The sequence below is a fragment of the Pan troglodytes genome, chromosome 15 (genome assembly GCF_028858775.2).
Source record: "Pan troglodytes isolate AG18354 chromosome 15, NHGRI_mPanTro3-v2.0_pri, whole genome shotgun sequence".
Lineage (NCBI taxonomy): Eukaryota > Metazoa > Chordata > Mammalia > Primates > Hominidae > Pan > Pan troglodytes.
Genome location: NC_072413.2, coordinates 42644481 through 42788659, shown reverse-complemented (window position 1 = coordinate 42788659; position 144179 = coordinate 42644481). Strand labels below are relative to the sequence as shown.

Below are 144179 nucleotides of genomic sequence, written 5' to 3'. Positions count from 1 at the left end.
CATCAGTTTCTAACAAGAGAGTTGAAATGCAATATAGCTTTAGTTGGGAAAAAAAAGTACTTAGGATTTAGTGGACTGTAACTTGGCTGCAAATCCAAATGGATAATATTTAGCTTGTAATATGATTTTCTTCATGCAGATTGCAGTGTTTAGATCTTGTAATGAAACCCATGTTTCTTTGTATCAGTGATTCTCAAATGGAAAACATTGGAGAAATGCAAGATGGACTTAAAAGGGGTATCTCTGGCACACCTATGTATGAACATCGACCTTTTCCAGTGTGAAAATTGAATATTTTCTTTCATGGAAATTAATCTTATTTTGTCACTTGTATCTATTTACTGTACTGTGCTGTTTGGAAGCTTGTGCTATCAAACTTCTGCTTCTCCTTGTCATAAAATTTATCTGTGCATTCAAAGAAGCAGGTTTTTTTCCTTTTTTTGTGTGTGTGGATGGTTGGGTGAGATAGTTCTATTTAGAAAGAATGAAAAAGAAAAAGAAAAGATTTCATATATATTTATCACATACTGATTTTGTTAGACTTTTGGTTGTGAAGAATTCAGCCTGAAAGAAACTGGGATCAATTATAGGAACTATGTATTGGTGAAGAGGAACTAAAACAGCTCAAATTTCCAGCTTCTTTCTCCATCTTTTTCAGGGTCTCTCCCATAGCATCTCTGAATTGGTTCTGTGTCTGAGCCATTCTTTCTCTGCCAATTTCCCTTGCTTATTCAGATCTTTAATTTCTTTATAGTTCTGGCTGGCATAGAGCTCACTGACATTGTCCTGCCTGACTGCTTTTAGCTTCAGCTCTTAAAAATTGCTCCATCTCCTTGTGTTTCTGCATTCTTCAGATTCCTGAGAATAAGAATCTTATTGTCTTAGCCCACCTTTGTATTTCATATCATGCCATAAGTCATTAGCCTTCCAGTTCATGGTATGGTAGATTGCAAAGAGTCATAATTCCCCATCCCTCCCTGTAGCCACACCTTTGCAGTATAGCTTTGCAGCTCCTGTCACTAAGAAATGGAGTCTATTTCTCTATCCTTGAATCTGGGCCAGCCTAATGACTCGCTTTGGCCAATATAATGGAGCAGAGATGATGTGCAGTTGTTGCTTGGTCCTCTGGAGGCTTTGAGCACTTGGAAAGAGGCTATGCGAATATGCTTGGGCTAGGCTTCTTGGAGAGACCAGATGAACAGAGATAAGCAGTCCCTGCTGAGTCATCTTAGACTAGGCAGCCCCCAGACACCTGGCAGCTGACAGCAAAATGCATGAGTGAGCCCAACCAAGATCAGCTAACCCTGGTCCAGGTCAGTTAGGTCAACCCGTTAGTCCAGCACAAGTAATTACTGCCCCATATAATCATGAGCTAAATTAATGGCTGTTGTTTAAAACCACTAAGTTTTAAGGTGCTAATCTACTACTTTTGGTCAAATCAGCCATGCTAAGTATTTTGCTGGCATTATGGTACAAAATATGGTTGCCTGCCTTTCTCAGTGGCTATGGGCAAGGCCGTTTTATTTAGAAATCCATGTTTGCTTTTGTTTATTCAACAAATACTGAGTGCCTAAAAAGTGTCAGGAACTAGGCAACAGAAATCAAGGGTGATCAAAAATATACATTGTCCTTGCTGTCAAGGAGTTAATAGTGTTAAATTTGATACTAAATGGAATTTTTGCTTAGCACAGGAGGTAGATGTTAATCACACAACGACTCCAAAAAGTATTTAATTACAAACCCGAGTTGGGCTTTTAAGTGAAGACATATATTTTTATTAGAGCAACAGCGAAGACCTGGATTGTGTCTTGAAGGCTTACTGAGTATGTGATGCTTAAGCCAAGATCCCAAAACGAGAAAGGTTAATTAGGGAAGTAAGTTTGGAGAGGGGATTGTGGATGAAAGACTGTAGACCTGTGAGAAAATAATGTCTATTGTTTAAGCCAACCAGACTGTGATATTTTGTTACAATAGCCTCAGCAAACAAATATAGCCCCCAAACAGTCATAGTAGATGAACATGAACAATGGATGGGAGGAACTCATGGTGAGCGATGGAGATGTTTGATTTGATTGTAGAAGTAGTGCAGTTTCTGTGATGACAAGATACAAGGCGTGACTTTGGGGAGGATTGGTTTCATTAATATCCTTAATTTTAGTAGAATAAAGTATCTGGCTATTATTAAAGGCTTTTCCCCTCTAGTTCTACATTTTCATGTCTTGGCTACATTTTTCTTGGACTTTGTGGTCTGAGGCAGTAGTTCCCAAGCCTGGCTATCCATTATAATCATTTAAACAAAGGCAAATTTCTCATGTCCCAGCTCTGGAGAATCTGATTCATTAAATCTGTTTGAGTACAAGAACCTGTATATTTAATTGCTATATATGAGACCATGGGTCCACAGTGGTTTTTTATTTACACTGTGGAATTAGAGGTTATGTGAGTATAGGTTTATTGAGGGTGACTTTGCTCAGAAATTCCAGGCATGCTTCGCTCTTTAGATCATCTACAATATGCCTCTTAACCACGTCTCCAATCTTGGCTCACACTTCCCTCATGAGACATTCATAGTTAATACTTACTGAGAACCCATTTTATTCAAGGCATTTTGCTAAGTGATCTGGTTTAATATTCGTTATACTTTGATGAAAGCATAGATAAGAATTCTGAGGCTCAGTAAGGTTAGAAATCACCTAAGATGGCAGAGATTGAGCTGAACTCAAACCAATGAGACCATGCCCTGAAACATCGTTGTATGAAATCTCAGCTCTAAATGCACTGGTATAACTGTTGCCATTTCTGGACATGCCACGTGAAATTTTTCCTTTGCTCATACTATTCATGCAGTTTGGAATTGATTCCCCAATTTTTTCCATTTATTTAAGTGTTAACCACCAAAGACCACCTCTTTCACAAAGTACTTCAGCCATCACAGATAAGAATGATTTTTATTTACTTATTTATTCATTTTTAATGAAGAAAAGAGGTTTATTTAGCTCATAATTCTGCTGGCTGAGAAGTTTAAGGGCATGGCCTTGGCTTCTGGTGAGGGCTTTTGTGCCAAGTTACAACATGGCAGAGAAGGTCAAAGGGAAGTGGACATGAGTGAAGAGGGGGAGAGCTGAGGAGTCTCCTGGCTTTATAGCAACTCGCTCTGATGGGAACTAATCCATTCCTATGGGAACTAATCCAGTCTCAGAGAGCCAGAACTCACTAACCTGAGAGCAGCACCAAGCCATTCCTGAGGGATCCGGAGCCCAAACACCTCCCACAAAGCCCCCCACTTCCCAAATGCTACCACACTGGGGATCCAATTTCAACATGAGCTTTTGTGGGGATAAACAAACCATATCCAGACTGTGGCATCAGCCACCCCTGCCCAACTCAGCTGGTAGGTGGCATGAGGACAGGAGATCTTTGGAGTCTGTGGTCTTTCACCCTGTGAGTTTCCAGATAAACATTATTCTTCATGTATACCTCATGGCCCCAGTAATGGGTGTATCTATGACCCTTTTCCACGAATGACTCACAGAGAGAGGTTCATGAACTTACCCAAGGTCTCACAGCTAGCAAATGGGATTTGAATGTAGGTTCCAAATGTCAAATTTCCTCATTCTTTTTTTTTTTTTTTTTAAGACGGAGTCTCGCTCTGTTGCCAGGCTGGAGTGCAGTGGCACAGTCTCGGCTCACTGCAACCTCAGCTTGCTGCAACCTCTGCTTCCCGGGTTCAAGCGATTCTCCTGCCTCAGCCTCCTGAGTAGCTGGGACTACAGGTACACACCACCACGCCCAGCTAATACATATTTTTTTAATTATACTTTAAGTTCTGGGTTACACGTGCAGAACATGCAGGTTTGTTACATAGGTATACACGTGCCTTGGTGGTTTGCTGCACCCATCAACCTGTCACCTACATTAGGTATTTCTGCTAATGTGATCCCTCCCCTAGGCCCCCAGCCCCCGATAGGCTCCGGTATGTGATGTTCTCCTCCCTGTGTCCCTGTGTTCTCATTGTTCAGCTCCCACTTATGAGTGAGAACATGCAGCGTTTGGTTTTCTGGTCTTGTGACAGTTTGCTGAGAATCATGGTTTCCAGCTTCATCCATGTTCCTGTAAAGGACATGAACTCATCCTTTTTTATGGCTACATAGTATTTCATGGTGTATATGTGCCACATTTTCTTAATCCAGTCTATCATCGATGGGCATTTCAGTTGGTTCTAAGTGTTTGCTATTGTGAATAGTGCCACAATAAACATATGTGTGCATATGTTTTTATCATAGAACAATTTATAATCCTTTGGGATTCTGCCCAGTAATGGGATTGCTGGGCCAAATGGTATTTTCAGTTCTAGATCCTTGGGGAATGGCTGCACTGTCTTCCACAATGGTTGAACTAATTTACACTCCTGCTACAGTGGAAAAGCATTTCTATTTTTCCACAACCTCTCCAACATCTGTTGTTTCCTGACTTTTTGATGATTGCCATTCTAACTGGCATGAGATGGTATCTCATTGTGATTTTGATTTGCCTGTTTTTTGATGGGGTTGATTGTTTTTTCTTGTAAATTTGTTTAAGTTCCTTGTAGATTCTGGATATCAGCCCTTTATCTGATGGATAGATTGCAAAAATTTTCTCCCATTCTGTAGGTTGCCTGTTCACTCTGATGATTTTTGTAAAAGGTGTAAGGAAGGGGTCCAGTTTCAGTTTTCTGCATATGGCTAGCCAGTTTTCCCAACACCATTTATTAAATAGGGAATATTTTCCTCATTGCCTGTGTGTGTCAGGTTTGTCAAAGATCAGATGGTTGTAGCTGTCTGGTGTTATTTCTGAGGCCTCTGTTCTGTTCCATTGGTCTATAAATCTGTTTTGGTACCAGTACCATGCTGTTTTGGTTACTGTAGCCTTGTAGTATAGTTTGAAGTTAGGTAGCATGATGCCTCCAGCTTTGTTCTTCTTGCCCAGGATTGTCTTGAATATGCAGGCTGTTTTTTTTTTTTTTTTTTTTTGGCTCCATATGAAATTTAAAGTAGTTTTTTCCAATTCTGTGAAGAAAGTCAGTGGTAGCTTGATGGAGATAGCATTGAATCTGTAAATTACTTTGGGCAGTATGGCCATTTTCATGATATTGATTCTTCCTATCCATGAGCATGGGATGTTTTTACATTTGTTTGTGTCCTCTCTTATGGCCTTGAGCAGTGGTTTGTAGTTCTCCTTGAAGAGGTCCTTTACATCCCTTATAAGTTGTATTCCCAGGTATTTTATTCTCTTAGTAGCAATTGTGAATGGAAGTTCACTCATGATGTGGCTCTCTGTCTGTTATTGGTGTATAAGAATGCTTGTGAGTTTTGGCCAGGTGCGGTGGCTCACGCCTGTAATCCCAGCACTTTGGGAGGCCAAGGCAGGCGGATCACGAGGTCAGGAGTTTGAGACCATCCTGGCTAACACGGTGAAACCCTGTCTCTACTAAAAATACAAAAAATTAGGCGGGCATGGTGGTGGGTGCCTGTGGTCCCAGCTACTTGGGAGGCTGAGGCAGGAGAATGGCATGAACCCAGGAGGCGGAGCTTGCGGTGAGCCGAGATCGCACCACTGCACTCCAGCCTGGGTGACAGAGTGAGACTCCGTCTCAAAAAAAAAAAAAAAAAAAAAAAAAAGAAGGAATGCTTGTGAGTTTTGCACATTGATTTTTATCCTGAGACTTTGCTGAAGTTGCTTATCAGTTTAAGGAGGTCTCAGGCTGAGACGATGGGGTTTTCTAAATACACAATCATGTCATCTGCAAACAGAGACAATTTGACTTCCTCACTTCCTATTCGAATACCCTTTATTTCTTTCTCTTGCCTGATTGTCCTGGCCAGAACTTCCAATACTATGTTGAATAGGAGTGGTGAGAGAGGGCATCCTTGTCTTGTCCAGTTTTTAAAAGGAATGCTTCCAGTTTTTGCGCATTCAGAATGATATTGCCTGTGGGTTTGTCATAAATAGCTTATTATTTTGAGATGTGTTCCATCAATGCCCAATTTATGAGAGTTTTTAGCATGAAGAAGTGTTGAATTTTATCGAAGGCTTTTCTGCATCTATTGAGATAATCATGTCGTTTTTGTCGTTGGTTCTGTTTATGTGATGGATTACGTTTATTGATTTGCATATGTTGAACCAGCCTTGCATCCTAGGGATGAAGCCCACTTGATCATGGTGGATAAGCTTTGTGATGTGCTACTGGATTCGGTTTACCAGTACTTTATTGAGGATTTTCGCATCGATGTTCATCAGGGATATTGGTCTGAAATTTTCTTTTTTTGTTGTGTCTCTGCCAGATTTTGGTATCAGGATGATGCTGGCCTCATAAAATGAGTTAGGGGGGATTCCCTCTTTTTCTATTGATTGGAATAGTTTCAGAAGGAGTGGTACCAGCTCCTCTTTGTACCTCCGGGAGAATTTGGCTGTGAATCCATCTGGTCCTGGACTTTTTTTGGTTGGTAGCCTATTAATTACTGCCTAAATTTCAGGACCTGTTATTGGTCTATTCAGGGATTCAACTTCTTCCTGGCTTAGACTTGGGAGGGTGTATGTATCCAGGAATTTATCCATTTCTTCTAAATTTTCTAGTTTATTTGCATAGAGGTGTTTATAGTATTCTCTGATGGTAGTTTGTATTTCTGTGGGATCAGTGGTGATATCCCCTATATCATATTTTATTGTGTCTATTTGATTCTTCTCTCTTTTCTTCTTTATTAGTCTTGCTAGCAGTCTATCTATTTTGATCTTTTCAAAAAACCAGCTCTTGGATTCATTGATTTTTTGAAGGGATTTTTGTGTCTCTATCTCCTTCCATTCTGCTCTGATCTTAGTTATTTCATGTCTTCTGCTAGCATTTGAATTTGTTTGCTGTTGCTTCTCTAGTTCTTTTAATTATGATGTTAGGATGTCAATTTTAGATCTTTCCTGCTTTCTCTGTGGCATTTAGTGCTATAAATTTCCCTCTACACACTGCTTTAAATGTGTCCCAGAGAGTCTGGTATGTTGTATCTTCGTTCACATTGGTTTCTAAGAACATCTTTATTTCTGCCTTCATTCTGTTATTTACCCAGTAGTCATTCAGGAGCAGGTTGTTCGGTTTCCATGTAGTTGTGTAGCTTTGAGTGAGTTTCTTAACCCTGAGTTCTAGTTTGATTGCACTGTGGTCTGAGAGACAGTTTCTTATAATTTCTGTTCTTTTACATTTGCTGAGGAGTGTTTTACTTCCAATTATGTGGTCAATTTTAGAATAAGTGCTATGAGGTGCTGAGAAGAATGTATATTCTGTTGATTTGGGGTGAAGAGTTCTATAGAGGTCTATTAGGTCCTCTTGGTCCTGAGCTGAGTTCAAGTCCTGAATATCCTTGTTAATTTTCTGCCTTGTTGATTTGTCTAATATTGACAGTGGGGTGTTAAAGTCTTCCACTATTATTGTGTGGGAGTCTAAGTCTCTTTATAGGTCTCTAAGAACTTGCTTTATGAATCTGGGTGTTCCTGTGTTGAGTGCACATATATTTAGGATAGTTAGCTCTTCTTGCTGCATTGTTCCCTTTACCATTATGTAATGCCCTTCTTTGTCTCTTTTGATATTTGTTGGTTTAAAGTCTGTTTTATCAGAGATTAGAATTGCAACTCATGCTTTTTTTTTTTTTGCTTTCCATTTGCTTGGTGAATATTCCTCCATCCCTTTATTTTGAGCCTATTTGTGTCTTTGCATGTGAGATGGGTCTCCTGAATACAGCACACTGATGGATGTTGCCTCTTTATCCAGTTGGCCAGTCTGTGTCTTTCAATTGGGCATTTAGCCCATTTACATTTAAGGTTAATGTTGTTATGTGTGAATTTGATCCTGTCATTATGCTGCTAGCTGGTTGTTTTGCCCGTTAGTTAATGCAGTTTCATCATAGTGTTGATGTTCTTTACAATTTGGTATGTTTTTGCAGTGGCTGATACTGGTTGTTCCTTTCCATGTTTAGTGCTTCCTTCAGGAGCTCTTGTAAGGCAGGTCTGGTGGTAACAAAATCCCTCAGCATTTGCTTGTCTGTAAAGGATTTTATTTCTCATTTGCTTATGAAGCTTAGTTTGGCTGGATATGAAATTCTGGGTTGAAAATTCTTTTCTTTAAGAACGTTGAATTTTGGCCCCCACTCCCTTCTGGCTTGTAGGGTTTCTACAGAGAGAGCCACTGTCAGTCTGATGGGCTTCCCTTTGTGGGTAATCCATCCTTTACCTCTGGCTGCCCTTAACATTTTTTCCTTCCTTTCAACCTTGGTGAATCTGAAGATTATGTGTCTTGGGGTTGCTGTTCTCGAGGAATGTGTTTGTGGTGTTCTCTGTATTTCCTGAATTTGAATGTTGGCCTCTCTTGCTAGGTTGGGGAAGTTCTCCTGGATAATATCCTGAAGAGTGTTTTCCAACTTGGTTTCATTCTCCCTGTCACTTTCAGGTATGCCAGTCAAACATAGATTTGGTCTTTTCACGTAGTCCCATATTTCTTGGAGGCTTTGTTCATTCCTTTTTATTCTTTTTTCTCCAATCTTGTCTTCTGTCTTTATTTCATTAAGTTGATCTTCAGTCAGTGATATCCTTTCTTCCGCTTGATCGATTCAGCTGTTGAAACTTGTGTATGCTTCACGAAGTTCTCATGCTGTGTTTTTCAGCACCATCGGGTCATTTATGTTCTTCTCTACATGGATTATTCTAGTTAGCAATTCGATTAACATTTTTTCAAGGTTCTTAGCTTCCTTGCATTGGGTTAGATCATGCTCCTTTAGCTGGGAGAAGTTTGTTATTACCCACCTTCTGAAGCCTACTTTTGTCAGTTCATCAAACTCATTCTCTGTCCAGTTTTGTTCCCTTGCTGGCAAGGAGTTGTGATCTTTTGGAAGAGGAAAGGTATTTGGGTTTTTGGAATTTTCAGCCTTTTTGCGCTGGTTTTTCCCCATCTTTGTGGATTTATCTACCTTTGGTCTTGATGTTGGTGATCTTTGGATGGGGTCTTTGAGTGGACAAGCTAATCCTTTCTGTTTGTTTCTTTTCCTTCAAACAGTCAGGCCCCTCTGCTGCCTGTGTGCTGGAGTTTGTTGGAGGTCCACTCCTGACCCTGTTTGCCTGGGTATCACCAGCAGAGGCTGCAGAGCAGCAAAGATTGGAGCCTATTCTTTCCTCTGGAAGCTTCGACCCAGCAGGGCATCTGCCAGATGCCAGCCAGATCTCTCCTGTGTGAGGCGTCTGTTGGCCCCAACTGGGAGGTATCTCCCAGTCAGTATACATGGGGGTCAGGGACCCACTTGAGGAGGCAGACTGTCCCTTAGCAGAGTTCGAACGCTGTGATGAGAGGTCCACTGCTCTCCTCAGAGAATAATGATCTTTAATAATTACTGTATATGCCATGAATTAGAGCTTTCTGGGAAGCAATATCATCTTTTCAGATTCAAAAGTAAGCTTTTGAATTCTTTTTTGAATCTGAAAACCTAGTCAGCTTTTTGTATAGAGTTTCTCTGGAAATGTTGAAATGTGAATAGTGAGTGATAAGGATTATAAGAATAAAAACTTATTACAGAATGTAAAATCTGGGGTGTCTGGTCAGTTGTTCGTTTTCACTCTCTTATTTTCTTTTGCTTTTTTTTTTGGTGTGTGTAAACATCACATAAATTTTACAGAATCAACAACAATAGCATATGAAGATCTTAAATTATTAGGACATATTTAAATAAATGTTAAAAAATTATTTTAGCTAACATTTCCCTCACATTACCTTCCAGTCTTTAAGTATATGCTTAGACTGTAAACAGTAAAACTCAAGAAGTCTCACGTTTGTTTAATGAAAATATCAATACAGATGAAGTGTTCATGATATTTCCAAAAAATAATTTAAAATCCTTTGTGTATTAAGGAAAAGTAGTTCATGTCTTTTATTTTGTGTCAAAAATGTCACTAAATTTGTGACCTCTGTTGTGGAAATCTCCTGAAATTTACTTTGCAAACTGCAGTTTTACTTCCAAGGTTATATTGATTTCATAGCATTTTGTAGTTGGCACATCTTGACATGAACCATAAAGGATATTTTGAATTCTCAGTGCATTTTAGTAGATCTTTGAATCAATTACTACTAATATGATGAGAAATTCAGAGTTTTCAACCACAAGTACTATATTCAGAACTTCAACTTGACAGCATGTGAGATTCGAAAATAGATGAATTGAATTGAACCCAAGTTTTCTGACTCCTAAATCAGGTTTCCATTCCAGCAAACAGTTCTGCTTAATACATGATAATTTACTTTGATCCCCATAAGTTAAGTGAATTGGAGATTATAACAGTAGCACTTTAGCTCATATTTACATGCTTATGTTAGAAGGAAATTTGAGATGAGAAAGAGGGTTGCTGTGGTTAGTGTAAGGGTGTCTTAATGGGAGATAAGATTCAGAAAAGTTTGAGAGAATTTTGATTGTTTACACATTAATGCAAATTTGTGTATGGGTCCATGTCCATTTTTATTTTTTATTTTTTTGCCTATCAAATTGTTTTTCTTGTTCTTCCTTTCTGTTATTTCTTGCTCTGTTCTTCCTTCTCGATTTTCTCCTTCCCTCTTTATCCTATTACTTACAAACTGAAGCATTTTTTGCTTGTTGAATTTAATGGATAAACTGCCTCACTTGAATTATAGTTAAACAGCAAATTCATGAAGACCTATTTGCCTCTCTCAAAAGAGAAATGTAATTTCTCTTTTTAAAAGAGTGTGTAGTTCAGTGGATTTTTGTATATTCAGAGTTGTGCAACCATTACCATTATTTAATTGCTGAACATTTTCATCACCTTAAAAAGAAACTCTATCTGATCTTATCCAGCAATTCCACTTCAGGTCATATCCAAATGAACTGAAAGCAGGGTCTTGAAGAAATATTTGTGTACCCATATTCACAGTAGCATTATTCACAAGAGCCAAAAGGTAGAAGCAACCCAAGTGTCCATCGTTAGATTAACGGATAAACTAAAGGTGGTATATGATACAATAAAATATTATTCCACCTTAGAAAGGAAGGAATTTCTGACATATGCTAAAACACGGATGAACTTTGAGGAAATTATGCTAAATGAAATAAGCCGTCTCACAAAAAAATACACTATGATCTCACTTATATGAGATAGCTAGAGTAGTTAAATTCATAGGGACAAAAAGTTGAATGGTGGTTGCCAGGGGCTGGGCTGGTGGGAGGTGGAAGCTGGAAGTTAGCATTAAATGGGAACAGAGTTTTCGGTTTTCAAGACCAAATGAGTTCTGGAGGTGGATGTTGATGATGGTTGCACAATAATGTGAATATATTTAATACCATTGAACTGTAGACTTTAAAATGGTTAAGATGGTACATTTTATATGCTCGTATTTTTTTACAATTAAAAAAAAAAGAACCTTTGTCTATACACATTAGCATCACTTTCCATTGTCTCTTTCTCCAGCCTCCAGCAACCACTAATCTACTTTCTATCTATACATGTTTGCCTATTCTGGACACTTCATATAAATGGAATCATTCACTGTGTGGCCATTTATGCTTGGCTTCTTTCACTGAGCATGTTTTCAAGATTCATTCATGTTGTACCATGAATCAATACTTTATTCCTTTTTTTTTTTTTTGAGGAAGGGCGTTTGGCCCTACCCTCCAGCCCCCAGTACTTCATTCCTTTTTATGACTAAATTATTTATTTTATATGAATGTGCCATATATTGTTTATCCATTTATCAGTTGATGGATACTTAAGTTGTTTCTAATTTTTCTTGATTGTGAATAATGCTGATATGAACATCTGTGTACAAGTCTTTGTGTGGGTGTTTTCATTTCTACTGTGTATGAAGTATATCCTATGGTTTTTATTTGCATTTCCGTAATGACTAATGATCTTGAACATCTTGTAATTTGCTTCTTGGTTAGTTGTATAACTTCTTTGGAGAGGTGTTCTTCAAATTTTTTTGCCCATTTTTTTCTTATTGAGTTGTTTGAGTTCTTTATATATTCTTACATTCTAGGTGTAAGACTTTTATTGGATATGTGTATGACTTGCAATATTTTCTCCAATGTTTTGGGTTGTCTTCTCATTTTCTTAATGATTTTGTCATTTGTCATATCTAAGAAACCATTGTCTAACGCAAGGTCACAAATATTTACTCCAATGTTTTCATCTAAGACTTATAAAGTATTAGCACTTACATTTAGGTCTACAATTCATTTCGAGTTAATTTTTGTGTATGGTGTGATTTAGGAGTCCAAATTATTACTATTATTATTTTGCATATGCATATCCAATTGTCCAAGCACCATGTATTGAAATGACTATCCTTTTTTCATTGAATTTTTTGGTACCTTTGTTAAAAAACAATTGAACATAGAAGTAAGGGTTTATTTCTGGATTTCCAATTATATAACATTGATATATATGTCTGTCCCTATGCCAGTACCACACTTTCTTGGCTACTTTATAGTATGTTTTGAAATCAGAAGTATGAGCCTTACAACTTTATTCTTCTTTTTCAAGATTGTTTATTTTGGGTTCTTTGTATTGCCACATGAATTTTTGGATCACTTTGTCAATATCTGCATGTAAGCCAGCAGGGATTTTGATAAATTGTGTTGACCTTATAGATTAATTTGGAGAGTATTGAATTTTTAACAATATGTGTTTCCTGAGTCATGAACATAAATTGTCTTTCCATTTGTTTAAGATTTTAAAATTTTGTTCAGTGATGTTTTGTCTTTTTTGACATACAACTCTTACGTATTTTTGGTTAAATTTAATACTAAGAATTATGTTCTTTTTGATGCTATTGAGAGTGGAATTATTTCCTTAGTTTCATTTTCAGACTCTTCACTGGCAGTGTATAGAAATGCAATTGATTTTTGTGTGGTTATGTACTGTGACCTTGATGAAGTCATTTATTAATTCTAGTGAATTCATTAGGATTCTTCTTCTTCTTCCTCCTCCTCCTCCCCCTCCTTCTCCCCCTCCTCCTCCTGCCCCTCCTCCTCGTGCCCCTCCTCCTCCTCTCCTCTCTCTTTTTAGAGATAAGATCTTGCTCTGTCATCGAGGCTAGAGTGCAGTGGTGCAATCATAGCTCACTGCAGCACTGAACTCCTGGCTCAAGTGATTTTCCCACCTGAGCCTCCCAAGTAGCTGGAACTATAGGTGTGTGCCATCGTGCCTGTTATTTTTTAAAATTTTTTTAAAGAGATATGGGTCTCACTAAGTTGTCCAGGCTAGTCTTGAACTCCTGGCCTCATGCTATTCTTGAGGGATTACAAGTAGCTGGGATTACAAGTGTGTGTACTACACTTGGGCAGGATTTTCTATATACAAACCATATTGTCTTTGAATAAAGAGGTTTACTTCTTCCTTTCAAATCTGGATGTCTTTTATTTCTTTTATTTGCTTAATTGCCCTGGCTTCAGCTTCTAGTACAATATTGAATAGAAGTGGTGATAGTGGACTTAGCCCCTTTTATTCAACGAGGAAAACTGAATCTAACAATCAGGAAGTATTAATACAGACATACTGGGCATTATAATGCAGTGGTTAAGAGAAGGTACTTATTGCTATAATCCTTAGTTATATCATGTATAATATGCGAATTATAATACTATCTAACTCACAGGTTTCAGTGAACTAATATATATAAAGTGTTTAGCAGAGTGTCTAATGTTACTCCAGTAACATTAAAGAAATGGAACCCACTATTATTATTATCCTACTATATAACTTCTTAAAACAATCAAAGTATTAACAGCATCATATCTTTCTATGCTTTCTAGAATTATCTCCTCTTCAACCCTGTCCTGGGGATTTTTGGTTACTTATTTATATTAATATTCTTCTTCTTCTTTTGGTACCTTACTCTCCACTACCTACCTCAACAATAAATGGATTAAATAGTAAAGTGTTGAATGTCAGTAGCATTGCATACATTTTTACTTAATTTTGTCATTGCTTTAGACAGGTGAGGATATTAAATATTGGATATTTTCCTGTTTGGTTCACATCTTTCACATGGCAAGGATCATAGATATTTTAAGAGAAGCTAAAAGAGTATTTAGTATTTTATTGATCCTTTAAATGCTCTTTCTAGACAATGTTTTTCAGTTATGTGACTGCAAGTGCCATGTATTTGTCAAGGTCTCCACGATCTCTATTTCTAGCCATACTCCCTCCATTTTTTCAGCTCTCCACATCTGTCCCCTGAATTTACAATTCCTTCATTGAATATCCTAATGTTTTGTCAACTAATGTCCCTAGAACTCTTTCAAAATACACTTTTTTTTTCCAATTTTGCTTCTGGAATCCCCATCTCAAAGGTAGTTAATTCATGTAGCTGTTTAAGTTGGAAAGCATGGGATCACTCTCTCCCTCATTATTTATGCTTAGTTACTCACTAACTCATTATTACTTTGAAATCTATACTGTAAATATCTTTTGAATTTGTCCCCACTTTTCCTCCTACACTGCCTTGGCAACAACTGCTATTTTTATTTATATCTTTATTAGGGCTAGTTTAATTGTTTCCCTAGCTCCAGTATCTTTTCATACAGTCCATTTTCCACACTGGTCATAATGCTCATCTTTCTAACTATGTGACTTATCATGTGCCTTCACTGCTCAGACACTTTGAGTGTCTTCTCATCACCTGGATAAAGCCCAAATCTCCTCCAAACTTCTTAGCGTAGCTACAAGGCCCTACATGATCTGTGCCAGATCTGCTTTTCTAACGTCTTTTCTGCCAACCTCTTGAACAAAGTCTCACCTTTGCCATTACTTTATAAGAAAGGATGAAGTGTTAGATAGTGTTTCACATGTTTTACCTGAGTTGCTCATAATTCTTAGAACATGCCATAATTTTTTATGCCTCTGTGTGGGGCATGTTATATACTATTGAAATCTTCCTTGTTTTCTGTGTGTTATTGTGGTGTTCCTCATGCTATGCTTTTAAGACTTCTAATGCTATTCCTGTCTCTTATAGCCTATCAGAGTAACTTTTATTTATTTTTAAAAAAATAAGTCTGTCTTACCCTCTAGATTATCAGTGCCTTCAGAACCAGGACTTAACCTTATTTCTGTGTCTTTTTTAGCCCTGTCACTGTAATGCCTGGAAAACTGACATATTAATAAATATTTGTTGAATGAATGAATAAAGGAATGAACCTAAAACACAGGGGCCACCTAGCAATTTATAGTCTACTGATTACATCGTGATAATGCTTTTTATGGTTTTAAGTGAAATGTGAACAGAGGGTTTTAAGCTCCAAAAGACTGTTACATGTATTCTTGTGATATTTGACATGTTAATCTTATGAAAATAGAATAATTACAAATGCTATTTCAAAATGGCGTAATTTCTTATCGAGGATCACTGATAAAGGATAAAGTTGATGAGATTGTGCTGAATAATAATGTGCAAGTAACATTTGTCTGAATGATTAAACTGTGAATTACAACAAAAAGAAGAAATACTTGATATTATGGGTTTGAGACTCTGCTTATTGATAGTACCAGCATGTAAATGTGTCTGTTCAGTGCTGCAGATTACGAGGATTTCACGGCTCTAGGTTGTTCATACTTACCATTAATAAAAAGAAAGTAAATTTCAGGTGAACTTCAAATACTTGATATACACCCAAATTAAGACCTATATGCACATAAACCATGTATCTCTTTAATATTATTGAATAATGTTGCATAAATAAAGGATGCTTCACAAATGTAATAGCTACTTTGTGTGAAACATAAAAGACAACATTATATCCAGGTTTAGCTCATGATGCATGTTCAGAATCAAGAAATAAGTGATAAGATAAATAAAACTGGGTGGTGTTGTGTTAGGAATGGCCAGTTTGGAGTGAAGAACACAACATAACTACTCAAATATTATTAACCCAAATGTTTTAAATGATATCTGAACACAAAATAAGACATAATTTTGCACAAATTTAATAACAGTGAAAGTAGATTGACTTCCCTTGCATAGGCAAATTATACTAACATAACTAATTTTGGATACGTACAGAAAGTGGACATAGGCATGGGCAAAAACTTCATGACTAAAACACCAAAAGCAATAGCAACAAAAGCCAAAATTGATAAATGGGTCATTTTTAGTTTAATTAAACTAAAGAGCTTCTGCAAAGCAAAGGAAACTATCATCAGAGGGAACAGGCAACCTACAGAATGGGAGAAAATTTTCACAATCTATCCATCTGACAAAGGTCTAATATCCAGAATCTACAAGGAACTTAAATGAATTTACAAGAAAAAAACAACCCCATCAAAAAGTGAGCAAAGGATATGAACAGACACTTCTCAAAAGAAGACATTTATACAGCCAACAAACATATGAAAATAAAAGCTCATCATCACTGGTCATTAGAGAAATGCAAATCAAAACCATAGTGAGATACTATCTCTCACCAGTTAGAAAGGTGGTCATTAAAAAGTCAGGAAACAACAGACACTGGAGAGGATGTGGAGAAATAGGAACACTTTATACTGTTGGTGGGAGTGTAAATTATTTCAACCGTTGTGGAACACATTGTGGTGATTCCTCAAGGATCTAGAACCAGAAATACCATTTGACCCAGCAATCCCATTACTGGGTATATGCCCAAAGGATTATAAATCATTCTACTATAAAGACAAATGCACATGTATGTTTATTGCGGCACTATTCACAATAGCAAAGACTGGGAAGCAACTGAAATGCCCATCAATGATAGACTGGATAAAGAAAATGTGACACATATACATCATGGAATACTATGCAGCCATAGATAGGATGAGTTCATGTCCTTTTCAGGGACATTGATGAAGCTGGACACCATCATTTTCAGCAAACTGACACAGGAACAGAAAAACCAAACACCGCGTGTTCTCACTCATAAGTGGGGGTTGAACAATGAGAACACATGGACACAGGGAGGGGAACATCAGACACCAGGGCCTGTCATGATGTTGGGGGTTGGGGGAGGGATGGCATTAGAAATACCTAATGTAGATGACGGGTTGATGGGTGCAGCAAACCACCATGGCACGTGTATACCTATGTAACAAACCTGCACATTCTGCACATGTATCCCAGAACTTAGAGCATAATAATAAAAACAAGAAAGAAAAAGAAAGTGTGTGCCCTCAAATTTTAGGAAATATATAATTTCTGCATATTTTGATTCAAACAATATTTCCCTCTTCCTTTGTGATGAAAAGGAGGATAAGAAATATAGTAATGGACATTAACCCTCTGGAGATTTATAGACAAGATCCACAGTGATGTGGAAAGATCAAGAACTACAGCTCAGAAAATACTGACTCTGGTGTTGGCTCTCACAGAAACTTTCCAGCTCTGGGCAAGTCTCCTGATTTCTGAGCTTTCCTCTTCACGTGAAAAGGATGTGATCATAATGCTCTCCTTCTTTCCCTTCTTCCCTCAGGGTTCTGCTGTTGAGATCAAATGAGATAATATAAATTTGTTTTCTCCTTTCTCTACCCTTTCTCTACAATGTTCAATAGACAGAGCAAAGAGGGTATTGTGATAACCACTGTTTTCAGGGCTTGTGGAAAGAAAGTGAACTTGAGTAAATAAGTCAATGTCACATCATAAAGAAAAAACAGGAAGAAATCAAAGAGAAGAAATATGGGGTCTCCCTAACAAAATTCAATGCTATGTGATTAAAAATTGCTTTTTTCCAAGGCTTTATGAACCAGTGTGTCTTTTAAAAAAATTTTATTATTATTATACTTTAAGTTTTAGGGTACATGTGCACAATGTGCAGGTTTGTTACGCATGTATACATGTGCCATGTTGGTGAGCTGCACCCATTAACTCGTCATTTAGCATTAGGTATATCTCCTAATGCTATCCCTCCCCCCTCCCCCCACCCCACAACCGTCCCTGGAGTGTGATGTTCCCCTTCCTGTGTCCATGTGTTCTCATTGTTCAATTCCCACCTATGATTGAGAACATGTGGTGTTTGGTTTTTTGTCCTTGCGATAGTTTGCTGAGAATGATGGTTTCCGGTTTCATCCATGTCCCTACCAAGGACATGAACTCATCATTTTTTATGGCTGCATAGTATTCCATGGTGTATATGTGCCACATTTTCTTAATCCAGTCTATCGTTGTTGGACACTTGGGTTGGTTCCAAGTCTGCTATTGTGAATAGTGCCACAATAAACATACATGTGCATGTGTCTTTATAGCAGCATGATTTATAATCCTTTGGGTATATACCCAGTAATGGGATGGCTGGGTCAAATGATATTTCTAGTTCTAGATCCCTGAGGAATCGCCACACTGACTTCCACAATGGTTGAACTAGTTTACAGTCCCACCAACAGTGTAAAAGTGTTCCTATTTCTCCACATCCTCTTCAGCACCTGTTGTTTCCTGACTTTTTAATGATTGCCATTCTAACTGGTATGAGATGGTATCTCACTGTGGTTTTGATTTGCATTTCTCTGATGGCCAGTGATGATGAGCATTTTTTCATGTGTGTTTTGGCTGCGTAAATGTCTTCTTTTGAGAAGTGTCTGTTCATATCCTTTGCCCACTTTTTGATGGGGTTGTTTGTTTTTTTCTTGTAAATTGGTTTGAGTTCATTGTAGATTCTGGATATTAGCCCTTTGTCAGATGAGTATGTTGCGAAAATTTTCTCCCATTTTGTAGGTTGCCTGTTCACTCTGATGGTAGTTTCTTTTGCTGTGCAGAAGCTCTTTAGTTTAATTAGATCCCATTTGTCAATTTTGTCTTTTGTTGCCATTGCTTTTGGTGTTTTGGACATGAAGTCCTTGCCCATGCCTGTGTCCTGAATGGTATTGCCTAGGTTTTCTTCTAGGGTTTTTATGGTTTTAGGTCTAACATGTAAGTCTTTAATCCATCTTGAATTAATTTTTGTATAAGGTATAAGGAAGGGATCCAGTTTCAGCTTTCTACATATGGCTAGCCAGTTTTCCCAGCACCATTTATTAAATAGGGAATCCTTTCCCCATTGCTTGTTTTTGTCAGGTTTGTCAAAGATCAGATGGTTGTAGATATGTGGCGTTATTTCTGAGGACTCTGTTCTGTTCCATTGATCTATATCTCTGTTTTGGTACCAGTACCATGGTGTTTTGGTTACTGTAGCCTTGTAGTATAGTTTGAAGTCAGGTAGCGTGGTGCCTCCAGCTTTGTTCTTTTGGCTTAGGATTGACTTGGCGATGCAGGCTCTTTTTTTGGTTCCATATGAACTTTAAAGTAGTTTTTTCCAATTCTGTGAAGAAAGTCATTGGTAGCTTGATGGGGATGGCATTGAATCTATAAATTACTTTGAGTAGTATGGCCATTTTCACGATACTGATTCTTCCTACCCATGAGCATGGAATGTTCTTCCATTTGTTTGTATCCTGTTTTATTTCATTGAGCAGTGGTTTGTAGTTCTCCTTGAAGAGGTCCTTCACATCCCTTGTAAGTTGGATTCCTAGGTATTTTATTCTCTTTGAAGCAATTGTGAATGGGAGTTCACTCATGATTTGGCTGTCTGTTAAAAACCACATGATTATCTCAATAGATGCAGAAAAGGCCTATGACAAAATTCAACTACTCTTCGTGCTAAAAACTCTCAATAAATTAGGTATTGATGGGACGTATCTCAAAATAATAAGAGCTATCTATGACAAACCCACAGCCAATATCATACTGAATGGGCAAAAACTGGAAGCATTCCCTTTGAAAACTGGCACAAGACAGGGATGCCCTCTCTCACCACTCCTATTCAACATAGTGTTGGAAGTTCTGGCCAGGGCAATTAGGCAGGAGAAGGAAATAAAGGGTATTCAGTTAGGAAAAGAGGAAGTCAAATTGTTCCTGTTTGCAGATGACATGATTGTATATCTAGAAAACCCCAGTGTCTCAGCGCAAAATCTCCTTAAGCTGATAAGCAACTTCAGCAAAGTCTCAGGATACAAAATCAATGTACAAAAATCACAAGCGTTCTTATACACCAATAACAGACAAACAGTGTGTCTTTTAAGTACCATTGCTGAAATAGCCTGTTTTCTTCAGTTATACTCTTTAGAAGACTTATGTTAAAAAATGATAGGAGGATTTCTTACAGAACAATCACAGAATTATAAATGGGAATTGATTCTATTATAATTTTGTTGATTTGGGAATTGTGAGTGAACAGCTGAAGCGGAAGATGAGAAATGGAGAGAATAAATTGAGAGTACCCTTTGAGGTTCAGTGATGTAAATCGTTCTTCCTCCCTGACCAAAATATTTTGCCTTTTAAAGCATTATATCATAGAATATTAATGTCCAAATTAAGCATTTGCATCTCTTAAGCTATCAACTGGGGAACAAGTTTGGAATAGTATACATACTAAAAATTGTCCAGAAATTATTACTTAGATGGATAAAAATCAAACTCTGTTGTTTATAAAATGTGTTGGAGACATATCAAGTTTCATTCTGCAATAAGTATGCTGATTTAGTCTCTTCACATCTATTAATTGGAAGAATCAGGTATGATTTCTGTGGAAAGTATATTGTAACATTACTACTATGGTTTGAATGTGTCACCCGTAAGTTCATGTGTTAGAAACTAATCTCCAATGCAGCAGTGTTGGGAGGTGGGTCCTAATAAGAGGTGATTAGATGAGGACTCTGCTCTCATGAATGGACTAATATTATTACAAGAGTGGATTCGTTATTGTTAGTAGATTTGTTATAAAAGTTAGTTCAGGGCAGGAACGGTGGCTCACACCTGTATTCCTAGCATTTTGGGAGGCTGAGGCAGGAAGATCACTTGAGGCCAGGGGTTTGAGACCAGCCTGGCCAACATGGCAAAACCCTGTTTCTACTAAAAATACAAAAATTTGCTGGGCATGGTGGCATGCACATATAGTCCCAGCTACCTGGGAGGCTGAGGTGGGAGGATTGCTTGAACCCAGGGGGTGGAGGTTGCAGTGAGCCAAGATTGTACCACAGCACTCCAACGAGAGCAAAAGAGTGAGACTCTATCTCAAAAAAGAAAAAAAAAAAAGATAGTTCAGTCTCCTTGAAACAGGCCCAGTAGTCCCATACACTTTTCTTTTGGATAAACATAGACATTGGCCATTCTGCTGTTAAAGACTGAAACTTGTATTTGTTTTATTTGAGTTCCTTTCCCAGGGAAGAACTTTCATGCCTCTCAAAAAAAGTACAAAAGATCTGAAACTCACCAGATCATGGTACCAGATGTCTTCTCGCCCTTCCCTAGTTCCTGTCATTTTACACATTGAGACATTTCTTCTCTGCTATATAAACCACTAGTTTAGTCAGTCAGGGAGATGGATTTGAGACTGAGCTCCCATCTCCTTGCCTGCAGCACCTGATTAAAGCCTTCCTCCTTGGCAATACTTGTTGTCTCAGTGATTGGCTTTCTGTGAGGTGAGCAGCAGGAACTAGACCAAACTCCTGGTGTTTCAGTAACACCCTCTTGCTCTCTTGTTCTTGCACTCTCTTGACCTTCTGCTTTCTGCCATGGGATGATGCAACATGAAGGCTGTCTTCAGATGCCAGTGTCATGCTCTTGGACTTCCCAGCTTTCAGAACTGTGAGCCAAAAAGTTTCTGTCCATTATAAATTGTCGAATTTGTGGTATTCTGTTATAGCAATACAAAATGGACTAATATAACTGCCTTTAGTCTTGAGAAACTGTGAAACTGGGAAGTTGGGTGACTTACAAATTGGACAGACATTAATATCCATTCATTATCACAGAACAGGATAATTTAATTTGTTTTTTACTAAATGCTTCTGTTTATCAGTGTCTAGTTGAGTATTAATGTTAAGAAAAAGAATTTTATATTAAAAGAGAGAGCCATGGATCTCTGATTGCTTTGCTAATGTCAAGTGTCATAGACACTTAGATTTGGCTCTGCTCCTTGACACTTTAAATGGTTTTCAATTTTCTCCATGGTAGCATTCAAATTGATTCCTCTTTCACTTCTTTTATAATATTCTTATTTCTTATTCCAGAGAAAATTAAATACAGATACTATAAACCTCAATACTTACCAAGAGAAAGATAAAGGGAGGGAGTACAAGAGTCAGAGGATGGTCTTTAATCCTGCAATCCCTACATTGCTTGCTCAAAGGATGAAGGGTATAGGCCTTCTCGGCCCATAGACACCTGACAATCAGGTTGCCCTGCTTTGCTCAGGACCAAAAGCCAGAGACAGAAGGATGAATAAGGCCCCACATGTACATTTTGAAGTATTTTTAATGATCATTCTCTTTACTATTTTTTTCCTTGTATACAATGTGCTATTAGAAAAGGTAATCGAAAAGATATAAATGAATTCAGTTTCTTGGACTTGTTGTTGGGATGGTGTATGTAACTAAACACCATGGCTTTTCATGAATAAAATTTACAGTAGTGGTTATATTAACATTTTTCTTCAAACAAGAGAAGTTCATTTTGGATTCAAAGAATACCCATTCTATATGGGAACAGATACTTAAAAACATAGAGTTTAATAATAGTTTAGCTATTCTTCATCCACTAAGAAGTTGATCTTAATTCAGAAAAAACTTTAAATAAATTATTTACCCTTTTCTTTTAAAAATATTTGGCACTAAATTACTCCTACTAACATTTTTAGAAAATACAGAACAAAATAGATCCTTTGATAATTCACTTTAAAAATAGTTCACTAACTGTTACTTGTACAAATAAAGATCTTTTCACATTGAATATTTTATTCACTAAAAATATCCTCTTATAAATGAAGACTTAATAATTTTGGTTTTCAGGAGCTTGACATTTAACAGCTATTTTATAAAATCTACATTGGATTTCTATTATTTACTAATGTCATTTTTTTCCTTTTTGCTTGATACCAGTTTTCTTCCACTGCATTAGCAGTTTCAGAGAAGATGAGAATCTGCACATAATCAATTCCTTCAGAGTTTCTTTATATGCAGGATTAACTGAGACTATACAGCTTGGAGAGGCAGGGTACCATGTTAGATGCCAACAAACATTCAGTGTGTTATCACATGGAAAACAGTGAAGCTTACTAATGCAATTCCAGAAACCAGGTATAGAACCAATGGGTGGGATTTTAAAAATGGGGAGCATACATTGATTCAATATAAGAGATAAATGTTTAATAAATAGAATTGTCAAAAGGTGGAATGGACTGCCTTGGAAAATAATACATTTACCAGAACAAAATGTTGGTTAACCACTTGTTCAAATATGTAACAAATAGGGAGTAGAACTAGAGGGCCTCTAAGATGGAAAAATTCTGATATATAATTTTTTTATTGTGAAAAGCACATCAAGAAGATAAGTGGGAGGATGTATTAAAGTTTCTTTAGAACTACCATATTATTTCTAATAAGGCAACCCTTATTACTCTCCAAGCAACATAATTAACTACTTCTTTTCATAGTTATTCTTACCCCTGTGCCTTTCCCCTATGAAAATTAGTGATTTACTTAAATTTTGATTATTTTTGAAAGTATTTACTGTATGGCTTATAATAAACATTTATCAGGAATATATCTTTTCTTAACTTTTATTTATATGTGGTGAAAATAGTGGTATATTTAACAGATTTTTAATTTACTGCCTATACCCCTACTTCCCTTCCTCCTTCTCTCACAGAGTACCACTTGCTGGACTACATGATTTGGACTACATGATTCCTGCCCCCACATCTCTGTCTGGGAACCACTACACAGATATGCTTTCTACCACAAAAATTAACCTGTCTATCCAGGCCTAGGGTTCCTAGTCTGTGCTGTGGAATAGAGTTCTCCTTATGTTAGCATGGAGAGTGGCATCCAGTTGGCATGCTTAATCTTCATTATTCATCCTAAAATGAACTTGCCAGAGGACATACCCTGACACAGTCACAGAAGTTGCAGTCAGCTCTTCCATGCAGGGGAAATACTTGACCTATATCATGTAATGGCAGATAAATTTCCTTTCAGCCACTGATAGCAATTAATTTAGTCATCACTGACAAATATTAACAAAAAGCCATCAAGAATCTTTCCAATGTGTCCAGTGAGCCAACAACAAAAACAGGGATCAAACAAATGTAACTGTCAGGATACTTCAGGAAACAAGATAATTTAGAAAGCTGTAATTAAGTTCACAGAGGGATTTGAATCATAGCTCAGATGCTGCTATTAAAAAGGAATAATCATAAAACAAAGAGTATTGAAATGAAAAAAAATGTTTTCTGAAATAAAAATAATTATCCAAAAGTAGAGCTGGAGAAAAACCAATCAAGGAAACATCCCAAATATGAGCTAAAAGCCAAAAAGTAGTAAAATATGAGATAAAAAATAGTGAGGCATTGGTGATCAATATGAGTGATTCGTTATATCTAATAGAATTTTCAGTGAAAAAGAACAGAAAAAAATAAGTAAAAACAAAAGTTTTGCTGCACCTTAAAGATGACACAAACCTTTATATTAAAAAGATGGGGCTGTTGAGACTTGATGAGCTATATCTCTGTGAAATTCTAAGATACCAAGGAAAACAAGAAGATTCTAAAGAACAGGTTACCTACAAAGGAACAGGAATCAGAATGGCATCACATTGCCCCTCAAGTACACTGGATGCTGAATGACAACAGAGTAGTCCCACAGGGTTCTGAGAGGCAATGATCATCAGAAGCTTTGATACTGTCAAGTGTGAGGCAGTTTAGAGATATTTCTAGGGATATATGGGCTTAGCAAGTTTACTTTTTATGGACATTTTATTTAAAAGTTATGCAAGAATGAGTTTTAGCTAAAGAAAAACGAAGTGCAAGAAAGAGAAAATTATGAAATCTAAGAAATAGTGAACCTAATCCAGGAGGTAAGTGGAAAGAAATCTTGGGGAATCACTTGTCTGGTAGGCTTGGAAAGCAATCACTCCATGATGGAGCTAGAGGAATTGTCTTCAAAAAAGAGGTAGATGTTTTCTCTTTCTGTCTCTCTTTCTTTTTCTCTTTCTTTCTCTTTCTTTCTTTCTTTCTTTCCTTTCTTTCCTTCCTTCCTTCCTTCCTTTTCTTTCTCTTTCTTTTTCTTTCTTTCTTTCCTTCCTTCCTTTTCTCTTCTTTTCTTTCTTTCTTTTTCTTTCTTTCTCTCTTTCTCTTTCTCTCTTTCTCTTTCTTTCTTTCCTTCTTTCTTTCTTTCTTTCCTTCCTTCCTTCCTTCCTTTTCTTTTCTCCTTCCTTCCTTCCTCTTTCTTTCTTTCTTTCTTTCTTTCTTTCTTTCTTTCTTTCTCTTTCTCTTTCTCCTTCCTTCCTTCCTTCCTTCCTTCCATCTTTCTTTCCTTCTTTCTTTCTTGAAATGATAAAAGCCAAGTGATATTTAACTGCTTCACTCAAAAGTAATGGCACCGGTGATGTCTAAAGCCTCTTCTGAGCCTCACAGTCTATGATCTTTTGGTGATGTTTACCCCACCTCTAGTTCTGCCTTATTCCCATTTTTGTGTTTTTTTTTCTATTCTTCTACCTATGAACAAAATGGTAAATGTAACTCCCCCTATTACATTTCTTATGTAGTAGTACAGGTTTTACATTATAGTTGCAGAATAATTATATTATTCAAAAAATATATTCTTCCAAGACATAAATATGTTTACTTCTTTTTGAGATTGTGTGTTATAGAAAGCAAAATGTCTTTTGGGTAAATTGTTTCAGCTGTTAGGAGTAATGTCTATATATCTCTTTTTTTTCTGTATTCTAAGTACTTTATTGAAGTTAGAGACAACATTTTTTATTAAATTTAATATTGTTTCAATGACATTTAATAATAATTATTTTATTTTATTTTATTATTATTATACTTTAAGTTTTAGGGTACATGTGCACAATGTGCAGGTTTGTTACATATGTATACATATGCCATGCTGGTGTGCTGCACCCATTAACTCGTCATTTAGCATTAGGTATCTCTCCTAATGCTACCCCTCCCCCCACCCCCACCCCACAACAGTCCCCAGAGTGTGATGTTCCCCTTCCTGTGTCCATGTGTTCTCATTGTTCAATTCACACCTATGAGTGAGAACATGGCGGTGTTTGGTTTTTTATCCTTGCGATAGTTTACTGAGAATGATGATTTCCAGTTTCATCCATGTCCCTACAAAGGACATGAACTCATCATTTTTTATGGCTGCATAGTATTCCATGGTGTACATGTGCCACATTTTCTTAATCCAGTCTATCGTTGTTGGACACTTGGGTTGGTTCCAAGTCTTTGCTATTGTGAATAGTGCCACAATAAACATACATGTGCATGTGTCTTTATAGCAGCATGATTTATAGTCCTTTGGGTATATACCCAGTAATGGGATGGCTGGGTCAAATGGTATTTCTAGTTCTAGATCCCTGAGGAGTCGCCACACTGACTTCCACAATGGTTGAACTAGTTTACAGTCCCACCAACAGTGTAAAAGTGTTCCTATTTCTCCACATCCTCTCCAGCACCTGTTGTTTCCTGACTTTTTAATGATCGCCATTCTAACTGGTGTGAGATGGTATCTCATTGTGGTTTTGATTTGCATTTCTCTGATGGCCAGTGATGGTGAGCATTTTTTCATGTGTTTTTTGGCTGCATAAATGTCTTCTTTTGAGAAGTGTCTGTTCATGTCCTTTGCGCACTTTGTGATGGGGTTGTTTATTTTTTTCTTGTAAATTGGTTTGAGTTCATTGTAGATTCTGGATATTAGCCCTTTGTCAGATGAGTATGTTGCGAAAATTTTCTCCCATTTTATAGGTTGCCTGTTCACTCTGATGGTAGTTTCTTTTGCTGTGCAGAAGCTCTTTAGTTTAATTAGATCCCATTTGTCAATTTTGGCTTTTGTTGCCATTGCTTTTGGTGTTTTAGACATGAAGTCCTTGCCCATGCCTATGTCCTGAATGGTAATGCCTAGGTTTTCTTCTAGGGTTTTTATGGTTTTAGGTCTAATGTTTAAGTCTTTAATCCATCTTGAATTAATTTTTGTATAAGGTGTAAGGAAGGGATCCAGTTTCATCTTTCTACATATGGCTAGCCAGTTTTCCCAGCACCATTTATTAAATAGGGAATCCTTTCCCCATTGCTTGTTTTTCTCAGGTTTGTCAAAGATCAGATAGTTGTAGATATGTGGTGTTATTTCTGAGGGCTCTGTTCTGTTCCATTGATCTATATCTCTGTTTTGGTACCAGTACCATGGTGTTTTGGTTACTGTAGCCTTGTAGTATAGTTTGAAGTCAGGTAGCGTGATGCCTCCAGCTTTGTTCTTTTGGCTTAGGATTGACTTGGCGATTCGGGCTGTTTTTTGGTTCCATATGAACTTTAAAGTAGTTTTTTCCAATTCTGCGAAGAAAGTGATTGGTAGCTTGATGGGGATGGCATTGAATCTATAAATTACTTTGAGTAGTATGGCCATTTTCACGATATTGATTCTTCCTACCCATGAGCATGGAATATTCTTCCATTTGTTTGTATCCTCTTTTATTTCACTGAGCAGTGGTTTGTAGTTCTCCTTGAAGAGGTCCTTCACATCCCTTGTAAGTTGGATTCCTAGGTATTTTATTTTCTTTGAAGCAATTGTGAATGGGAGTTCACTCATGATTTGGCTCTCTGTTTGTCTGTTATTGGTTTATAGGAATGCTTGTGATTTTTGTACATTGATTTTTTATCCTGAGACTTTGCTGAAGTTGCTTATCAGCTTAAGGAGATTTTGGGCTGAGACAATGGGGTTTTCTAGATATGCAATCATGTCATCTGCAAACAGGGACAATTTGACTTCCTCTTTTCCTAATTGAATACCCTTTATTTCCTTCTCCTGCCTAATTACCCTGGCCAGAACTTCCAACACTATGTTGAATAGGAGTGGTGAGAGAGGGCATCCCTGTCTTGTGCCAGTTTTCAAAGGGAATGCTTCCAGTTTTTGCCCATTCAGTATGATATTGGCTGTGGGTTTGTCATAGATAGCTCTTATTATTTTGAGATACGTCCCATCAATACCTAATTTATTGAGAGTTTTTAGCACGAAGGGTAGTTGAATTTTGTCAAAGGCCTTTTCTGCATCTGTTGAGATAATGACGTGGTTTTTTTCTTTGGTTCTGTTTCTATATACCTCTTTTAAAACCACAAAAATAATATTCTTTCTATTATTATCATACTTAAATTATTACCATACTCAAAGTGGTTTTGTGATTGTTCCATTAAATCTAGGAGATTTCTAGAGTAGTAACTTCTTTCCACTCTAGTCTTCCACTTTGTTTTGATTACTGCCTTGTTTTTCTTATTATAAAATGTCAAAATTGTTTCTAAGTGTGAAAGTAATATGATTGAAATCTTAGAAAATGAGAAATGTTTTAAACAGAGATTACTTGCTTCTGTAGTGAATATATATTTCTCTTTGTTCAGTTATATTTTTGTACTTCTTCCTATTGGCCTAGGGTACTTTGACTCTTCAGTTACCTGATAATTGTTTATAACTTTTTTTCTATTTGTTTGAGACGTTAGTAGACTTGGTAATTATCTTTCCTTATTTCATGAAAAGTGTTCATTAAAGGTGTTAAATGATCCCTACTTTAATCTTTTCTTTATGTATCCCTGAAATAACCATATTACTCATTTCCCTATAATTGCTAGGAAGACAATTTAGCATTTGCTCCAAATACTGTCTAGCTTTTGTGGCATTGGGCACTAATACAGTTTGGCTGTGTCCCCACCAAAATCTCGTTTTGCATTGTAGTTTCCATAAACCCCAGGTGTTGTGGAAGGAACCAGTGGGAGGTAATTGTATTATGGGGCTGATTACTCCCATGCTGCTGTTCTCATGTTAGCGAGTGAGGTCTCAGGAGATCATGGATGTATTAGGGACTTTTGTCCCTTTGCTCAGCACTTCCCCTTCCTGCCATCAAGTGAAGAAGAACATGTTTGCTTCCTGAGGCCTTCCAAGCCCTGCAGGACTGTGAGTCAGTTAAACCTCTTTCCTTTATAGCTTACGTAGTCTCAGGCAGTTCTTGTAGCAGCATCAGAATGGACTAGTACAGTAAATTGGTACTGGGAGTGGGGCACTACTGTAAAGATACCCCAAACTTGGAGGTGACCGGAACTGGGTAACAGGCAGAGGTTGGAACAGTTTGGAAAGCTCTGAAGACAACAGAAAGATGTGAGAAAGTTTGGAACTTCCTAGAGACTTACTGAATGGCTTTGACTAAAAGGCTGATAATGATATGGATGATGAAGTCCAGGGTGAGGTGGTCTCAGATGGAGATAAGGAACTGAAATAAAGGTGACTTTTGCTATGTTTTAGTAAAGAGACTGGCAGTGTTTTACCCCTGCCCTATAGATTACTGAAGAGACATAATTTAGGATATCTGGCAGAAGAAATTTCTAAGCAGCAAAGCATTCAAGATGTGAGTTGGGTGCTAGTAAAAGCATTCAGTTTCATGTATTCACAAAGATATGGTTTGGAATTAGAACTTATGTTTAAAAGGGAAGCGAAGCGTAAAAGTTTGGAAAATTTGCCGCCTAACAATGCGATAGAAAAGAAAAACCCATTTTCTGAGGAGAAATTCAAGCCTACTGTAGAAATTTGCACAAGTAACAAGGAGCCAAATGTTCTTCTCCAAGATAATGGGGAAAATGTCTCGAGAGCATGTCAGAGACCTTTGTGGGCAGCTCCTCCCATCACTGGCCTGGAGGCCTAGGAGAATAAAAATCATTTCATGGGCCAGGCCCATGTGTGCAATCTAGGGACTTGGTACCTTGTGTCCCAGCAGCTCCAGCCATGGCTAAAAGCAGCCAAGGTGTAGCTCAGGCCATGGCTCAAGAGGGTGCAAGCCCCAAGCCTTGGCAGCTTCTATGTGGTGTTGACCCTGCAGGTGCCCAGAAGTCAAGAATTGAGGTTTGGGAGCCTCTGTCTAGATTTCAGAGGATGTATGGAAAAGCTTGGATGTCCAGGCAGAATTTTGCTGCAGGGGTGTGGTCCTAATTGAGAACCTCTGCTAGGGCAGTGCAGAGGGGAAATGTGGGGTTGGAGCCCCAACATGGAGTCCCCACTGGGGCACTGCCTACTGGAGCTATGAGAAGAGGGCCACTGTCCTCCAGACCCCAGAATGGTAGATCACCGATAGCTTGCACTGTGCACCTGGAAAAGTTGCAGACACTCAATACCAGCTCATGAAAGCAGCCGGGAAGAGGGATGTACCCTGCAAAGCCACAGGGGCACAGCTGACCAAGGCCATGGGAACCCACTTCTTGTCTCAGTGCGACCTGGATGTGAGACATGGAATCAAAGGAGATCATTTCAGAGCTTTAAGATTTGACTGCCCTGCTGGATTTTGGACTTGCATGGGCCTGTAGCCCTTTTGTTTTGGCCAATTTCTCCCATTTGTAACAGGTGTATTTACCCAATGTCTGTACTTCCATTATATCTAGGAAGTAACTAACTTGCTTTTGATTTTACAGGTTCATACATGGAAAGGACTTGCCTTGTCTCAGATAAGACTTTGGATTTGGACTTTGGGTTAATGCTGGAATGAATTAAGACTTTGGGGGACTGTTGGAAAGGCATGATTGTGTTTTGAAATGTGAGGACATGAGATTTGGGAGGGGCCAAGAGTGGAATAATATGGTTTGGCTGTGTCCCCACCCAAATCTCATCTTGAATTGTAGTTCCCATAATCCCCATGTGTCATGGGAGGGACCTGGGGGGAGGTAATTGAATCATGGGGGTGATTAACCACATGCTGCTGTTCTTGTGATAGTGAGTGAGTTCTCATGAGATATGATGGTTTTATAAGGGGCTTTTCCCCTTTTGCTCAGCACTCCTCCTTCCTGCCACCATGTGAAGAAGAATGTGTTTGCTTCCCTGTATTAGTCAGGGTTCTCTAGAGAGAACTCATAGGATATATATATATATATATATGTGTGTGTGTGTGTGTGTGTGTGTGTGTGTGTGTATTCAGTATTAACCATCACGAATCCACCCCTTGTCAACCTGAACCCATACACATCTCCTGAGAGCGTATATAATCTTCAAATAAAGACAATAATAAGTTCATGGGTATGCCTAACATAATACAGCTATCCTTCATACAACTGGAAATGCACCAATCCCCAACCCAAATGCTGTTACATAGAGTTAACAATACTGAAATCCTGATATGAAGTCAACAAATATTATGTCACATGATAAGAAAAGGAAATAAAATGAAGATATTTTCTTAGTACAAGTATTTACTTGAACAAACATGTTTTAAACAAAAGAAGTAGGAAATATTCATGACAATTACAGTCCTCGTTTCTGCAACTGGTCACGTGGTCATAGCTGGTATTGATGACTACCTTCTTCTACTACTTATTCTGTATTCCCTTTTCCTTCAGCAAGCACCACAGAAGGTCATGGTTTTTTTCCTGGTGGAGTGAACCGAACCTTCATTCCTAAAGGGTCTGGGGCATTTGTAGTCCTGCCTGGATTGGACTCTTGTAGTTTCCCAATGACCTTAATCACAGGGCATGATAATACTAAGAGACACCCTAATGGATCTCCTTTATTCCACGCGTACTCTTCCTTACCTCCATTGTGGAATAGTAGACAGATTTTATCTTGATGGTTTGGGTCAATCACCCCAGCCAACACTGTAACTTCCTTCTTAGCCTGCTAACTTAAGGGTAGGAGGAGCCCAAAGTGTCCAGGTGGCAATCTTAACTTCCAGTTTAATGGAATCATTGTTGTGTCTCCCGGTGGCAGTATTCCTCCCTCTGGAACTAAGACGTCTAGGCCAGCAGAACATAATGTTGTGGGAACAGGAAGCAAAAATTTTGCTAGTGGATCACTAGGGGTGATGGTGAGTAATGCCACTTTCACTTCCACCCCTAGATTCCTGAACCCATGAATCCTGGCTATGGGAGGAACAGTACCATATACTGGATGCTGATTCAGAGCATACACGGCCTTCTGGAGAACTTTGCCCCAGCCCTGCAAATTATTGTCTCCTAGTTGGCTTTGTAATTGTGACTTCAAAAGGCCATTCCACCGTTCTATCAGATGCTTATCAGATCTATCAGATCGCACATCTGGGCGTTTTTCCTTCTATGCAAAGTGCACAATCAGATGCATCCAGATGCTTCAGGATGGTGGAGAACATGGTAAGACTAGTGAATCCCGTGACCATGAGCCCACTGCTGCACTTCTTTAGCCATAAAGTGAGTGCCTTGGTCAGAAGCAATGCTGTGTGGAATACCATGACGGTGGATAAGGCATTCCGTGAGTCCATGGGTGGTAGTCTTGGCAGAATCATTGCATGCAGGATTGACAAACTCATATCTGGAGTAAATATCTGTTCCAGTGAGAACAAACCTCTGCCCTTTCCATGAAGAGGTCCAATATAATCAACCAGCCACCACGTAGCTGGCTGATCACCCCGAGGAATGGTGCCATATTGAGGCCTCAGTGTTGGTCTCTGCTGATGGGAAATTGGGCACTCAGCAGTGGCTGTAGCCAGGTCAGCCTTGGTGAGTGGAAGTCCATATTGATGAGCCCATGCGAAACCTTCATCCCTGCCACCATGGCCACTTTGTTCATGGGCCCATTGGGTGGATGCAGAGGTGGCTGGGAAAAAAGGCTGAGTGGTATCCACAGAATGGGTCATCCTGTCCACTTGATTATTAAAATCCTCCTCTGCTGAGGTCACCCATTGGTGAGCACTCACATGGGATACAAATATCTTCACAGTTTTTGACCACTCAGAGAAATTTATCCACATACCTATTCCCCAGATTTCTTTGTCACCAATTTTCCAATCATGCTTCTTTCAAGTTCCTGACCATCCAGGCAAACCATTGGCTACAGCCCATGAATCAGTATATAATTGCACACCTGGGCATTTTTCTTTCTATGCAAAGTGCACAAACAGGTGCATTGCTCACAGTTCTGCCCACTGGGAAGATTTCTTGTCATGACTGTTCTTCAGGGATATCCTAGAAAGGGGCTGTTGTGCTGCAGCTGTCCGCTTTTGGGTGGTGCCTTCATATCACGCAGAACCATCTGTAAACCAGTCCCTAGCCTTCTCTTCCTCTGTCAACTGATCATAAAGAACTCCCCAGCTGGAAGAGAGAAGGCAGGGTGGCTGGAGTGGAGACCATGGGCATTTGAGCCACTTCCTCACGTAACTTAACTTGTGCCTTCAGGACCTGCTCAAGTCCATCATGTATATACCACTTCCATTTGATGATGGAATGTTGCTGTGCATGACCCACTTTATGGCTCAATGGGCCAGAAAGCACCCAGTTCATGATAGGCAGTTCAGATCACATGGTGACTTGATGGCCCGTAGTCAAACATTCGGTTTCCAGCAAAGCCCAGCAACAGGCCGAGTTGTCTCTCAGAAGGAGAGTAGTTATTTGCAGAAGATGGCAGGGACTTGCTCCAAATTCCTAGAGGTCTTTGCTGTGATTCACGTATAGGGGCCTGCCAAAGGCTCCAAACAGCAGCCCTATCTGCCACTGACACCTCAAGCACCATTGGATCTGCTGGGTCATGTGGCCCAAGTGGTAGAGTAGCTTGCACAGCAGCCTGGACCTGTTGCAGAGCCTTCTCCTGTTCTGGACCCCACTCAAAACTGGCATCCTTTCGGGTCACTTGATAAATGGGCTGGAGTAACACACCCAAATAAGGAATGTGTTGCCTCCAAAATCCGAACAGGCCCACTAGGCATTGGGCCTCTTTCTTGGCTGTAGGAGGGGCCAAATGCAGCAACTTATCCTTCACCTTAGAAGGAATATTTTGACAGGCCCCACACCTCTGAACTCCTAGAAATTTTAGTGAGGTAGAGAGTCCCTGAACTTTAGTCGAATTTATTTCCCATCCTCTGGCATGCAAATGTCTCACCAATAAGTCCAGTGTGTTTGCTATTTCTCACTCACTGGATCCAATCAGCATAATATCATCAATGTAATGGACCAGTGTGATATCTTGCAGAAGTGAAAAGCGATCAAGTTCTCTCCAAATAAGATTATTACACAAAGCCGGATAGTTGATGTATCCCAAAGGTAGGACAGTCATGGTATATTGGTGGCCTTGCCAGCTGAAGGCAAATTGCTTCTGGTGGGCCTTATGTACAGGAATGGAGAAAAAGGCATTTTCCAAGTCAGTGGCTGCATACCAGGTACCAAGAGATGTGTTAATTTGCTCAAGCAATGAAACCACATATGATACAGCAGCTGCAATTGGAATCACCACTTGTTTAAGCTTAAAATAATCCACTGTCATTCTGCAAGATCCATCTGTCTTCTGCAAAGGCAAAACGGCAGAGTTGAATGGGGATGTGGTAGAAATCTTTCAAGTCCTTGATGGTGACACTAATCTCTGCAATCCCTCCAGGAGTGTGATGTTGTTTTTAATTTACTATTTTTCTAGGTAGAGGCAGCTCTAATGGTTTCCATTTGGCTTTTCCTAGCATAGTAGCTCTCACCCTACCAGTGAGGGAGCTAATGTGGGGGTTCTGCCAGCTGCTGAGTGTGTCCGTACCAATTATGTATTCTGGCATTGGAAAAATGACCACAGGATGAGTCTGGGGACCCATTGGACTCACTGTAAGCCAGACCTGAGCTAAAACTCCATTAATTACCTGACCTCCATAAGCCCCTACTTTAACTGGAGGACCACAATGACATTTTGAGTCCCCTGGAATCAATGTCAGCTCAGAGCCAGTGTTCAGTAGTCCCTGAAATGTCTTATCATTTCTGTTTCCCTAGTGAACAATTACCTGGGTAAAAGGCCAGAGGTCTGCTTGGGGAAGGATGGGAGAAAGATTAATGGCATAAATTGTCGGTAATGTAATGGGGTCCTTCTTTAAGGGGACCCGGCCTCCCCTTAATTCAAGAGGTTCTGGGTCTGTAAACTGGCTCAAGTCTAGAAACTGATTGAGGGGCCATTATTCTCTGTTTTTATAATTCTAGTTAGTCTTTTGTCCATTTGTCCAGGAAGGTTTCTGCTTATATAAATTTAGTAGGAATGCAGTAGGCTTCCTATCAATTTCACTTCCAGGAACACCATGATTAATTAGCCAATGCCAGAGCTCTACATGAGTCAGACTATTCTGATTGCTGCTTTGCCTCTGATGTCCATTATGGTAGCTATGCCCACCTTATCTTTGATAGCTGAGTGCCTCCACTTGGCCCCTGCCACCTTGGGATCCGATTATTCCCATTGTATTTAAATTTAATAGTGAATGACTGCAGTTCCCACGGTTAGATCTGACATGCAGAGAAGAGCAATTACACAGCTCTTCAAAGATGCAGGTGCTGCCTTCACAAACCTATTTTGCAAATCATTGGTCAAGGGTATGTCTTCTGGACCCTCCCAGCTGGGATGAATAGGTCTAAAGTGAATAATCCACTCCACCATCCCCAATCTCCCTAAGCCTTTGGATTCCTTTCTCTGCATTAAACCAGGGGAGATGAGGCATTTCCAGCTTGCTCACAGTGGGCCATCTTTTAATCCATATTTCAGCTAAGCAAGCAAATAAACTATCAGAACATTTTTTAACTCTCTGAGCTGCAACATTAAAAGCAGAGTCCCTACTTAGTGGTCCCAAATCCGTAAATTCAGCCTGATCTAACTCTATGTTTCTTCCACCATTACCCCACACAGTTAATATCCATTCTCATGCCTCTTCTCCAGATTTCTGCTTATATAAATTAGAAAACTCAAGCAGTTCTTTTCAATTGTAGAGTGTGACCCATGAGGGTCACACTCTGAACTTCACCTCTAGGGGCCTAATGGGACTTTAGTTATAGGTCTAGAAGCAAACAGGGGTGTTGGGGGTGGCTCCTTAGGAGAATAAATATTATCTTGCCTGGCAACTGCCTCAGGGGAGGCTATCACTGTTGCCTCAGGCAGCACAGGGTTTATCTTCTCAGACAAAGGTGGAAAGGCTGATGGCAGCATGGATTGGGGAGAGAATGTTGCCACTACTGGGGATGGGGAAGCTGTTTCTTCTGGGAAAAAAAGGGCTTATCAGAGTTTACAAGCTCAGTGTCCCCAGCTTTATCAGGGTGCTCCTACGTCATCCCCATTCCAAGTTGCAGGGTTCCATTCTTTTTCAATCAATGCCCTCAGTTTAACAGTAGACACCTGGCGAGGCTGTGCATGCACCTTTCATTGCAGGTCAGCCACTAGCATAATAAGAGCTTGTGTCTGTTTTTCCACAATTTCAGCTCTTTCTCTACAGGAGATAAGACTGTCCCTCAGGGCAGTCTTAGCAGATTTGAAGCTCAGTATCTGCTTCTGAAGTTGGGAGTTAGAATGCCTGAGTTCATAATTTCCTTTCACCACTTTGGTCCGGTGAACTTAGGAGCAACCAACAAACTTCGTTATATTCCTTGGTTCTCCACATAAGTCAAAGTTATTGTGTATAGAATCGCTGAACTCTTTGCCTCTCGTGAGCAGTGAATCAGGAGTGTCAAATGCATTTATTTTGCATAACTCTCTAAACAGTTCATGCCAAGGACTATCAGTGTTCTCCATACTATTAGAAATATAGTCCTTAGCATATTTTGGTCTAATCATGTTAAGCAGCCAACTCCAGAAACCCCACAACCAACGAAAGAACTCCATCCTTAATATTCTGTTCCTCTAAAACCACTCCCAATACCAAAAGCTGTATTAATCAGGGTTCTCTAGAGGGAAAGAACTAATAGGATATATACGTGTATATGAGCGTTTATTAAGTAGTATTAACTCACACAATCACAAGCTCCCACAATACTCCATCTGCAAGCTGAGGATCAAGGAAGCCAGTTCGAGTCCCAAAGTCGAAGAACTTGGAGTCTGATGCTTGAGGGCAGGAAGCATCCAGCATGAGAGAAAGATGTAGGCTGGGAGGCTAAGCCAGTCTAGCCTTTTCAAATTTTTTTTTTTTTTTCTGTCTGCTTTATATTTTGGCAGCACTGGCAGCTGATTAGATGGTGCCCACCCAGATTAAGGGTGGGTTTTCCTTCTCCAGCCCATTGACTCAAATGTTAATCTCCTTTGGGAACAGCCTCACAGACACACCCAGGATCAATACATTGCATTTTTCAATCAAGTTGACATTCAGTATTAATCATCACATTCCCCTTCTGCCACAGTCTTAAGTTTCCTGTGGCCTCCCCAGCCTTGCGGAGCTGTGAGTCAATTAAACCTCTTTCCTTCATAATTTACTCAGTCTTGGGCAGTTCTTTATAGCAGCATGAGAATGGACTAATACCTCACTTCTGGTACCAAAATCAGTACTAATCAGGGTTCTCTCTCTCTCTCTCTCTCTATATATATATACACACACACACACACACATATATATATATACACACACATATATATATATATGAAGGGGAGTTTATTAAGGAGTATTGACTCACACGATCACAAGGTGAAGTCCCACAATAGGCCATCTGCATACTGAGAAGCAAGGAAGCCAGTCCAAGTCCCAAAATCTCAAAAGTAGGGAAGCCAATAGTGCAGCCTTCAGTCTGTGGCCAAAGGCCTGAGAGCCCCTAGCAAACCTCTGCTGTAAGTCCAAGAGTGCAAAGGCTGAAGAACTTGGAGTCTGACATTTGAGAGCAGAAAGCATCCAATATGGGAGAAAGATGGAGGGTGGAAGACTCAGCCAGTCTAGTCTTTTCAAGTTCCTCTGCCTGCTTTTATCCTGGCTGCACTGGCAGCTGATTAGATGGTGCCCACCCAGATTGCAGGTGGGTCTGCCTCTCCTAGCCCACTGACTCAAATGTTTATCTCCTTTGGCAACACCCTCCCAGACACACCCGGGAACAATACTTTGCATCCTTCAATTAAATCAAGTTGACACTCAATATTATCCATCATAGGCACCCTGGGCTATAATTGTTGAACCTATTGTTTCTATATTAAATAGAATAAGAAAACTATTACATTAAAGTTAAGTTATTATATTGAAAGAACTTGGAATTAGAGTCAGTTTAATTGCCTACTACCTAGTTTTCTAGCCGCATAACAATGGAAAATATCTCTAAGCTTTTTTTCTTCTTTTTTTAATCTCCAATGAGGTAAGGCTAATGCCATCTCTCTTACATTGTTGAGAGGAATAACATAAATAACGTACTTAAAAAGTTAACATGTAGCTTTTGAATATAGAAAGTGTTCAACAAATATTTCTTTGATTAACTGTTGTTATTATTCCTTTTCCTGATTTATTGTGTTCTGCCCGTTTTCTTCTGAATGTCTTATTTTATATTGCTTTCAAATTTATGCTACATTATATAAACTTGGAGCCATATTTCAGTTTCCCTGTAATTATTGACTAAAACAGTGGTGATTGTCAGAATCTATGTCTGTTATTAGTCAAAGAGATGGGATAGAATAGCTATTCTATTCCATTGATCTACATTTGAAAGTAAATAAAAATCATTTAGAAGCCTTGATCAATATTCACTTCTAGAACTTGTACCCCAGAACAAATTTAGTGTCTGTTGTGACCACTGGATTTAATAGTCAATGTTCCTAAAGGAAGTGGTGTGGATTCAACAGGATTTTTGTCTATCTTACTTATTTTTTTAAAGGTCTGCCTTCTCATTTTGCGTTACCAAACCAACCACTTCCCAGAATAAGTTTCTCAGTATCTTTGCATATTAATAGAGTTGTTTGTTGTCTGCATTCACTAGTCTATTCAATATAGTGTATCACTGTGTTAAATGAATGGTTAACAGTTGCTCTAACTATGAAAGTTATTTTACCAGTGCAGCTTATAGCAACTTTCATATCAAGGATTTTTTTTTTCTGTGGACGTTTTCTCTCTGAATTCATTTACTTCACATAGTATTTTGGTGCCCCCAGCTTCTACAGTTTCAATTAAAGATGTGCTGATAGAAGAGACGGGAACAACAATCAAAACATGTCACTGAACTGAAGTGGGGCCCACTTGTCTGGTGTAGTAAGGGGCAAACAGCCACATTGAAGCTTGTAGTGGGAGAAAGGAGTGTATTTATTTGTAAGGCACCAACAAGGAGAATCAGGCAGCTCATGCTTAAGTCCTGACCTCTCTGACAGCTTGTAAATGAGAGTTTTTAAAGGCAGGAGAAAATTTATGAAACCAGAAGTTATAGGCAAAATTGTAAATCAATACATGGAGGTTATACATTGGTTTGGCTTAAAGAGACAAGATATCTTAAAGTAGGGGCTTTCAGATCATAGGTAGATTAAAAGTATTTTTTTTTTTTTTTGAGTTGTAATTGGTTAAGGAAGAGAAACCCTGTTGAAAATTTGGGGTCAGTAGAAAGGAATGTTAGCTGGCTTATGGGTATGACTTCCTCTATGCCTCCAAGGAAGAACTTCAGAACAAAGAACAGTGGTCAGAGTTAGCCCTCAGTTCCTCCTTATCTGAGGTCTATGGGCCAGCAGATCTGTTTGGTGGTGGTCTGAGTTTTGAAAAACAACTCTGGGACATATGTTAACATATTATTTATAGTTTCCATAGGGAACCACCCATCTCGTGTCTCTAACTTTCTTAGCTATTGTTTTAAGCTACTATTACCTTCTTGCTTATGACATATCAAGTTGATCATTTACTTCTCATGGCTAGCTAGGTGCCTGGAGTTTCCCTTTAAAGAACTCAAGATTTTTCTTTATTTTCATGCTTTGGAGACCAGGCACAGGCCCCTAAGAGGGTTCCCTGCTTCAGATAGACTGAGAAATCAGAAATAGGCAGCATCCTTTCTTCCCATTTTTCTTCTTTATACCAACCTGAAGGGAAAAAGAAAAGGAAATGAATATGGTAGAGGAGGTATTATGAATTTATTCAAGTCAGTCTTTGGTCCATAAGAACTTATCAGGGGCTCACATTTTGACAACCAGTCAGAAATCCAGAAAACTTTCCCTTATTTGTTGTTACATGTGAAAAGGATCTGACATGTGCAATATATTTTACCTTTGTATAACACTTAGAATATTTAAAATGCTTTCACTTTCATTTTCTCATCTGAGCCTCACTGGGATTCAGGTAGGCTTTGGTTGGTATATTTCCAACACTTTATAGGTAAGGAAACTGAAGTTCAGCAATGTAATCTATTTGTCTCCCTTTCTATTACAGTTTTCTGTCTTCTCATTGTTGATACTTCCTATTAAATAGTATCTGTTACTACCAGGTTTTCCCATGGTTCTGTCTCATCTCCAGTGCCAACTTTCCTTTTCTGCCACCTTTGAGATAAAAGCAGCATACTGGTCAGCCAAAATACCTTTGTGGGCCAGGAAACTACTCAGCTTGGAAAGCAGGCAAGTTCTTTTCAGTACTCTACTTATCATTTCTTTGCTAGTTCCCTCTTTTATAACTGTCTCTCCTGTTTCAGGCCATGGTGTCTGAAGTCTCAACTGAAAAGTTTAGTTCTGATAAATAATTATCTTTTTAGTATGGGATAATAAAATATGTGCATTTGGGGAAAATATTTTCCATTTAAAAATGTTCTAGAGGGTGGATTCCCAGAAATTGAGGTTTTTAAGTCAGAAAGACAGTTTTTGATACTAAGGATTACCTGGAGACCTCAAATCTCAAAACAGAGGTGATTGCCACTCTTTACCCAAAAAGCTAGCTCATCATTCAGCAGTTACCAGCTGGTATATCATATGTTTATAAGCATATCAGCTAAATGTTTGTGACCACTAGTCTTTCACTGGAATATGTCCCAGTTGTTGGGACTGCAGGATATATTTTACAATAATACGGATACAACAGCGGGAGTATGATGGAGACTGTCCTCCATTGCACCATATTTCTTGGGTACTTGGTATATATCCCATGTAATTTTTTTTTTTTTAGATGGAGGCTTGCTCTGTCACCCAGGCTGAAGTGCAGTGGTGCTATCTCGGCTCACTGCAAGCTCCACTTCCCCGGTTCACGCCATCTCCTGCCTCAGCCTCCCGAGTAGCAGGGATTACAGGCGCCCGCCACGCCTGGCTAATTTTTTTGTATTTTTAGTAGAGACGGGGTTTCACCACGTTAGCCAGCATGGTCTTGATCTCCTGACCTCGTGATCCGCCCGCCTCGGCCTCCCAAAGTGCTGGGATTACAGGCATGAGCCACTGCGCCTGGCCTGTCCCATGTAATTTAAAGTCGCTTTTATGTACAGTGAATCGTTGACAATCACTGAATGTGAATGCTTTGAGTTTGGGTTTCATATTCTTTATTTCTGTGGAGTGGGTGGAACTCTATACCACTAGTCCTGTGTGGCAGTGTTAGATTACATCAAATAAAGAAGTTTCTACAAAATTCTCAAAACTTTGATGATAAATTGGTAATTAAAATATTTCAGATAGTAAAACTAGCATTTCACTTGGAACATTTTGGTGATTTTATTTTGTGATTATAATTGTGATTATACTTCCTTTCCAGAACAAAGGTGCATGAGAATTTTTAGAGCAGCAGAGAAGTGCCCTGGTAGAATGATACAGCAGTCTGTGGCCGGTAAACTTTCCCACATAATACCAAATGGCAGCCAATTATAATCGATAGGGTAGGAGAGCTACAATGACAGGCTTCACAGACTCATCAAAACCCACTTCAAGCAGCCTGCTGTCGTCAGGGTCTGTTGGCTAAGTATATCACCGTGGGACTCAAGAGACTCTGAGGAGTCATTGCTGATGTTACATATAGTGTCCATATGAACACCACTAAATGTTTGTTTCTTTGTGCTTTTTTTGGTGGAATGCAATTCCTAACCTTTGCAAGTGTCAGCTCTAAGGCATTAGTGAAAAGAACTACATTTTTATATAAAAAAGTTTTATATCTTTAAGAACTTAGACAAGTTTTTGGTTGTGAGCACAGAATTTTTACACCTTAAAGCATCAAACATATTATCTCAGCCTGAAAATATTCAAGGCCAAGAATTACCTTGCTGTAATAGAACTTTAGTACAATCTCTGTAGATGATTGAATTTTTATAAAAAGCTGTATTATTGGCACTACCAGAATGAATTAACTGTGAAATTAGTTCTTGTAAGAGTAGCCTTATTGGATGGAATTATTTTGGTTGTGTTTATTTAATTAGAGGATAATGTCTGACAAATGTAATACATTTAGGTTTGATGTCATTTATTTTTATGACAATAATTAGCCAAGATATTGCCTACTACTCCATTCCCCAACTAGCCACTTCTTGCAGGAATTTCTTATTTGGAATAATAAGAATACATCAGGACTGAGGAGAAGGCATATCATTATTTCCAAGACATGCAATATCTGGACAGGTGGGAGGTGGGGAAGTGAACGTCTTGGGGGTAGAAGCAGCTAATTGCTATCACTAGCATGTGAAACCTAGGAGGTGGTCAATAGCAGTTCCTTCTGTGATTTCAGCACCTTTATCCCCCAATACGGTGGATCCTAAGTTATTTATTGGAAACTTCTAGAAATATTTCATGTATACTCCTTAGCATACGCTTCTTCCAACGACAGCATAGACAGCATAAACCCCAATATTTTTTTATTTTTTTCTTTCATTTTCTTTCTCTCTTTCTTTCTTTCTCTCTCTCTCTCTTTCTTTCTTCTTCTTCTTCTTTTTTTTTTTTTTTTTTTCGATTTGGCCTCTTTCTTGTGATCTGTCCTCTGGCATTTGGGTAACCATATTCATTGGATTTCCCTGTCTTTCATTTATATTCTGAGGTCTTTTAAGGGTCAAAATCATATTTGTTTTCTCCAGTGTCCTCAGACTTCCCAATTCCATTCTGTATTGTTAACAAGCAGGAAGAAAACATGCTCTTGTTTTTAGCTTTACACTTTCCCACATGGGTACCAAAGCAGTCTTGCTTGTGCCCCTATTCTGTTCCAACTACTGATGCTTTGTAGCTGAAAGAAACTTGTTTGCCTGACCACTTTATTACTTTGGGCTAACTTCTCCCAGAAGGTGTACCATTTCTTCATCCCAACAGATTTCCAGTGGGTGTCTTGCCATGTATAGAGCTATAAGTCTCCATCTTGGACTCAAGTTACTTCCACCACCAACCTCTGTCTTGCTTGCTTTTCTCCCCCTCACCCCTGATAAGTCAGTGTGAATTGAATTTCCAAAAATAGGAAGCCCTATTGGGTGAAATCAGCTTTTTGTTGTCAAGGTCAAAGCCATTTCAATCAGGTAGGGGTGCAGTACCCATTTAATGTCAAAGATTCTTGAGTGCTCACTAGGAGAGCAGGTTAAAGACACTACTAAGCAAAAAGGCAGGTGAATCAGGGTTTGACTTGAAGCAAAATTACTACTGGGTGAGCTAGGGCTGTGTTTGGTTGGGGCAGGGGCTGGTAGAGTTGGGAAGGTCCAAGAAGTAGGAGAAGCATAAAGCATTAACTTGCTTTCTTGGGTAGTGATGGTGGGTAGACCTTCTTCATAAGGCACTAGAAGTAATCTAAAATGAATCTTCCAAAGACAGAGGTAAGAAAACTAGAAAACTGTAGAAAAAAAATCAGCATACCATGTATTAAATTGTTTCCTTCTATATACTAGAAACATTAAGTCGAATAAATGAAAAACTTTAAATATATATTAATTTTACTTAAAACATTCCATGTTTGAGCTATGTTAAAGGAAAATATCAGGGTCATGGGAATTAACAAATTAGATCATATTTGACTCACAGTAAATATATTTTCAGCACTCATAAGGTTCAAGAGGGCAAAAATTTCAAGCTAAATGGGACAGGTATGAAATGAAAATAAAGTGAGGTTATTTTTCTTATTATCTTCCAAAGACTGTGTTTTTTTTTTTTTTTAACCGTTAAAGCATTTTTATCCTGCTTATGTTGAATTGTTCAAGAGACCAAAGGAATTTGGCAAAGATCAACATGTTAGGATGTGCTTCCTTTTGGATAAGCCTCCCTAGTGAAGCCAGGCATCACACTCTCCAAACCCAATGTTCTAGGCCTCCTCAAGGTTTTCCTTAAGGGTGTGTGCATATATTTTTGTTGACTGCTTTTACTCTTCTGAACCTGTTCCCCCATTTAGGAAATGAGAGAATAGGCCTAAGCTAGTGCTCTTCAACTCTGGCTGTATTTCAGGATTTCCTGTGGACTAAAAAATATGCTGTTGCCCAAATTCCCTTCTGAGAGGCTCTAATTGGGAGTTCTGAGGAGGGGCCTTGAACGTTGTATTTTACCGGGTGATTCTAATGTGTTGCAAAGGTCTAGGACAAACTGACTAAATAGTCTCTTACCCCTTTAAAAGATCAAAGTGGATTTGGCTTCAGAACAAGAAATTAGGGCCACCTGTGAAGACTACTTTGAATTTTTTTGCAAGAATTCACCGGTGGAAATGAGATTAGAGGAGTTTGCTTTTCTGACCTGGTAACCATTATTGATTCAAAAGACTTTCACTTAGCCCAGCTCAATGGCCAGGTCAACATTACCATTTCATGACATGCCACTTACTCCTGGCACAAACTCTTTGATTTATGCTTGTTTGTATGAATAAAACAGATGCCCTTTGCTTACAAATAAAGGAGGAGTTTTCTATTAATATGAAGTGGTTTAGAGTTGCAAAGGGAGGGCTGCCATTGCTAATGTCAAGATATGAATTCTCAGCTCTCTTTCAGTGCTCACGTGGTATTACTGATTAAAGATGGAGTTATGGCTGGGGTTTGGGATGTGGGCCAAGAGAATATGTGTCTTCCCTTCATCTCCTTTTTCAGCACTAATTTGTGAAAAAAACCCCAAACCAAAAAACAAAACCTACTTGCATTGGGTGAATGTGTTCAGTTGGTGGCAGCAAAGTTCTGTTACAGAAAATTCTTTGAGTCCCTGGTCTTAGATATTTTGAAGACAGCCAGAGGGAACAAAGCAGTATGTATAATAACATCCATGTTTTCTGTTAACCTGCAGAGGTATAAATTTATTGCGTGTGCTTGGAAAGGAGAAAAATGTATAAAAGGAAGATTTCTTGCTGCCTCTGTCTAAATGTAATCTCCTAAATATGTTCTTTGTTTCCAAATCTGGAAGTAGTATAGGTATCAGCTTCAGGTAGAGGATTTAAGACAGGTCATGAGCCAGAAAGATGGGCCTCTGAAGATTTATTGTTGGTTGTCATGTAAATTTATTAAAATGGGAGCTTTGATCTTGAAATACATCCAGACAAGATTAATGATTTAGCATCTGGGGAAATCAAGTATTTGATGCAATAAATGGATAAGGAAGGTTTCACAATTTCATATTGGCAGAGATACAAATTCAGTATTTAAAAAGCTATTTTAGGATTTTAGCTTAATGGGAAATGTAATAAGTGCCAAAGAACATTAGGTGGTATCTGACTAATATATACACTGGCAGAGTTTGTCAGCAATAAACATGGAAAAAAATGAACAAAGATGAATTGGAAAGCTAGCACTGTGGATAGAGGCATTTTATGGTTTGTACCCACAGTTTTCTACCTATACCATGGCAGTGAATTAATCTGTAAAATTTGGTTTTAATTTAGGGACACATGGATAATTGAACCCTAAACTGGTCCATAGATTGGCTTGCAGTTGTGCTACTAACTTTAAGTGATTATCATGCAAAATGATTCATACTTTTGGGAACACTGTTACCAATACTGACACTACTATTATGAGGTGTGGAGGTGGAGGAGAAGACAAATGTAAATGGAAAAAATAGAGACTCAGGGAGGGGTTTTGGCAAAACTGCTTATATGTTATGAGAATGCTGACCTCCAAATTAGAGAGTGTCATCTAGGAAAATGGTTAAAATGTGACAACATTCAAAGTTAGCAATTTAAGCAGTGAAAATAAATGGCCTGATATGATGCTTTTGTTGTAATGCTAAGCATTAGAACATAAGGTGATTACTAATATTTCTAAATTCATGCTCAGAATTGCAATCCTTTTAAATCTTGTTTTTACACTGTTTTGATTACATAAACATTTTTTGGAGATAGTTTTGAATTTTACTTTTAAAATAATTTTTACCTAGCTTGCTAATTATTTTTTGTTAAAGTTGATCAGAAGCTTACAAATGTTAGATAGTTATTTCAAAATTTTGAAATACTTGAGTGTTAAAATGGCAACTTTTAAGTTATCCAGCATAAGCTTAAGTCAAATAGACAGCGTCAAAAGTGAACATTCTAGGTTAAAATTTCAAAGTAGTTTGGAATGTAACCATGTAAATCCCATTTAAAGTAATATGATTTCCCAAACTTGAAATGTCATTTCATGTGCACAGTTTTGAAAATATGTCCTAAAAATGTCTCTCTCTGTTCCTGTCATCATAATGTCAGTCAGATCAAAGTTTGTTTCTTCTTCATCTTTCAATTTTGAAAATACAGAAAGGCAACAGAATATTGTGAACATAAACTTTTCACTCATGGGGAATTTATGACTGGTTATTAGAAAAAATTTGTAAGAAATTTTATAAATGAAATGTCTCTTTTTATTATAGCTGATTCTAAAAAGAACACATTGCATATAATTTCCCATTTAAACACAGAAATTAATTATTTTATATACTTGTTGAAATTGACATGAGTAGTTACCTAGTTTCAGGGTGAGCTTTTAGAAATTGACTCTCACCAATATGAACTTAAGCCAAATAGATGCTATTAACAGTGAACATTCTGGGTTAAAATTTCAAAGTAGATTGGAAAGTGGACTCACCATAGGAAATTCTGGTTTAGGTGGCCCTGATGCCTGTATTAAAAACAACAACAACAACAGCAACATAGGTGATTCTTATGGGCATCAGGATTGAAAACCACTGGACCATTGCTTTTAGAGATGGTGCCATGGCCAGAGACAAAGGTCCACTATCCATTGGTTGATTTCCATTCTTCTGTGGAGGATCCTGCTGGTGAGTTCCTATTACAAAATTGAAATGGTAATCTCTGGGAGTTAAGGTTGCAAACAGGTAAGAACAGTTTTTTCTACATTTTTATTCCACATACTCTTCCTCTCCTAACCTCCTCCCATAACATTGGCTAACTTATCTATTTTGCCTTGCCTCTTCCCATCTGAATATTTGCAAGCAAACATATAACAATGGCTCTAAGTGGTGCTAATTGGCTTGAGTCAAATGTAAGATTTTCAGAAATTTTGTGAAGTAGTTGTTAAACACAATGATTATATTTATTTATTTATTTTTTGAAACATCCTTTTGCTCTTGTTGCCCAGGCTGGAGTGCGATGGTGCGATCTCAGTTCACAGCAACCTCTGCCTCCTGGGTTCAAGCGATTCTCCTCCCTCAGCCTCCCAAGTAGCTGGGATTACAGGCACATGCCACCACGCCTGGCTAATTTTGTATTTTTAGTAGAGACGGGGTTTCTCCATGTTGGTCAGGCTGGTCTCGAACTCCCGACCTCAGGTGATCCACCCGCCTCGGCCTCCCAAAGTGCTGGGGTTACAGGCATGAGCCACCACCCCCGGCCAACACAATCATTGTTAAAAAATTAAAATATATAAAACAATTAATTTATATTAATATAAAATAACTCAACATTCAAAACTTATTACTTCCTAATTCCTTTATCACTTTTAACTATTATCTCTGCTCTTGAGGTTATATATCAATTGTCTGGTGAAAGAGATATTCTTTGCATCTCTTTCAAACTTGGCCCTCAGAGACTTCATGTTGGTAGCTTGAAATCGGCCAGGTGGGAGTCTTTATACTACAGCAATCAGCAAATGGTGCAAATCAGGGCTTGATTTAATGTTTTGTTGATTGCCTACATTTTAGAAATGATGGAGAAAATGTTAAATGCTGAATAAACTTAAAAGTGTGTCCTGTCTGTGGCAATGATATTGCGAATAGCATAAAAAACATGAAGAAATTTCTGCCAGTATTTACAAACTGTTATCTAATTTAGCAAAGAAGTCACTCACTTTATTGATGAATGAGTGAATTTCTAGCACATGGCTTATTTCACTTTCATCTTATTCCTTAATGTAAACAAAATTATCAACCAACATTTTGTCATAACTACACTCATTTCTTAATGATGTGAGTGATTTCCGTGCTGAATTGGATAGTAATCAAGCATATATTCATAGTCTGATTTTGTGACACTATTGTTGGCATATAATTATAAAAACTGATAGTGTTTTTAAGAAATAGCAAGTCACACTGAAGTTAAATGCATATGAAGTTTACAATAAAGAATATTGTATATTTTATTATTTTCGTGAATTGTAGGTTACATGTTTTACATCAGCACAATTTCTTATAAACGTGTGCATGTATATACGTATATGTATATGAGATATATATATGCAGACATCTTTTCCTGGAGATGTGGTTAATTTACAAGCTCATCACTGCATACAGTTCTTGAAGTGAAGTTGGGAGTCATTTAGTCTAAACTTTCTGTATTCAGATATTGACTAGATGAAAACTTAAAACCACTCAACCCAGTTAAATTTATGCAAAGGTTAATAGGCAGCTGCTAGTGTATGATTTCCCTTCCACAATGTTTCTTTCCATTGCCCATGCATTAAATTCTACTTTAGTGATTTATTAGTCTGAGTTCTAATAATTTTTGATCTTGTAAGTAGTGATGACCAAATGGGAGTCTGTTTATTGGGAATACTGGACAAAATACAGTTTTCTAACAACACCTCCTCCCATCCAAACTTGCTAAATTGTATAAAAGAATCTGTCTTTTTAATGTTTCCCAGACTAGGGTTTGAGACCGTTTCTTGAATCTTGTGTTAAATATAAATAGCCCCAGAGAAGAAATCATGTAACTCAGCGGCTGCCCTAGTTAGACAGGATTAACAGATAGCAGAAATCAAGACTGTGTGGACACAACCCTTCTTCCCCACCTCCCCCAGGCTTATAAAGCTGAGTGGAATAATGAATTCTGGTAAAAGGCATGCCAAGCTAACTGCAAATGGAAATTCTCTAGACAATCACATTTAACTATCTGGAAAAATATTAGAAAGGAGTCTTTCCTATTCCCTTGGCTTCATTGCTCAGGCAGGAAATATGCTGTGTCTTCAAGTGAAGTGTTATGAAAATCAGGGATTGTTCATCCGTTTTGTGTGGGCCAGCTATATGGCTTCCCAGCATGCATGCCCATCTGTCCTGCAATAAAACCTTTAATTTTTTATGCCTGTAGTTTTTACAAAACTCTTGGCAGAAAATGGAATCAATATGATTCTACATATCTGGTTGGTCATTTTGGGCCTACATTGCTCTTTTCTGAGACAGGTACAGAGTCTTCTAAAGGGCTTACCAGGTGTCCAATCTAAATCAATGAGAACATTCTTTTTTCTAAACCAGCATATCCAGTTTGCCTGGAAATCAGCAGGTTTTCCTTTCAACTTTCCAGTTAACATATATTTGCTTTTCTTCCAAGGAGAAGGTGAAGTTTGCTAAAACTAACAGGTAGAAAGTTTTTCCAACTTTTACTTTCTAGGCATTGGCTTGGAATTTGTAAAGAAACGTTTCGTATGATTTATTGTATTGAAAAATGCTAAGGGAGTAGGTTTTATGTGTTCTCTCCCCAAATATGATAACTGTGTGAGATAATACATATGTTAATTAGCTCAATTTAGCCAATCCACCATCTATACATATTTCAAAATATGTTGTACATGATAAATATATATATAATTGTTATTTGTCAATTAAAAATTGAAAAGAAAAAGGTTTTGTTCAAAAATCTACTAAGTAGTGGGTAAATAATTCAAACATATATTTCTAATTTCTTGATTGGCTGGGTGTGTAAGTGTAAAGTAACAGTTTTAAGGATAGAAACCGAGACAAAATTGTGTGTCATGAGACTATCTCCTTTCTTACCAGTTGAAGAAAAACTGGACATATTTGCTGACACATACATTTTTCTTTTGAATTTTTATCTATGAGTTTGACATGGTTATTTTGGCTAAATTTTCTTGCCAATTTTGTGCTTTTATCTGCAACAAGTATTTATTTATTTTAGTTTATCGACTCTCAGAGCATAGGGACTATAATTATTCACACTGTTTTATGTACAGGGTGGCCATAGCATTTGGAAATACAGATACTATTATTTTAATGTATATTATAATGTGTTGCCAATAAAGTATTTATTCTGTATTTGTGTTTCCTGACTCAGTGGTCAGCCTTTATAACCTAGAGTAAGTCATGTGTAGGGACTACATATGGCTAAAAGCAAGGACAAGGTGTCTTCCCCCATCTCCTGTCAGCCATCATTCAGCTGGGGCAGGTAGTGGTCTTATATAAATGCTCTGGAGTCACATCATCTGTGGATTTAATTTAGGCAAAATTTGTAGAATGTATAACCTCAAGCATTTATAATTTTTCTGTGTTATAAACAATCTAATTATGCTTTTAATTATTTTTAAATGTACAATACATTATTGTTGACTGTAGTTACCCTGATGTGCTATAAATGCTAGATCTTAGTCATTCTATCTATTTTTTTGTATCTATTAGCCATCCCCACCTTCCCCGACCCCATCCTTCCCAGTCTCTGGTAACCATCCTTCTACTGTCTCTCTCCATTAGTTCAATTGTCTTAATTTTTAGCTTCCACAAATAAGTGAGAATGTGTGATGTTTGTCTTTCTGTGCCTGGCTTCTTTCACTTAATATAATGACTCCAGTTCCATCCATGTTGTTGCAAATGACAGGATCTCATTCTTTTATATGGCTGAATAGTATTCCATGGTTTGCACGTACCACATTTTCTTTATCCATTCATCTGTTGATGGACACTTAGGTTGCTTCCAAATCTTGCCTATTATGACTAGTGCTACAGTAAACATAGGCGTTCAGATATTGCTTTGACATACTGATGTCCTTTCTTTTGGGAATATACCTAGCAGTGGATTGCTGGATTCTATGGTAGTTCTGTCTTTAATTTTTTGAGGAACCTCCATGCTGTTCTCCATAGTGGTTGTACTAATTTACATTCCCTTCAACAGTGCATGGGGGTTCTCTTTCCTCTACCTCCTCACCAGCATTTGTTATTGCCTGCTGTTTTTGTATATAAGCCATTTTTTACTAGGGTGAGATGATATCTCATTGTAGTCTTGATTTGCATTTCTCTGATCATCAGTGATGATGAGCACCTTTTTATATGTCTGTTATTTGTATGTCTTCTTTTGAGAAATGTCTATTCAGGTCTTTTGCCCATTTTAAAATCAGATTATTAGATTTTTTCCTATTTAATTGTTTGAGCTCCTTATATATTCTGGTTATTAATTCCTTGTCAGATGGATAGTTTGCAAATATTTTCTCCACATTTGTGGGTTTTCTCTTCACGTTGTTGATTGTTTCCTTTGCTGTGCAGAAGCTTTTTAACTTAATGTGATCCCATTTGTGCATTTTTGGTTTGGTTGCCTGTGCCTTTGGGGTATTACTTGATAAATCTTTGCCCAGACCAATGTCCCAGAGAGTTTCCTCAATGTTTTTGTTTAGTAGTTTCACAGTTTGAGGTCTCAGATTTAATCTTTAATCCATTTTGATTTGATTTTTGTATATGGTGAGAGAGAGGGATCTAGTTTGATTTTTCTGCATATGGAAATCCAGTTTTCCCAGCACCATTTATTGAAGAGACTGTTCTTTCCCCAATGTTCTTGGCACCTTTGTTGAAAATGAGTTCACTGTTGATGTATAGATTTATCTCTGGATTCCTTATTCTGTTCCATTCTTCTATATGTCTGTTTTTATCCCAGTACTATGTTGTTTTGGTTACTAGAGCTCTGTAGTATAATTTGAAGTCAGATAATGTGATTCTTCCAGTTTTGTTCTTTTTGCTCAGCATAGATTTGGTTATTCTGTGTCTTTTGTGGTTTCACTGAGCTTTTGCAAAACAGCTAGTTTGAATTTTCTATCTGAAAGGTCACCTATCTCTGTCACTTTGAGATTGGTAATTGTGCTTTATTTAGTTTGGTTGGTGAAGTCATGTTTTCTTGGATGGTCTTAATGCTTGTGTTGTTCGTTGATGTCTGGGCATTGAAGAGTTAAGTATTGTAGGTCTTTCCAGTATGAGTTTGTTTGTATCTATACTTCTTGGGAAGGCTTTCTGAGTTTTCAAAAGGAATTGAGTGTTGTGATTTAAATTATTGGTCACCGAGGCCATATATTCATTAGTGGGCACCCCAAGCCAAGTAACATTATGGCTCTTTCAGACTTGTAGAGGTACTGCTTTGGTGGTCCTGGGTAAGATCCAAGAGAATTTACCAGATTACCAGGCAGAGACTATTGTTCTCTTCCCTTACTTTCCTCCAAAATACTGGAGTCTTTCTGTTTGTGCTGAGCTGCCTGGAACTTGGGGAAGGATGACACAAGCACCCCTCTGGCCACCACCACTGGGCCTATACCCGGTAAGACCTGAAATCAGTACATTGCTGGGTTTCGCCTGAGTCCGACAGTGACCACTGCCTGGCCCAACGTCCAAGGGCTCTTCAGAGAGCAGGTGATGAATTCAGCCAGGCTTATTATGCCCTTCCCTTAGGGCAGTGAGCCACACCCCAGCCCAGGGCAGGCCCACGAATGTCACCCAGGAGCCAGGGCCTAGAGTTGGAAAACTTAGGAATTTGCCTGGTGCTCTATTTTACTGCAGCTGACCTGGCACCCAAGCCCCAAGATAAAGTCCTTCCCACTCTTTCCTTTCCTTTCCTCATGCAGAAGAAGTCTCTCCCTGTGGCCACCACCATGTGATGCCTATGGTGAGTACTGCTTGGGCTCCACTGATGTTCACTGAAGGTCCAAGCACTCTTCAGTCAGCTTATGGTGAATTCTTCCAGGCATGAGTCTCTCTTTTCAGGGCAGCAAGCTCTCCTCTGGCCCAGGATGGGTCCATAAATGCCATACAAGAGCTAAGGTATGGAATTAGGGACCCCAGAAGCGTGCTTGATTCTCTACCCCCCTCTGGCTGAGCTGGTGCCTAAGCTGCAAGATAAAGTCCCCTTTATTCTTCTCTCTCCTTTCCTCAAGCAGAAGGAGCCTCTCCTTGTGGCTGTTACAGCCAGGAATACACTGGGTCACCCGTGAAGCCAGCATGGGCCTGGGTCTCATCCAAGGCCTGTGTGAGCATTCCCTGGGTACCACTGTTGTTTATGCAAGGCCCAAGGGCTCTTTAGTCAGCAGGTGATGAATCCTGCCAAAACTGGCTCTTTCCCTTCAAGGCAGCAGGCTCCCTCTTGCCCCAGGCTGTGTCTAGAAATGTTTCCTGAGTGATAGGGCCTAGAAAGGGGGCCTCGGGACTGCCTAGTGCCCTATTCTGCCATGACTGAGCTGGTATCCAAGTTGCAAGACAAAGTCCTCTTTACTTTCCTCAAGGAGAATGAAGAAGTCTCTCTCAGAGCTGCTACCTGGGATTAAAGGAAGAGTGATGCAAGCACTCCCTTGCTGTCCTGGCTGGTGTCTCACTAGGTTGTGCACCCAAGTTTACTGGCTCTGAGCCCAGCACAGCACAAAGACTTGCCCAGGAATTACAGTCCTTGTGACATGGGATGCCTTTCAAATTTATTTAGGACCCCAGAACACTTTAGCTATGTGAGGGTGCTTGCCAAAACTCAGGTTCCAACCACTGGAGTGGATAATTCCTCTCAGTCTATGGCTGGTCTAAATGCTCCCTCTGTGGGCACTGGCTGAATTCTGCCTGATGTTGCTTTCTGCTCTGACAGGGCAGCACTGAGTTCCAATGCAAAGTCCCATAATCACTGAACTCTCCCTTTCTCAAGCACACAGATTCTCTCTCCACACCATGGGACCACTGTTGCAGGATTGGGGAGGGGTGATGTCGGCAATTCAAGACTGCCTTTCCTACCCTCTTCAATGTCTCTTTCCTTGATATGATGTTTAAACCAGGTACTGTGATTGCTCATCTGATTTTTGGTTCTTATGAAGGTGCTTTCTTGTATGGATAGTTGTTTAATTTGGTATTCTTTTTGGGAGGATGATTGCTGGAGAGTTTTCCATTTAGCTCTGCTTCCTCCTGTTACTATTGTCTCAATTTAAGCAACCTTAACATGAGGGGGTTAAGAAGAGAGAGTGAGAAGAGACAGAGAAATAACAGAGGTGATTTCATCATTCTACTCAGTGTGTCTATGACCTCAAAGTAAGTGTGAGAGGGAAGGTGTAAGCTGCTGTTCTTCCTCAGGTGCTCTCAGTTCTTTCATGCTTCTCATAGAATGAGATCGTAATGTGAAATTGTGATTCAAACGTTCAACATTTATTGGATGTTAAACCAGAAGGTTTAATCTACTTCTGGAAGGAAAGGTATGATTGACTTATTGAGAAATGGTATATTGGTTTTCTATGTAGGTCTTTTAAGAGGCTTTCAATAATAATTTTGACCATATTTGACTTTTTGTCTTATGAAATATAAAAACCTAAAGCCTAACTAAGGAGGTAAGTCTACTATAGTTATTTTCATTTCTACTGCATAGATATACAGAACAGAGAACAGAGAGGCAAATTCACTTATTGACCTAGATACTGGTGGTTATTGTAATTTGGCTAGAGAATGAGGAATGTGAATAAATTCAGATTTGTTTAGGTTACTTATAAATATAGATTTTTCTATCTTTATAATGAGTGTGAAATGTTTTATTTAAGTGTTCGATAAGTTTTATTTATATTCTTACCTATGGTCTAAAATGTTCAGTATCCTGTCTTTATTTCTTAGTGTTTATACTCTTTTAGCTAGTCAATTATTTTTTAAACTTATGAGCTCATATTTTATTCCATCGAGCTCATCTTCTTTCTTGGTTATAAGTTGCAAAGATCCTGAGCCCAGATTGAGGACTGAATGGGTTTCATGGGACAGAAAAAAGAGCAGTGTGGGGAAATGAAAGGAAATGAATGAAGAAACATTATGCATATGTATTACATTGTAGTTGCAATGAATTGCCATCAATTAACCAGCAAAAGGAATCACACGAAGTCATGGAAAGGTTTTAAGTAGGAGATTATCATAGTTTGATTTACATCTTTAAAATTCACTCCTCCTGCTATGGGGAAGAAAACTGTAAAAGCAAGGAACTAGTTAGGCCACTGAGGTCATCTAGGCTACAGATGATGTGGCATATAGATCAGGCTAGTCATAGTGGAGATGGAGAGAAGTGGATTGATTGGAACATTCTTTGGAGGTACAACCAATTTCATAATGTCAAAGTAATTTATTTAAAAATCATTTTTAATTACAAAAATATATTTTGTGTGTAGTATTATAAAACATTATCTCAAAGTTGTTATAAGGATTAACTGAGTTAGTATGTGTGAACTCTCACAATAAATGAATGAGCTTTTAAATAAATATTGGAGAAGCAGTGTGGGTAGTGGAAAGAGCCTATACACTTCAACAGTTAGAAAAATTTGGCTTCTAATTCCTGTTTTACCACTTACTATCTATCGCTGCCAAATTTTCCCCCAAAATAGCAACTTAAACAATAAGTATTTATTTTCTCACATTGTAAGATATTTAGATACTTAGAGTAAGATATATAGGATCAACTTAGCTGGGTGACTCTGCCTCAAGATTTCTTATGAGGTTGCATTCAAGATATTGACTAGGGGTACAGTAATCCGAAGGCTTGACTGGAGCTAGAAGAACTGCCTGCAAGCTGGTTCACTCACATGGCTGTTGGCAGGGGCCTTAGTCTCCTACCACATTAACCTTTCCACAGGGTTGTGTTATAGACTGCATCTTTGTGTCCCCCTGAAATTTATATGTTGAAATACTAACCCCAAATATGACTGTATTTAGAGACAGGGCCTGTGAGGAGGTGAAAAAGGTTAAATGAAGTCTTAAGGATGGGTCCCTAATATGATCAGGCTGATGCTCTTATAAAAAGAGGAAGAGACAACAGAGCTCTCCCATGAGAGGACACAGCAAGAAGGTGGCTGTCTGTAAGCCAGGAAAAGAACTCTCACCAGGAACTTAATAGGTTAGCACCTTGCTCTTGAACTTCCCAGTCTCCAGAACTGTGAAAAATCAATTTCTGTTTTTTAAGTCACACAGCCTATGGTGTGAGAGACCAAGCTGATTAATACAGGCTATATTTTCATGACATAGCAGTTAGTGTTCCTCAGAATGAGCCATCCAAGGAAGAGAGAGAACAAGTAGGAAGGCTGTCTTTTATGATCCAGTCTCAGGAGATACAAGCTGATACTTCTGCCATATTCTAAGTCACTAAATCCACCCACACTTAAGGAAAAGAGAATTAGACCTCACCTTTGCAATGGATTTCATGATATTTTAAAACCATCACAAGGCCTTTATATAAACTTCTTTTTCCTTTATGAAATGCAGCAAATATTACTGGAAAGTATTATTCTCTCCATTTCATAAAGAAAAAAGAAGTTGTACACTGAAAAGTAAATTAGGTAAAGTGTGCATTAATATATAACTGGCTAAGTGCCTACTCAATAAATAATAATTTCCTTCCTTGATAATTCAGGGATAATCTCAAAGCTAAGAGATGAATGCTAGGACAGTGTAGTTCTTTTGGGTGGCCTCAAAGTATGTCTTTTTTCCTTCCTATATTCATTATAACTTTACTTGTATCATAGAAACATATCTTAAACCTCACTTATCTAATTTAATTAAGTTCATACATTTATTTGTGACTTTATTATTATTTTTTCTCTTTGACCTGAAAATAAAAACTCCTCTTAGTTATTTTCTGGATATATGTCAGTGATATGTTTTTTAAATTTTCTATATATAGAGTTGTAAGGAACAAAAGTTTAAATAAAAATAATGTATCTCTAATACAAGTGAAGATCAGTACTGTCTAAAAATAGAAAAGAAACTCATAATTAAAACAGCATTTCCGACTGTAGCTTTATTATTTTAGCATGTTTCCAGCTGTGGGTGACTCTACATGTCTTCAGGCATAATCACATATCAGTATGCATGGAATGATTTTCTTAATGTCCATTAATTCTTGTATAAACTCTTTGCATAAATCTGTACCAATCGGGGTGTGATTAGAACCTGATTGTGCCGCAAAATCTAACTATACTGAAGTGAGATTCAGGAATAATTTTTAACTTTTACTAATTTTTTTTGTTCTTGTTTTTAAAAGAAATTATTTGAACCGTAGAATTTGAATGAGATGATGATGAATACCTTAGGAAGTAGGAAGCTGATCATATCAGGAAGCCATTGTATTGATTTTTTAGAGGTCAGCATTTATTGTTTGAAGGAAATATTTAGAATACTTTAAAAGTTGGAATAACTATAAGGTTTCAATATTATTTATTTCAATGTTTGACATAATTATTTCATTTCTAGTAAGTAATTTTTAAAAATCTGGAGTAGAACAACACACATTAGACTGAAAAGAGATACCCCAGATCTGTGGAAGGTCTCTCTTGTCCAGGATCTCAAGAGTAAACCCAGGAATTGAACTCAGCTCTGCACCAAGCGGACCTAATAGACATCTACAGAACTCTCCACCCCATATCAACAGAATATACATTTTTTTCAGCACCACACCACACCTATTCCAAAATTGACCACATAGTTGGAAGTAAAGCTCTCCTCAGCAAATGTAAAAGAACAGAAATTATAACAAACTATCTCTCAGACAACAGTGCAATAAAACTAGAACTCAGGATTAAGAATCCCACTCAAAGCCACTCAACTACATGGAAACTGAACAACCTGCTCCTGAATGACTACTGGGTACATAACGAAATGAAGGCAGAAATAAAGATGTTCTTTGAAACCAACGAGAACAAAGACACAACATACCAGAATCTCTGGGACGCATTCAAAGCAGTGTGTAGAGGGAAATTTATAGCACTAAATGCCCACAAGAGAAAGCAGGAAAGATCCAAAATTGACACCCTAACATCACAATTAAAAGAACTAGAAAAGCAAGAGCAAACACATTCAAAAGCTAGCAGAAGGCAAGAAATAACTAAAATCAGAGCAGAACTGAAGGAAATAGAGACACAAAAAACCCTTCAAAAAATTAATGAATCCAGGAGCTGGTTTTTTGAAAGGATCAACAAAATTGATAGACCGCTAGCAAGACTAATAAAGAAAAAAAGAGAGAAGAATCAAATAGACACGATAAAAAATGATAAAGGGGATATCACCACCGATCCCACAGAAATACAAACTACCATCAGAGAATACTACAAACACCTCTATGCAAATAAACTAGAAAATCTAGAAGAAATAGATAAATTCCTCGACACATACACTCTCCCAAGACTAAACCAGGAAGAAGTTGAATCTCTGAATAGACCAATAACAGGAGCTGAAATTGTGGCAATAATCAATAGTTTACCAACCAAAAAGAGTCCAGGACCAGATGGATTCACAGCCGAATTCTACCAGAGGTACAAGGAGGAACTGGTACCATTCCTTCTGAAACTATTCCAATCAATAGAAAAAGAGGGAATCCTCCCTACCTCATTTTATGAGGCCAGCATCATCCTGATACCAAAGCCGGGCAGAGACACAACCAAAAAAGAGAATTTTAGACCAATATCCTTGATGAACATTGATGCAAAAATCCTCAATAAAATACTGGCAAACCAAATCCAGCAGCACATCAAAAAGCTTATCCACCATGATCAAGTGGGCTTCATCCCTGGGATGCAAGGCTGGTTCAATATACGCAAATCAATAAATGTAATCCAGCATATAAACAGAACCAAAGAGAAAAACCACATGATTATCTCAATAGATGCAGAAAAAGCCTTTGACAAAATTCAACAACCCTTCATGCTAAAAACTCTCAATAAATTAGGTATTGATGGGACGTATTTCAAAATAATAAGAGCTATCTATGACAAACCCAAAGCCAATATCATACTGAATGGGCAAAAACTGGAAGCATTCCCTTTGAAAACTGGCACAAGACAGGGATGCCCTCTCTCACCACTCCTATTCAACATAGTGTTGGAAGTTCTGGCCAGGGCAATTAGACAGGAGAAGGAAATAAAGGGTATTCAATTAGGAAAAGAGGAAGTCAAATTGTCCCTGTTTGCAGATGACATGATTGTATATCTAGAAAACCCCATTGTCTCAGCCCAAAATCTCCTTAAGCTGATAAGCAACCTCAGCGAAGTCTCAGGATACAAAATCAATGTACAAAAATCACAAGCATTCTTATACACCAACAACAGACAAACAGAGAGCCAAATCATGAGTGAACTCCCATTCACAATTGCTTCAAAGAGAATAAAATACCTAGGAATCCAACTTACAAGGGATGTGAAGCACCTCTTCAAGGAGAACTACAAACCACTGCTCAATGAAATAAAAAAGAGGATACAAACAAATGGAAGAACATTCCATGCTCATGGGTAGGAAGAATCAATATCGTGAAAATGGCCATACTGCCCAAGGTAATTTATAGATTCAATGCCATCCCCATCAAGCTACCAATGACTTTCTTCACAGAATTGGAAAAAACTACTTTAAAGTTCATATGGAACCAAAAAAGAGCCCGCATTGCCAAGTCAATCCTAAGCCAAAAGAACAAAGCTGGAGGAATCACACTACCTGACTTCAAACTATACTACAAGGCTACAGTAACCAAAACAGCATGGTACTAGTACCAAAACAGAGATATAGATCAATGGAACAGAACAGAGCCCTCAGAAATAACGCCACATACCTACAACTATCTGATCTTTGACAAACCTGAGAAAAACAAGCAATGGGGAATGGATTCCCTATTTAATAAATGGTGCTGGGAAAACTGGCTAGCCATATGTAGGAAGCTGAAACTGGATCCCTTCCTTACACCTTATACAAAAATCAATTCAAGATGGATTAAAGATTTAAACGTTAGACCTAAAAGCATAAAAACCCTAGAAGAAAACCTAGGCATTACCATTCAGGACATAGGCATGGGCAAGGACTTCATGTCCAAAACACCAAAAGCAATGGCAACAAAAGCCAAAATTGACAAATGGGATCTAATTAAACTAAAGAGCTTCTGCACAGCAAAAGAAACTACCATCAGAGTGAACAGGCAACCTACAACATGGGAGAAAATTTTCGCAACCTACTCATCTGACAAAGGGCTAATATCCAGAATCTACAGTGAACTCAAACAAATTTACAAGAAAAAAAACAAACAACCCCATCAAAAAGTGGGCCAAGGACATGAACAGACACTTCTCAAAAGAAGACATTTATGCAGCCAAAAAACACATGAAAAAATGCTCATCATCACTGGCCATCAGAGAAATGCAAATCAAAACCACTATGAGATACCATCTCACACCAGTTAAAATGGCAATCATTAAGAAGTCAGGAAACAACAGGTGCTGGAGAGGATGTGGAGAAATAGGAACACTTTTACACTGTTGGTGGGACTGTAAACTAGTTCAACCATTGTGGAAGTCAGTGTGGCGATTCCTCAGGGATCTAGAACTAGAAATACCATTTGACCCAGCCATCCCATTACTGGGTATATACCCAAAGGACTATAAATCATGCTGCTATAAAGACACATGCACACGTATGTTTATTGTGGCATTATTCACAATAGTAAAGACTTGGAACCAACCCAAATGTCCAACAATGATAGACTGGATTAAGAAAATGTGGCACATATACACCATGGAATACTATGCAGCCATAAAAAATGATGAGTTCATGTCCTTTGTAGGGACATGGAGGAAATTGGAAATCATCATTCTCAGTAAACTATCACAAGATAAAAAAACCAAACACCGCATATTCTCACTCATAGGTAGGAATTGAACAATGAGATCACATGGACACAGGAAGGGGAATATCACACTCTGGGGACTGTGGTGGGGTGGGGGGAGGGGGGAGGGATAGCATTGGGAGATATACCTAATGCTAGATGACGAGTTAGTGGGTGCAGCGCACCAGCATGGCACATGTATACATATGTAACTAACCTGCACAATGTGCACATGTACCCTAAAACTTAAAGTATAATAATAAAAAAAAAAAGGATGCAGAGGATGTTAAGGTAGCAGATTTGCTAATGTAATAAACAAGAGTTAACAGAGCAAATAATATTTCATTCCACTAACTGGTAGATGTTGAATAATATAGTTAAATGGATTGGTAAGAATTAAAATGAAAAAATACTAAAAAAAAAAAGAGTAAAGTCAGGAATAAACACGTAAGGCCATTGATATTTAGGTTACATGAATTAGGAAATACATAATAAGTGTAATGCACAAATGTCTAAAACTCAAGAGAAGAGAGAGTTTGCTTTTGATAAATGGCAAGGTTAAGAAAGATATCATCATTTTTCTTGAAGGAATTGTATTGGTTTGTCTTAGAAAACAGAGCCAACTGTCTGAGTGACTAAATGATTGTTAATGTTAGTCTCCATTTGGGCAGGATTTCTGCATATTAATTTCTAAGTCTGATCCTTTTGGATTTGGTTTCTGCTTCACCCTATATAATTAGCTTGATTGTAGTAATTACTTTACCATATATGTATATATATATATATACACACACACACACACACAGTAAATATATGTATATAAATATTCTGCTAAACACCTTAAATTTATATAATAAAAACTAAAACAAACAAAAAACTGCTACCTATATGTCTTATTCGTCTAGCTCTGATGTCTTACCTGTCTAGCCTTTCTGCTGAGATGCTGACTTATGTATAACAACCACCTGTTTATCTCTATTAGGCTATCTCATAGACTATTCAAATTCAACATTTCCAAAACAACTCTTCCTCTTGACCTCCAAACTTTCCTTCCCCTAAATTGTTTAGCTCAGTGAAGCCAAAGCCATCATCCAGCTTTTCATGTCGGAAATCTGGGCATTATGCTAGACTCTTTCCTGTTTTGTTACTTTCTCCTCTGCCCTTCCTCCTCCTTCACATACAAATTAATCACCTGATTCTGTTTATCTTATCTCCTAAATGTCTCTCTAGTCTGTCTCCTCTGCAGTCACCCTCTGGCCACTACTAGGATTAGGTTCTTATTATTTCTTTTAGTTGGTCATCTGGTTTCTCATATTATCTTTCTCCAATTTTTCCCCTATTATGATCAAAGTGATTTTGTTAAGTGCAAATCTGATCATGCTACTCTCATGCGTAAGAATCATTGAAGCATGCGTGCTCTCATGCTTCAATGATTTCCATTTATTCCTCAGGTTAAAAGCCAATCTCTAGTATGGTATACAAGATCATTATGAATTGCATCCTTGCATTTCTCCTGAACCTTATTTCCTTCACTTAATTATGTGCACCTTGTTCTCTAGATCTATTGTTAAGCTGTTCTTCCATGCCATGGTATACATAGTTTCTTTTCTCTCCAGCTCATAGATTTTTCAGCTTGGCAAATTTGTATTCTTTCTTCAGGATGTGGCTCAGATGTCACACTTCTTCTGAGAACTTTCCAGACCCCACGAGGGAGAGTTAGATCTGCCTTCCTCTGAGTTTCAATTGCACTTTGTGTTTGTTTCTGCTATAGCACTTGTTGAATCATATAAAAATTACTTGTGTACTTGTACATTTCCTCTGTAGACTGTGGGTTTCCTTAGGAGACAAAACTATAACTTACTTATCTTTATATTTCCTATCATCCAAAGATAGTAGGAACTTGGCAAATGCTCATTAAATAAATGAGTAAATCAAAGTGTCTTATTAGCAACACGAATAGCGACAGTGTCTAGACAAATGATTCTGCTGAATCAAGACATGTTCACCAAACACCATTTCTTATATCTACTCTTAATAAAAGCGTAGACTTGCAAATTCATCAGTGTTGGAACTATGATAAACAAACTTGGAATTATTACATTCATTTACAAACAACTTTGGTTATCTTGTACTCTCAAGCGTCTGAGTGGCACTGAGCCCAGAAGTAAGAAAAATAAAAGATAAATCTATCTTTGTTTGGAAAAATATTCTAAACCCGTTTATGCAATGAGTAAGGAAACTGAAACCTTGCAACTCTAATGATTAGTCCATTCTCTGCCTAAACAGGAGGCAAGGGGGACTATAGAGCACAGAGATGTTAGTAGAAAGCAGACTTTCCTGTGTGAAATCTGAGAGTCAGAGGAGAAATGACAGGTGACAGAAGAAAAGAAAGAGGAGGTAAAAGACCGGAATAAATCAGAAGTAAGGGTGGTGATAACAATGACAGTGGCAAGGATTTTATGTCATGTACTTCAGTTGTCTCCTTATAAATCCAGAAATGCTAAGTTTGAAGTTTGAACAGGTTTTCTGTATGTGGATGTGTGTGCATGTCTGTATGTGTGTGTTTACATTCACTTAGGGAAGCTCCAGTCCCTAAAGTGAATCCAGAAAACAAGCTTTCCCAGAGTTATGCATTCATGCTTAGTGTTAGATAATGGAGGACGATGGAGATTTTAACATGGGAGTCCTTTATGGGCAAAGATTGTGTTTTTAAGAGAGATCTAATTTTTTACTCTTTGCTATTTGTATTTAAGTCCTTGGTAAGTATTTTCCTGGATAAATGATGGAATGTTGTGGCCCCTAAGAAATGTCTGGGTTCAGATGCTATTTTTTGTAATGTGTCTCTTAGATCAGTAGTTCTCAGGTTAGACAGTTTGGCCTGGCTGTAGGAGAAATTATGAAGAGGTAAAGTTTATTTTCAGTATTTCAGCCTTCCTGGTGTTCTATCACTGAAGCCAAATCTTCCCGGTATCTTCATTAAAACTCATCCACCAATTTGAGCCTGCTGCAGGGATTTCCACTTGGCACTGTTTTCAGAATTATTCTTGAGTGAGACTGTATTATGGCAGCAATGTCTTCAGCAAAAACTAATGAACTGGGTTGATTAAATTTGTGAATCAGGCTCAGGTTTTTCCCTTCTTTATAATCTCATCTAAAGAACCCCTACAAAGCTACAGGAATGGGTTGAGAGGTTGTAATCACTGCAGTGGAGCTAGGCAACATCAAGGTCTGGGCCTATCTGTATAACTTACTTGTGCCTGTGTAACTTATTGCTCAGGCCTGATCTTGAGATACGGGTTTTTATCATATGACTTGCTGCTGTGTCATTTCATTTGGTGGATCACTTGGTGGCTGACAATATCCAGTTTATTATGAACATCTCCAATTGCATAGTGGCTTGATATATGCTACTCAGGCACTCATAGTATATTGGGGTTCCGTATCATGCCAGGAACTACCTTTCAAATAGAGAATGATTTTCTGCCTGCAGACAACGTAACCGTGCTCTAGAACCACAGGTGTCTGCACTGTGTTTCTCCTGTTGAAGTTGACCAGAAATCCACAGGGCATCTTTATAGATCATGGGCACCTCTAGCACCTTTGGAGCTTCTAAGTCACATAGCCCAAGGGGCAGGGCTGCTTGTACCATAATTTGAATCTACTGCAGAGTCAGCTATTGTTCTGGGACTACTCAAAACTGGCGGCCTCCTAGATAAGTATTAGGAACAATTTTAAGTGTGTGATGTAGTCTCTATAAGCTAAAGGTATAAGCCAGGTGCAATGGCATGTGCCTGTAATCCCAGCTACTCAGGAGGCTGAGTTAGGAGGATCCCTGGAGCCCAGGAGTTAAAGTCCAGCCTGAGTAACATAGTGAGACCCCCAGTATCTAAAAAAAAACTTAAGATATATGATATATACTAAGTACTGTGCTTATTTATTAGCAACAGGGAAGAAAGATGCTGTAACTAATTACTTTTTTTGTTTGGTTACTTATCCTTTACCATTTTATATACTTCTTATATACTTGTTCAGGGTTCTTCCTCAAATGGACTTGGTCTCCGTTTATACCTTATTCCTTTCAATTCACCCCAAGTCAGAGCCCTAGTAAAGGTGATGTTACAGCCTGATCACTTGGTGGCTGACAATATCCAGTTTATTATGAGCATCTCCAATTGCTTAGTGGCTTGATATATGCTACTCAGGCACTCAGAGTATATTAGGGTTTTTTTTTATCATGCTGGAAACTACCTTTCAAATACAGAACCATTTTCTGTTGCAGACAGCATAGCCTTGCTCTAGATCCACAGATGTGGTTATGTCAAAGGTTATTGCCATCTTACTTACGCCTAGAAATGCAATCGTTGTTGCCATTTGGCAGGCAAGCAATTGGGTTCCAGAATGTCATCCTGAAGATTGCTTCCTAGGACCATTTTCTTGATTGGGTTCTATCAGAAGCACATGCCAAGACAGGAATCCTTGTGTAGGTGATTTATTTGGAATATGAAGGAAATACTGAGACAGGGAAGGGACAGCTGCCAATAAGTGCACATCAGCAAGCCAGTTACCATTGGGGTAATTGAACTTAACTCCCTTGGGGAAACTCTGGGGCCATTGTAGGCACATGCCTCAGGGTTATCTCACCAGAGGAGCTACACCAACTGCTTTCAGTCATTGATTGAGAGTTTCTGGAGCCAGTGGATAATTAATTCTCCAGCATTTCTGGCCTGCTGCATGGGTTGGCAGAGTAGACATCCATGTCCAGAGAAGACCTTTATGTCTTCAGTTGGGAATTGTATTGATGTGTGCTTAGGTAGGAAGGACAAGGAGATATGGGCAGTGCACAATGTCTGCTGCAATGTCCAATTTATATATTTAGCAAAAAGATTTAGGGCCTGTATATTAAAATTTGGAGTGTAAAGTTATCACATTCATCAAAATATGGTATTCTAATAGTTAAGATTCAATCAGTAAGGCAGTAGCTATTTTTTAGCTAATGTAAAAATATCTACAATATTACTGAATTCTTCATAGGCTCTCAGGCCACTGTGTTTCCTTTTTGTTTTAAAATAGATCAGAAACATTCAGCACTTACCATAGTGAGTGACTAGATCAAAGAATTATGCAGTATAGGTAGTTAACAGAAAGGGCAGTATTGTAATAGCATGCTGGATAAATGAATAGCTAAGATGGATTAAATTGATATGCTCATAGAGAACCTTGAATTTTTCACTATTTCCACTAAAATAAAAATTCTAGCAAAAGTTTATGTCAAGTCTTTAAAATTTTCCATATGTTAGGCTATTCCTTCATATAGTGGTTCATTCCATTAAAAATTTTCTAAATTTCCTTTCACTTTGCTGTTTCTTAGCCAATCTGCCAAAAGTGTAACTTTAAATTTACTATTGTAATGTACAAACTGCTATAATTACCTCCAAGTATTTCTAATATTACAGTGTTTATCTCACAAATATTGTTTTTATGGTCTGTGTTTAGAGCTGCCAGGAACTATTTGGAGGATCAGAATTTATATTTTCCTCCAAAAAGATGGCATTTGAAAAAACTTAGAAATATTTAGAGATAATTTTTGACTTAAATCCAACATTCTTTCCCAAATGGTCTTATAAACACTAATTGTTTCTCTCAATGATAAATATGAAAGTATTACATTGATTTTACATTAGAAGACAAAGAAAATGGTCAATAGTTTCACTTTGAAGCTCTCTAGAAAGATTTCTTTGAACAATTAGTATGTGATAAAGGATTTTTAAATAAGAGATAAATTCAAATTCCTGAAACAATTAGTATGTAATAAAGATGTTTTAAACAAAAGATAAATTCAAATTTGGAAAACAAGGTTAGCAAGCCTCTTTATTCTTCTGCTACCTGAATATATTTAAGTACCATTTGCTAAAGTATGTAATGTTTTCTTACTCTTCATAACTTTTAAAATCACAGCTAATAATGCATAAGATGTAGTTCAAAATCTATAAATTCAACCTATGTAGCTTCATGCATAGAGTGACTTCGCTCCTGTTTAGATTTAAAAAATTTGCCTGTGATTATATTACCTTGAGGACAAGGAAAGGACAATATATATTAGAATAGTGCTATGATTGTCTCTCTTTTAATATGAGAACTACATTCAAGATGTTTAGGTGTAGAAACTGAGTATTCCCTTGTCTAGATTGAATAATAAATTAGAGGTAATTTGGTACAGGTTAGTATGACCTAGTCTTAATTCTACCATTATGAAATTTTGTCTTCCTGAAAGACAAAGCACTGAATTAATCATGATTCTCTGAACTGGTCTGAAAAGTAAACAAGCTGAAGAGAACAAATCCTGTCTTGAAATGCAATAGTCTTCAAGTTGCTTGGAGAAACTTGGAGTTGCTGGAGAGAGGCCAGGAGGGAGAACATTATGAGGACTGAGCCTGGGTCCTCACTGACGGGACCCACTTTGATTTCTTTTTTAATTTCTTCAAATAATGGTTTGAGACTGACATTGGACTGTACTCTTAGTCGTTCCTTCTTTTTTTTTTAATTTTCTTTGGCTGTTCTGAAATTTCACAAGCACGTATCTTTGAAGTCTTTACTACTTGAAATGTGGTTGGTGGACCAACAGAAATGGCATCACTCGGGAGCTTGTTAGAAATGCAGCATCTCACATCTATGAAATCAGAATTTGCATTTAACATGATCTCTAGGTAACTTGTATTCACATTAATATTTGAGAAGCACTGGTCTGTCTCTCATTTTTTTTTCTTTCACATTTTCATTCTCGTTTTTTTTCAACTTTAGCTCTTCTGTTTTTTATCTCCTAAATTTCAGCAAACATATTTTAGCTTTCCAAGGCAATATTAAAAGTTCTGTAATTGCTCCATTGGCATAGAATCCTATTCTAATCTTATGGTTACAGTATGTTTTCCATCCTGAGAATCCTCATTAGGACAAAAATTAAGTTGTTCTCTGTTTTTCTGAATTATCAATGCTTTTGGGTAAATTCAGTTTGTTGCTTTAGTTTTTCACTTGTGTGTGTCTTTCTCTGAAATATTAATGAGTGTTGATTTTCTGTTCATATTCATGGAGAAGGTGTTGCATCTGGAAGTGCTGACTACGATTTTTTTTGTATAAGGCAGAGAGGAGCAGCCTGCAGGGAAGCTGCAGGAATTATTTCCGAAAGGATAAAGGGTTTACTCTGATGGGCCAGAGGTAGAAGATCAATTTCTTTAAAGCAGATGGCATGGCTTGTGAATGGAAGTAAACACAGCACCTCTCAGTCGAGAGCCAGAATGGGGAGCAAAGAGAGAAAACGGGAAGGGTGTAATTCTACAGGCAGACTTTTTTTTTTTTTAATATCAGTACAGATTTGGATGCATTTAATGTCTTTATCTCAGAAATTTTTTGTAATATGCAAAGTGTCCAACAACTCCCCTTTTTGCATAGCAAAATGATTGAAGCCATTCACAAATTTGTGTATATAAAGTGGCCAGAGGTATTTGAAAAACTTTTTTTTTCTTTCCTTTTCTTTTTAATTATACTTTAAGTTGTAGGGTACATGTGCACAACGTGCAGATTAGTTACATATGTATACATGTGCCATGTTGGTGTGCTGCACCCATTAACTCGTCATTTAACATTAGGTATATCTCCTAATGCTATCCCTCCCCCCTCTCCCCACCCCACAACAGGCCCCGGTGTGTGATGTTCCCCTTCCTGTGTCCATGTGTTCTCATTGTTCAATTCACACCTATGAGTGAGAACATGCGGTGTTTGGTTTTTTGTCCTTGCGATAGTTTGCTGAGAATGATGGTTTCCAGCTTCATCCATGTCCCTACAAAGGACATGAACTCATCATTTTTTATGGCTGCATAGTATTCCATGGTGTGTATGTGCCACATTTTCTTTTTATTATTATTATTATTATTATTATTATACTTTAAATTTTAGGGTACATGTGCACCTTGTGCAGGTTAGTTACATATGTATACATGTGCCATGCTGGTGCACTGCACCCACTAACTCGTCATCTAGCATTAGGTATATCTCCCAATGCTATCCCTCCCCCCTCCCCCCCCCCCCACAACAGTCCCCAGAATGTGATATTCCCCTTCCTGTGTCCATGTGATCTCACTGTTCAATTCCCACCTATGAGTGAGAATATGCGGTGTTTGGTTTTTTGTTCTTGTGATAGTTTACTAAGAATGATGATTTCCAATTTCCTCCATGTCCCTACAAAGGACATGAACTCATCATTTTTTATGGCTGCATAGTATTCCATGGTGTATATGTGCCACATTTTCTTAATCCAGTCTATCATTGTTGGACATTTGGGTTGGTTCCAAGTCTTTGCTATTGTGAATAATGCCACAATAAACATACGTGTGCATGTGTCTTTATAGCAGCATGATTTATAGTCCTTTGGGTATATACCCATTAATAGGATGGCTGATTTTATAAGCCTTACACCGATTTCAGCTCCTCTTTCCATTACCATTCTTTATACCTCTGGCTTGACTCTCGTGCTTCTTCTGGGCCATTTAGATGGATCAGCCACCACCTACACATCAGGCCTTGCTGGAAGCTTTATATAATAGTTTGCTGCTTCCTTTCCACCTTTCTGAAAAAATCATTAAGATCTCTGCTCAGTGAACATTCCTTTTCCCATAATTACTGCTCTGAGGTTTTTTTTTGTCATATATGTATATACACATATATGTATATATATATATATATGTCAGAAGTTTGAGACCAGCCTAGTCAAAATGGTGAAGCCCCGTCTCTACTAAAGAATACAAAAAATTAGCCGGGCGTGGTGGCACGTGCCTGTAATCCCATCTACTCAGGAGGCTGAGGCAGGAGAATCGCTTGAACCCAGGAGGCAGAGGTTGCAGTGAGCCGAGACCACACCATTGCACTCCAGCCTGGGCTGGATAGCATATATATATGGGTTTTGATTCTTACCAGAAGATTAAGTGTTTCGATGGTGACAATATTCTTATGCAAATTTTATCCTTCTTAACTCACTGGATAATCTCTCAGGAATTTTTCTAAAAATGATAGCAAGTTGTGTATTGACATAATTTTCAGATAATCACACACACCAAGAAAGAAACTACAGTTGTTTCTAACTGGAATCTCAAGCCACTGAAACAGAGTGAAATGATTTTGTTCACTCAGTACCCACACGCATGCACACATGCACAAACACACATTTCTGTGAGCAAATGAGCAGGCATAATACTAGCTGGATAGTGATTGGCACTTGAATGATAACAAAATGATCATGTTTTGAATTTTTATTCAAAGTGTGCTTTTTATCATGTCTAAGGATAGACTTATGACTTATTTTACAACTTACAGAGTTGGCTTTGTATACCTTTGACAGTGATTTTATATTTCTTTTTTTTGAGACAGAGTCTTCACTCTGTCGCCCAGGCTGGAGTGCAATGGCGTGGTCTTGGTTCACTGCAAGCTCTGCCTCCTGGGTTCAAGCGATTCTCCGGCTTCAGCCTCCCGAGTAGCTGGGATTACAGGCATGTGCCACCACACCCGGCTAATTTTTTGTATATTTTGGTAGAGACGGGGCTTCACCATTTTGGCTAGGCTGGTTTTGAACTCCTGACATCAGGATATCCTCCCACCTCGGTCTGCCAAAGTGCTGGGATTACAGGCATGAGTCACCGTGCCGGGCTTTTTTTCTCCTTTCTTCTTGAGACGAAGTCTGGCTCTGTCGCCCAGGCTGGAGTGCACGATCTTGGCTCACTGCAACCTCCGCCTCCCGGGTTCAAGTGATTCTCCCGCCTCAGCCTCCTGAGTAGCTGGGATTACAGGCGTGCCCACCACGCCCAGCTACTTTTTGTATTTTTGGTAGAGACGGGGGTTTCGCCATGTTGGGCAGGCTGTTCTCGAAACCCGCTGCGGCCTTCCAAAGTGTGGGGATTACGGGCATGAGCCACCGCGCCGGCCTGATTTTATATCTCTGACATTACAATTTCTTTTTCCTTTAAGAAGTTGTATGTAGGTGGGCTATTTTCTCTTTGTAAGATAAACCATTCCAATTCTACCTTTACGTAAGAGAATTTTTTTTGTCCATCTTGTGGTCAATTCCTTGAGGGTCTCCACTCTTTTCTCTACCATTCATGGGTTGGTGCTATTCATGTGGATTTCTTATAAAATCCTCTAGGACATGTCAGAATGCTTTGACTAGCACTTCGTCAATTTCTCTCTTTACCTTTGTACTTTCCCTTTACGTTTCCTGAAGCAAAAACACCCACATCTTGTTTTATCATTTACTTCACTTTTTCCTTTCTCTCCCTAGATCTCAATTTTCTGTTTTTTTTGTTGTCAGTGTTTAACACAATGATTGGTTTTCAGGTGTCTTATAGGAAAATAATATGTTTTTAAGAACATCAGGCAACTAAGCAAAATAAAGCAGGAACATCTGTCAACAACATCAGTTGTAACTAATTACAACTGATGTTGCTGAAGCCAGTCCTGAGCCCAGGCAAAACTAGTGGTCTGCAAGTAGCTACAGAATGATTTTATATCCATAAGCAGCTATAGACTTATTTTATATAATATGTATTAAGTGTTTTTGCATTATTTCCTGCTTGTTTACTATGTCAAGTATAACTAGGTTAGGGCTTGGGATTCAAAGTTAAATAAAACCTAGATACTGTTCTCCTAGAAGTCTGTAATAAATGTGTGGGATATGACAATGTGTATATGCATATATATGTGTATATATATATATAACTTTTGTTAGAAACTTAACTATAGAAGCCCATGCAAAACAATGTCATTACTCCTATTGTACTTGTATCCATTTAATTTCCTATAATCTTTCTTTCCTTTCTCCCTCCTTCTCTCCCTTTTCCCTTCTTTCCTTCTTCATTTTTCTTTTTTCCTTCATAATAGACCTAACAACATTGAATGGGTGATCTCCTTCTTGAACTGTGAATTTGACCTAATTTGACCTTATTTAGAAAAAATGTCTTTGCAGATGTAATTAAGTTAAAGGTTTTCAGATGAAATCGTCTTAGATTACCTGAGTGGCCCCTAATTCTAATGACAAATGTCCTTATAAGAGATAGATGAGGAGAAGCCATAGACATACAAAGGAAAATACTATGTAAAGATGAACATTGGAGTGATATGGCTACAAACCAAAAAAGCCAAGAATTGCCACAGCCACTAGAACCTGGAAGAGGCAAGGAAGTTTTCTCCTCTATATCTTCTGGAGGGAGTGTGGTTCTGCCAACATCTTGCTTTTGGACTTCTGTCCTCCAGAACTGTGAGAGAATAAATTTCTGCTGTTTTAAGTCACTAAGTTTGTAGTACTGTTTTAAGGAAGCCTCAGAACAGTAATACAACAGGTGAGAGCCCAATCTAAGGTTTTCGGTTGAGAGTAATTCCTCTGATATATTTTACTGATTAAAAAAATTAACTGAATACCAAACATTTTTGTGAGTTTTAGAGAGTTTAAAACTTCTTTTTAATGCATTCTCAAAGTAGTATTTTAATTAGCAATATTCAACCTGAATGCAGAGGAAATAGTGCTCGTATATGCAGAGACTAAAAATTAATTGATAACATCATGGTTATATCTAGGTATTTAAATATTAACATACAGTTGGGCTGGATTGTTGAGAATTATTTGGATGGACATAGTGATAACAAAAATTTGTATCTCTTGAAAGCTTGTCCCAGAGTAAAGGGAGCAGGATGTCATAGCTGAAATGGTTGCAAGAAAGAAGTAGGCTATATAATAACTTATAGCAGGGTGGCAAACTTAACACACTATTACTTAAATATGCAAGGAAAATGGTAGCTCTTTTTTCTAGTGTTTTTAATTATAGACTATAACATAAATACAGAAAAATGTATTAAGTGTAGATAAAGGCTTAACAAATTATTTTAGCATTGTCATGAACTTTAAGTAATACTTATGTAACAAACAGCAGAAAATCATACCGGAAGTAAATCTTATAAATATAGGAGTAACAAGTACTTCAGATAGTCCAAGCCTTATTCAACATCTTAGGATTCATATTTAATAGAAAATTTTAAAATAGAATAAATTTGGGAGGCCCCTTAGCAAATACTAAATTCTTAATTCTCATTAGAAAAATAAAACTAGAGAGAAACTTTATAAATATGACTGTGGCATACCCTTTAAGTAATGGTTAAGACAAATAAATGTCAAAGAATTCTTGCTGCATAGAAAACTTCCAAATCTAGTAAGTATGCCATAGCATTTTTAATGCTTTATTGAGATATAACTGATTTACATAAAACTGCACATATTTAATGTATACATTTTGATGCGTTTGGACATATTCATGCACATGTGATGCCATTGCCACAATCAAGACACTAAACATATCTGTCCATTCCAAAACTTTTCTTGTGGTGTGTGTGTGTTTATGGTAAGAACATTTAACATAAGATCTATCCTTTTAATGTCTGTTAAAGTTCTCAATACCATATTTTTAACTTTAGGCACAATGTCTTACAGCTGTTCTCTAGAACTTATTCATCTTATGTAACTAAAACTATACTCAATGAGCAAAAATTCCACACTTCTCCTTCCTCCAGTCCCTGGCAATCACCATCATATTTTCTTCCTCTAACTTTGACTATTTCTGAGACCTCCTAAAAGTGGAATCATGCATATTTGTCCTTCTGTGACTGGACTGGCTTATCTTATTTAGCATAATGCCCTCCCGTTTTATCCATGTTGCCACAAATGGCAGAACTTTCTTCCTTAAGTGTCAATAATATTCCATTGTATGTACATGCCACTTTTTTTTTATCCATTCATCCAACAGACATTCAGGTTGTTTCCCTATTTTGACTACTGTGAATAATGCTGTAATGAACATGGGGGTGTAGTTAGCTCTTTGAGATCCTGATTTCAATTCTCTTGGTTATATACTCAGAAGTGAGATGCTGGATCATATAGTAGCTTTATTTTTAACATTCTGAGAAACTTCCGTACTATTTTCCATAGTGACTACACCATTCTACATTCTCACCAACAGTGTATAAATACCCCAATCTTTCACATCCTTGCCAACACTTATCTTTTGTTTTTTTTTTTGATAAGAGCCATCTCACAGGTGAGAGGTGTTATCTCATTGAGGTTTTGATCTGTATATTTCTAAGTGCATACCTAGGTGAGGAAATTGCTTAGTGTTTTTCTTCAACTTTTGGTTGATAATGGCAAATTAATTTTCAAATTGATTGCACCAATCTGAAATCTGTATGAAGATTTCCTGTGATTTAATATCTTGACCAAAATACGGCATTGTCAAGTTTTTCCGTTTTATGCATATCTGGTAGATGTGTAGTCATATCTCATTGTGGTTTAAATTTGTATTCTTATGATTATAATAAGGCTGAGTATTTTTTCATATGCTTATTGACCATTCAGATTTGCTCTTTATAAATTTCCTGTTAAATTATCTTGTCTATTAAAAATTGTATTGTCTTTCTTTTTCTTACTGATTTGTAGCAGACTTTTTAAAAAACATTTTGTCTACTGACCCTTTGCTAGTTTTTTGTGTTGCCAAAATATTTTCCCCCTCTGTGGCTTACCTTTAATTTTCCTAATAGTGCATTTTGATGAACAAGAGTTTTAATTTTAGTGTAGTAAAATTTATCATTCTTTTTCACTATGATTAGTGAATTTTCTGTCCCATTTAAATAATCTTTTCCTAACTTGAGTTAAGAAGATATTCTCCAATAATACCTTATATCTTAGAGCTGTCCAAGAGAAATATAGTGAGAACCACATATTTAGCTTAAAATTTTTCATACTTAAAAAAGTAGAATCAAGTGAATTTAAACAATGTATTTTATTTTACCCAATGTACCCAAAATATTAGCATTTCAACATTTATTCAATGTAAAAATTATCAGTATTTTACATTTTATAAATCATACTGAGACTTTGAAATCTGATGTGCATTTCACATTTATAGCCACAGTAGAATTCATACTTGTCAATTTCAAGTGTTTAATAGCCACATGTGGCTAGTGGCTATCAAATTGAGCAACACAGTTCTAAAAGACATCTTGTTTCACCATCTAAAATTGATATGTGTGTATGGAACAATGTAGGGGTCAAGCTCTGTTTTTCCTCATAAGATAATCTAATTGTTTCAGCTATATAAATTGAAAAGAAGATCTTTTCCCACCACTTTGCAGTGCCATCTTTGTCATAAATCAAATGTTTATATATGAGTAGGTATATTTTTGGGCTTAATAAATGTTTATTTTCTACAACAGGTACAGTTTTTCTCATGAACCCCGTTATCCTAGCTCGTGGAGATAAAAAGGAAGAAACCTAACTTTTGAATCAATTGAGTCTGAGTCTCTGCCAGTTTAAATAGTATCTTTTTAAAAATTCATTCTCTTTTTGTAAATGCTCAGAGATTCATATTCCCATTCCTCTTTTTTCTCCTCCTTTAAGTCTGAATAATATTCCATTGTGTGTATATACCACATTTTCTTTGTTCATTCATTCAACAGACACTTAGGTTGTTTCCACATCTTGGCTATTGTGAATAATGCTGTTATGAACATGGGGGTGTAGATACCACTTTGAGATGGATGGTGCCTGGTATGTGGGGACAATGAAAGCACCTTGTGGAGCTGGGTAGGGAGAACCTTGAATCTACCAGGAGGTTTTTTGCTTTCCTTTGCGCCTTTTTGGTTCCTACTGCAGTATATACATCATGATATAGGTTTTGGCCCCTTGGAGTGGGGTCTGCCAAAGTGTGGCAGACAAAATCGCACTTTATTTTCTTGCATCAGGCAGAGCTTGGTCACCCTTGTAGATTTGGCACCACCATGGTTGTCAGGTCCAGGGTCGGGTTCCAGCTCATGCTGAGGTCTGGAAGGAAATGGGTGGATGAGTGACAGATAGCTGAAAGAACACTCGGGGGTCCAGAGGTAGGTGAAATATGGCTTTATTTAGTAGCCCTCTTACGCTGTCTGTCTGTCCCTGTCTCTGTGGCTGCCTGCTCTGGCCACTCTCATGCACAGCTGCACAGCTGGCTCTCTCTTGACTTCAGGGTCAGCAGCTTAAATCTTTCCCTCTGGGTGCAAATAAGCCGAGCTGTGTCCTGGCTCCCCACTGTCCGTCTTCAAAGATGGACCGTTTTGGCCCTCTATCTCTTTCTCTCTTTGGGTGTGAGTATGCCTCTGTACCATGTCAGCAGGGCAATTATACCTTTTACAGACAATAGTGGCCTAGAGCCAAGTGATGGCCTTCCCATGTTATGACTACATAGCTGTGTTTACATTTTACATGGAATTGTGCGCCTATGTTATAAACTCACTGAGTCATGCAGGATGTTTACCTGGGCCTATTCTTTGACCAAAGCACAGCCATGTACCTTACAATGGTTGTCACTGAACTGTAGTGCTCTTTGAGTCTAAACCATGCTCTCCACCCAGCCTGTGACTATCAAGTTTACAGCTGCTGGAACAGTCATTGCTCATCACCAGTATGGTTCCATGAGAGTTCCACAGGCCTTCATCTCAGCTCCTTTCCCTGGGCTTGCAGTGACTTTAAGGTCCCTTCTATATCACCTAACAGTGAAGGGAGGCTAAGGAGTGCTTATTCTAGTCCTCTCTCTACCTGTTTATGTCATGTCACTGACATCGCTTTGATGTAGCATCTTGCATTTGTGTGGGGCTATCCTGTGTTCTAGTTTCCAGAGTTCCAAATGGGGTATGTCACACAAGATTTCTCAATTTCTCTTATATACCTCCTCCCTGAAATTTTATGCCAGGTGTATGTCTTTATGTTTTCATTTATTTCTGTCTCCCTCTCCCTTCTGCAGTCTATGGGGCCTCAATGGGCAGGGTCTCCTGCTTTTGGTGTGGCAGGAACAGCTTAATATCACAGCCCAAGCTATCTCTCCTCATATCCAGAGACTGAGGCTTAGCTCTTGATATGTTAATTGGAGCTTTAAGAATTTATAAAACAGGCCAGGTGGGGAGGCTCATGCCTATGATCCCAGCACCTTGGGAGGCCTAGGCAGGAGGATCACTTGAGGCTGGGAATTTGTGACCAGCCTGGGTAACATAGCAAGACCTCATCTCTAAAAAACTTTTAAAAATTAGCATGGCTATGTGGTACACACCTTTAGTCCCAGCTACTCAGGAGGATGAAGTAGGAGGACCACTTGAGCCCAGAAGTTTGAGGCTGTAGTGATTCATAATTGCACCACTGCACTTCCGGGTGACAGAGTGAGATCCTATCTCTAAAAAACTAAATAAATTACAAAAGCTAGGTGCAGTGGCTCATGCTTGTAATCCCAGCACTTGGGAGGCCTAGGTGGAAGGATTGCATGAGGCCAAGAGTTCGAGACCATCCTGGGCAACATATCATGACCCTGTATCTACAGAAGAAAAATTAAAAAATTAGCCAGGTGTGGTGGCACCTGCCCATAGTCCAGCTACTGGGGAGGCTGAGGCAGGAAGATGGCTTGAGTTTAGGAGTTCTAGGCTGTGGTGAGCCATGATGCAATTCAGCCTGGGCCACACAGCAAGACACTGTTAAAAAAAAAAAAAAAAAAAAAAGAGTTTCTTTTTCTGTCAAGGCTTGCTTTCTAGACCATTATCTTCTTAGGGATTTTTTAAAAATCTAATTTCTCAGTCAGTGCTGAGCAGTAAGTATACTGTTCCAGTTGGTGTCAGTCCTTTCTAGGTCAAGGAGTGGGCAGTGAGTCACAGGACAATGTTATTTACATGATATCAAAATGCATCTGAAAATATTTTAAAAAATGATATCTCCATTACACTACTGAGAAAAGGGAAAAGGAGTGCCGAATAAATAAAAGTGAAAGCTAAGAGGGAAGCCTGGAAACAGAATTGTGAGTCTGTTATTAAAGCAAGGATACCTGTATGGGAATTCGTTTTCTACATGACAGCAGCTGCAGAGTTTTAAAGTCCTAAGGAAACAGGGAATTCACTTGTACAAATAGATCATGCTGACTTGATTTAGCACAAGTAAATACCAAATTATGCATAGGTAGGAAATAATAGCATATGCTTTGAGATCTGTTAAGCATTGCAACATTAAAAATGATTATTTAAAAAATTCACATTTGTTGCAGAAACTTTAGAAAATACAGATAACAATAAAGATATAAAAACTACCCATATTCCCACCAGGCAGAGAATCTGCTTCTTGTCCTTGTTTTTTGTGATGATCAAAGTGATGGTTGAAAGGGCGAGCTCAAGGAAATAGAGAGGCTAGCTTATTTAAACAGAGAGTTGTTGGTGAGGAAAAATAAGAGACATGAAAGAAGGGAAAACTAGCTTGTTTCCAGAAGAATTTGAAAATGTTTTGCTGAAAAGTTTGCAGGGTGGATGGGAAAGAGACTTTGAGGGAAACTGCTATCTGTAGCCAGGAGAGCATGAGGGCTAGGGAAATGAAATTTTAAGAAATTTTTCTGTTGACTTCTAGTTCCAGTTATGGTAGGCCTGGTTCTCTGGAACAGCCCTCCCATTGGGGAATAGTAAAGTATCAGCCCTGCTACCCAGTTTTATATGTATACTTAAAAATCTAACAAGGATTGAGAAGAATTAATTATGAGACTAAGATCTGGCAGAAGATGGAAACCCAGATAGGCAAGTAAGTATGGGACAACTTTTCCCTTAGGGGGCCTTTGGTTATTCAGGAAGAGATAGATGAGGCAGCAGTTTTGATAGTTTCCCAGAGAAAGGAGGACAAAAATAGATGTTTAGGGGTAGTCAAGTGGGGGCCCTGGTAATTCTTTCATACCTTGAGTTGGCATCTTGAAATATTTTACCCATCATTTTTCTTATTGCCACAGCCACACCAGCCTTTATCAACCACCACTCTGATCAGTCAGCAGCCACCAACATTGAGACAGGATATTCTACAAGCAAATAGATGACTTGCTGAAGCCTCAGATGATTGTTAGCATTTTTAAGGAATAAAATATTTTTAAATTAAGCTATTTGTATATTTTTTAGACATTATGCTATTTCACACTACAGTATAGTGTAAACATAACTTTTATATGTACTGGGAAGCCAGAAAATTCATACAAATTGTTTCATTGTGATATTCAGTTTACTGCAGTGGTCTGGAACCCAACCTGCAGTGTCTCCTAGGTATGCTTGTGTTGTTAATTGTTGCTACCTTACATCATGAAGGTGCCCATTTCTTGTATCCATTCTACTTTCCAGTTTTTTTTCTTGTTTTTATTTTTCTTTTGCTTAAGCCACGTTTGATCTTAAATTTTTGGATTTGATTCATTTTGGTCTTATTCTGTATCTACTGATACACATTCCGTTCTGCAGGAGAGTAGCAGAAAGGGGATGTGATATAAGCAGAATGACTCCTTAGCAACCCCTTCTTCTTTAATTTTTGAAGTCCCACAGATACCATTGCAACTTTTTTTGAGTATAATATATATTATTTGATTTGAAATAGACAATTCTCTAAAATAAGTAATTCAAAAATATTTGTGGTGATCATAAACCTTATTTTCAGTTATCTACAACCAATTTAAAAGTAACATTTTAGAAGAAATACTTCATTAGGAAGCATAGAATTTGGATTCTAATGTTATTTCCTCAATTTACTAACTGTGACCTTGAGAGAGTCACTTCTTTTGTTTTTATTTGCTAAAGTCAGGAATCCGAGTAAATTAATTTCTTCCCTTTTAGCTGCAAGAGCTGCAATCACCTCAATGTCCTATGTCTTTGAATATTATGAATAAAGTCAGTAAGTATAGTAGATGCCTGTATTTCCTAGATTATTTTTCCAGAAATGCCAGTGTTCTGTAAGATGTAGTCCATCTGCACTTTTAATGAAAATTTCTTTCTGATGAAAAATGCATTTTCAGATTTTTATTGCATTTCAAAAGGAAGGGATTTTAAAAAGCTGGTTTATATTTCAAAGAGAATGTGATCATCAAATTTAACTATGTTTTCAAAGATGTTTGAAACTTGAAGCAAAGGCTATTTGATTTCATAAATACTATGTTTTTTTTTTAAAAAAAGAAATGATGATGATCAACTAATTATTATGTTATTTACCTACTTGGGTCTACAGGGAAAGAGTTGGTTGTATTTAAAAGAGCAGAGAGTCATTTTTGCTTGAATCTGTAGGAAAACCGTAAAGTAGGGATACTCAACCTGAACTTTGAATTTTTTTCAGTCTTCTGAACCTATACCTAAGGCAACTTTCTTTTCACTGAAAGAGTTTAATACCTTTGTCAAAATGATAAATTTTCTCTAAAGAATAAGTCTTTATTGTTATAAGTTTAATATATTTTTCCCAATACCTAATAGGAGGAAAGTGAACTTCATTAGAGGCTTCTTTATGAGATCATGAAAAGCACCTTTCTCTCCCAGAAGATGAGAATGACCAATCTAAGTTTTTTTTTTTTTAAGAGATTCACACTGAAAACACCTATTTATGAATTTGCAGATAGGAATTGGGATTCCAGTAACTGTTTCTAGGCCCTCTCTTCCTATTCAAGACAGCCTAAAGCCATCACATTCTGAAAATCCAAAATTCCAAATGCTCCAAAATCCAAAATTTTTTGAGTGTTGATGTGGCACTCAGAGGAAATGTTCACTGGAGCATTTCAGATTTCAGATTTTTGGATTAGGGATGCTGAACCAGTAAGTATAATGCACATATTCCAAAATCCTAAAAAAATCTGAACTTCAAAACACTTCTGGCCCCAAGCATTTTGGATAATGGATACTCAACCTGTAATCCAAGCAGAGACTCCTGTGAGCTTCTTATGTATATCTGAGGCAGCTTGCCACTCTAAATAGGCCCTCCCTATCTACTGCCAGCAGTCTCAGGTGTTCTTAAAAGGGCATCTTGGAATTGCAATGAGGTTTAGGGGACCATTCCATTTCAAATTCTCTTCATCTCTGCCATATATTCTTGTCTAACATTTCCAGCTCACACATGGCCTCTGTCTCTGTGCCTAGTCCCCATATTGTAATGCCTCCACTAGACTGCGTAGACATAGTGTCTTGATAAACCTTGTGTCTATACTCTGGACCTCTGGTCAGTATACTCTACTTTCAGCCTGACCTAGGCCTCCAGCCTCCAACTCAGATCAGTAACCAAATTACTTGAAATATCAGCCATTATTTATGGTAACTGAAAAATATCTTCATTTCTCAAAGAAGGATGTTTACTAAAGTGCTAATAGTAATAGCAAATTAATAAAAATCACTATAATTGCCTCAATTGTCCTATGCTATCAGCTGCCTTTCATAATTAGAAAACAAATTTACTCAAACTATGACTTTTCTTTGCACCATTTAGCAAAATTCATTTTTGGAAAGCATGTTTTCACTGAAAGTATAAGTTCTCATAAGAAATGAGAAACAAGAGGTCTGCAAGAGAGAGAATATACTAAGACTTCCAAGCTGTTGCCTCTTTTATCTAAGACTTTTCTTTGACCTTTGCGAGGGAGACTAGAGGGAAAAATATTTTGAGAGTGAAAACAATTTCTTCTTAAAAGACAACATGTTTATTAGCAAAAATTTGTGAATGAAAGTTGACAAGATTCTATAATTTTACCCAGTAATAATGGCTATGTGAGAAATTTTCTAGCTTGGAGCACAAAACCATGATTCTTACATTATCCAGTGATTTTTATAGTGTGCTAAATAACAAAAAAGCAAACAGGCTAGCATTCAACTCTTTCAGCATGTTAGTAAATTCTTTCATTGGATCACTAGTAGAGGTAATCAAGGTGGCATTTAAATTAATTAAGCTTTTTGAGTTTAAATTAGAAAATGTATTTTGGTTACTAGACAAACAAATCATGTTTTAATGAGATTTTAAAAGCTTTGCTGGTTTATGACTTTTATGAAACTTTGCTACATGTATCATTTATAAATCAGGGTTCAAAACACAGAAGTCCATTTGAAAGTGAAAATAAGTGTTGTCACATAAACAAAGATAAAAGGATATTTAGTTGAATGTCATGGTTATGTGTGTAGATGACTGCTTATTTTGATGATGATTTTCTCTTTTTGAAATGAATTGCTCAAACTGAACCATATTCTGTTCTTAAATAGGCATTTTCTTTGTTTTCTTCCTTTATAGATCTTTTGTTTCCAGGGTAGGGTTTTTATGCAGTTTGTTTTAGTTGGCAAAATGTACATTAGACACATAGCAACTAAAATATGTACTATTAATTTGCCCTCTTCCAGAAAATAATGTCTCCTTGAGGATATGAGCCAAAGCATTTTTTTGTATTAATGTAATAATCATTAGTGTCACAGTCTTCCACTGAGCATGTATCTGGACAGGTTGGCACCACACAGATGAATATTGCTACCAGTTTATGAAAAAGGCGGAATTATGCTCTGCTGCTCAGGTACCTGCCCCCAAGGAAAATGCCCACAGGGTCTGGACAGGCTGGCTGTGCTCAGAAATGTGGAGCCACTTATTTTTCCCTCTCTCACTATCTGTGTATCCCTTTTGGAATGCCAGTGTTGTAGCATGTCAGTGTATGAGTCCAGGAATCTATGTTTGATAAGCTAGTATATGAAATACTTGGTTATAATTGGTGGTGCCTTTTCTTACTTTAACTTTGATTTACAGTTTGAAGCCTGCTTTCACAGTCTGCTTACTCCGTGAAATATGAGGAAGGACTACAAGTCTGCTTATGTTCATGGAATGTAGAGGAGGAATCTGGGGGAGTAGCTGTTGGAAAGATCCTAGAACATTTTGTGGATTAAAGGATGATGTAGACTTACAACAATTTATTGAAATGTAGAAAAAGACTAGCCAGTTAGGATTGTATAGTGGATACTGTGGTTGTGTCCTCACTATCTCTTATTTCTTGCTCTCATTTTGTATTATCCGTGCAGTTGGGGTATAATGAGAGGGCTAGAAAATGACTGTATCCACAATTCCAAGGTGGGTTCTAATTTTTTAAACCCTGACATGTGAATCCCATCTTCTTGCCCCTGTATTCAGAGTATAAAAGTGTAAGCCAATCAGTCAGTGCTTTCTACAGTGGCTTAGGAAATTTGGGGGAAAGGGATGTTTGCTGGGATCTGAAAAATCAGTACTTTCACTCCTTCTGGACAGTGTGATTTCAATATGTGGAAATGATGCAGGAAATGTTTTTTTGTCACTACCAGAGAAGAAAAAATATTGGATGGTGCTGGTTGAAATAAAGGCAGAGGGGAAAGGGAAAGAAATCAGGGCCTTGATATTGTTGTTGAGTTGATAAATCAAACCATGCTGAAGTCTTCCATTCCTCTGAACCTTCCAGTTACCAGAGTCAATAAATCCTCTTTATAGTTTTTAAACCAGTTTGAACTGAGTTTCTCATTACTTATAAAATGAGGGGTCTAGACTGATGCAGAATGATAGTTTTGGAAGGACTGTAGAAAGAAATTGCTTTAATTATTTTGATTGCTCAATTTTAATATTTAGCAAAGAGTAAAATACAAAACTTTCATTTTGCATGATATCCTCAACAATACACTGAATGAAACCTAGAATATAGAATAAGGAAATAAAATCTTGCCCAGTGGTCTTTTAGTTCAAATTAAAAGACAAAAATGAATAGCTTGCCAGATGGAAGAATATAATAGTCAGCATTAAAGGGCTAATTGTTTGTCATTAAACCAATTGGAAATTTCTCTTTATTATTTATGAAGTCTTGTTTTGAAAGTATTCCTTTAGAGTAAATCCTTTTGCATATTCTGAATCTTTTAGGAACTCATAACTATTTAATAAATCTTCATTTAGAGAGTTTTACATGGCTGATTTTCAAATGGATTCTCGATATGAACATGGTTCAGAGTGATGATAACATCAATAGGAACTCAGAGTATCTGTTCCTATGTATGTCTGGGTGATACAAACTAAATGTCAAACAGGGCATGTAAATTAGAGAAGAAAGTTTATTTCATCAAGGAAAAGATAGAACAATGAACTTAGAAGGTAGACTTCTGAAATTAAATGCTCTGTATCAGGTCTAGGAAAATTGCTTTTATTTTATTTTTTCAGAAGCATTTATTAAGTATCCATTCTGCGCATAGTCTACACTCAGTGCTGCATGGAATAATAATCAAACTACAAGTTTACACTTCATATTCCAATTCGACATCACTGCTTCCATGTAGCCTTTCCTTCTTGGTCCAGATCCTTTCTCTTATTGCAGTTAGTAAGGTACCACATCATTTTGTTTTGTTATATACCATTCTTTGTTGTATTCTAATGTATATGAAGGAGTAAATTACAGGGGTTTTGGAGACTGTACAAACTATGTGTTAATCTCGGGCTTTCTACTTATTAGTCGTGTGACTTTAGCAGGTATTTGGCATTCTCTGAACCTTGAATGCCTGACTTATTCTCTGTAGAATGAAGAGAATGAGTTCTATCTCTTATGGTTATGGTTGTTTTGAGAATTAAATGACATAGTACATGTGAAGCACTTATCATAGCAACTCAATGCTAATTAGCATACATAATATTAATACTGTATGCAATTAATCATAATAGATTTACAATAAAAAATAAAACAAAATAAATAAATTTTTTTATCTTGGGCTGATCGTGTTGAGTCAGATACATTATATTTGGTTAGTCAATAAATGCTTATTGATTTGAAATCAATTTTGACTTAGACTTTGCAGTAATATAAGATTTTGAGCCCCTGTTATTCAAGCACATAGTATATAATTTATCATCTCAATTTGCTAATAATTAAGTGCATTGCATTTATAAAGCGCTTTGCTGCTTTTAAAATAACTTTAATGCATTTGGCATAATTTTATTCTGTGACCTTTGCTGGGTAGGTGATTACCTCCATTTTATAGATATGGTAATTGGGGATTAGGAAAGAGAAAAGATGGAACTGTCAGTAAGTGGAAGAATTGAACTAAAACCTAAATTTTTTATGACCCATGGTTTTCCTCTGTAAATATACATTGAAGTCACCTATTCTTGATTGTTTTTACTGATTTATATTTATGAATATGGCAACTACTGAAAACTCTTTTGGCATAGCCTTAACTTCCTGGAGGAAAGATGGCAGAGGTAGGAAAAACATAAAGCAGAAAAAATGGCCTTAAAAAGTGCTTTTTGGGAAATGAGTAGAAGTCTTTCAGAGGCACAGACAAATTTTCAAGAATGTATTTGTGTCATATAAGTCTAAACTTCTGAAGATTTTTGAAGGAATATTAATTGTTATTTTTAACTATTCTCTGCTTTGTAGCAACAACAATTTTTTGAGACAATTGTTTTTCTGCAGATATTTATCTTGGGAAGAACTAAAAGGGGAAAACAAAATACTCAATCACTTCAGGACAGAGCTGCAACAAAGGGAGAGGCAAAAAACGTTTTTCAGGACAAACAATGATTTCAGATGACCGTAAACAAACTGATTGCTGCCCAACCAGAAGCATATCAACAGTATATAAATATAATATTTCTACATTAAGGCCTTTACATTCTGAGAAGTAAAGGCCGCTGAAATAATTTCTCAAGAAGCAATAATAGCAGTGCTAAAAACAGCACCCTGATATAGTTCAGCCTTAACCAGAGAACACATTTGAGCCCACCTGGATTTCTGAACTACAGAACTATATATATATATATATTTTACAGTGATGTTTTTTGAAGCTGCTAAATTTGTGGTTATTTGTTACAAAGCAATAGAAAACCAGTATAACAGTATATAATTAGTGTCAGATTAGTTACAGGAATGAGAAAGCATATGAAAACTTAAAGGAAGGAAAGATTAATGTGGCTGAAATGGAAGTGTTGTGCTTTTTCCTACCTCCAGGGCCTTTATACATTCTATCCTTCTTTCCTCCAGTGGCCTTCACTTTCTCTATTAACAGTGAATCTAAACAAGACCAACCTCTTCACAGAAGCTTTCTTGACATTTGTATCTTATTATGCTATCTCTTGTCAATGAACTACTGTTGACAAGAGATAGCATTATGGGAGTTATTTCTGAAAATTTTCTCAGTAATTTCATTGTTTTATGTATTCTCCTGTCTCAACCCCTAAGCTTGTAAGCTCAGTTCTCTTTTTGTGCTCTCAAATAGTTAAATTAATATTAAACATCTGACTGATTAAAATATGCCCTGAATACTCTGTAGAGAAAGTGTTGAATACAATTTGTGAATTTTTGCATTAACCTTACTTAAACCAAATGAAGGTTATTTTTTTCCCCATCACACAAATTGCTAAACTTCATCTCCTTCTGAATCAGGTATGGGAGGTAATGGAAGTCATCTCAGAATTCTGCCTATCACAATTACAGTATTGTCATTTAGCGATTTCATGAATAGGCATGCTTTCTCCATACGATTTGATTGTAAGCCACTTGAAGATAGGATGCCATCTCCTACTTTGCTAAAGCTCCCCACAGCATTTATAACAGTACATTCTTGTTAAATACTTCTTGAATTAAATTGCTTTTTGCTGGAGGGAGAAGAATAAAATGTGCCTATTGTCTTGAAAGCTTTTTATTTATTAAATTTGGATCTCCAGATCTAAAGCTAAGTGAAATGTCACTCAACTGTCTAAAAGTATTCACACTGATCCAGCTAAACTGTCCAGTTATTTCAGGCAATTTGTTTTTGTGCTTCGACAGTGATTGCTGTGGGACATTGGGCTTTAGAATGCAAATTTCTGAAATACAGAGAAGAAAGTCATGCATGTTCTGTAAAATGTCATCTACTGTTGAGGCTCAATGAATAAAGGTGGATTGGGGTAAAAGAACAGGTTTATGTGTTTTATCGTATTGGTGTCTCTGCTTTTTATCTTACTAGAATCACTAGATTATGTGATTCGAAAAGTCAAGCCTATCTTCCCAATTTTTTGAATGATATGTTTAGAAAAAAACTAAAAATCCTGCTACTTTAAGTTCAGTAAAATATGTTTTAACACACTAAATATTGTATTAGTTCATTCTCACATTGCCATAAAAAACTACCCGAGACTGGATAATTTATGAAGAAAAGAAGCTTAATCGACTCAAAGTTCTGCATGATTGGGGAGGCCTCAGGAAACTTACAATCATGGCTGAAAGTGAAGGGGAAGCAAAGCACGTCTTTTCATGGCCAGAGAAGGAGGAAGAGAGAGAGTAGGGGTAGGTGCTACACACTTTTAAACAACCAGCACTAGGGGCTAAAACAATAGAAACCGCCCCGATGATGTAATCACCTCCCACTAGGCCCCTCCTCCAACACTGGGAATTACATTTTGGCATGAGATTTTGGTGGGGATACAGAGCCAAACCATATCAAATAAATATGAATTAAGTATATTTTAAAGAAATGCAGTAGACATTTCTCTTCTATAGGAAGGAACATATGCATGCTGACCTGACCTCTGGTATCATCAGGACAGTTAGCTGTGTGATAAAACTTTTGAATTCCAAGAAAGGAAAAAGAAATTTTCTTTAAGAAACATATTCTTCAAGGAGAAAAAGAGAAAAAACTTACAATACATGGGCAGAAGTATCAGAAGGGTTAATTCTTTTAGCAATTAGAAACAGCATTGAGAACTGACTTAGGATGATCAGAAAGAAAACAAGTTTCTGCTTCATCATTGGTATAGATTGCTCAGAAGAGATTTCAATTTTTAAAAAAATATCTGAGTGAGTCATCATTATTTTATATGATCTTTATTTGCAAGTCAGAAAATCCCCTGCCACAAGGAATTTATTTCATCACATAACTGTATGTTTCCTATCTCAACCCCAAACCTAGGACTATCACTATTTTATCCCTCCATAATTAACTCCACATGAAGGTATCATAATAATGTATCTTCAGTACTTCTCAAAGTATTGTGTAAGTATGATGGCTTTTTTTTTTTCAGTAGGGAAATTGATAGCTGGATGCATCTGAAATCCCTTAGCAAATTTATGCTGGAGTTTGCAGGTTTTGGAGTCTCTGTCACCTGGCTGCCATTCCTCTAGTCATTAACTTCCTTTATGATTAGCCCTAATAATTAGCTTCTCTAAGGAACAAAGAATGGAATAATCATCTTTCATATTCGAAGGTGATGCTGCCAACTTTTATTGTCTGTGCTATATTTATCATCACTGCAAAACTTGTGCTTGATATTTTATAGAGATGAGAGTTTGAGTCATGTCTTCCTCAGTTGCCTCTTTTGGCCAGTGACAAGAAAAAAGAAAGCAGAAAAAAGGTTATAGCTGTGACTATAGAGCAGTAGCAGTTCTCTGGTGCCTTCAAGTAAAAAAAATTAAGAAATGAATCTTATAATTACAAAGGCTGTTATTATATACAAATGCAATATTTGCAATATCATCTGTCTCTAAATAGCACTTGGGTATCTGTAAAGATCCCTTCACTGTAAGGAACACACCAATAACATTGACTTGTTCACTTGCTATGTTTTATAGCTACCTTTCTTATATTTTTAATGAAACCTTTCAATAAAACTATCTCTTTGAAAAGGAGTGCATTTAAACTCAGTAGTGGCACTTAACAATGCAAGAGCAGTTTTTTTTCCTCCCTTTGGTGCCACTATCTAGACCAGAATCAGAACAAATTGTAATAGCAAGAAGTTAAGCTCTTAGAGGAGTTTTCATTAGAATTGTAGAAATGGGCAAGCTGGTGTTTTTCCTAAGCTGAATTTCAAATAGCTGACTAGAGATAACACAGTTAGACTGCTATTTTCTTGCAAACTTACTACAGAAAAGGCTATAGAAATGTCACTGATTACTTGTGGCATCATTAATATTTTAAAGTGTGATGTTATAAAATATTTAAATGTAAATATTTTGATGTGAGTGTCTTAATACAGTTGCAGCACAGTAAGATTAGAAAGGTCTTATATGCAACATTTTAATTAAATCCATAAAGAACACTCCTTTAACTTCGATGCAAGCTCTTGTTTAAATCCAATATAAAGCTTGCATTTTGTTGATTGCTTCTACAAATTATGTGCCTCACAGTCATACTTTTTTTTCCCCACTTTTTCAGAGACAAATGATCATTCTTTGGTTTGGAGTTTTTTCTAAACAATTTATTTAGAGAATTGAGTTTACAAGGCCTGATTACATGAACTTTAATGATCATATGCCTCTTTGGGCTCAGAAGGACAAGGTTCTTCTTATCAGTTTCCTATTTAATGGACAAGCCTTTGTGTATTCATCGAGCCAATAAATCTACCTACTTTTAACATTTATTAATATTTTGATATCAGCCCTGTTATTTTCTGCACAGAAGTGTCTTGTAGAGACTTTCAGCATTATCATAATCAGTAACACTATTTACTGAATGCCTAAATTGGGAATAAAGAGTAGAATATTTTCATTTCAGAATGCTGGTGTGTTCAGACTATGCATAAATATTGATCTCATATCCTTACACAAGTGTTAACTGTGTTGATAGATAGCTGGCAAGTTAAAATTTCCTTCCTTCCTTCCTTCCTTTCTTCCTTCCTTCCTTTTTTCCTTTGTTACTCACTGAGTGCTTGCTGTGAGCTAGGCACTGTGCCAGGCTCTGGGGGAATAAAATAGTGAAATAGATATAATCTCAAGAAGCTTACATTTAATTTAAGAAATAGAGAAACATAATAAGCCTTTTAGTTTTAAAGTCAATATTTACTTTGCATTTCTTTCTTGTCCCATCCTGTGCCCAGTTCCAGATGGTGTATCATGGTGTATCATGATTAGTCTAAGGCTGAGACTCTAAGCCATTTATGGTCATGCTGCCACCTACTTATCCGGCCTTCCTTGAAGTGAGGGCTGGCCACCTGACTCAATTACGGCGAATGAGAAATAAGATGAAATAAATTTCTGGGAGGATTTCTGGAAACATTTTGTTGCCTTGGTAAATGAAACAGGCACTGATAGCACCATCCATTCTCCTCTCCTTTACCCCTTTGTTTCTGTCTTAAATGTGGACGTAAATCATTGGCAGGGACCTAGTGACTATGAAGGAAATGCCCAGATAATTGGAGATACTATTGAGTTACTGAACTAATACCTGCAGTCTCTTATCTGCAAACTTACTTTTATTTGAGAAAAATAAACTCCTATTACTTGAATCACTATTGGTTAAAGTCTTTGTTACTTCAAGTTGAATGCATCCTAACTAATACAAAGAGTAAGTGGGCAATTACGTACAGGGTAATAAATTCTGTGAGAGGGTATTTACAGGTGCTGTTTTAACATCTCAGGATAGTCTTGTCATTTGGGTTCAGAGCAGGCTTTTTGGAAGACTGATGCCTAAGATGACCCTCAATTTAATTTAGGCTCCCTGGAAAATTCATTGCACTGAGTCATGGATATTGGAATCCTGATATTCACTAAGGATTTTGTAACTTTTGTATACATGTGTCAGCTTCTCTTTTTGTAGATATGCAGCAGTGCTCCTTGGCATATATGTTTATATTTCTAAGAGGATTTTGTTTTCTTCCAACTTATAAATGAAGATGATAGTTTTTGTTGTAGGATAATTTGGTTATGATATAATCAGAGGCTCCAAAACTCCTGGTTGAAACAAAGGTAGTTCTAAGCAGTACTTAGAAATCAAGGGAGGGCACTTAGTTCTCAAGGGAGGGCACTTAGCTACTCCTTTGGCCGCAACTGTTCAGAAGTGGCATTGCCTTCGGGTCAAATCTTTTTTAAGCGCCTCAGTTCCATTAGAGGATGGCAACTTACCCTGGCTTGGCTGGCTGTTAAAGTCAAAGGAGCTGTGGTTAGCCTGTAACATAGAATAATAACAGTATAGGTACTTGAAAGAGGCATTATCTGAGCTCATCATTGCACAATACTGAAAACTTGGTTGAGAGAAAGAGTATATATGCAGGTTTGCCGAAAGGATTTAGTGTTCCTTCCAAAAATCAGTCCCTGGCTCATACCAGGGAAGCAGAGAGCTGGGAACCTCATTCCATTCCTGGTCTCCCCTGTAGAAATGCTTTTGCTAAGTTGCACTTTGACATTACATCACTGGATTACTTTGAAGGTGTTAAAGGAAACAGTCCTATAAGACACACTGCCACATTTGTTAGGCTGTTGTTAATGGTGCTGTTTACCATCTTACGCAATTTACTATCTCTCAGATCTACATGAAACTATCTTTTTTTATTCTTCTATGGAATTGGTGGATTTCATCTTCTGAACACCGAGAAGCATGTACAGCAATTGTTCATGTTTTCCTATTTGGTATGACTTATGTAATTCCCAGTGTTTGGCTTATTTTTGACAAATGAACAGGCTTTTGATATGCCTTTTTATCTTTTAAGGCTAATCTCATTTATGGGTTCATCTTATATTTCTTACTTTCATGTTTCTGTTTCCCCCCAATTTATTCCTATTTTGAAATTTGGTTTTATTACATTTTGTGGACTTGTACTGAATAAATTTTTTTGTGGAATGTCTCCACATCCTTGCTGGTATAAGGCAGGGTATGTGTGCACACATACAAACAAGAAACATGAGAGGAAGTGCATTTTGCTTGTAGCGCTTCAAAATCAAACTTTTTTTTTTTCTGTTGGTTGAGACAAGTGAGTTTAGGTAGGAGTTGTTTTGCAAGTATGTTCTCAACATGGCTTTTAATATTAGAAGGAATGTTTTTAACCTTTCCCCTCTCGCTTGAGTTAACTTTACTTTGGCTTAAAAGTGTTTTTGGTTGAGAAAGAAAGACTGAAATTGATAGTTCTCACAGCAGTGTTTGCAATTAAAGTAGAAGCTTGGGGAGAGAAGGTTGGAGAATGTCTGAGGAAGATTTTCCTTTTTCTTTTTTCCCCTTTAAGTTTTAGCTCTAAATCAGATTTTTTCTGACTTTAAAGCACTAGTTTGAAATTATCTGGCAGTCTGAGTGCTATCACTTAAGAATACTTTTCCTTTATAATCATAAAGATTAATAACTAAACATCTTAGCTAACATATTTACGATTCTGATGTCTAGCCCTTTTGAACTTAATAGTGGATTAATTTAATGTTAATCATACATTTAATTGCATGGGACTTGTCATAAGAGATACTGGAGAAGATGGAGAATTTTTCTACGAAGGCAGGGATTTTTTTTCTCTGAAATTTTTAGTGATTGTTGTAAGACTGAAGAAATGGGTGTGTTTTGGACATTGAAGGAATCCTAAATAGTCAGGAATTTTCTCCTCTGGCACCCAGTGAGATTCCAAACAAACCCAAGGGGATTACTTCCTACTGGGACCTCTGACATTTTTAGTAGGGTGCTGAGGTTAGACAGGGGAGAATTTTCTTCATTCATTTATTACCACTTTACCTCATCATAGAGGCAAAAGTAAAGCTGGGGGGAGATGGCCATAGTGGTAAAGAAGAGACTCCAACTCATGTTGGCGAATCAGCTCTCCATCTCTAACCAATCTGAGCAGAGCAGGTTGTTTTTTTTTTGTTTTGTTTTGTTTTGTTTTGTTTTTTGCCAAAGATAGCTGGTCAGCACTTAATTTATCTAGGTCCATGAGAGGAATATGCAGTCAGGGTCTGGGCCTCCATTACCTGTGGCTGAACTCTCTGTTGTATGGAATCAGTGCTGGCAGGGAGAAGAATCTCGCGAGTAGGGATCGCATGGCCCCCTCTCTATCCCCAACACACACACAAACATGCATACACATTCTGGAAAGGAGAGAAATGTGCCACATTAGGCTCACCAACCTGACCTTAGGGAGCCTGGAGCAGATACCCCCCTACCCCAGATGCTGAGGATGTAAGAAGCGGAGGCTTGGGAGTACTGGAGCTGGCAGGAGTAACGTTTAGGAAAAGTACATTTGATTTTGAAAGACATAAGATGTTTATTTAGGAAAGAATATGGCTGAGATAACATATGGAGATATTTATCTTTTATTCTTCTTGTATTTTCCATTTTTCTTTCCAAGTTGTCTAATGAATAATGTGCTCTTTTGTATTTGTAGTCTCAGGGGATGGATGTAGCAGAATAACCAGCGGAAAGTCGCATGCCTAACATTTCCTTTCACTTATTCCCTCAAGATTTAACCCCAGAGTCCAGAGACGATTTGCAGATATAGACAGCGTCTCATCCAAGAGGAAGGAGAGCAGGAGTTCACCTCAAACTAGAGAGACAGAGAGAGAGTCCTCCAGTGTCTGCCATAGTTCCAGCCACATCACAGAGGGTGGAAAGGAGTGAGCCTCCAGGATCCACAGCCTTTTCTTACACTGATTGTCAATGAGATATTTATCATCCTTGTTTACAAAGCTTGTCAGTCCAGAGGCTTATTAAGCCTCCACAATCTTCAGCAAGGCTCTCTGTGTTCCTGTCTGCCTTTCTACTGCCTACAGTTCTTACCTTTCAGGGGCTTTGCTGCCTACCCTGATGGTTTTACTGATGGGCTCTTCCATATTCTGTAGACCCACAGAATTCTTTTTCTCTCTTTGTCTCTCTCTCTGTCTCTGTCTTTCTCTCTCTCTTTTCTCCACCCAGAAGAAATCCCTTGTATTTTTTTCTCCTGGGAGGAAATCTTTTTCTTTTCATGTTTCTGACTAATACACTGTCAATGTTTGGGGATCCTCTACTTTTAATCCCCTCTATAAAACTCCAGAGATCAGGCTTTGGAAGATAATAGAAAAATTGTAAGCTACTGTCCTCTTTGTTCCATATTTATCTTGAGTAAAGAGCACAATCTAGTTGCCTACTTGAATTAAAGAGAGAACAAAAAGAAAAGTACAAGGAGAAAAAGTAATAGCAAACCAGTATTTCAAAACATTATCCCAGCCAAATGGGCATTGTGGGGGTATGTGTATGAAATGAGCAAACAAATTAAAGTGAATTTGGTAAATATTTACTTAGCCCCACTTGTCTAGGAACTATCATAAATACAGACTACCTTCTCTTCCCACCAATGCATTACATGGCTTTAATATTTTTTATGTTGGGTGGTGTTGGGATACTTCAAGCACTTAGTAAGCAAATGTAGAAGTTACTACCCTTTAAAAAATGTGGTGCTAGAACATGGTTGCAGGTGCGAATATGGGGGACTTGTAGCTTAGAAATGATGTGTGGAATGAGGAGACAAAGGAACAAGACAGAGAATGGAGGTAGGGGGATGTTGTTCTCTCTCAATGCTTTGAAAGGATGCAAAGTTTAATCTCTTAAGAGGGAGCTACTGAGTCGTGTCTTATATTGACAATCACTACTTATGAGTGGCTTATGGCCCCTCATTATTCCTCCCTCTACTCTGTTTAACTTTTGATTCTTTTCTAGTTTTTTTTCTTTCAAATTTGCACTTCTATTAAATGAAGGTTTCACATATTAGCTTTACTTGAAAGCCTTTGATTTAGCCCTCTACCTGAGGACAGAGCTTCGATGTAAAGCTGGGCACTTTGTGAAGTCTCTCCCTCCCTTATACTTCCGTGCCTTTTGTTTATACCTGGCATGAGATGTGTCTGATGACCCACTGAGCCACATAAAGGATCTCTGAAAAATAGAGACAATGGCTGGGCCGGCGGGTCCCTGAAGTGCTCCTCTAGATTGTGGCTGAAGCAATTCCAAACCTCTCCATCACATTGCTCATCACTGATGTCCCCTCATGAGGGCTGCCTTCTCTGGAGCTGGCACCAGTGCTGTTGTGGTTTGGGTTAATGTGGTCTTGTTGAGAAGGATGCTGTTTTTCAGTGTCTTCAGTTCCTGCTGTACTTTGAAAAAGGTGAGAGATGCCTATTGATCGGTTGGCTCTGGGAGGATGCCTTGCCAAAATGACTCTACAGGCACTCCCAGCAGAGGTCTTATGTCCACCATGCATGGTGACCAGATCCACACCCATCCTAGGGCGCTTTTTAATTGGAATGGCTGTTCAAACAGTAGTGTGAGTTCACAGTTTTCATTTCCCCCTGACTATACTCTAGGCATCAGCTCTTTAAGTAGGAAAGAGGATGGTTTACTTGTCAGTATTCTCTTTTCTCCTTGAAAACAGCTCATCAGATGTTTTAAAGGAGGTCAAGCAAATGAGAATGGTTGACTCAATTATCTGTACTAGAGTAAATTAGCAATTATTAAAAACAAAGGAAACTCTTTGGATCCCCATTACTATAGAGTTACCATCAACCTATCTTCTTCGCTGATACAAAAGTTTGCCAAGTAAGCAGATTCTGCTCACTTCTCAAGCACCCAGGGATATTTTAAGAGAAGGGGCTAATTGAAAGGGCTGTGTGAAAAGGAAATACAGTGTTTCATTCCACCCACCATTACCTAAGACCTACCCCTTCTTGCTGTAGAAACAACTTCTTGCATGAGCTAGGAGCTCACATTCCAGCAGTCTGATTTTTATTAGCTGGGTCATCCTGAGCAAGTAGCTCAAGTATTCTGTACCCCATCTATAAAATGGGAAGAATAATAATGAACTAAATCAGGTAGTATTTGTAAAGAGCTTTAAAAATATCTGGCACTAGGTTAATGCTGGCAGTTGTCCATTAAGCTTTCCCTTAGGCAGCCCCTCAGTGCCTGTGGCCCCTTCCTCTAGGATCTCCTCCCTGCGTCTTAGATCAGTGCGAAAGGGGAGAAACCAGTGTGTTTTAATAAACTGTCTTCCTGCTTCCTTGAGTATCTGTGCTTACTATTACTAAATAACATTTGTATAGACCTTACTGCTCACAAACGATTTCTCCTTTGTAGGGTTTTATCCACACTACAATCCTGTGAAGTTAAGAAATGGTGGGAGATGTCTTCATAACATATCATGCTTCTACACCCTTTCTGATAAAATTATACACTAATGCTAATCATATATTAAAGGACAATACCAGAAAGTCAAGGCTCAGGTCAAAAAGGAGATGGATATTTTTACAGACCAGACACAGAGTACATATGTAACATGGGGAAAATGCCACAGGGCTGCTGAGCTATGGACCCAGTAGCAGGAAAGTGGCAGCAGGAACTTGGCCTCTGTGGATAATAGTCTTACATGTTTTTATGTGAGACAGGGGACTAAAACCAGACTGACAGCATAAAACTAGGGACTGGAGTACAGCACTCTGCTCATAGAAGCTAAAAAACCCAAATGGCCAAAATATCCAAATGGCTACAATTGCTGCTTGAAGCTGTGGCTCATAGCAAGCAGGGTGCCTCATGAGAAAACAATCAAAGTTCCTGCTTTGCAGCCAGGAACTAAACCAAGTCCCACACAGCTTTCCTTATTGTATGGAAATATCTCCATATCACAATAGGTCATTAGAAGACCTGGTTTGGAACGGAGGCCCAGTGGGTGGAGTAGGTGAGGAAGCACTCGACGCAGAACCACTGGACAATGAGAAATATGTTTCCATTGGATTTAACAACAAGGGGTCTACTGATGACCTTAACCTTAGTAGTTTCATGGAATTGCAGATGCAAATACAAGAATAGAATGAAAGGGTAAATGAGGGTAAAAGGAGGAGTTAGGCACACTGAGTGTAGTTATCTTTCTCAAGAAATAGAGACTATGCTTTTCCTACAGAGAGTCAGGTACAGGGAACACTGAAGACGCTTTGGCATGCCTATATGCAAATGGAAGGAGCCGGTATAGAGGGAGTTGTGGAAAGTTTCAGAAGGTGGGCTGAGGTGGCATAGAGTGAGGTGTGACATAGCAAGGTCCTGAGAAGAGCCTGTGGTGCTTTGGACTAAAGGGACTTGGAAATGGAGTCTTTTATTAAGAATGATAGAGAGTAACACAGGTTGCAAACCACCCTCCCCCTTTACAGGAAATTGCCAAAATGTTGGATACCATGGGGACCGGGGTGAATTGAGATGGATCTGTGCCTTCTGCACAGAGATCTGTGAGGAATGAGAACTCTGAGTTAACATGGGGTGGTGGGTGAAACCCAGAAGAGGGAAGGCTAGAGGAAGTGGAAGATCAGAACTTGTAGCACTTAAGGCCAACCCAGATGGAACAGCTAAGGGCAGCAGAGGCCTGTGGCAGGAAGAACCTCCACATATGAGTACATGAAGCAAACTCCTGGCTTTCACAGACAAATTTTATTGCTGGTAAGGATGGAGGAAGGGATTCTCAAGGGACTAAATTTACTTTGTGAACAAGTGGGACTTGGAACTAGCAAGATTTATGTATTAAAGCTAGTGTGACACTTAAGCTCTTGATCATGCTTGGGGTGCATTAGAAGTATATTTACTTATATATCTGTCTCCCTCTATTACACTGTATGGTCCTGAATGCAGAGACTATATCTTACTTGACATGGTTGGTAATACTTGTTGACTGAAAGAATGGTGTGAAGGATGTTGGCAAATACTTCTCATTTAGGTTTGTCAAGACTTGAAACAATTAATATAAAAGACAATGTGAAAATCTGCAAATAAACCTTAGCACTTGGAATTAAATCTTTGAAAGCTTTATTTAGGCTTTTGAACAAAAGCTTATTCTTAAAATGTTTCTAGGATCACATTTTCAATGTAATAACATCTGTTTTGTTGGCATTAAAATAATAGAATTTTTCTTACACTGCCCTTTTATTACTCTTAGGCCTTACCTGTATGACCCTACTGGATATGAATGAGAAAGAATATATTGAAATTGAGAAAATAAGATTTACATTATGGTAATACCTTTTGGATATTTATTTTTGGTACTAAGTGAATCATACCACAGGGAAAATGACAAAGCTAAATATATTAAATAAATTGTAATAATTATTGTATTACCTGTCATTTAAATGTGCTGAATTTTAAAATATGATCTCTTTCTTTGATTTTACAGATATCTTGATAGACATCTTGACATCTGTAAAATCTGGAATTATGTTGGTCAGAATTTTATATGAGCTAAAGTTATAGACTTGAATTTAATAAATGATAAAAGCCAGTGACCAGGATATTCTCTAAGTTGTGGGGAAAATGTAAATATGGTAGCTAACCTCCAAGATGACTTCTAAGAATCCCTGCATCCTGATATTCACAGTGGATGTCACCTACTCCATCTACTGAATGGGGCTGATCTGTGTAATTAACAAGACCATGTGGAAATAACAGTATGTGAGTTTAGAGGCAAAGTCTTAAAAATCATGGCTTGATATTTCTTGTATTACTTGTGAGGAAAGCAGGCTACTCAAGCCAGATTGAGTAGGACATTCAAGGGTCCCCATGAAGAGAACCATGTGCCAAAAAACCAAGGGTCAAACAACTAGCACTAATTTTTCAGGCATGTGAGTGAGCCACCTGAAAGTAGATCCTCCAGCCCAGTCAATCCTTCACATCACGGTAACCTGGGCTGACAAGTTGACTGCAACTTCATGAAAGATTCTGAGCCAAAACCACCCAGCTAAAATGGATTGTTGACCCAGAGAAACTGTGTGAAATAATACGTGTTTATCATTGTATGCTGTTAAGCTTTGGGGTAATTTGTTATATAGAAATAGATACCTAATGCAATGTTATCAGGGAAACGTTGTATTCCTCTTTACTTTTCCAATTAAATTGTCACTGCGTGCTGACACTATTAGAATCTGTGAAACCAAAAAAGTTGATACTCCCATAAGCAGATGAGGATTTGTACACAGGGAGTCTCTGCTCTTGTTCCAGGGCCAAAACACAGACAGAAAAAAATATGAAATGAAATCTATAAACAAAATAAATACCTATGAAAATATAGAATAAAACATATAAACAAACATTAAATAAAAACATGTTTCCTGTTACTGACCCAGTGATATTTGGGACGTATGTGTTGGTGTTCTGGCTTTTAAGCTGTAATTTCTAGTTGATCTCAAGAAACAATGTTACAAGTTGTGAAGGTTAATTTTATATGTTGACTTGACTGAGCCATGGGGTACCCAGATATTTGGTTAAACATTATTTCTGGGTTGTTTGTGAGCATATTTCTGAATGAGATTAACATTTGAATTGGCAGGCTGAGTAAAGCAGATAGCCCTCTCCAATGTGAGTGGGCTGAGACAATCTATTGAGGGCCTGGATGGAATAAAAGGCTGAGTAAGAAAGAATTCTTTCTCTCTGCCTGACTGTATTTGAGCTGGAACATAGATCTCCTGCCTTCAGACTTGAACTCAGACTTAGACTGGAACTTGTACCATCAGCATTCCTAGGTTCCTAGTTTGCTGACCGTGGGCCTTAGATTTAGCCTCCATAATCATGTAAGCCAATTCCTTTCATCTCTTTATATAAAAAAGAGATTATTATGTAATAGTATTATTATATCATAATTATTTGGTTAAACATGATATAAACCCTAACTATTATATAATAATAATTTCTTTCTTATATATTATATAATCTATTATAAAGAAATTATTTATTTATTATAATCTTTATTATATAATTATATAATGAAGAGATGTAAGGACTTGGTTCACATGATTATGGAGGCTAAGTCTAAGACTTAGACTTACCTTTTTAATCTTAAAGCAACTCAATATTAACTTTTAGAAACTAAGTAATAAAGGACTAACATAGGATTTTAATTTCCATTTATAGCAGGTTCCTTTGTGAGAGGCATTCTGACCTAAAATTATCTTTTGGGATACAACTTATTTTTATGTTGAGAATTAACTTTAATTTAAATGGATATCAGCTTTAGTTTTAGGAATCCTAGCTATTTAAGAACAAAATGCATATCCCTCCATTCTTAATGACTCCATTTCCTGATGGTGCTGTCACCCATATGGCAGTAGAGTATTACAAACCTATAAACCAAGCAGTCTTCCCTTTGGCCTGCCACATTGCAGTCTGAGAAATGGCTCTACTAGTTAGGATGAGCTGGGTTATGCAGTAATCTCAAACAGTCCTCCAAGTCTCAGCATCTTAAAGAAAAACCAAAAACTTATCTCTTATTCATGTTGCATGTCAATCACTGGTTGGCCACAGTGCTGTTCCATGTCACCTTCACCCCAGGATATTGGCTAATGGAGAAACTTTTCGCTTGAAAATTGGCAATTGTTATGGAAGCAGGAGAGACAGAATGACAAAACATGCATTGCTCTTAAAGCTTCAGCTTGAATACCTGTTCCTTCCCATGTTTCCGTTGCCTAAAGCAAGTCACATGCTGCCCATGCATTTAACAGGGTAAGAATGTTTAATTCCCCACAGGAAGGGCAGTACATTTTTGTGAATAGTTATGCAATCTACCACAGCATCAAAACTGTTACACTTTTTATAAGCATTCTTGGGAGGAATACTTTAAAGCTGAGAGTCAGGCATTTTACTCACATAAAGTTATATCAAAACAATGATGGAAAAGAAACTCACGCTCTGAGAAATATGTCTGTACTCTATTGTAAAGCAATTTCCCTCAAGTATGGTTATGGGAGCAGTGTGATTCCTTACTGCATGTCTGGGTCTGCTTCTCTCAGTGACTCCTTTTTTGCCCTGGTGTCAGAGTTAACTTCTCAGCTTCCGTCCCTGAGCACTGCGGGATAGCAGTGCCAATATATCTCTGCCTGTGAGGCCACTGGGTCTTGTTGGTCTCAGTTCCTTTGTCCTAACCTAGCCCTCACTATGAGCAATGAAGATAAATAACACTGGTTTAACATAAAAGAGTCAATTTTTCATGCAGTTTTCTTTCTGTAAGAATTCTGTTTTTATAAATGGGAGTAACCTTTTTTTTTGTATGCGTTTTTGGTAAGAGCAGTGAAAGAGTGCTTGACATGTTACTTAGCTGTGGTTCTCTCAGGACTTGGCGGGTTTCTTAGCTTTTCATTTGGTGTGAAAGTCCTGTACTAGCTCTGAGCTATTCATGCTACATATGGGAAGCAATAGCATGGAAAATCCAAAGCATAATTTATATTTATTTATTTATTTATTTTTTATTGATCATTCTTGGGTGTTTCTCGCAGAGGGGGATTTGGCAGGGTCGTAGGACAATAGCGGAGGGAAGGTCAGCAGATAAACAAGTGAACAAAGGTCTCTGGTTTTCCTAGGCAGAGGACCCTGCGGCCTTCCGCAGTGTTTGTGTCCCTGGGTACTTGAGATTAGAGAGTGGTGATGAGTCTTAACGAGCATGCTGCCTTCAAGCATCTGTTTAACAAAGCACATCTTGCACCGCCCTTAATCCATTTAACCCTGAGTGGACACAGCACATGCCCGAGAGAGCACAGAGCTGGGGGCAAGGTCACAGATCAACAGCATCCCAAGGCAGAAGAACCCCTCCCAGTACAGAACAAAATGAAGTCTCCCATGTCTACTTCTTTCTACACAGACACAGCAACAATCTGATTTCTCTATCTTTTCCCCACCTTTCCCCCTTTTCTATTCCACAAAACCGCCATCGTCATCATGGCCCGTTCTCAATGAGCTGTTGGGTACACCTCCCAGACGGGGTGGTGGCCAGGCAGAGGGGCTCCTCACTTCCCAGAGGGGGCGGCCGGGCAGAGGCGCCCCCCACCTCCTGGACGGGGCGGCGGCCGGGCGGAGGCGCCCCCCCACCTCCCTCCCGGACGGGGTGGCTGGCCGGGCGGGGGCTGACCCCCCACCTCCCTCCTGGACGGGGCGGCTGGCGGGGTGGGGGCTGAACCCCCACCTCCCTCCCGGATGGGGCGGCTGGCCGGGCGGGGGCTGACCCCCCACCTCCCTCCCGGACGGGGTGGCTGCTGGGCGGAGACGCTCCTCACTTCCCAGACGGGGCGGCTGCCGGGCGGAGGGGCCCCTCACTTCTCAGCCGGGGCGGCTGCCGGGCGGAGGGGCTCCTCACTTCTCAGACAGGGCGGCCGGGCAGAGATGCTCCTCACCTCCCAGACGGGGTCGCGGCAGGGCAGAGGCGCTCCCCACATCTCAGACGATGGGCGGCCGGGCAGAGGTGCTCCTCGCTTCCTAGATGGGATGGCAGCCGGGAAGAGGTGCTCCTCACTTCCCAGACTGGGCAGCCGGGCAGAGGGGCTCCTCATATCCCAGATGATGGGCGGCCAGGCGGAGACGCTCCTCACTTGACAGACGGGGTGGCGGCCGGGCAGAGGCTGCAATCTCGGCACTTTGGGAGGCCAAGGCAGGCGGCTGGGAGGTGGAGGTTGTAGCGAGCCGAGATCATGCCACTGCACTCCAGCCTGGGCAACATTGAGCACTGAGTGAGGGAGACTCCGTCTGCAATCCCGGCACCTCGGGAGGCCAAGGCTGGCGGATCACTCGCGGTTAGGAGCTGGAGACCAGCCCGGCCAACACAGCGAAACCCTGTCTCTACCAAAAAGATACGAAAACCAGGCAGGCCGAAGCAGGAGAATCAGGCAGGGAGGTTGCAGTGAGCCGAGATGGCAGCAGTACAGTCCAGCTTCAGCTCGGCATCAGAGGGAGACCGTGGAAAGAGAGGGAGAGGGAGACCGTGGAGAGAGGGAGAGGGAGAGGGAGAATAATTTATATTTAATCTTCTAAATGATTTTTATTTTTAGTGCATTTACTTTCTTAACAAAATTTGATGTTACTAGAGTTAAAATTAGTTTGTCTTGGCCGGGCGCGGTGGCTCACACCTGTAATCTCAGCACTTTGGGAAGCCGAGGCGGGCGGATCACGAGGTCAGGAGATCGAGACCATCCTGGCTAACACTGTGAAATCCCGTCTCTACTAAAAAATGCAAAAAATTAGCCTGGCATGGTGGCGGGTGCCTGTAGTCCCAGCTACTCGGGAGGCTGAGGCAGGGGAACGGTGTGAACCCGGGAGGCAGAGCTTGCAGTGAGCTGAGATCACGCCACTGCACTCCAGCCTGGGTGACAAAGCGAGACTCCATCTCAAAAAAAAAAAAAAAAAAAAAAAAAATTAGTTTGTCTTCCCAGAGGAGGCTGTGTATTGTTGTAGGTGCAGGTCTGCTCTGTGACAAATTGTTGACTGAACAGTTTTTCCTCAGATTTCTCCTCTTGTCATTTCTGATTTTACACCAATTCAGATATGACCTATCTAGAGCCACCCACTATGACTGTCCACCTGCGTTTTTTCTTTCTCTCCCTAAGCAGCAGTGTCTGCTTTGGATTCTTCTGTGGCAACATATGCCCCATAAAAAGTTTTGTTTCAAACTCTTAGAATCCTGTTCTAAGACTTGCTGTTTGGTTAAACAAATTCATGTAAATATAGTAATAGTTTAGTACATTTTCCCTCCAATGTAATGCATTTACCTTTGAATGGAGGTTTTCTGGAGAAAGTGTCTTAATTTATGTCAGTTCAAAAGTGGAAAATTTGTTGGGCAATATCTTCTCTGTGTGGTTGTGATCATCACTTACAGGTTTGTTTGTTCATGTTCCCAATAGAATCCAATCCTTTCACTCATTCATTTTTCATATGTTGAATGCCAAATATGTGTCAGGTAGTGGGGAAACAAAGAAATCAATAGCCTTTTGCTTAGCAGTGGACCACAGCCAAGTGTGTGAACAGATACCTGAAGAAATACAGCAACTAGACAGACCTTATAATAGCCATATGAATTAAATGATATGGGAACACTGATATTTGCAGAAGTCCTGGAAGGATTTCTAAGGTAGGGTCATTGAGCTGAAGCTTTAGGGATGAATAAGACTTGTTCAAGTAGAAAAGAAAGAGGGCCAAGGAGGCAGTCTGATCAGGGATGACACTGTGTCAGGTTGGGGAGGAGAGAAAGATGAGGCTTTTTCAGGGAATTGCTTGTTGGTCTCAGTCCCAGTCTGGCTTGATGTAAGATTGAGAGCTGGGAAATGAGGTTAGAAAGGATGGAAACAGAAAACAACTAAAGAATTTTGAATATGGTAATGATTCTGGTTTAGAAAGACCACCTTTGCAACTGTATAACATTTGCACACTAGAGAAAACTTGGCTTCAGATTAAGAAAAAAAAAACTAATAAAATCCTAAAGCACACCAAACATAGGCAATAATTAATGATCAATAAAATGGATTTAAGTTTGGATTAATAACTAACATTTATTTGATATTTACTATGAACAAATGTCATAACTTGCATTTTATAATTTAATTCTCACAAGAACCATGTGGGGTAGATAAAATTGTTATCTGTGTTTTATAGTTGAGAAATACTATGCCCAGTGAACTTAAATAATTTGCTATATAAATCAGAAATGGATAGAGCCAACTATTTGAATTAAATTCTGATCGACTACAAATCCAATGTCCCTGCCACAATATTTTCAATTTTTTTGTTGTGAAATACACATAACATAAAATGTACTATATTAGTTAAGTGTATAGTTGAGAGGTATTGAATATATTCATAATGTTGTGTAACCATCGCCACTGTCTATCTCCTCTTGTGTTCCCTTTTTCTCTCTCTGATTTCTGAATTCATAGTTAGGATACAGGTAGAGAAATGTATCTCCAGGCATATTTCCTTAAAGAAGGATTTTGCTGGTTCAACATTCTGTGCTGAGTCCTAGTTTAAAGATCGAACTGTGGGATGTAAATTGGGTGGGATAAATAATTTAAGAGGATGGAAAAGGACTGGTTGGGGGAGTAAGCCCAACTCTCATGATTATAATAGTGTCTGCTGAGGATTTATAAGTAGAACAATAATGGTAATAGAGATGTCAGAAGAGTATAATATGTGGGCAGACCCATAAAATACATAGGCATAGAGCGAGTAATGCCACAGATTTCACCAAGGAGTTTGAAAATTCTCCATAGTGTTTAATTAACACGTATTGCTCTTAATGAAGTAAGATAGTGATATGGTTTGGCTCTATGTTCCCACCCAAATCACATCTTGAATTGTAATCCCCAGGTGTTGAGGGAGGAACCTGGTTGGAGGTGATTGTATCATGGGGGTGGTTTCCCCCATGCTGGTCTCATGATAGTGAGTTCTCAGGAGATCTGATGGTTTAAAAGTGATTGGCAGTTCTCCCTCCTCATTCTTTCTCTCTTGCTGCCATGTAAGAGGTGCCTTGTTGCCCTACACCTTCTACAATGATTGTTAAGTTTCCTGAGGCCTTCCTGGCCATGTGGAACTGTGAGTCAATTAAGCCTCTTTTATTTGTAAATTACCCAGTCTCAGGTAGTTCTTTATAGCAGTGTGAAAATGGACTAATAAAGATAGCAAATAAAGAATAGAGAGGAAAAAGAATGTGATTTAAAAGGGGCTCAGAATGCCAGAGTATTGTAGGAAGATTTTGGTCATCCCCCAATATCCTCTTCCATGATGACCTGCTTACAAATTGCTAGTTTTCAAGCATGGGAATTTCATTAAATTTTCTATGGCCAATAAAATATTTTTATGCCTGCTCAAACACATTCTCGATAGTGATATTTATGTAACCTATTGAAATATTATTCTAATTTCAGAAAATCAGTTTTTCTTATCAAACTGTTATTGCTTAAGATAGCAAAATAATGAATATTTATCATTTATTTCCTGCATTTCTAACCATTTTTCAGGACATTGTGTAAAAATGTATTAATATTTCTTTCATTAATGCATCTTTGTGGTATATGTCAAAGGCAGCGAGGTCTAAGTTCCTGGAATATATCTCTAACTTTTAAGGCATACTTAAAAAAGATCTAATGTTTTAAAATTACTTTGTTTTATGAGTCCACCAAAATACCAACAAAAATATTAACTCTGTGATAAATATGAATGTAAAAACAGATTTTATTTGCTGTGTAGTTTGCATGTTAAAAACAGACACGAGATGTTACAATATGTAACTTGTGTGCTCTTTATTATTCTTTAATTATGATCCTATTGATTCCCATTGGGGCACCAAGCTGAAGATGTTTACATATTGCTACTGAAGTTTTTCTCCTGTATAGGAATTTATTTCAAGGAGCATTGCAAACGAAATTCCAGTTTAAATAATTTTTAGGCATCAATTTTTCGGTAAGATCTGCTTTACTTCATGGTGAATGATGCAAGGTATAGCCTATTAGTTCTTTACTATTTAAGTAAAGTAAAACTTGATTTATAATATGATGAAACATGTATATAAGAATTTTATTTTGTTTAGCTATGGTTTCATGTAATCTTAATGTAACATGTAACTGTAATAATGTTCCATATAATTTATTTCCATATTCCAAAGACTATGGAAATAAAATCTTTACTTTGGAAAACTGAAAAACATAAAAAGGGCATCTTTCTTTAAAAGATGAGAAGAACGTTTGAGTTATCCTCATTTACCTCAAAATGATATAATGGAACCACTTGTCTTTTTTAGAAATCAACTCTAAGGAAAGAAGTAGGCAGGAAACCTGTTGAAAGAAAATGAAAGCATTATATTTCAGCAATTACTTAAATCCTGCAAGAAGATCATGTTTGATGGGTAAGTTTTCAGAATGAAAATCTCCATTGACTAAAGTGAAACTCAGTGGCAATTTTAAATGTCCTATCTGCATGACATTGAGAGTAATGATAGAAAACTTTCGTAATTTCTTTTAGTGCAACCATTTAGCTCAAACTATGCCCTAAGACATATCCTTACCTCCACCAGGAATCATTTATCATGCCTTGTCTGGTAGAAATATAATTTTTACCTTAAAGGAGATATTGGCAATTCAATTAATTTCATCTGCTTTGGATAAAAGTCATCTGATGTTTTAAAAAAGGAATTTTTTTAAAAAAGACATTAAGAAACTTTTTAAGATGATGCCTATGTTCATTAACTTGATTATGCTCCTGGTGCCCTGGTTGTATTTAACTCTCCTTTGAGCAGGAAGACTATCTTGTCAATATGGTGGTCAGGCTCCATGTATATATACATACATCAAAACTTAGCAAAATTTCTACCCTAAATATGTGCAGTTTCTTGCATGACAGTAATACCTCAATAAATGTGTTAAAAATAAAAATATCAGCATAACAATAACAAGCTTATATAGACATATACCTTTTAATACTACATCACTAATTGTTTACATAATTGAGAGACAATTCATGGGTCTTTCACATTTCTGCTCATTTTCTGAGCAGAGGCCCTGACTGCCTTTATTCCAGGCTATCTTATCAATGATGATTATATAGTGAAAAGCCTTGGAAGATAGAGATAATACCTCCTTCTTAAACAAAGGGCAGATTTATTTACTGTCTGGTACGAAAAATATAATGTCTCCTTTTGGAGCAAGCATGCTTTATTGTCCATTTTAAAAGATCCAGATTTCCTGGCCGGGCGCAGTGGCTCATGTCTGTAATCCCAGCACATTGAGAGGCTGAGGCCGGTGGATCATGAGGTCAGGAGATCAAGACCATCCTGGCTAACACGGTGAAAACCTGTCTCTACTAAAAATACAAAAAATTAGCCAGGCGTGGTGCAAGCACCTGTAGTCCCAGCTACTGGGGAGGCTGAGGCAGGAGAATCGCGTGAACCTGGGAGGCGGAGGTTGCAGTGAGCTGAGATTGTGCCACTACACTCCAGCATGGCAACTAAGTGAGACTCCATCTCAATAAATAAATAAATATATATATATTTTAAAAAAGATCTGGGTTTCCTAAGCTTGGAGTTTCTCTCCTGTAATGCAAAATGCAACTCATAGCATGTGCCTTCTTGATGATACCCTTAAGAACTGAGGTGTAGGAATGTGATGCAAGTGCTCATACTGTAGATACTTCGATATCGGCAATAGCTTTGAGGAATAGACTGAACGTTGTCTCTGAGGCAGGAGTCTCACATTTCTAATCAGTCTCCATGAAACTATGGCTGCTTTTCTTGTTAGCTTTCATATATGGTAAAATTTCAGACCCTTCTAAGTCCTTGATAGTTTTGATGATGAGCATGGGATGCTGAAAGAGACATGAGTTTTTGGAAGAGGAAGAATGAGATCCTTATGGCTGATTTAAGGCAATGCCATGTGTTGATAGCAGACATTTGACCAAACTATATGGTCAACAGGACAATTAATAATCTTCTACTTTAATGGGTGTTAATGAGGATGAATTTGGGAGGGTGTTGCAGCCTGAGAACTCAGAAGTAAATTCAAAGGCAGCTGTCTGAATGGTGCCCTGATTGTATCTAATTCTCCTCTGGGCAGGAAGACTATCTTTTCAATCTGGTGGTCAGGCTCAGGTCCACCCTATGGTAACAAGTATTATTAAAATTTGCCCTGGGGAGACCAGAAGGTTCTTACCTCTGTGTGATACTATTTATAGAAAAACTACTACTGAGTGTCAAGGAGGAAAATTTGAAACCACATAGACAGAAACCAGGCAAATGGCTAGCACTTGCTTGATTTACTCAAGAGATGAGGGGTAGGTTATATAATGCTTGTTTAAAAAGAATGGCAACCAAAATGCCATCATATGACTTTGTGCCTCCTGCAGTCTATCATCTGAATCTTAGACCCGTTTAGAGATGAAAATAAAGTCTTCTGACTTTTCTTTCTTTTTTTAAAAAAATTATTCATGGTTGTTATAAGAGATTCTTGAGCTTCTTTGAGATTTTTTGGAGACAAACTACTGTGGCAAATCATAGATGAGGGATTAACAAGTACTTGAGGTTTTCCTGATCCAAATTGGGTTTATGATGCTGATGAAGGTGATCCACTGAAGAATGAGAAACTAAACCAAATTCTTAGATCAATTTTATGGTTAGTGCTGCAGCCCTGGAACACTCCCCTATTTTTTATATTGAAACTTGAAAGAATTTAAGAGAATGTTATTTTGGTAGTGGTGCTTGCAGACGCTCCAGATTTAGGTGAATTCCTTAAAAAAGTTGTTGCTGTGTCAGGCTTGAGTTGGGCAAAGGGCATAACCCTTGCACCCCCAGTGAGAATGTGATGTGGTTGTGGGTGTTATGTTATATGCAGGGGTCTGTAATACTGAAATTGATGCTGCTAGCCATAAGAATCTTGCCAATTGATATAGAATTTTGGTCAGAATGAGAACATTAGAAGTTCGTTTGGTTGAGTCATGAGCTATGAGCTGTGCTACCCCACTTTTTCCCTTTGCATCTTTTCATAAAGCCCCTATGTCACTTCTTGCCACCTCCTGCCTCCTCTGTAGCTTCATTATGGAGAAAGATGAATAGGGGTGAGGCTGAGGTCTCCCCATCCTTAAGAGGGATCAAAGGACATATTCACCTAGTTAAGTATGCTAGAGAACTTCAGGGAGAAAGACTCAAACTCGTATGACCTTATTGGATGCAGGCGTCCATGTCATTATTCTACCTGGTCTTGAGTCGGGAAGGAAGCCCAGGTTCAACTTATCTGACTGGGCAAAGTTTACAGTGGGGTAAGAGACACTAATGTAAGTTTGTAGTTGGTAGGGCCCTTTGGAACAATTCAATGTACTGCTTTTGTTGCTTCTATATTTGAATATATAGTAGAAATTGATGTGAATATGCTTGTACCTTCCATTCCGTAAGTACCAAAGGGAATTCTGATCAAGAAGAGCTATCCGTAGGAAAGTAATAATACTTTTGGGATCCCACAAACTGGATGACCTCCTCAAGCTATAGTCTCAGTGACTAATGATTTTTCCATCTTGAGCCTCTGGCAAAGGGAGGCAGCTTCCACCTGAGGCACCCCTGGGGCTTTACTTTAGATGCATCACTTTCCTTATATTGACACCATGCACACTCTTTTTGAAAGCACCTGTTGGCTTGCTACTGTGCTTTTATTGAAACTGAAGGCCTGAACCTTGGAGGGCTTTTGACTCTCTATCCTGATATTCCAATTTTTGGGTGAGTGAACTCAGGATCAACAACTATTAAGGTGAGAAGGGTTTCACAAGTCTCATTTGTCTAAAGGAAATGATATTTTCAGGACTGCAGTCAGTCCAGATAACATCTTGGCTTCATGTGAAAAAGTGGCAGCTATCCCTTTGTGGGATGGGCCCTCAGCTGTTCAGCCTGAGCACCAGCTATAATAGAACTGAGAATGGACATAAATATTCTGCACAGTGGGCAGAACTCAAGGCTTTTCTCTTGCCTCTGGATGATACTCCCCTTGACTAACCTTATATATTTACCGACTGTAGGTTGTAACCAATGTCCTAGCTGCTGGTGTGGAAAAATTATGGCTGGCAAATTCAAGACACACCTCTTTGGGCCTGGGAAATTATGGAAACAAATTGTAGCTGCTGATGAAACTGTCTGGGTCACTCTCTAGGTGCCCATGATATGGGCTCATTCTCTGATATGAACAGCTGGAATTACACTATTGATCAAGTTTGCTCTGCCCAGATTGCTGTCAGTGCTTCCTGGTTCCATCCTTACCCTGGGCATGGCAACACATTCACCATCACAGATTGGGCACAAAGTAAAGGACTCTATGTTTCTGATGCAGAGGATATTTCTGCATAGAAGACTTGCAACTCCTGCCAAAAGTTAACCCATTTGTCCTCCAGAAATGGAAGACACATCACATGGGATTGGAGCCCTCACCCATTTCTGGCAGGCTGCCTACATCTTGGAGGTATATAATGTTGCCTCCCTTCCATTAACACTTTTTCAGATTATGAAATTGCTTTTCCTGTCTGATTAGCTGACTCTGGCCACACTATTGGGGCCTTTGAAAGTATTTTGTGTTATATATTAATATGTGTTTTTCTAGACCATTTGAAGTCTGACAGTGATGTGCTTTTCATCACAAAAGCTACTCAGCAATAGGCTGATAGTCAAGGTATAGTGAACTCTGCTATTAAAGAATGAAAACAGTCAGAGACAATACATATATGAATGGCTGTGTTTTAATAAAACTTTTTAAAGAATTGACGGCAGGCAGGATTTGACCGCTATTGTTCAGATTAATCATCATAACTGATGGAGTGTTGTACTCATGTGAAAAATTTTCAGAGGCTAAGAAAATGTAACAATGAGAGGTGGTTATAGTTTCAAGACAATTCTCAAAAGGTCTCTTGTGCTTCTGCAAATAGAGGCTGATTTTTTTTCTGGACTATTTAAGGATATTTGTATAAAAATAGCCTTGAAAAATAGAGATAATATTTTTCTCTGGAGTAAAGAACATATTAGCTTACCGTCCAGTATAACAAAATTAGTATCCCTTCTACGGAAAGATCAGGTCGGCTCACTGTCTGTAATAAAAATATTTCTACTCTCTAAGTTTAGGGTTCTTCTTTTGTAACATCCCATTGCATGTGCAAGCATCATTGGCCCTCTTTGCATTACTCTTGGGGACATGTTGCAAATGTTGATACTCTAGCTACTGCTATTGCCGTGAGAAATAATCTATTTTTTTGTCTCTAATGAGCTAATTTGTTAGCTTGCAACTAGGGTAAAATCTGATACTTCATGGTTCTTGACATTTGTCATAAACAAACTTAAAAAAAGACTACATCCTAACATTTTATGTGTTTTTATACTACAATTTATCTTTTTTTGATTGGCACTATAAGCTTTTTAAAAACTAGCTATTAAGGAAAATAATAATGTGTTCTGATCAGATCAGACTTCTCCAAGTAGTTGTGTTTTAATGAGGACAAGAGGTAGAAATGGAATATTTGAAATGTGATTGTATAGAAAGAACACAGGACTAGAAGGCAACTGGCTTGGGGTTGAAACTGAGTTCTGTTACAAACTGGGTGTGTGATCTTGAAGAGTTCAGACCAATGGACTAAGCTTCAGGGATCTCATCTTTAAAACAAGAGGGTTAGGAGAGATTATTTCTGTGGCCCTTTCTATCGTGAGATTGAATTATTCTTTGTGAAAAAGCTTTTTTCCTGGGGAAGTTTTTCTTACAACATAGGTTTGAGAAGTCAGAATCTTTACATATTAAAAGAGATTGCTTTTGTCCATATCATCTCCTGCATCTCTTTCTTTCCTCCCTAAATATGTGTCAACCAAGAAGTTTTTCTATCAATATGCAAAATATGGAAAGTATAAGCTCTTTCTTTTCTTTATGTTTTTTGTGTCATAAATTAGGCTTTGTGAAAGTGCTCAGTTACCATGGTGATACCCACTAAATAAATGTAAAGGAAAAGAATTCTCCGTTTTAAATATAAATTGTGCATTCATAACACATCAAATATGCACTATATAATCATTGGCTTCTTCAGCATCAGAAGTACCTGACAATAACGCCAAATTTATCATAGTATCTTTCTTAAAGAGAACAAGAACTAATGATAAGGAATAGTTTGAGATATGTGGTGGAATATGTGCAGATTTTAAAAAAGATGTCTGTGAATTTAAGCAATCTGAACTATATAGTGGTCAGAAAATGTATGGTGTATACTATCTAAAAGGTATTATTTCAAGTCCTGTATTTCTTGCCCAAAACATATCTAAAAATATTTGCTTTAAGTTATTCCTTTAGATAGTATGACTTATGAGAAGAGATTCAATTTCCCCTTTGAAAAGACAAGTGAATAGAAATCAAAATAGTTCAAAAAGTATATATGAATTTAGGATGTTGTTCAATATTTTCTATAAAATGTGTTGAATCTGGTATAGCTTAAAATAGCATTAGAAGTAACCAATTACAGACCTCATAATAGCCTAAATTATTTTCTATTTCATTGTATGGGAATGAATTACGTGACTTAGTAAGCTATTAGAGGACTAGTAATGGTGTCCTGAACTGGTTTTTACATTTCAGTAAACAAGAGAAAAAATTAGTTTCACTTAAGCTATAATATTGGTAGAATACAAAGAATATTATTTAGAAGTAAGAATATCTAAAGTTTGTTCAAATAAAATTAGCTATAACCAGGCACTGTATAACAATATTTCAGTCAATGATGGACTGTGTATATAATGGTAGTCCTATAAAATTATAATGGAACTGAAAAATTCCTATTGCCTAGTGACACAGTAGCTGTAGTGACATCATAGTGCAAGACATTACTCACATGTTTGTGGTGATGCTGGTGTAAACAAACCTACTGTGCTGCCAGGCATACAAGAGTATAGCATATACAATTATTGTATAGGACATAATACTTGATAATGACCATAAAATACTATTAATAAGTTACTGGTATATGTGCTATACCATACTTTTAATTGTTAGTTTACAGCATGCTCTTTTATCTATATCTCTATATCTATATATAGACATATAGATATAGAGATATAGATATATAGATAATATGCTGTAAAACAGCTTCAGGCAGGTCCTGCAGGAGGTATTCCAGAAGAAGGCATAGGAGATGACAGCTTTACATATGTTATTGTACCTGATGAGTTTCCAGTGGAATAAGATGTGGAGTTGGAAGAGAGTGATACTGTTGATCACGACCCTGTGTAGGTCTAGGCTAATGTGGGTGTTTGTGTTTTAGCTTTTTTTTTTTTTTTTTTTTGAGTCGGGGTCTTGCTCTGTCACCCAGGCTGGAGTGCAGTGGCATGATCATTGCTGACTGCACATCAAACTCCTATGCTCAAGTGATTTTCTTGCCTCAGCCTCCTGAGCAGCTGGGACTATAGAAATGTGCCACTATGCCCAGTGAATTTTTAATTTAATTTAATTTTTTAGTAGGGACGGGGTCTTGCTATGTTGACCAAGCTGGTTTTGAATTCTTGCCTCAAATGATCTACACTCCTCAGCCTCCCACAGTGCTGGGATTACAGGCATGAGCTACTGCACCTAGCCTGGGTTTTAGTTTTTAACAATAAAGTTTAAAAAGTAAAAAAAAAATTAAATAGAAAAAAAACTCATGGAATAAGGATATGAAGAAAGAAAATATTTTTTGTACATTTTTAGGATGTGTTTGTGTTTAAGCTAAGTGTTATTACAAAAGAGTCAAAAAGTTAAAAAAAATCAAAAAGTTTATAAAGCGAAATAGTTACAGCAAGCTAAGGTTAGTTTATTATTGAGAAAAGAATTTTTTAAAAATAAATTCAGTGTAGAGTATGTGTACAGTGTTTGTAGTCTACAGTTGCATACAGTAGTATCCTAGGCCATCACATTCACTCACCACTTACTCACTCACTGACTCACATAAAGCAGCTTCCAGTGGTGCAAGCCCCATTCATGGTAAGTGCCCTAAACAGGTGTAACTTTTAAAAAATTTCCTATATTGTATTTTTACTGTATGCTTTCTATGTTTAGATATGCAAATACTTAACATTGTGTTATGCTTGCCTACAGCACTCAGTACGGTAACATGCTGCACAGCTTTGTAGTCTAGGAGCAATAAGCTATATCATATAGCCTAAAGGTGCAGTAGTAGACCATTTAGGTTTGTGTGAGTACACTCTGTGATGCCCACACAATGATGAAGTTGCCTAATGACACATTTCTCAGAATATATCCCTGTTGCTAAACAATGCATGACTGTATTTAAGGGTCTTAATTCAATAGTGGTAGTATAATTTTTTAAGCTGACTAAAAATGTGGCAAAAGATTTATTTAAACTTTCACTGTGGTTTAGTCAGTATTTAAGGTAGGATGGGAAACTTCTCTACTCCTAATGCTTCCTCCCATGTAAAGAGAGTTCCGTTAGGTTAATATTCCTGTGCTCTCCCCACTCCCTTACTCCACTTCCATAAAGGGAAACAAGTAGCAATTTGGTGAATTTGGAAGGACAAACTGAACATTTGAAGATTAAACCCTCTTTCTCTCCCCATTCTCTTTGCGAGCTAGCTGCCCACAGAAAGGAGGCACACATTCAGGCCTATGCCTCTGTATTGTTTTAGAGTTGTAGTCTCCAGTGTTAGAAAGTCTGATGAATTCAGTACTATCAATGACTAAGCCTGTCTAATTCTGTGGTTCAGGTTTTAAAGAGCCTGAAAGCTTTCAGAGTTAAATCATATTCAAGAATATCAGCTTTGTAATAATAATAATACAAGTAATACGTTTATCTTTAGAGTTTGTATGTTACTACAGCAGAGCTTAGCCTAACATTTCTAATACAATAAAACATTTGCTTGAATTATCTTTCTTAAATCCCAGTAGTTAAAATAGCCCTACTTAATGGCACTTAACCATAATTCATCTGTGCAAGTCTACTCTTTTGTTTTATTTTTTTCTTTTAATTTTTGATTCATGTTTCCAATACCTTCTTCCCTGTAGGCACTCATTCTGATGTGTTTTTTGTATGCCGTTGAATATGTATGTACCCTTACAAAATATGATTTATTGTGTTGTGCGTATTTTTAAATTTACTTAAATGTTACATGTGAAGAGCTATGTACATTTTCCCAATTTTTATACTTTTTATTCAAAATAATGTTCCTATGTATATATGTCTAGAGAATTGCTTCCTTGCAGAAAATTTGAGCTTTTGATAGACTTGCTGAGGGAGGGCAGGGAAATGTCTGAGAATAGATATGTGAGAAAGCAGCAAATGCTGTGTGGTGTCTCATGTGAGTGTGCATCTCTGTAAGAGGGTATATTGTTTTGTTTATTATGTGTGCTTCATGTGGTGATTATAAAACAGTTAACCTGCAGGTGAGCTGGTTAGGTGAGTCTAAACTCAGTTCCAGATTCAGGTATTTTCTTTTTTGGAATTTCTGTTTGGTAAACTGGAATGGGAAAAGGTGGTGGTGGGGGATAGAAACACAGTGAGAGACAGGAAATAAATACAGTAGATAGGTTGTTGGAGCATTGGGAAAAAGCCAGGAACTGCACTTGAAAAACATTATTTTTTTCCCACTTAAAACTAGTGGTTGACACATGAAGGGAACTGCATACAATGTACATACATTCCAAAGTACCCATGGAACATGGACTTTCGGCTGTTAGACCAGAACTGGGAATAAAATCCCAGAACCTTGAAAGATAATGTTTATATTTAAAAAATTGCCTTGTTTATCACATACGTACTATGTTCTATGTATTTCACGTGTATTATCACGTTTAATCCTTATAAGAATTCTATGAGGAGGGCACAATTCTTATTCTCATAGCTAAAGAAGTTGAAGACACAACATTATTAAGAGTCAAATTTCAGATTTAAAAATCAATCTGTTTTTGCCTAAAGTCTGTGTTCTTTCCAGTAGGCCATGGTGCCTGTCTATTTCAAGGAGAGAACTTTCAAGGATTTCTCTTTGCATTTAGTTTATTAGATTGCTACTGGTGTGCAATTCAGAAGAGAAGAAGGCTTGGAGACAGAGAACAGTGAAAAATGGAGAGTTGGATCAACACCAAGTTGGAGACAGGAACTTTGTAACACCTGACACAGAGTGGAAATTCAATAACAGTTGAATGAAGGTTAAATGAACCACATCTGTATGCAATTTGTAATTTGGTGTGTTATTTATAGGGACTACCTACTGTTTAAACAAAGGCAGTTCTTTCCATTCTATGCCTTTGGTTTTTCCCAGTTAATAGTTTTGTTGACCAGTTTAAGTACCAAGGTAAACAGACAATCAGACAATCATCTTAGGCATTATTAAAGAATAATACCTGAGCCAGGTGTATGCAGCCAATAATTGTAGCCAGCAAGCATGGCTTCAGCTAAATATCTAGATAAGCAACCACTCTTGAAAAAAAGAACCCAAATGGCTTATTTATTCCGTTTGATGGTCAGGCTTTCTAGTTTCTATGTGAACAGATACTGTATTGTTTCCAAAACATTTTAAAACCACATTTTTTTCATTTGTTTCTTGTCTATTTCTCCTTCCCATCTTCCTCTCTTAGTAATCTGATCACTGTTCCCTTAAATAAAAACTTCTCCCTGGCTGGGCGTGGTGGCTCGTGCCTGTAATCCCAGCACTTTGGGAGGCTGAGCTGGGCAGATCACTTGAGGTCAGCAGTTCAAGACCAGCCTGGCCAACATGGTGAAACCCCATCTCTATGAAAAATACAAAAATTAGCCAGGCGTGGTGTCGGGCGCTTGTAATCCATGCTACTCAGGAGGCTGAGGCAGGAGAATCACTTAAACCTAGGTGGTGGAAGTTGCAGTGAGCCGAGATGGCACCACTGCACTCCAGCCTGGGCAACAGAGTGAGACTCTGTCTCAAACAAACAAACAAACACCTCTCCCTTATTATTTCAGTAATTAGTAGCAAGTTAATGATAAATTTTACTAAATGCATTAATCAGACTCTATGAAGGGGATTTAAAAAATATTCCCATTCTACAAAAGGAGTATAATCATGCAGTGCAACTATTAGATATGTAAATAGAGTATTTAATCAAATTAAATGTTGAATACTAATACAAGCATGCACATATGATACCAGAAGAGGAGAGATAATTTAGGTTAGGATGTTCTGGATTTTGTCCTTAAGGTAAAAACGTAGTGGTTTTTCTTATTATAAATCTTTTTTTCCCCTCTGGAAGGGAAAGCAGACCATTTTTATATATCAAGAGAAGCAAAGATCTTGTCTGAAAGTGAATTGTTTGTCCTGCTCTTTCCAAATGGAATAGGGAGCCTAGTGAGGCTAACTGAAATATTAAGGTTTATGTGAGTCAGAATAATGGCTCAAATTAGCCAAAACCGAAGGCTCTATATCTATGTGTTGCCAACATTTATACACTCCAGTGCCAAATATTAGAATTTAACTTTCAATTAGTTATGAAATACAGGTTTTGTGTAAGAGATAATTAAGATCCTGTATAATTTAAAAATACTATTTTGGGTCATGTTTTATATCAAACGTAAGCATATGGTATAGTTAATTAATCTTTATTCATTTTCTTTTTCTACTTAGATAGAGAGAATGATTTCTGTATAACTAATTGGGAAGAGAGGAAGTTATGGATAAAAAAGCAAAAGTTGTTGCACCAAGAGTGGAGGAACTAAATATATTGTTTAACCTTCTCTCATTTTCTTTTTGTTCCACTGGTTTTTGATATCTGCATGAAGAGGAAGAGGGTATATGGTTAAAAATTCACTCTGATGGTAGTTTCTTTTGCTGTGCAGAAGCTCTTTATTTTAATTAGATCCCATTTGTCAATTTTGTCTTTTGTTGCCATTGCTTTTGGTGTTTTGGACATGAAGTCCTTGCCCACGCCTATGTCCTGAATGGTAATGCCTAGGTTTTCTTCTAGGGTTTTTATGGTTTTAGGTCTAACGTTTAAATCTTTAATCCATCTTGAATTGATTTTTGTATAAGGTGTACAAAATATAATGATTTTGTATAAGGGATCCAGTTTCAGCTTTCTACATATGGCTAGCCAGTTTTCCCAGCACCATTTATTAAATAGGGAATCCTTTCCCCATTGCTTGTTTTTCTCAGGTTTGTCAAAGATCAGATAGTTGTAGGTATGTGGTGTTATTTCTGAGGGCTCTGTTCTGTTCCATTGATCTATATCTCTGTTTTGGTACCAGTACCATGCTGTTTTGGTTACTGTAGCCTTGTAGTATAGTTTGAAGTCAGGTAGCATGATGCCTCCAGCTTTGTTCTTTTGGCTTAGGATTGACTTGGTGATGCGGGCTCTTTTTTGGTTCCATATGAACTTTACAGCAAAAGAAACTACCATCAGAGTGAACAGGCAACCTACAAAATGGGAGAAAATTTTTGCAACCTACTCATCTGACAAAGGGCTAATATCCAGAATCTACAATGAACTCAAACAAATTTACAAGAAAAAAACAAACAACCCCATCAAAAAGTGGGCGAAGGACATGAACAGACACTTCTCAAAAGAAGACATTTATGCAGCCAAAAAACACATGAAAAAATGCTCATCATCACTGGCCATCAGAGAAATGCAAATCAAAACCACTATGAGATACCATCTCACACCAGTTAGAATGGCAATCATTAAAAAGTCAGGAAACAACAGGTGCTGGAGAGGATGTGGAGAAAAAGGAACACTTTTACACTGTTGGTGGGACTGTAAACTAGTTCAACCATTGTGGAAGTCAGTGTGGCGATTCCTCAGGGATCTAGAACTAGAAATACCATTTGACCCAGCCATCCCATTACTGGGTATATACCCAAATGACTATAAATCATGCTGCTATAAAGACACATGCACCCGTATGTTTGTTGCGGCATTATTCACAATAGCAAAGACTTGGAACCAACCCAAATGTCCAACAATGATAGACTGGATTAAGAAAATGTGGCACATATACACCATGGAATACTATGCAGCCATAAAAAATGATGAGTTCATGTCCTTTGTAGGGACATGGATGAAATTGGAAATCATCATTCTCAGTAAACTATCACAAGAACAAAAAACCAAACACCGCATATTCTCACTCATAAGTGGGAATTGAACAATGAGATCACATGGACACAGGAAGGGGAATATCACACTCTGGGGACTGTGGTGGGGTGGGGGGAGGGGGGAGGGATAGCATTGGGAGATATACCTAATGCTAGATGACGAGTTAGTGGGTGCAGCGCACCAGCACAGCACATGTATACATATGTAACTAACCTGCACAATGTGCACATGTACCCTAAAACTTAAAGTATAATAAAAAATAAATTAATTAATTAAAAAAAAATTCAGAAAACACACCAAGAAAGTTGGAATCGAATGATGTTGAAAACAGTATTCATGATTTTTCTAAATTTAGAAAATTTGTGTGGGTCCATAGTAGGTGTATGTATTATGAGGTACCCAATATGTTTTGTTACATGTGCGCAATGTGAAATAAGCTCATCATGGGGAATGAGGTATCCATCCCCTCAAACATTTATCCTTTGAGTTACAGACAATTCAGTTACACTCTTTATTTTAAAATGTACAATTAAGTTTTTATTGACTATAGTCACCCTGTTGTGCTATCAAATAGGAAGTCTTATTCATTCTTTCCATTTTTTCTGGTACCTATTAACCATCCCCACCTCTCCTCTAGCCCCCCATGACCCTTCCCAGCCTATGGTAGCCATTCTTCTATCCTCTATGTGCATGAGTTCAATTGTTTGATTTTTGGATCCCACAGATAAGTGAGAACATGTGATGTTTGTCTTTCTGTGCCTGGCTTATTTTACTTAACATAGTGATCTCCAGTTGCATCCATGTTGTTGCAAATGACTGGATCTCATTCTTTTTTATGGCTGAAGGCTGAATACTACTCCATTGTGTATATATACCATGTTTTCTTTTTTTATTATTATTATACTTTAAGTTCAGGATACGTGTGCAGAACATGCAGGTTTGTTACATAGGTATACATGTCCCATGGTGGTTTGCTGCACCCATCAACCCATCATCTACACTACGTATTTCTCCTAATACTATCCCTCCCCTTATCCCCTACCCCCTGACAGGACCCAATATGTGATGTTCCCCTCCCTGTGTCCATGTGTTCTCATTGTTCAACTCCCACTTATGAGTGAGAACATGTGGTTGGCTTTCTGTTCCTGTGTTAGTTTGTGGAGAATGGTGGTTTCATGCTCCATTCATGTCCCTGCAAAGGACATGAACTCATTATTTTTTATGGCTGCATAGTATTCCATGGTGTATATGTGCCGCATTTTCCTTATCCAGTCTATTATTGGGCATTTGGGTTGGTTCCAAGTTTGCTGTTGTAAATAGTGCTGCAATAAACGTATGTGTACATGTGTTTTTACAGTGGAATGATTTATAATCCTTTGGGTAGATATCCAGTAATGGGATTGCTGGGTCAAATGGTATTTCTGGTTCTAGATCCTTGAGGAATCACCACACTGTCGTCCACAATGGTTGAGCTAATTTATGTTCTCACCAGCAGTGTAAAAGCATTCCTATTTTTCCACATCCTCTCCAGCATCTGTTGTTTCCTGACTTTTTAATGATTGCCATTCTAACTGGTGTGAGATGATATCTCATTGTGGTTTTGAGTTGCATTTCTCTAATGGCTAGTCATCATGAGCATTTTTTCATGTGTTTGTTGGCCACATAAATGTCTTATTTTGGGAAGCGTCTGTTCATATCCTTTGCCCACTTTTTGATGGGGTTGTTTGTTTTCTTCTTGTAAATTTCTTTAAGTTCCTTGTAGATTCTGGATATTAGCCCTTTGTCAGATGGATAGATTGCAAAAATTTTCTCTCATTCTGTATGTTGCCTGTTCACGCTGATGATAGTTGCTTTTGCTGTGCAGAAGCTCTTTAGTTTAATTATATCCCATTTGTCAATTTTGGATTTTGTGGCAATTGCTTTTGGTGTTTTAGTCCTGAAGTCATTGCCCATGCCTGTGTTCTGAATTGCATTTCCTAGGTTTTCTTCTAGTGTTTTTATGGATTTAGGTCTTATATTTAAGTCTTTAATGCATCTTGAGTTAATTTTTGTATAAGGTGTAAAGAAGGGGTCCAGTTTCAGTTTTCCGCATATGGCTAGCCAGTTTTCCCAACACCATTTATTAAATAGGGAATCATTTCCCCATTGTTTTTGTTTTTTGTCAGGTTTTTCAAAAATCAGATGGTTGCAGATATGTGGTGTTATTTCTGAGGCCTCTGTTCTGTTCCGTTGGTTTATATATCTGTTTTGGTACCAATACCATGCTGTTTTGGTTACTGTAGTCTTGTAGTATAGCTTGACATCAGGTAGTGTGATGCCTTCAGCTTTGTTCTTTTTGCTTAGGATTGTCTTGGCTATATGGGCTCTTTTTTGGTTCCATATGAAATTTAAAGTAGTTTTTTTCTAATTCTGTGAAGAAAGTCAATAGTAGCTTGATTGGTATAGCATTAAATCTGTAAATTACTTCGGGAAGTATGGCCATTTTCACATTGATTCTTCCTGTCCATGAGCATAGAATGTTTTTCCATTTGTTTGTGTCCCCTTTAATTTTGTTGAGCAGTGGTTTGTAGTTCTCCTTGAAGAGGTCCTTCACATCCCTTCTAAGTTGTATTCATAGGCATTTTATTATCTTTGCAGCAATTGTGAATGGAAGTTCACTCATGATTTGGCTTTCTCTTCTGTTGATTTGGGGTGGAGAGTTCTGTAGATGTCCGTAAGATCTGCTTGGTCCAGAGCTGAGTTCAAGTTCTGAATATCCTTGTTAATTTTCTGTCTTGTTGATCTGTCTGATATTGACAGTAGGGTGTTAAAGTCTCCCACTATTATTGTGTGGGAGTCTAAGTGTCTTTGTAGGTCTCTAAGGACTTGCTTTATGAATCTGGGTGCTCCTGTATTGGGTGCATATATATTTCGAATAGTTAGCTCTTCTTGTTGCATTGATCTCTTTACGATTATGAATTGTCCTTCTTTGTCTTTTTTGATCTTTGTTGTTTAAAAGTCTGTTTTGTCAGAGACGAGGCTTGCAACCCACGATTGATTTTTTTGCTTTCCATTTGCTTGGTAAATATTCCTCCATCCCTTTATTTTGAGCCTATGTGTGTCTTTGCACATGAGATGGGTCTCTTGAATACAGCACACCGATGGGTCTTGACTCTTTATCCAATTTGCCAGTCTGTGCTTTTTTTTTTTTTTTTTTTTGAGACAGAGTCTCACTCTGTCACCCAGGCTGGAGTACAATGGCCTTATCTCAGCTCACTGTAACCTCCGCCTCCCAGGTTCAAGAGATTCTCCTGTCTCGGCCTCCTGAGTAGCTGGGATTACAGGCATGTGCCACCATGCCCGGTGAATTTTTGTGTTTTTAGTAGAGATGGGGTTTCACCATGTTGGTCAGGCTGGTCTCAAACTCCTGACCTTGTGATCCACCCACCTAGGCCTCCCAAAGTGCTGGGATTACAGGCGTAAGCCACCGTGCCAGGCCCAGTCTGTGCCTTTTAACTGGGGCATTTAGCCCATTTACATTTAAGGTTAATATTGTTATCTGGAATTTGATCCTGTCATTATTATGCTAGCTAGTTATTTTGCCCGTTAGTTGACACAGTTTCTTCATAGTGTCAGTGGTCCTTACAATTGGGTATGTTTTTGCAGTGGCTGGTACCAGTTTTTCCTTTCCATATTTAGTGCTTCCTTCAGGAGCTCTTGTAAGGCAGACCTGATGGTGACAAAATCCCTCAACATTTGCTTGTCTGTAAAGGATTTTATTTCTCCTTTGCTTATAGTTTGCTGGATATAAAATTCTGGGTTGAAAATTCTTTTCTTTAAGAATGTTGAATATTGACCCCCACTCTCTTCTGGCTTCTCTCTCTAGGGTTTCTGCCGAGAGATCTGCTGTTAGTCTGATGGGCTTCCCTTTGTGGGAAACCTGATCTTTCTCTCTGGCTGCCTTTAACATTTTTGTCTTCATTTCAATCTTGGCGAATCTGATGATTATGTATCTTGGGCTTGCTCTCCTTGAGGAGTATTACTGTAGCCTTAACTCTCTGGGCTTATTTATAGCTGTCCTTCTTGCAAAGGCTTTCCAGATATTTGAAAGGACTTTGGTGTTGTGATCTAAGCTGTATCTGCTTTAGGGGGGCACCCCAAGTTCAGTAACACCATGGTTCTTGCAGACTCATGGAAGTATTGCCTTCACGGTCTTGGACAAAATCTAGAAGAATTCTCTGAATTACCAGGCAGAGACTCTGGTTCTCTTCCTTTACTTTTTTCCCAAAGAGACAGTTTCTCACTCTGTTCTGAGCCACGTAAAGCTAGGGGTGGAGTGACACAAGCACTCCTATGGCCACTACCACTTTGACTGTGCTGGGTCAGACCTGAAGCCAGCACAGCACTGAGTTTCACTCAAGGCCTGCAGTAACCCCTCTGTGGCTACTGCCTGTGTTTACTCAAGGCCCTGGTGCTCTACAATCAGCAGGTGGCAAAGCCAGCCAGGCCTTTGTCCTTTCTTTCAGGGCAGTGAGGTCCTCTAGGCCTCATGTGGGTCCAGAGGTACAATCCAGGAGTCAGGGACTAGAGTCAAAGACCCAGAAGTCAACTTGGTATCCTGTTGTTCTGTGGCTGAGCTGGCACTCAGTCCACAAGATCCAGTCCTTCCCACTCTTCCCTCTCCTTTCCAAAGGCAGAGGAGCCTCACCTTGAAGCCACTACTACTCCAGGCCACAAGGAGTACTGCCAGACTACCACAGATGTTCCCCTAAGGGTCAAGGGCTCTTAAGTCAATTTGCAATGAAGGCTGCATGGCCTGGGACCCATCCTTCATGACAGTGAGCTCCACTCTGCCCCGGGGAAGGTCCAGAAATGCCATCCAGGACTCAAGTCCTGGAATCAGGGACCCCAAGAAAGAGTCTGTTTGGTACTCTGCCCACTCTGTGGCTTTGCTGGTACCTAAGGTACAAAACAAAGTCCCCTTTACTTTTCTCTCTGCTTTTCTGAAGCAGAAGTTGTTTTTCCCAGTAGCCACCATTTCTGGTAATGTCATGAGTCTCACCTGAAGCAAGCAAGTGTTAGATGCTCATCCAAAGCTCTTAATATCATACCTGGGTATCACTGCTGGTTATTCAGGGCCTTCAGTTAGCAGGTGATGAATGCTGCCCGGACCAAGATCTTTCCTTCAGGGCAGGGAGTTCCCTTCTGTTTTAAGGCGTGTTTAGAAATGTTATCTGGAAGCTGGGACCTGGAACGGGGGCCTCATGGCTCTGATCAGTGACTTATCCTGCTGTGTTTGAGCTGGTATCCAAGATGGGCAATAAAGTCCTCCCAACTCTTCCCTCTGGTTCCCTCAAGCAGAAGGAAGAGGTCTCTTTTGCAGCTGGGAGCTGTGCAGCCTGGGGCTAGGGAAGAGGTGATAGCAGCACTCCCTTGGCTGCCCCAGTTGGTGTCTCAGTATGTCGCATGCCCCTCCAGTCCACTGTCTCAGCCTAGTTTAGCACTAGGATTTGCCTAAGAGTTGCAATCCTTATGGCCTAGACTGCCTTTCAGATTTACTTGGAGACACAGAGCACTGGAGCCTTCAGTGATGAGGTTTGTGGGAACTCAAGTTCAGACCCACTGGGATCTGCAGTTTTCCTCTGTCGAGGCCTGGTTTAAATGCTGTCTCCATGAGTGGGTGTCAGCTGAGTTTGGTTGTTTTCCTTTCTGCTCTAACAGGACAGCACTGAGTTCAATGCCTCACAATTTCTGTGTTCTTCTTCCCCCAGCACCCAGAGATGCTCTCTGCACCATGTCACCACTGTGGGAGTCGGGGAGGAGGGGCGGTGTCAGCAATTCAAGACTGTTTTTTCTATCTCTTCAGTGCCTCTTTCAGCAACATGAAGTTGAAACCAAAAAACAAATGAGCAATTAAATGAGTGCTTGCCTGATTTTTGGTTCTTATGAAGGTGTTTTTTTTTCTTTGTAGATAGTTGTTAAACTGGGGTCCTTGCAGGGGGATGATCAGTGGAGTCTTCTATTCCACTATCTTGCTCCACCTCCAATCCCTTATTTTTCTTTTAATGAAACCAAAATTACTTACAGAGGAATTTATGATATGTAGACTTGTATGAGAATGTATCAAAACGATGATGTTTAAAGGAAAAATACCACATACATAGGTACTAAATAGAGATTCAGCAAATATCTGTAAAGTAATGAAAGGAAAATTAGTGACAGAACTGTATCAATCACATAGCTACATCAAACTTTCAATTGTTTTTTGAGCTATACTAGTAAAATTTGGATGTCTACTTGAACAATTGGTATCATATATGAGTGAGGTTTGAGTGGCTGAAGTTCATGGCCCTTTCCCATTTAATATGGTTTGATGAAATAAAATTCCATTCAATTCACAATTCTTTCATAGTGGTTGTGCTGGCAAGAATGGTAATCCAATCCTCCTGGCAAGAAACAATCTTCCTGCCCAAATTAAGACAGCAGTGGAGTTAGAGAGGAAGTTACAAATACAAGAAGTTTTAGATCTTGTGGATAGAACTTGAGTGGATAGAACTTGATAGATGGTTGAATATATCAGAGAGACTGTTGAGGTTTCTGGTTTAGGCAACTGGATGTATAAATTAGACACAGAGTACATAGAGGGACAAGGTTTGGGGTAAGGGAAGAGGAGTTTGGTATTTAACAAGTTGATCCAGTCAGCTGACTCACCTACACTTCTCTCGTTTTTCTTCACATATATTTGGGGATCATTCTGGCTGAACTTTAATAATTTATGTTCACAAAAATATTGCTTTATCCATTGCTCTTAAGAAATTTTCATTAATACAATTGTCTTTCACACGGGATTGTAAATGACGTGAGGGCAAACTCCTTTTATTTTTTCCCCTTTGGTATTCTTCTTAGGCCTCTAGTGAAATCCTGATACAGTAGAAATAAATATTTACAGCCAAGTTATCATTAATTTTCCCATGAATTATGTAAGCCTTTAATGGCAGACATGGTTCGCCAAACATCCATTCCAACTCCCATTAAATAAAAAATGAAATTAAAACAAAAAACATGGAAAAATGTGGCTATAGAGGGATTATTAGAAGATAAAATATAGTTTAGGAATGTTGATACATTTTAACATTATGTTCTATTATTTATGTGCATTCAAAAAGTATTAATATTAATAAAATATTTACTTTTAAAAAATTGAGTTGATAAAGGCAAAATAAAGATTGTAGATTACTCTCTGAAAAATGTATTTTGATTGTGTATCTCAATATCTCCTTTCTAATAATTAGTTCTTCCATTATTTTGCTATCAAACAGGGAAAAATTAAAAGTAATAATATTCAGTGCTAGTGAATGTGATGAGAATCCTCATATACTTTTAAAAATATGTGTACTCTAATAGAAAGCAATTTGGATCTGTGTATTAAGACTCCTAAAATGTTTATTAACTTTGACCCAGAAACTTCATTTAGAAATCACTCTAAATAAAATAATGTTTTTATTGGATAATTATTTTCAAAGATGTTCATAACTTTACATAATAATAATAATGAAAAATTTTGAGTAAGTTGAATGTGCAACCAGTAGGTTCATTAAATTAGGAGACTGGCTCTACCTTCTCTTCCTGGTCTCACTGTATTCAGCTTACAGTCCATTTTTCATTATAATCACTTTCCTGCAAACTCTTCTGCAGGTTGGTTCTCTTCTTGCTTCACTTCCAGGCAAAATTCCAGCTCTGGAAAAACTCAACTACTAGCTTTTCCCATGCTTGTATTATTGCAACTAAGAATTATTGGAGAAAATCATGCATCTTTTAAGTTAGCTTTCACTTCATCTAGGCCCTCAGCACTGACAAATCCATTCTCTTGTGCTAAACAAAAGTTATTTCATACTTGCACACCTTTTCTCCAGTCTTTTCAAATCTCCATTCTCTTTATTTCTCACACTCCTTTCTCCCTGCTGGGGTTCCAGATGATGACACTGCCACATATTGTATAGAAAAAAGTGGAAGCTGCTGCATAGTCACTCCAAATCTACTGTTTATATTTGCACAGCTGCCTTTCCTATTTTCTTTCTGTGGTAGTAGGTGAGGGACCCATCTCCTATGAAAGATGAAATCCTTCATGGGTGCTCTGGATCCCATCCTATCTTATCTTCCCTAAGACCTTATTCAAGTAGTTATTTTGTGTCTTCTCCCTTTAACCTCTGCTAGGTACTGGATCATGTTCAGCATTCAGACATGCTTTTGGATTTCTCCTTCTCTAAAACAAAAAACAAATAAGCAATTAAATGAACACACCTTTCCTTGAACTCACCTATTTTTTTCTGTAATGCTCTTTACAGCCAAGATTCTCAAAAAGGTGTACATATACTGTCTTCAGCACTTCATCTCTTGCCACTCTTATACTATTCTCATTTAACTTTTGCTTCTCCCCTACTGCCACCTCTTACCTAAACTTCTCTCATTGAGATCATTGCGGATTGTACATTGTTAATTCCAGGGGATCATTTTCAGTCATTATTATTAACTCTCATTCACATGGATAATTTTCTGTCTTTGAAACATTCTCCTTTTTTGGGTTTCCTTGACACTACATTATTCTGGTTTTGCTCTTACCAATATGACCATTCCTTTTGAATAATATTTTTGCGTAGACTTCGTGTCTTTTTGATATCTGTTTGAGTTCCCACTGTACCTCTTTGCTTATTCTACATACCCTTCCTAAAATATATTGCTAATTAGGAAAGACATTAGATACCATAAATTTGTTAATGACTTCAAAATCTAATCTCCTACCTAGGTCCTTTTCTGAGGACCAAATTTCTCTGCATATCCAACTGTTTTTTTTTTTTGTTTTGTTTTTCAGATGGAGTCTTGCTCTTGTCACCCAGGCTGGAGTGCAGTGGCGTGATCTCTGCTCGCTGCAACCTCTGCCTCCCGGGTTCAAGCAATTCTCCTGCCTCAGCCTCCTGAATAGCTAGGATTACAGGCACACACCACCACGCCCAGCTATTTTTTTTTTTTTTTTGTATTTTTAGTAAAGACAGGGTTTCGCCATGTTGGCCAGGCTGGTCTCGAACTCCTGACCTCAGGTGATCCGCCTGCCTTGGCCTCCCAAAGTGCTGGGATTACAGGCATGAGCCACCATGCACAGCCAATATCCAACTTTTAATTTGACTTTTTTCACTCTGGTGTCTCATAGTCAGCTCAAATTTGTTGTCTTTTCAGTTGAACTCTTGATTGTCCCTTTCACATTTTTTCCTCCACCAGTCTTTCCCAATTTAGTAAATGGGGTCTTAATTGCTCAGTTTTTCATGTTAGAAACTTATGAATTATCCTGACATCAGCTGCTTATCTCTCACATTGAATGTACAGCCAAGTCCCATTGATTCTACTCCCAAAATATATTTTGATTATATTTCACTCTCTTTCCACTACTTTGTTTTGGTCCTAACCAATAACCTAGCCTAAATTATTACAATTGCTCTCTTATTGTCTCTTACCTTCCACTTTGCTCTCCTATAATTCATCATCTGCCTAGCAGCCAAAGAGGTCTTTTTAAAATGCAAATCTGATAATATCACTCCCTGGCATAAATCCCTTTATTTGGTTTCTCATTGCTTTTAGTTTATAAAAGTTACATTTTAAAATATGTCCTAAAAGACCTTGAGGGCTCTGTGCCTGACTACTCTGTCGGCCTAATATCCTGCTGAACTCCCACCCCCTGTGCCAGTGTTATACACTCCTACCACTCTGACTTTTCCGTTCTCACACACTCTGAAAACTTTTCTCAGTCCAGGGACTTCATACATCTTGTTTGGTTTTCTTACTTTCCCCTCTTCTCTTCGTTTGACTTAACACCTACTCCTCCATAAGGCATCATCTTTAATTGTGCTTTTGCAGGGAAGCCTTTCCAATTTTTTCAGATTAGGCTGAGCGCCTATATTATTTGCTCTTATAGTACCTTGTCTGTGTCTTTAAAAAATAGTGATCAGAGTACACAAGTATGTAATTAATGGTTTAATGTTTGTATCTCCATAAGGGTCCGTCCATTCACTTCTCCTCACTAAACGTTTAGCATAGTGCTTAGTAGACATTCGGCTCTCAATAAAAATATATATAATTTTAAATTTTATTTCATTAGTTTTGGAGGAACAGGTAGTGTTTCGTTACATGGATAAGTGCTTTAATGGTGATTTCTCAGATTTTGGTGCACCCACCACTTGAGCAGTGTACACTGTACCCAATGTGTAGTCTTTTATCCATCACCCTCCTCCCAGCCTTCCCCCTTAGTCCCCAAAGTCCACTATATCATTCTTATGCCTTTGCATCTTCATAGCTTAGCTCCCACTTATAAGTGAGAACGTATAATGTTTGGTTTTTCATTCCTGAGTTACATCACTTAGAATAATGGTCTCCAACTCCATCCAGCTTGCTGCTAATGCCATTATTCCATTCCTTTTTATGGCTGAGTAGTATTCCATGGTGTGTATAGATATAGATATAGATATAGATATAGGTATAGATAGATATAGCTATATCATATTTCCTTTATCCACTCATTGGTTGATGGGCATTTAGGCTGGTTCCATATTTTTGCAATTGTGAATTGTGAGTTGTGCTGCTATAAACATATATACAAGTGTCTTTTTCATATAATGACTTCTTTTCCTCTGGGTAGATACCCAGTAGTGGGATTGCTGCATCAAATGGTAGTTCTACTTTTAGTTCTTTAAGGAAGGTCCCTACTGTTTTCCATAGTGGTTGTTCTAGTTTACATTCCCACCAGCAGTATAAAAGTGTTCCATTTTCATCACATCCATACTACCATCTGTTATGTTTCTGCTTTTTAATTACAGTCATTCTTGCAGGAGTTAGGTGGTATTTCATTGTGGTTTGGATTTTCATTTCCCTGATAATTAGTGATGTTTAGTGGTTCCTCATATGTTTCTTGCCCATTTGTATATCTTCTTTTGAGAATTGTCTATTGATGTCCTTTGCCCCCTTTTTGATGGGATTATTTTTTTTCTTCTTGCTGGCTTCTTTGAGTTCCTTGTAGATTCTGGATATTAGTGTTTTGTGGAATGCACAGTTTGCAAATATTTTCTCCAACTCTGTGGGTTGTCATCATCTGTTTACTTTGCTGATTATTTCTTTTACTGTGCAGAAACTTTTTAGTTTAGTTAGGTCCCATCTATTTATCTTTGTTTTTGTTGCATTTGCTTTTGGGTTCTTGGTCATAAAGTATTTGCATAAGCCGGTATCTATAAGAGTTTTTCTGATGTTATCCTCTAGAATTCTTTTTTTTTTTGAGATAGTGTCTTGCTCTGTTGCCCAGGCTGGAGTGCAGTGGCGCGATCTCGGCTCACTGCAAGCTCCGCCTCCCAGGTTCATGCCATTCTCCTGCCTCAGCCTCCCGAGTAGCTGGGACTACAGGCGTCTGCCACCACGCCCGGCTAATTTTTTGTGTTTTAGTAGAGATGGGGGTGTTAGCCAGGATAGTCTCGATCTCCTGATGTTGTGATCCACCCACCTCAGCCTCCCAAAGTGCTGGGATTACAGGCGTGAGCTGCTGCATCCAGCCATCCTCTAGAATTTTTATGATTTCAGGTCTTAGATTTAAGTCTTTGATCCATTTTGAGTTGATGAGAGATGAGGATCCAGCTTCATTCTTCTACATGTGGCTTGCTTGCCAATTTTCTCAGCATCATTTGCTGAGTAGTGTGTCCTTTTCCCAGTTTATGTTTTTGTTTGCTTTGTCACAGATCAGTTGGCTGTACGTATTTGGCTTTATTTCTGGGTTCTCTATGCTGTTCCATTGGTCTATGTGCCTATTTTTTATACCACTACCATGCTGTTTTGGTAACTATAGCCTTGTAGTATAGTTTGAAGTCAGGTAATGTGATGCCTTCGGATTTGTTATTTTTGCTTAGTCTTGCTTTTTCTATGTGAGCTTTTTTTTGGTTCCATATGAATTTTAGGATTTTTTTTCTAGCTCTATGAAAAATGATGGTGGTATTTTGATGGGAATTGCATTGAATTTATAGATTGCTTTTGGCAGTATGATCGTTTTCAAAATATTGATTGTACCCATCCATGAGTATGGGATGTGTTTCCATTTGTTTGTGTCATCTATGATTTTTTTCAGCAGTGTTTTGTAGTTTTCCTTGTAGAGATCTTTCACCTCCTTGGTTAGGTATATGCCTAAGTATCTTATTTTATTTTTTGCAGCTGTTGTAAGAGGGGCTGAGTTCTTGATTTGATTCTTAGCTTTGTCACTGTTGCTGTATAGCAATGCTACTGATTTGTGTACATTGATTTTGTATCCTGAAACTTTACTAAATTCATTTATCAGATCTAGGAGCTTTTTGGATGAGTCTTTAGGGTTTTCTAGGTATATAATCATATAATTGGTGAACAGTAACAGTTTTACTTTCTCTTTACCAATTTGGATGCACTTTATTTCTTTCTCTTGTCTGATTGCTCTGGGTAGGACTTCCAGTACTATGTTGAATAGAAGTGGTGAAAGTGGGCATCCTTATCTTGTTCCAGTTCTCAGGAGGAATGGAAATTTTCTCCATTCAGTATAATGTTGCCTGTGGGTTTGTCATAGAAGCCTTTTATTACCTTGAGGTATGTCTCTTCTATGCCGAATGTGCTGAGGGTTTTAATGATAAAGGGATGCTAGATTTTGTCAAATGCTTTTTCTGCATCTATTGAGACGATCATATGATTTTTGTTTTTAATTCTGTTTATGTGATGTGTCACATTTATTGACTTCTGGATGTTAAGTCATCTTTCTATCCCTGGTATGAACCCACTTGATCATGGTGTGTTATCTTTTTGATATGCTGCTGGATTTGGTCAACTAGTATTTTGTTGAGGATTTTTGCATCTATGTTCAACTGGGATATTGATCTGTAGTTTTCTTTCCTTTTCTTTTTTTGTTATGTTCTTTCCTGGTTTTGATATTGGGGTGATATTGGCTTCATAGAATGATTTAGGAAGGATTCCCTCTTTCTTTATCTTTTGGAATAGTTTCAATAAGATTGATACCAATTCTTTGAATGCCTAATGTAATTCAGCTGTGATTCCATCTGGCCTTGGACGTTTTTTGTTAGCAATTTTTTAAATTACCATTTTAATCTTGCTGCTTGTTATTGGTCTGTTCAGAGTTTCTATTTCTTCCTGATTTAATCTAGGAGGGTTGAGTATTTCCAGGAATTTATCTATCTCCTCTATATTTTCTAGTTTGTGTACGTAAAAGTGTTCATAGTAGCCTTGAATGATCTTTTATATTTCTGCAGTATCAGTTGTGATATATCTTGTTTCATTTCTAATTGAGCTTATTTGGATCTTCTCTCTTCTTTTCTTGGTTAATCTTGCTAATGGTCTATCAATTTTGTTTATCTTTTCGAAGGACCAACTTTTTGTTTCATTTGTCTTTTGTATTTTTTGTTTGTTTCAATTTCATTTAGTTCTGCTCTGAGCTTTGTTATTTCTTTTCTTCTGCTGGGTTTGGGTTTGGTTTGTTCCTGTTTCTCTAGTTCCTTGAGGTGTGACCTTAGATTTTCTATTTGTATTCTTTCAGACTTTTTCATGTAAACATTTAATGCTATGAACTTTTCGCTTAGCTCTGCTTTTTCTGTGTCTCAGGGGTTTTGGTAAGTTATGTCACTATTATGGTTCAGTTCAAATAATTTTTAAATTACTATCTTAATTTTATTATTGACCCAAAGATCATTCAGGAGCAGATTATTTAATTTCCATGTATTTGTATAGTCTTGAGGTTCCTTTTGGAGTTAATTTTTAATTTTATTTCACTGTGGTCTGAGAGAGTACTTGATATAATTTTGATTCACTTAAATTTATTGAGACTTGTTTTGTGTCCTATCATGTGGTCTATTTTGGAGAATGTGCCACGTACTGATGAAAAGAATGCATATTCTGCAATTGTTGGGTAGAATATTCTGTAAATACCTGTTACGTTCATTTGTTCTAGGGTATAGTTTAAGTCCATTCTTTCTTTGCTGACTTTCTGTATTGATGACCTGTCTAGCACTGTCAGTGGAGTATTGAAGTACCCCCTATTGTTGTGTTGTCATCCTTCTCATTTCTTATGTCTAGTAATAATTGTTTTATAAATTTGGGAGCTCCCATGTTAAGTGCATATATATTTAGGATTCTGATATTTCCTGTATGACTTATCGTTTTATCATTACATAATGTCCCTCTTTGTCTTTTCTAACTGTTATTGCTTTAAAGTCTGTTTTGTCTCATATAAGAATTAGCTACTCCTGCTCATTTTTGGCTTTTATTTTCATGGACTACCTTTTGCTAATCTTTAACTTAAGTTTATGTGAGTCCTTATGTGTTAGGTGAGTCTCTTGAAAACAGCAGATACTTGGTTGGTGGATTTTTATCCATTCTGTTATTCTGTGTCTTTGAAGTGGAGCATTTAGGCTGTTTACATTCAACGTTAGAATTGAGATATGAGGTACTGTTTTATTCATCATGCTAGTTGTTGCCTGAATACCTTGGTTTTTTCATTGTGTTATTGTTTTATAGGCCTAATGAGATTTATGCTTTAAGGAGGTTCTAATTTGGTGTATTTTGAGGTTCTGTTTCAAGGTTTAGAACTCCTTTTAGCATTGCTAGTAGTTCTGTTTTGGTAGTGACAAATTGTCTCTGCATTTATTTGTCTGAAGAAGACTACCTCTTCTTCGTTTATGAAGCTTAGTTTTGCTGGATACAAAATTCTTGTCTGGCAATTATTTTGTTTGAGGAGGCTAAAGATAGGACTTCAGTCCCTTCTGGCTTGTAGGGTTTCTGCTAAGAAATCTGCTGTTAGTCTGCTATGTCTTCCCTTATAGGTTATCTGATGTTTTTGCCTCATAGCTCTTTAGATTCTTTCCTTTGTCTTGACTTTAGATAACCTGATAACTATGTGCTTGGGTGATGAACTTTTTGCAATGAATTTGCCAGATGTTCTTTGAGCTTCTATATTTGGATGCCTAGATGTCTAGCAAGGCCAGGGAAGTTTAACTTGATTATTCCCTCAAATATGTTTTCCAAACTTTTAGATTTGTCTTCTTCCTCAGGAACACCAATTCTTCTTAGAATTGGTCATTTAACATATCCCAAATTTCTTGGAGTCTTCTCATTTTTTTAAATTATTTTTTCTTTGTCTTTTTCTGCAGGGTTAATTCAAAAGCCTTATCTTCAAGCTCTGAAGTTCTTTCTTCTGCTTGTTTGATTCTATGGTTGAAACTTTCCAGTGCATTTTGTACTTCTCTAAGTGTTTTATTTGCAGAAGTTGTGATTGTTTTTTCTTTATAATATCTATTTATCTGAAACATTTTTAATCCATATCTTGTATTTTTTAAAACTTTTTTATTTTTCACCTTTCTCTGGTATCTTCTTGAGAAGCTTAATAACTTTCTGAATTCTTTATCTGGCAGTTTAGAGATTTCTTCTTGGTGGGAATCCATTGCTGGGGAGCCAATGTGGTCTTTTGGGGGTGTTATATAAACTTGTTTTGTCATATCAGAATTACTTTTCTGATTCCCTCTTATTTGGGTAGATTATTTCAGTGGAAAAACCTGGAACTCAAAGGCTGCTGTTCAGATTCTTTTGTCTTATGGAGTGATCCCTTGATATGGTACACTCCGCCTGAGGATGGGACTTCCTGCAAGCCAGATGCAGTGATTGTTGTTGTTCTTCTGGGTATAGTCATCCAGTGGGGCTACGAGGCTCTGGGCTGGTGCTGGAGAATGTCTGCAAAGAGTCCTGTGATGTGATCTGTCTTCAGGTCTTCCAGCCATGGATACCAGCACCTGCTCTGGTGGAGGTGGCAAGGGAACAAAGTAGACTCTGTGAGAGTCCTTGGTTGTGGATATGTGTGTAGATAGTGTGCTGGTTTTCTTGAATGCTGGTTATGCTATCAATGAAGTTGTCTCGTGGACAAACTAGGACCACTGGTTACCCAGGATGTTGCAGGCAGTGAAATTAGCTTTCTCCTAATTTTTTGTTTTCTCCTTCCTTGGAGCGGGGGTTTTTTGTCATGAGTTTCAGTAATGTCCTGAGTTCCTGAGTTGGTTGGCCTCCTGCCAGGAGGTGGAGCTTTTGAGAAAGCACTAGCTTGATAGTAGAAGAGGAATATAAGCTTGCCCTAAGTTGGCAAGGATAAGAATTTGGGTTTCTCAGGTGACAGGCAAGGTCATAAAGCTCTCAGGAGTTTATGTCTTCTGTGATCTATCAGGGCAAGTAGAGAAATATCATCAGCGGGGGGCGGGGTTAGGCAGATTCTCCTTGGGTAGGGCTTGCCATGGCCACTACAAGGAATGGGGAGTGATTCTCAGGCCAATGGGGTTATTATGAAGGGGGATTATGGCTGCCTCTGTCACCAGGGAAGTGGGGAAAGCTGGTAGCACTAGGCCTCACCCAGCTCTCACACAATTGGCATGGCCGGTCTTGCTCCCACCTCTAACAGACACAAGCTTATCTCCAGGCAGCCTGCGGAGTGGGACTCAGAGCTAGCCCCAGGCTGTAAGTTTCCCCACTGAGAAAGCAGCATGGCTTTCAGGCCATGCCCCTGCCCATCTGCCCACCTTGTCTGCTAGACTCCTGCTCTTCTTTCTGCAGCAGTTCCCCTCACCTCCGGATTTTGCTCACAAGAGTTTGCGCCCAGCCAAAATTATTACAAAGTTCAGTTGGAAGCTTCTTTTACCCTGTGACCCCTCCCACATTCTGTTGGCTGCCTTCCCCAAGGGCTCCTGTGAAATACAGTCAGGGATGGCTTCCCTGGGCTCGAGCTGGAGAATGGGAGTGCATACGATGCTCTTTCCACTGCTGCTTCTACTTTTGTATTTCACACTAAATCCATTGCAGCTCCAGGTAAGGTTAAATCCTTCTCCCGTAATCTGGATTTTCAGGTTCCCCAGTGGGGATGTGTTTAGAGGCAGGTATTCCCCTTTCACACTTTGTGAACTCCGTTTTTTGCCTATCTTGCAGCATTTGCAGTGGCCTGCTGCTTCTTTCAAAGGATCTGTTATTTCTTTCAGTCTTCCTGGTATGCTCCTGCTGCTGTTTCTGGAGTAAAAGTCCATGGTGTGAGTCTCCACACGCTGTTCTTTCTGTCCAAGTGGAAGCTACACATCAGCCTTGTCTCCTGATATCTTCCCCTAGTAAACCAATAAAAGAATTTTTAAATGAAAAGGTCAGTAAATTCTTATAGGTTGTTAGTGATCGTATTTTATAATTAATGATGTAAAGAAATGTTCATGATACATGTACTATAAAAAACAAAGAATGTTAAGCATGATGATTGGATTTTCATGTGTGAGATGTGCCTCCTTCAAACTCTGTTACCATGTCTGCACATTACCTGTCTGACATGAATTACAAAAAAAAAACCTCAAAGAGTACAAAATAGTATTTAGCATATAATCTAAATTTTCAAAAAAAGGGTCTTTATTTATTTCCATATTTTGCCTGTTGGAGGGTCAGGGCTGGAAGGAGAGAGAGCATAAGGAAAAAGAGCTAATGGATGCTGGGTTTAGTACCTAGGTGACGGGATGATCTGTGCAGCAAACCACCATGGCACACATTAACCTAAGTACCAAACTGCACATCCTGCCCATGTACTCCTGAAGTTAAAATAAAATTTGGAAGAAAAAAAGGAACAATAAAAAAAGGCCTGGAAAGATTTCTTCACCCTAGATTTAAAAATTTTTGGAAGAATTTGAAGTTTTTAGAACTTTAATATTTTTGGAATTAATTCTAAAATTAATTCTCAAAATCACCTGTAGGAATTACAGGTGATTTTTATTCTGTATATTTTTCTGTGTTTTCTGCATTTTCCTACTGAAACTTATTGACTGTTATCAGAAAAAGTAATTTAAGAAGAAAAAAAATCAGTTATTGGTACAGTATTCAAATACATGTTTATTTCAGATCTTTTATATTGTTGCCTCAGCTTCCTTAAGCCTTTGCAGATCTCAGTTTTAAAAAATAAGGTACATGTTATTCTAATATAAAACATCTTTGTGCTCAATGATCAGCTGCATGGAGAGGATATACCAGCTCAAAAATATGAATGCTTATGAATCACAGGGTACCAAGGTTTGTAACACTGATCCAACTAGCAGGAGAATTAGTCAGGGTCATTGAACAAAGACAATTTGTTCAAATGTATTCAATAAACTGCTCACTGGGATATGAACAACAATCCCTTATCTTTGGGAAGTGTATGGCCTATTTATTAGTGCAGGTTTTTTGAGAAAAAGATACAGGCAACAAGCTGTGAAAGTCTTCAGCTGTTTCATTCTTTGCAGTGCTTAAACATTTAAAAAGAAAACCCTAATTTGTGCAGTTATATTGACATTGTAATTTTTGCATATTTATAAATGCTAGGTACTTTAACTGAAAAGTGGAATTTTTCATGGAACGCTACCCTTTTCATTACTGCATACATCTTATATTTAATTTGGCATGGGATGCATCAACCTTGGCTCTTGGAGACAAGGTTGAATCCGTAGTGCATGAAAACGAGCTCTTCTAAACATTTTTTTTTTTCATTTCCTACATATTCTGTGCCTGCTTTGGGGAGAACACAAAGAATGAACACAAAGAACACAAAAAACAGTCCTTTTTCTTAACTTGACAGAAAATTATTAGAGTAGATGCAAATATTTTCCTTTTTAGAGTGGAAAGGACTGCCTTTCTCCACATCACCGTTCACTTTAGAATGCCAACAAGGTAGCACTTGTCATACTATAAAGCAAAACAGCCCTTGTGGAAGTCTTACATGTTTTGAATAAAGCTGTTATTGTTTAATGTATAGTCTTCTGATTTTTTATGTTTTTCTACCAAAATTCAGATGTGCCTTATTATCATCAGAAAGATATTCTATGGCTTGATATCAAAAATTTTAAAGATATTTTGAAAATTTTCAGATTTGTTTCAAAGTACCCTTTTTGGTTGAATTTAAGACATTAAAAAATCCAATTCTCTAACTGATATTCATATTATTACTCCATTTCTTTCTTGGGAAGAAAGATAGATTACCCACACTTACGGTGTATGTCTGTGTGTACCTATTTACAAGATACTCATTAATAAAGTTAGGTTTCTTTGAAAAGCTTGCACTATGATTCATCTGAAAAGTAAGGCTTGAATGAAGCTAAAGAGGTTTAATAAAATCTCGTAGTGAGGACTCTTCATTGCATGTAATATGATCTGACTTAAAGGGAAAAAAAGAGTTTGCTGACTCATATAATAGAAAATTCTAGGCATAGGTCAGTCTTCTGGCAGAGCTGTATTTTAAAACTAAAACAAAGTCCTCGAAGTTTAGTTTATCTTTACCTCTCAGCTTTTTTTTTTTTTTTCCTTCCTTCCGCATCAGCTTCATTTCAGGTGGATCAACCAGCCACTTTCCTCCACTACCACTTTCCCTACTTTTAAAGGCAAAAATTTCTTTTCTAAAATTATAATTAAATTTCCCTGGGATTGAGTTTCTTTGGCCCTGTAGCTTGGGTTATGCTCATTACTAAATTAAATCCCTCTGGTCATCAGGTGTTATGCTCTAATGGACAAGGCCTGAGGCATATGGAAGCTCAGAGCCAGGGGTAGATCCATTTATATGAACTGAGAATGGGGAAAGACAAGATATCCCCAACTGCTATTATGTGAATAAGAGGGATTTGATGTAGGGCAGGAAAATATGATAAATATCTAATACAACTTCATAAATCTTTCTATATATCTAAATTATAATGAATATATATATGCGTGTGTATTTGTGTGTGCATATATAGTCAATTATAGTCAGTGTGTATGTATAGTCAGTATAGTGTGTATATTGTCAGTATAGTATGTATATATAGTCAGTATATGTAGTCAGATATGTAGTCAGTATGTGTATGTATAGTCAGTCAGTCAGTCAGTCAGTCAGTCAGTCTCAGATTAGGCGATGAAGTCCCTGGAAGACTTCAAAATTTTGACACCACTGAGGGCTAGGAGACTTTTGCCTGATGCCCTTTAAACCTATTCCTGTTATTATAGGATGAAGAGGGTTATGTCTCCTGGGTGACTGCTACTGGATAGACTATTGAGGAACCATTGTGAAGGCGATCTTTTGATCAGATGAAGGTTTCATAGAATTTGTTTGCTCTTGTCTAGCTGGTTCCTTTTAATTGCACACATTAATTGGAGTTCCTCCTAATGAGCCCCAGTGACTTGGACATTCAAAGAATAGTCAGTAATAAAAAAGCAGGCCATCTTGATGTCCCAAAGATGTGGGGTTTATATCATTTATTGTTAAAATGGGGCAGCTTGTAGCAGCAAAGACGATGCTATATTGGAGGCACATGGGATTTGAAATATCTATAAGATTGTTCTGGTCATGGAATTGGCCTGAGAAATCTAGAGAGCCTTCAGACCCACTGAGATCCTTTATGAAGTTGAGGATCTGAAACTAAGTTATACTGGCAGTTCTATATTGTTCTGCCTCTTCCTTCCTGTCTGTTTGAATGGGCCTAAACATTCTATCTGAGGATAGAAAGGCAATTTCTTTGAGCTTTCATTGAAGTAATACTTCCTGATATCCCAGAGTCTCTTAGCATCCTGCGAGGAGTCTAGAATAAGTTCTGGAAAGTATCTGAGTCGAGATTAAGCCTTCTCAAGTGAGTCTCACTAAAGGTGTTTTCTTGGGTCATCCTTTATCTAAATTCTTCTTTTTCTTTGGTTTCCATTTTTTTCAAGTTTTTAGTCAATAAGAGGATATAGGTTTTTTATTTGGCTGGAATTTAGAGTCCTTTGATTAGCGTGTACCTTCATCTTTGAGCCATGACATGAAAGCCAGTTGAGGACCCCTTAATATAAGCAAGATGGTGCTATGGTACTCACATCTGGTGGTTAGCAGGTATCACAATATTAACATTACAAAGATAAGACTGTTAGGAGAATTTGGTTCTCACTATGGCCTATACTAATTTAACAATGAAAAAATGCATTGTCTCTGTTAGTAAAAAAATTGCATGATTCTAAACTGTATATTTTGAAAACAAAACATTGCATTTACAGTTTTATTTCCTTGCTTATAGCATGGATAAAATGCAATTTGTATATTAGGCATTTCAGTTGCTCTGAAAAGGAGTCATAATGAAATCTTTAAGGTTGCTTGTTTCAAAAACAGCATTTAGAATGATGTCTACTTTAGTAAGGCTTTATATTTTACCCCTACCGGAAAATTATGTCTCTCAAATAAGAAAATGAACATTTTCCCCCAGCAGATTGAAATGAGGAAAATTGTAAGAGCTTAGAATCTGGAAAAGAAAATAAAATGTCAACTATAGATGTGAGAGGTCCTCCCCTCCATCTGGTTGTAGCATTGGTGTAAATAAGAAATTGTTGAGCTGGATAATTTAATTGAAAAGCAGATGATGCTGTCTTTCCTACTGACTATGGGTCTATTTCAAGTTCTCATTATCATAGGCACAAAATGTTTGAGGAAAGTAAATAGATCAACGAACCTCAAGTGCAGTTAAGTCCTCATGTGTAGGGCAATAACTTTAGTTCATCTTCAAAACTTTTAAAATTACCCCAGCAAACCAACAGCAACTTTTAATGAGGCATGAGCAAGGAATACACAGATTCTGTAAGATGGAAAATCAGATAGCTATGGCAAAATCGCTGCTCTGCTACACATAGGTTTACTCCATTTGCTCTTAATGAAGCATGGCCACTTTCTGTGTTCCTGCATTTAATTCTACTTTCTGTATGTACTTGTTTCACCTTCCCAGGGATACAGAGACATGTACATTCCAAAGAGATGAATCAATAAAAGAGGAGAAACATCTTTCCGGTACATGATTAAAAAAAGAGACAGAAAGAAGCAAGCACCCTACATACACAGTGAAATTAGGAATTAGAAATCTGTGTTAATTTAACTTTAGTTCCACTATTTATTAGTCATATAACTTTAGGTAAGTTTTTCAACCTCTATTGCTCTCAATGACATCATCTGTAAAATTAAAGAGGTGACTTAGATAACCTAACTTAGTTTTACACTATGGTATCAACGTAAAACTTTTTAAATGACTGAATAACTTTAAAAAGCTCATTTTGAGAATCAGGACCTTTGTATTGGAATTGCCATTTGGGATTCACAATTGCGTTTTTCTTGGTGCATAGTGATAAGCAGGCAATTTTGAATATTGGAACAGGAGAATAGCTTGGATTTACTTAGAAGGCATGGGGGAAGAGGCTGAGATTTTAGAAATGCTGTCATTGTACTTCATTAATAACTACTTATCCCATTCTCCTCCATTCCTAGCTTTCTTTCTAAGTGTTAACTCCCTAGTTTAAGCAATTGCAAAGTTAGAAACTGTGTGGGTTTCAGTTTCAGTTTTTAAATTTTTATTTGCTTTAGTTTAGCCCTTCTTTCTCTTATATCTTGGGAAAACTTTTTAATACTAATAATTGCTAGTAGTTTTTGAGGAGTGTATACTTGTTTTTTTTTTGTTTGTTTGTTTAATCCTATTAAAATCCTATAAGGTGGGTGTCATCATATTCATAAGTAACCTGTCCGAGGCTGTTCAGCTAGAGAGAGGCAGAGTCAGGATTCAAACCCAAGTCTGTTTCTCTAGAGCCTACCTTCTCTACCTTAGGAGATAGCATAACACAGTGGTTGTCAGCAACAATATGAGCTAGCACTTATATCATGTTCTCTGTGTGTCAGGCATTGTTTTAGGCACTTTAGATATAACGAGACTCATAATTCTCATAAAAAAATCTATGATGCAGTCTCATTAATATCCCCATGTGATGGATGAAGAAACAGCCATAAGGAAGTTAAGTAATTTTCCCAATGTCAAACAGCTAATAAGTGCCAGAGCTGAAATTTGAAACCATGAATGTGGCCCCACAGTCCTTGCAGTTCACCATGATACTACACTGCTTCTCTAGCTACTACTCTTTCTGGAGGAGAACTTCAAAGATAATTCTTGATTTTTATGATAGTTGTGTTCCTGGAATATTTCCTGAATTATTCATTATGACTTCCTTAAAAAAAATGAAGCATAGGTTCTGTTAATGCAAGAACTAAAGTGAATAAAGTGGGAAAAGGGAGACCTGAGAGGTATTAATAAAGAGAATGGTTATGGTGAGAGTGTTGTGTATAGGACCAACTTGTAGCGATGGCATGACAAAAAAAAAAGAAAAATTATCTCTACTTGCCTAAATGGAGTGGAGAGGTTTTTCCCTCTGTGGGTTGTGTGTGTGTGTTTGAAACAATAGATGGGGAATTAGTTCAGTGAGATATATTAACAAACTGTAGTCAAAATTTTGGGTGTGGACCAAGCTGACTTTGGAGACTGGCAGATGCTGTTCCAGCTATGATGACCAAAGGAGTTGTTTGTGGGCTCTGACATGTGCCCATGGTCCTTGCCCCAGTTTATGTACGTGGTGTGGTGCTAATCTGAGTTTCGGAGAATGCCTTCACTAACTTAAGGATGTACTTTGGACCCAATTACCTTCCATCAGTGAGGTACTGGAGCCACCTCTAGTGATGCAGGACATACAGGATGGTATAATTTTCACACTCTATTGTTCACTAGTCAAGAAGGGGAGTATATAATAGTTCGTGATTGTCAAGTCTGGAAGGGAAAATCAATGAAAAGATTTGGGTCATGTGGCAGGCTTTGCATTTTACAGGTCTCCAGATTTTATGGATAAGCATATTGAGGACTAGGAATTATTCTTTTAGAGGATTGAATGGAATGGAGATATTTGTTTAATAATCAGATTTCCCTTCTTTATGTTGAGAATTCCTCAAAAGCCCTTGTTTTTTAGATCATATCTTGTGGTCTTTTGTCCTATTAAAGATGTGTTTCTTGAAGTTTCCCCAAAGTATTTGTTGCTGAGGAAGATGGAGGAGAGGAAAAACCTAAACACCTTGGTTAGAAACCTTAATTTGGGTGGAGGAGGCGTTACATTAAATCAAATATGGTAAACTTAGTGGGGAGGAGGAGTATGTGACATAGGACCACAGGTAGCTTCCATGGTGCCATGGATGTGTTTGCCCTTGAAAAATTATAGTAATAAATGCACTTTCACCAGGAAAAAAAGAAAAAAACTTTCCAAAGTAGGAAACAAAGTAGCTCTCATGCCACAAAGTCATCTGGGTATGAAGCTTGCGGAGACAGCATATGCTCAGAGCAAACTCACAGACAGCACAAGTTTTCAGAGAGGTCCAAGTTGTGAGCCATTTTTTTAGACTTTGCTAATGACCAGGGAGATCAAATTGTAGCCCTGTATTGCAAGGAATTCCCAGATACCATTTATTATGTTAGAAACCTACAGTGGCCCCAAATTCAGCAGGCAGTAGAGAAACACTTTATGTTTCCATGTCTGAGTTTAGGTTTAGTCCCATACCCCACACATTTTAATGTGATGCTTTATGTTCTCCACAACTTGAGGTATCCAAAAGTTTTAGGTTCCAGAATTCAAAATTTTAAACAGGCCAAAAGAGATGCAGCCTTCTGGCAGGTAAAGAAGTTATAAGAGTGACTGCTCATGGCCAGAATATAGAGAAAAAAATCCCCCAACTAGGTAACTTTTTGGTAAGGAAAATGTTTATTCAGCTTAGTGGGAGACTGTGCACCATGCCTCGGATTTCTATACTGCTATTGTTGATTTCAGGTGAAGGAGGCTGATCCTGGGCTATGGTGTGTTCATATGACAACCCTTCAGGATGGACTCTAGATGACAGTGTTGCTGCTGATTTTTAAACAGGTCCTTTCGGGTCCCCCACCTCCTTTTCCAGTAGCAGGAATGTGTAAACAACTCTCACTGAGTACCTGGGAGTGTTCTGTTTTACATTTTACATTTTATTTTTTATTATTTATTTATTTATTTTTGAGACGGAGTCTCACTCTTTCGCCCAAGCCGGAGTGCAGTGGCGCTATCTTGGCTCACTGCAAGCTCCAACTCCCGGGTTCACACCATTCTCCTGCCTTAGCTTCCCGAGTAGCTGGGACTACAGGCGTCTGCCACCGTGCCCAGCTAATTTTTTGTATTTTTAGTAGAGACGGGGTTTCACCGTGTTAGCCAGGACGGTCTCGATCTCCTGACCTCGTGATCCACCTGCCTCGGCCTCCCGAAGTGCTGGGATTACAGGCATGAGCCACCGTGCCCGGCCACATTTTACATTTTAAATCATTTAACCCAGAAGCCTGTTAGTCTTGTAGATTATTATATCTCCATTTTTAAAGATTAGGAAACTGAGGCACAAAGAACATATGGAATTTGTCTAAGTTGAGTAGCAGTATTGGAAATTGAACCAGGTTGTCTGGCTCCAGAGTTAGTGTTTTTAATTAATATATTTCAGTGCTTCTTGTTGGATAATCTTAGGGCTCTGGCAAACTCAAGACACCCAGGGGATGATGTGATGCAAGTTTTCTGCACCCACCAAGCTGGGAACTGTGCTTGTATTTTGTTTTGTGCTTGTGAAAGTTGCAGGCAACTTTTCTGAAGGTGTCTGTCTTGTCAGGTGCCATACTCTACATAATATTTTCCCTTATATCTACTTCAACCACAGGAAGGATGTTTTCTATTTCCAAGTGGGACTTGGACTAATATATTCCTCTGAACAGATTAAAAAAACA

At 38.0% G+C, this 144179-nt stretch overlaps 1 long non-coding RNA gene and 2 pseudogenes across 1 annotated transcript; 2 read left to right on the top strand and 1 right to left on the bottom strand.

Annotated features, from left to right (window-relative positions):
- Nucleotides 1–31689: 31689 nt before the first annotated feature.
- On the bottom strand, nucleotides 31690–94439 carry LOC134808332 (uncharacterized; annotated as a pseudogene).
- A 17905-nt stretch (nucleotides 94440–112344) lies between these two features.
- LOC107968158 (uncharacterized) lies at nucleotides 112345–115640 on the top strand. Its single transcript, XR_001709129.4, has 2 exons — nucleotides 112345–113436; nucleotides 115462–115640. It is a non-coding gene; the product is annotated as an uncharacterized LOC107968158 (long non-coding RNA).
- A 20182-nt stretch (nucleotides 115641–135822) lies between these two features.
- On the top strand, nucleotides 135823–135908 carry LOC112205511 (small nucleolar RNA U13; annotated as a pseudogene).
- Nucleotides 135909–144179: the final 8271 nt, after the last annotated feature.